The 116,575-nt window shown below is 41.0% G+C and overlaps 2 protein-coding genes and 1 non-coding gene across 5 annotated transcripts; all 3 read right to left on the minus strand.

Moving 5' to 3' along the window:
* Positions 1-759: 759 nt before the first annotated feature.
* On the minus strand, positions 760-20,977 carry TFAM (transcription factor A, mitochondrial). Its single transcript, XM_075533931.1, has 7 exons — positions 20,734-20,977; positions 20,170-20,288; positions 18,770-18,840; positions 13,713-13,862; positions 10,600-10,695; positions 2,834-2,890; positions 760-2,280 (listed from the first exon to the last, which is right to left on the minus strand). Exons 1-7 carry the CDS (start codon positions 20,832-20,834, stop codon positions 2,137-2,139), a joined length of 738 nt encoding a protein of 245 aa, XP_075390046.1. The 5' UTR covers positions 20,835-20,977; the 3' UTR covers positions 760-2,136.
* On the minus strand, positions 7,195-7,335 carry LOC142430102 (small nucleolar RNA SNORA29). Its single transcript, XR_012780574.1, has one exon. It is a non-coding gene; the product is annotated as a small nucleolar RNA SNORA29 (small nucleolar RNA).
* Positions 20,978-37,607: 16,630 nt separating the features above from the next.
* UBE2D1 (ubiquitin conjugating enzyme E2 D1) lies at positions 37,608-80,182 on the minus strand. 3 transcript variants are annotated; one of them, XM_075534172.1, is made up of 7 exons: positions 79,939-80,182; positions 46,563-46,626; positions 46,436-46,467; positions 43,902-43,979; positions 42,502-42,607; positions 39,262-39,313; positions 37,608-38,500 (listed from the first exon to the last, which is right to left on the minus strand). In XM_075534172.1, the coding sequence occupies exons 1-7, from the start codon at positions 79,960-79,962 to the stop codon at positions 38,455-38,457; spliced, it is 402 nt and encodes a 133-aa protein (XP_075390287.1). In that variant the 5' UTR covers positions 79,963-80,182; the 3' UTR covers positions 37,608-38,454. The 3 variants fall into 3 exon arrangements, with proteins under 3 accessions (XP_075390287.1, XP_075390286.1, XP_075390288.1); XM_075534171.1 differs by having other exon boundaries at positions 39,262-39,355; XM_075534173.1 differs by lacking the exon at positions 79,939-80,182 and adding an exon at positions 75,447-75,465 and having other exon boundaries at positions 39,262-39,355.
* Positions 80,183-116,575: the final 36,393 nt, after the last annotated feature.

A 116,575-nucleotide genomic window follows, 5' to 3' on the forward strand; every position in this document is an offset into this window, starting at 1 on the left:
TGGAAACACAGGGAATCCAGGGCGAATGATCCCTTCAGGACCAGTGGTGTGAGTGGCAATACTGGGAGGGTAGAAGGGTGGTTTGGAAAGCGGGAACCAATTATAAGGATCTACATGTGACCTCCTCCCTGGGGGACGGACAACAGAAAAGTAGGTGAAGGGAGACGTCAGACAGGGCAAGATATGACAAAATAATAATTTATAAATTATCAAAGGTTCATGAGGGAGGGGGGAGCAGGGAGGCAGGGGAAAAATGAGGAGCTGATATCAGAAACTAAGGTGGAGAGCAAATGTTTTGATAATGATGAGGGCAATGAATGTACAAATGTGCTTTACACAATTAATGTATAGATGGATTGTGATAAGAGTAGTATGAGGCCCTAATAAAACGATTAAAAAAATAATAATTTAAGAGAATCTCATCCACCCTACATGGAGCAGCACAGCTTGAAACTGCAGACAGTAATGCTGCTAACACCAAGGGCAAGCTTGTGTGGTGTAGTGACTTGATCTTTTCCCTCCCCTTTCAGGACAAGAATAACAAGTAAACAAACACACACATACACACACTTTTGAAAGCGTTGGAAAAAACATCTGACTACATCAACAACGTTAAGCACACTGGTCACATTACAACATGGGTTTGCAATGTTTTCTATAAAGGAGCAGGAAGTAAGATTTCTGAATTTGAGCGCTACCAGTCTCTCTGGCAACTACTCATCTGTTGCTGTTAACACAAAACCAGCCATAAACAGTAAGTAAAAGAATGAGCACGATTGTGCTCTCATAAAACTTTATTTATGACCTTTGAATATTAATTGCCATGTGTCAGGAAATATATATATTCTACGCATTTAAAATTTAAAAACAATTGTTAGCTCACAGGCTGTGAGGATCAGGCAATGGACTGACTGGTTTGGCCTGCAGAAGACATCTGTTCCACAGGCCACTGTGAACAAGCCATTCACACACACCCTTGCGTCACTTTCTGTGATACAAGATGGTTAGAAATTACAGGTTGATCATGGTCTAGTGACTTTGGAGACTTGTTTTCTAAGCCTCTCAGTTTAAGTTACACTAGGCATAATCTCGACTTTGGAGACAAATAGCATCATGAGGAAAAAATAATTTAACAAAAAACACAATTCTCAGGTAAAGCAGGAGGCGGGGACCGTGGGTTAAGCAGCTAGAATCGTAAGGAGGACTGCTAGCCCGGGGGGTGGCTGGAAGACCCTAACCGCTCCATGGAAGACAGGAGGGGCAGGCAGTGTTCTTCCACAGTGACTCTCAGCTTCAGAAACCCTATCGAGCAAGTCTGCTCTGTTCTACAGGATTGCTATGTGTTGACAATGACTAACAGCTGTGGGTAGTTAAGATAAAAACAAGCAAACAAGCCTGTAAAACCCATCTTTCACTTGAAAACATAGCATTTGAAAACATGTAAATCAACCAAATATTAATATTTTATTCTATGCACATTTTATTTTATGCATATAAATTTGGTACATAATTCTTTTAGTTTTGCTTTAGGAAAACAAAAAGACAGGGAAGAAAGTTTATAAAATTCTTATTCCCCTTTAAAAGATGCAACTAAAACCAGAAATCATTTGTATGCACAGCTACATCAACTGTGAATACAACATGAATCCTACCCAGGAATTAAAATTTACCTAGGTCAGTGCTGGGTTTTTGGTTTTTGAAATATACAATTACATCATAGAACACTGTGGCTTCTATAATTTGGAACAATTTTTGAAAGCAAATTCCTACTTCCATAATATAAAGAAGAAAAATCTTTCCATAACCATCATCCAGTATAAAAAGTTCACAGTCTGATAAAGGTAAATGATTCACTGCTGCATTTGCATGGATTCATTTTGCTCCTCAGTAGTTCCCAAACCGAATACATTTAGCATGAAACGAACGTACATCTGTTTGAGTTTAAAAAAAAAAAGTATTGAAATAACATGTATTAAATTGGCAAAAGTCCATGAGCTTAAAGGAAAAGGAATTGAATATAAAATGTTTGCCAACTTTATCCTTTCAGTTTTACCAACAGCTTCAAGCATTGAGACCTAATGGTTTCTCGAGACTCTCCATGATCTGATCAACGTAACCCCATCTCGTCTCTGATCACTACTCAGTGTTGTCATCTTTTGTTTGGTGCTTCATGGTACGACGGATAAGATCATTTCTTCCAACTTCAATCATTTGTGCCTCCCATGATTTCATTTCATTATCGTAACGAATTTTATCATCTTTAGCAAGCTGAATATATATCTGAAGAAAAGTGAAATTATTAAAATATTAGAGAATAATCTTTGCAATTAATTTATGGAATGCCTTCATATAGAGTATACATTCCCAAAGTTATTTGGCTAAGCACCTTCCCTTTTCAGAAAAAAAAATTTACTCAGTGCTGGCCTTGCAATTACAAACCTCTGTATCATGGTCCACAATAGAGTGTAGGGATCTGTTCTTGAAGCACCCCGATACAGATTCTAGAAAGTACATCATTGCTGCACGTGTGTAGAGGACAGGAGAAGGCATGGCCCCAGGGAAGGCTTCCTTCCTAAGTACAGCTGATGCCCTCTGAGAGGTGGGCAGGGAGCAGAGGAAGAAGGTGATCATCACTGTCATAGGGAACACTTGAACCCGATAGGTGACCAGTGTTCACTCTATTTTCAGTCCAAACTCCCACAAGAGAGAAACAACTGATTCTAAAATGACAGTACTTTTCACTGTTCTAACTGTGTTAACACGATTGTTTCCACTACAAGAAAAGGCCAGCCCGCCCATATTGACGCTTGAGACTAAAAATTGGAACACTTACCTGCTTTTGTGAACTAGACAGATTTTTCCACTTTTCATTCACAGTCTTCAGCTTTGCCTGTAAGACAATGTGTGGGTAAGCCACTGATCAAAGTTGTTTTCCTTTTACTCCAATAACCAAAACTCAGACATAAAGAATGACAAGAAAGTCTCATCAAGTCTTAACATCTTTTCTCTCTAAATAAAAACTATTAAGCTGTTAAAATTTATAAAAATAAATCAAATGAAGGTAGTTATCACTATTATAGTGAAATATATGTAACAAAACATGAGACGGTTTCACTAAGTTCATGAAAAAATTCCACTACCGCTTCATTCCATTTTCCCACAAACTTTTTGAAGCCCCTTTGGTTGCAAATCCAAAACTGTTTCCCTTGTACATTCATGACATCGACTGTACTTGCCCTGCTGTGCCGTCATCACAACTGCTTCCATGAGCAGAAACTCAGTGTCCCCTTAGCAATGACTGCCTCCCTCCTAGCCCTGGTTAGCAACTAATAAACTGCCTGTTTCTTACTAGTGGGATGGGATACATTACTTGTTCATTTGAGACGGATTTATTTCACGAAGTATAACATTCTCAAAGGTCCTCAGGCTCTAGCATGCATCAGCATGCCAAAACCAAACTCACTGCCATCGAGTCAATTCCAACTGAGTGACCCTGTACGGTAAGAGTAGAACTGCCTGTGGATTTCAAAAACTACAAACTTTTACGGAAGTTGAAAGCCTCGCCTTCCGCCTGTCGAGTGGCTGGTGGGTTTCCGCCTACACCACCAGCATGCATTCACCAGTTGATCGACATTCCGATATGTTTCCAACTTCTCACTATTGGGAATAGTGCTGCAAGAAACTGTGGAATACGAGTTTCTGTTTGAGCTTCTGCCTGCAATTCTTTTGGGCATTGTATGCCTAGAATTGGAACTGCTGGGCCACCATGAGTCTAGCAGTTTGAGTCTTTCTTTCTTTTGTAGTTTATGCTTTTGGCACATGGTGTAAGAATCCATCGTTAAAACTGAAGTCAAAGCATTGCCTTTGTTTTCTAGTAAGAGATTCATGGGTTTAGTTCTGACATTCGGGCTTCTAATTTTCATATATAGTGTAAAGTATGGGTCCAGTTTCATGTGGAAATCCAGTTGTCCCAGCATCATTTATTAAAGAGGCTGTTCTTTCCTCTACTGAATAGACTCACTCTTGTTGAAAATCAGTGTATGGGTTTACTTAGGGACTTCCAATTCTTTTCCACTGGGGTAGTGATATGTGTATCACAATAACAGTATTAATCTGTTTTGACTATACCAGCTTACAGAATGTTTTGAAAAGGGGAACATTTCTGCAAAGGCAACTACTGGAAATTTTGAATGGAGACTCCATTGAATCTCTAGATTCCTTTGGGTAGCAGGGACATCTTAACAATATTAAGTCTTCCAATCCATACATGGAATGCCCTCTCATTTACTTAGGATTTCTTTAATGTAAGTAATATCTTATTATTTTCTATGTACAAGTCTTTCACCTTCCTATTTAAATGTCTGCATTTTTACTGCTTAAATTTATTCCTGGTTTACTTAGATGCTACTGTAACTAAAACTATTTTCTTAATTTCCTTCTCAGAAAGCTCATTGCAGATACATAAAAATCTGACTTTTGTTGTGCTGACATACCTGCCACTCTGCTACATTCATTTATTATCTGTGGGGGTGTAGTAGTTACATAATCTGTCGTCAATTTGAGACTAAGAGGGAAGGGGGCAGTTTAGCTTGTCAATCAGGTTGCAGTTTGAAGATCTCATTTAGGGGACACTAAGGAGATAAACAGCACCCTGGAGGCGGGACACACACTCACTCCCTGGGAGACATTCCTTCTGACAAGGTAAATGGAGCTATACTATAAACCTGGAAGCTGGAGGAGCCATGTGGAGACCCCTGCCAACACTGAAATGCTTTTACCGCCACTGGATCCACAAGACTTTCCACCTGCTGGCCTGTGATAGCCCTGAGAGGAATTTATGGTCTAGTACTGGACAGATGGGCCAATATCAGACTTATGGACTTTCTCTGGCCTGAGCTGAGATATTCTCTCAATATTCAAGTGCGGTTGTATATAGAGCTTTTTCTGATTCACATGAGTCTCCATGGATATTTCTCTAGTCCACCCAGACTAACACAAGAGGTTTTCTATGTACCATCTATACTCAAGCATCAGCCAACCTGAATATAAACCAAGGCACCTAATTTTACCACAAAAAACTTGGAAAACTCATTGACTAGAGTACATCAGTAGGTTAAATGTTTTTGAATATTTGTTTCAAAGAAAAACAGTACAATGAATGTACAAATGTGCTTTACACAGCTGATGTGTGGATTGTGATAAGAGTTGTATGAGCCCCTAAAATAAATGATTTTTTTAAAAAGAAAAAGAAACACAGTAAACTAGCTCTGTTAAGTGGAAAAGAGGGACAACAAAAACAATATGGTATCAACAATAACTATACACGCTGTGTTACTGCACGCACACAACGCAGCTTTTATACTTTGAGGCTCAATGCAGGCTGATATTATAGAATGTGATGACATGACTGTTCGCACAGAGCAGCCTGTGTTGGGGCTCATAATATATACGTTGAATTGTGTATGTACTGCTACTGCATGTGCTGCGTTACCACATATGTATGGGAAGTGCTAACACAACACATGCAGTAACAGTGTGTACACAACGCAGCGTGCATATCATGAGCCCTAACGCATGCTCTATGCAAGCATAGTCAACATTGGGCCCAGATAGGGGTTAATAAGAAAATTAAAAATAAAATATAGCAGACCAAGTACTGTAAATAAATGTACTGTATATCCAAGACCAGAGATGTACTGGTACTTGTATTCAGCAATGCTCGGATGGAGCAAGGGGGCGTGACCAAGCATGGTAAGACTGGAAAGGCTACGTCATTGGTCACAGCCCGGGAGAAGAGCGTGAGAGGCAGAGCAGCCGCATCTGACATTCATCTGACAAGTATGCGGTGTGCCCAGGTGCCAGCACACAGGAGGCGGCAGTATGGCACAGACAACACAGAGGCTGCCGGCGAGCAGGAGAAAGGAAAAGAGCAGTGAAATCAGCAGTCATCGGACCACCCAGAGGCTGCAGGTGCCCGCAGATGAGCCGGAGATCGGAGAACAGTTAAGTGGGACCCTCACTCGAGTATAAGCCAAGGGGCGCTTTTCAGCATAAAAAACATGCTGGAAAAACCCGGCTTATACACGAGCATATACAGTATCTAGAATTATGTCTTCTGTGATAAGAATAGCTTTACTTCATCTTTCCCATCTTTTTCTTACCAATTGCTCTGGCTAGGACTTCTGGTATAGTCACCAGCATGGCTAAGAATAGGCATGCTTGTCTTCTGATTTCGTCCTCCACCAAATTTGGTGTTACTTGTGTGTGTCATAAATACCCTGTATGAGATTGAGGATCACCCCTTCGACTGAGTATTCGGATTTGGTCCAATGTCTTCTCTGTTGTCATTGAGGTGACAATGTCACCTTTCCATTGTGGTGCATTGCCTCACTGCTTGACTGATTTTCCAGTGTTGAACCATCCTAACTTTTTTAGATAAAGCACTGTTAGTATTGTTCTAAATTATACTTGCACCAGTTTATTATAAACAAACCATGCCTAAACTCTTCTCTAAAATCAGTGCATGGCCGCAAACATGTTCTCTCAGTAATATCAGGGGATTTCAAAATGAGGATGAAAATAAAACCCTGATTTTTTCCAGGAACTTTTTGAAAGACTCCTTGAATGCGTGTCATTGTGTTGCTAGGAGGCCTTACAAATATCCGACCAAAACAGCGGCTTCTGAGGGGGATCTGCTGAGCCAGTGACATTTAAGGCAGCAAGGCTGGCGCAAAGGTTAGGGAGACGGGTTTGGGGGATTTGAAATGGATAATCTGTACAAGGTTTCTCAAAGGATACAGGGTGACCACAGGGACTTACTAAGATAAGCTTTAAGAAAACTGACAACTGGTGAGCAAAGAAGCAGGAAATCCATGCCAATACATTTATTTTCAACCCCACAGTGCACCTGCTCATTCTCTGCGGGTAGGAAGGGAACCATCACTCCATTTATTCAACAGCCCTAGTCTTATCCTCTTAGGTTCCTTTTGTCTCCTAAGAACATTTTTAAAGGAATATAATTTCAGTCCCTCAAGGATGCCAAAACTTCCGTTTTAGCATGCTAAATCAAAAATTCTTTTGGGGAAGGATTATGGAGATAAATACCACCTTCGGAAGTGTACGAAAGGGAGAATATGCCAACAGAAGAGCTTCATATATTGATATTTTTTGTTTTAATCAAGCTTCCTTTGATTTTTTTAAATGTACAGCCATTTCATATAGAAGGAGGACATTAAAATAATCCTCCCTCTTCAGATCATGGCAGTGTTAATCTATCCCACAAGCATAACCACTTTAATCTATTATTAAGATCTGAAGCAGTAGTCAAATGGGAAAAGCTTCCTTTGATTTTGTAGTATCTTCTTTATTTTCCCTCAAAAGTCTTTTAATATGATGATTTCGTTTGCTAGTATTTTTGAAGGTTTCTACATTCATACGAGATATTGGTCTAGTTTTCTTTCTTGTATCTTTTTTTCTGGCTTTAATAGGAGGAGGTTACTGCTAGTCCAATGAATGATTTAGAACATGTTTCCTCCTCTTCTATTTTTTGGGAAAGTTTAGAAAGGATTGAAGCCCTTCTATAAATCTTTGTTACCAATCAGTTCAATGAGCCATGGCACAATGGGTAAAACTTTAAAAATCTTTAAAAACCAAAAATACCCCCATTGGCTTTTTTAAACAAAACAATTCTGACTCAGTGAAGTCTCCCTTAGAGCAATGAGTGCTTTAAAGTGCTGACCTGGTGTTAGCAGCGCAATGGATAACCCACTGGGCTCTTAGAACAAATGTTTGCCTTCACTAGAAAAAGAGCGGCTGCCTACCGCACTGCACGCTTTTAAAACCTACAGAAAAGGAATAAAATGGACAATAGCAATTCAAATGCTTGGATTGAAAAACTTAAGATGGCAGTGAATTTATTTTAATGGGAGATGAACAACTTGGAAAAGGAGAATGATGATGGTTTCACACCTCAAAGTAGTAGTCAATGAACTGAATTATACATGTGGAAATTGTTGTATGTAATGCTGTATTTATTAACAAGTTATAAAAACAAAAACATGCCACCTGTTTTTTTTTAATACCAATTTAGTCTCTTCCCTTATGAGTGTGCTGTGATCATCTATTTCTTTTTGAATCAATGTAGGAAGTTTATGTTCATAGGAATTTATCCATTCACCTTACATTATCTGATTTGTTAGTGTACAATTATTTACACTATTTTCTTATGATCCTTTGTATTTCTGTAAGCTAGGTTGTCCCTCTTTCATTCCTAATTTTAGGTCTATCTTCTCTGTCAATCTAAGGAGTTTCAGTGGCTAAGAATGGCGCTACTAGTCCCATGGTCAGCAGCTCAAACTCACCAGTTACCCCAGAGGATAAAGAGGAGGCTGACTGCTCCATCAAGATTTAAAGTCTCAGGAACCCAAAACAGGTCGTTGTACTTTGCCCAACACGGTTGCTTAGTCCGAAATGACAGGTAGGGAGTTTGCTTTTGATGTCAGTTTAGATAAGAGTTTGCAAATTTTATTGATCTTTTCAGAATACCAACTTCTGGATTCATTGGTTCTATTGCTTTTCATTTTTCTTTTTTAATCATTTTATTGGAGGCTCATACAATTCTTATCAGAATCCATACATACATCCATTGGGTCAAGGACATTTGTACATCTATTGCCCTCATCATTCTCAAACATTTGCTCTCCACTTAAGCCCTTGGCATCAGCTCATTTTTCCCTGCTCCCTCCCCACTACCCTCTCCCTCATGAACCCTTGATAGTTTATAAATGATTACTTTGTCATGTCTTACACTGTCCCGACATCTCCCTTCACCCACTTTTCTGTTGTCCGTTCTATAGGAAGGGGGTTATATATAATCGGTTCCCCCTTTCTATCCCATCCTCCCTCCACCCTCCTGGTATTGCCACTCACACCACTGGTCCTGAAGTGATCGTCTGCCCTGGATTCCCTGTGTTTCCAGTTCCTATCTGTACCACTGTACATCCTCTGGTCTAGCCAGATTTGTAAGGTAGAATTGGGGTCATGATAGTGGAAGGAGGGGAGAGGAAGCATTTAAGAACCAGAGGAAAGTTACTATGTTTCACTGTTGCTACACTGCACCCTGACTGGCTTGTCTCCTCCCCGTTGTCTGATTTTGGGTCCCCACTACACACTCCCCCCTTCATTCACCACGATATGATTACTAGTTCTTTGATGCCTGATGCCTGATTGCTTCGGCACCTTGTGATCACACAGGCTGGTGTGCTTCTTCCATGTGGGCTTTGTTGCTTCTGAGCTAGATGGTCGTTTATTTACCTTCAAGCCTTTAAGACACTGGACGCTTACGTCTTTTTTTTTTTCATTTGCCCCCTAATTCCTCAAGATGTAAAGTTACATTTTTGATTTGAGGTCTTCTTTTATTTACTAATTTTTTAACTTTTTAATGTAAACATTTATCACCCTGTATTACCCTCGGAACACTGCCTTCACTCTATTTCATAAACTTTCGTATGCTAAACTCTTATTTTCATTCACTGCTAAAGTATATTTTAATTCCCATTTTGACCTATTCTTTTGGCTCACTGGTTAATAGTTTTTTTTAATACATAATGTCTGCATATTGATGTTTTCTCTATCACTCATTTTTTATAGTCAACGATATGACGGCTGACTCGGATCTTTTGTTTAGTTACACTTGTTTTGTGACCTAAAATATTGTTTACCCTAGAGAATGATCCAATGTACAAAGAGAATTATGATCTTTTAAATGTGTTAGATATAGTTGGTTTATTGCATTGTTCAAATCCTTCATGTTTTCACTGATCTGCTTTCTAGGTGTTCTATTGGGATCTATCCTTTTTGCTCAGAAATACTATTCAGATATAATCTATACTATGCAGACTCACTTCAAAGGCAATGCGTGTTTATTTCTTCCCTATAGCTTAATGATTTCTTCTGCAATCTGTGCCAGGGGTTCCAGGTCAGAGAAAGACTACACCAATGCCCAGTACTACTTGGCTAAACATAATGATGTGACCTAGAAATGCTCATTTTACTTATTCCCCTTTAGCTTTCCTTCATTTGTACTGATAAAATTAACGAGACAATGAGATGTCTACTTTTGTTATTCCATTACATTCAACTCCAATGTCATTAACAAAAATATGTGTATTTAAGACATAAATCCTCATGGACAAAGAAAAAATTTTGAACTACAAAGCTACAAATTAGATGGAGAAGTAAATAATATATGACTACACTAATCCAAGAAAGCTAATTCCTACACCGGCAACAGGGAAAAATCAAATGACTTGACTTACAGAAAAGAACTTCTAACAACTCAGGAACTGGTAGCACTGACCCCAACCCACTATCGAGTTGATGCTGACTGACTAATAGAGCCCCTATGTGGGACTTATGAGAATAAATCTTTATGGAAGCAGACAATTTCATCTTGTCCCAGAGCAGTTGGTAGGTTTGAACCGGTAACCTTAAAGTTAGCAACCCAATACTGAACCCACAGGCACTCAGGTTCCACCATCTGACAAGATTTGGTGGTGACAATCTCAAAATTTACAAACAAATACAATATGTTTGCTTTACCTGTGATGAATCATCCTTGGCTTCTTGGAAGCGTTCAGCTATAAAGATGTTATAAGCTGAACGGGGTCTTTTTGGTTTTCCAAGCATTGATAGCTCCTGCATCACAAAAATAGAATAATCAGATATGGCTTTGGTATCCATGAGACGCAATTTTCCTTATGGAAACTTTAGTCGCTACTATACAGTACAGAATATTCCTTAAAGTGAATAAGGAAATTTTGTATAAAATACATAATTATAAAGTCAGAATTGTTTAGCAATGCTTTGTTTTGAAAATTTTAGCATACTGATACAGAAATTATTTTCATAGCTGTGCCATTAACTGTATTGAAAACAAAATCTTTGAATTGACTCGTGTCTCCTGACAACCCCATGTAGTACAGAGTAAAACTAGTCCAAAGGTTTTAAGGGGGCCCTGCTGGCACAAAGAGCAGAGAGCTTCACTACTAACTGACAGGATGGCAGCTCATACCAAGCAGTGGCCGGGGGAGAAAGACCTGGACATCTGTTTCCATAGAAAGTATCCCAAGAAAATCCTAGGGAGCAGTTCAACTGTCATAATGGGCCAGGAGTCAAAATGCACTCCACACCTAACACCAAGAAAAATCTGCATAGAAGCTCACCAGGTCTTTTGCAATACTGATTGGTGGGTTAGAGCCACCATCCCTTAAGTCAGAGTATCTGCGCATTGCCATCAGTCAATTCCAACACAGTGACCATCTGTGAACTTTTCAACGTAAAACTCTACAGTTGCAGATTGTCTATCTTTCTCCTGCAGAGCCGCTGGTCTGTTTAAGCACCGATCTTGCATTAAAAGTCCAGCACTTACACTTAACCAACAGCACCACCCAATTTAGTAGAGTCTAAACCAGCAGTTCTCAACCTGTGGGTCGCAACCCCTTTCGGGGGGGACAAACAACCCTTTCACAGGGGTCGCCTAAGATCATAAGAAAACACATATTTCCGATGGTCTTAGGAAGGGAGACACCGCTCCTCTATCCGTCTCCAGGCGGGTCCGCCCACATGCTGATACGCCCACCTGAGTACCCCACGTGAAGACTGTTACCCATGCTATACCATGCTTCAAGACAAATTTTCATTTATTTGTCATTAGAAATAAATGTTTCACAATATATAATTACATGTTGTTTTGTGATTAATCACTAGCAAACTTACAGTGAAGTAGCAATGAAAATCATTTTCTGGTTGGGGGGATCACCACCACATGAAGCACTGTATGAAAGGGCTGCGGCGTTAGGAAGGTTGAGACCCACTGCTCTAATACCACATGCACAGGCTGCATAAAGGGTTTGGGATGGCAGACAGTGTAGACCAGTGGTTCTCAACCTTCCTAATGCCGCGGCCCTGCCTGTGCCATCCAAAACCCTTTCAATTGGTTTACCTGACACATATTTACAAAATCCCTTTTTAAGCGATCAAGTTAGCCCAGTTTCATTCCTGAAGGGAACTACGACCCACACAGCACAATCAAGCACCTCTCATCCCATTCCCTTCCCAGCTCGTCTCTCAACCTTGAAACCACAATGTGTGTGTTTTTATTATTCCTAACTAGGTACCGGAAGGAGAAAACATGAAAAAGAATACAAGTGTCCCTTGTTACATAATGCTTTTTAGTTCCCGGGTTCCAATGATGAAGGATGTTGCGTTATCCCATCCAATTTTGTTTCTGAATAGATAGTGGAGAGTACTCCGTTTACAAACTTCTGTAGCTTTTAATGATTATTTATGGTCAATGACAATTCCAACTTTAATACTGATAAAAGCTCACCCTTCCCATGTAAATTCAGGGTTTCTGATTTTCATCTAGAGATTATTTCCTTCTTCCCGGACCTCTCATTATTTAATGAAACCACTGCAGAGTCCATGTATTTTACGGTTTAAAAATTCCCCAGTTGTTTCCTCTACAGTTTCTAGCTGCCACACTTCTCACTACCTTTGAAATGTGAGAGGACGATCCAAAAAGGGAGCGCGAATATACAGAGAAACTCCTTGCACGCCCCCCCAATCCTCGTTGGCCCCCTCTCTTCTTACACTCTATGTGAGCATGAGAGCTTCCTTTTATTAGTCTTTTATTAATTGGGTCAGCAGCTCTAGTACTAAGACATTAGACTCAGGGAGAGCTATCATGGCCTCTCCTAGTCAAGGCTGGCATTAATTCTAATAATCATTTTACATAATCCAGAATAAACTAGCAAGTTGATGACCTCAGAACTAATACTATTTCCTTAAGAAAGGGTGGTCTAACTTTCAAGTAATAAAGCTTATTTGAATTAATATCTTGCTGTTAGCTGTTGTAGAGGCAATTCTGGCTCCGAGACGCTGTGCTTTACAGAAGTACAGGATTTTCCTGAATGCAGTCTTACAGGAGCAGATAGATGCTCTGGTCTTTCTCAGGGTTTTTGCATAGGCTCAAGCCACCAACCTTTCCACTGACGGTGGAACGCGTAATTGTTGTTTGCCACTAGCAAATACACAAACCAAGCCCGGTGCTTCAATTCAATTCCAACCCGTAGCAGTCCTATCAGACAGAAGTGAATTGGTCTAAACCAAAGTGGCCTTCACAGCAGACCCTGCAGAGTGAGTGGCTGGTGAGGTCTAGTTACCCTGCGGTCAGCAGCCCGACTCACAGTCCACCACGCCACCAGGGGCTCCTGAGGGACACTGCTCAAAACAAACACACCACCCCTGCGGCCACCCTATTGATTCCAGCTCATAGCAATCTTACACAGTGCGTCCCAGGCTACTGATCTTTATGGAAGCAGATAACCTCATCTTTCTCTCCTGGAGCTGCTGTTGGGTTTGACCCACAGATCTTGAGGTTAACAGTCCAACACTTACCGGCACAGCTACAAAATGGTTAGCTAAAATATGGTTACACCCAAATGTAGCAACAAAAGTATACAAGGAAAATTCAAAGGCTAGAGGCCTTGGGAGCAGAGGTTAAGGGGGGAAAAGAAAGGGGGTCCTATTTTTGCCTAACCAAAATACACTGACTGACATTCTATCACATAGCCACAAAAAAGATAAATCTGTTCTCAAAACCATACAAATTTCGACTCACGGGCATAGTAAATGAACATGTGAACACTCACTCTCTTTTTCATTAACGCTTTCCTTTTTAAACGTCTTTGCATGATTTCTTTTTCCATTGTCACAATTTGGTTTGGAGTTAACTGTTCTTGAATTCTGTTTATCTCTTCTTTGTAGGCCTCCCAATCAGCCCTGTAAGCATCTTCATAGAGCTGTAAATGAAAACAAGATTTAAAAGGTCAACAAACAGCTGTTGGCAAACTTAACATAGGACACATGCTGACAGAGACAGATCACTAAATATTTCAAGTAAATCAAACCATAAGGTAAAAACCCTGAGTCGGCATCACACGCCTGTGGACTAAAAAGCATGCTTGCTTCCCATACGCATGCCAAGCTTGGGAAACCTCTACCATCAGTCTTCAAGGTCCTCCCCCCCAAAATCCATGACGTCTGGGCCATGTGGTCCCTTAAAGACATCATTCTCCCTAACAACACGGGTCAGCAATGATAAAGACCTACGTGCTCACAGGCCAGTGAATTAGAAGTAGTCCAGAAATAAACCCTTGAAGAAGGGTACCACATTCATTTGGGGAAAAAGAATGTCCTCAATAAAAGGTGCTGGGAAAACTTTATTTTCAAATGCAGAAAAACATAATGGAATCCACTCTTCACACCACACACAAAGTTAAAATAAAAAAGGAGGAGGACCTAAATGTACAAACAAAACTAGAATTTTTCAAAGTAACTGCAGGGGCAATGCTGCCAAGCCTGGCTTGTAACAATGAATTATATAGTAGAGACAACAAAGGGACAAAGAGAAAAGAAATAAATGGGACCTATAAAAATTCTTAACTTTTCATCAGAAGAACTTTGCCAAAAGAATGAAAAAACAAGCTATCAATTGAGAGATATCTTGAGAGGTCATATCTCCAATTAAGAATCTAGTAACTAAACGATACATAAAATTTTGACAATTTAGCAACAAAACCAATCTTAAAATGGGCAAAGGACTTGAATATATCTTTCAGTAGGAGGAAATTCACAAAACATATAAAAGATGCTCAATGTCAATACCCAATGGAGCAGTACAAATTAAAACCAAATGAGACACCATTTCACTAAGGTAGAAAAAGGCGGAAAGCAAGCAATAGCAATTAAAAAAACAGACATAAAATCATCTGAGATATGCAGAAATTGTAACCCATCTTCATTCCTGGTAGGAATGTAAAATACATAACCACTGTGGCAGAGTATTGTAGTTCCTCAAAAACTAAAGACCAGATCTACTGTGACTCAACAATCCCACTCTAAAACTCGAAAGCAAAGACTCAGAAGTGTGCACCTACAGCAATCTCCTGCTCGCTTTCATTGCAGCAGTATCCTAACAACCTAAACATCCATCCCTAGATAAACGGACAACGTGTGGTACATACATACTAAGGGAAAACGACATTTTTAAATTCTAAGTGTAAGAACTTCCAATTCCTGCCACCATCAGTTTCAAAACATTTTCTTCTTGAACTCGTTAATATCAGCTCCCCTTTAAAATAAACCCTCCCCCACCCCACTCCCCTGGAACCCGTATTAGAATACACAGATAAAGTTTTTACACTTGTTAACATACATGGTTTTTTGTAGCAGGGAGACCACACATGATCATTCTTCTCAAGCTTTGGCTCTTAAGACAGTGAAGGTCAAGAACTTTACATAAGTAACAGTTAAAGCACTTTTTGAATTGTGTCCACTCTGAATGGACATGAGAATTAAGAAATGAATAAAATGACTGGATTATGTTTACTGTGGAAACAGTGCGAAACTGATGTTACCAAAAAGCAAATAAAAGAAATCTTGAGCTGATAATAAACATCTTAAATAATTTGGAAAAACCTGAAGGTTAACTTTAACCAACTATCAGGGAATAACAACAAACAATGCTTTCATGTAGCTATACATGTGTCGTGTCAAATACGTAACCCCAATCAGTACAGTATGCCGGTGACTGATACTGAAATAGTTGGACATATAAAGACAGAAAAGGGAAAGATAAAATGCTGACTGTTGGTGATAAAAAAGCTCTTCCGGCAACTTACATAAAATAACGCACTAAACCATGTTTTCAGAAGATGATGTCCTAAGGAGACCAAGCCGCAATAAGGTGGTGTTTTCCAAAATACATGCTGAATTATTGTTCCCATATCTATACACTGCTACTGTTTTAATTCCTATATGTTGTGACAGCATACTTAATAATTGAGGTACACTGGTGTAAATCTTTTTATAGGTATTCTAAGAGGGTTAATTTTCTCGTCCAGGTTTTCATCTTCTTCATCTCCCCCAAAGAAAAACAAAGGAAGCATTCCTAATAAGCAGCCAATAGCCACTCTACCATCTTTGCCCAAATGTGCATTAACTCAGGTTTGCCACATGTCAACTTGCTTTGATGTGACATCAGGAATTGATAAGCCTAACCGCCACGCCAAGGCTTCCACATAGCCTGCAAGTCCAAGTCCAGCTAAATCCGACACGGGATTCCCAAAAGCAGCAGCTGCCGTAGTGGAAATTCCCAAAATAATTCCAATAGACATCTCAATTTGGGTTCCTGCGGCAATCATAATTGCATTATCCAAAAAGCCAAACCCTACGAAAGGTATCACATGATGGATGAATGCATATCTCAGCTGTCCGGGGGTAGGTGGTAGAGCTTCCAATTTTTCTCCTGGATGGCCATGATCTTTTCAGCCAGGTTCATGCAGAGCGTGGGGCCCAGAGAGTGGGGGAGAGTGCAAGCAGGTTGGGTCGGAGACCATAGGTAAATTTTTACCATTACCTTACACCATCTAATTATCTGCTCACCTATAATTCTGTCATTCTTTCTCAAGTGGGATTATACAGTCAACATTGCTATCAGCTCCCCCCATGCCTCCCCGCTCCCGGTACCCTCAGGGAATCATTATTCCCTTTCCTGTTTCTGAAGGGTAATCACCCATGCATCCAGAGATCTTAGTTATACAAATGAACACATAGGCCTGACAAGATTAATGAGGTAAAACAAAGGTCATAATAATAAGGGGATGAAATATTAAAGAACTAGAGGACAGTTATGTGTTTTATCAGTGCTATACCACACCCAGGCTACATCATCCTTCCCATGTGGCCCTTCTGTGAGGGAGGTCCAATGACCTTAAATGTGGGTTTTGGGTCTCCACTTTGTCCATGCTCCTTCACACCAATTTGGTTTGTTTTTGAACTATTATCTATTCCTGTGGACACCTCATGATCACACAGGATTCTGTGCTTCTTCCATGTGGGATTTGTTGCTTCCCTGCTAGATGGCCACTTGTTTCCCTTCAAGCCTTTAAGACCCCAGATGCTATCTTTTAATAGCAAGGCACCATAAGCTTTCTCCACATTTGCTTATGCACCCATGTAGGGAAGGTGAGTATCATATAGTGCCACATCATTCGAACAAACCATTCTTGTACTAAGGTAAGGTTTAAGTAGAGGCCCAAAGTCCATCTGCTTTCTTGTTGTATTTATACACACACCCCTATCTTTATATATTTAAATATATAGATACCTAAATACCTATATATGTAATTTTTACTTTCTTCTTTTTCTTTCCTCCTGCCCCACTATCATATTTACCTATCATTCACTTCTCAGTAATTCCTCTCAGATACATTTTGAATGCTCAAACACGACCAGGAATGCTACACCATCGTCACTGTCAATTTTAGCAAGTTCATGGACTTTGTGAAACCTCCTCAAACAAGGGGATACTGCCCAACTGGCTGAAGAATGGAAGCTTTCATGCAAGTTACAATATGTGTCAAACTTAAGGAAGTTATGCTAACTGAAATACAGAAATCACCAAAGGACAAATAACGGATGCCTCATTTATACAAGACAAGAAAAGACCAGTTTGAGGCCAGTTTACTAGCGGCCGCCAGGGGTGCGAGAGGGGAAGAAGGAGGAAAAGTATCCGTTATGGGAGACCGAGTTCCGCTTGATGGTGACGGGAAAGTGCACTGACTGAGGCTTCAGAGCTGACTGTAACAAGTACTGTCAATAAGTTACAGAAGATTGAATTGGTAAAAGTATGACAGACACAGTTATAATAATGACCAAGAAAAGCTGCTGTTGAAGCTTCTTATTTACACCAGAAACATCCTTGGTTGGAAGTTTAGGATCACGCTATCCTGGGATACCCATTAGTTGGCCTAAGAATATATTTAGAGTGCTTCTGTTTTATCTTCTAGCTCAGGGGTCAGCAAACTACAGCTTGCGAGCCACATGCAGCTCTTTTGGTAAGTACTTGTGGTTCTGCAATAAAACTGAAAAAAAGTAAAGGATTTTATTCCAATAAAGGTGATTTCATTTGTTGGTAAAATGTTTATGGTTCCCTAATAACTTTTAAATTGTTCTGAAAGACAGAACTGGCTTTTCGTCTCAAAAGTTTGCCGCCCCCTATTCTAGCTTGCTGTACAGTGCTTGGAGTATTAAAAGCTTGCAAGTGACCATCTAAGTACCATTACAAAGGAAGGAGTCAACAACAGCAGGATGAAATGGAAGGTGTGACTAATTACCTCCATAAGCAAATGCCCCCTATGCCCTAACACTCGAAGAAGTAGATGGTACCTGGCTACTGTTAATTACTAACCATTTTGATCAAAGCTCTCATAGAAGAATCCTGATCATGTGGAGGAAAATGCACTACAGACTTCAAATTCTCCTGGACTCCAAACAAATTTTCCAGAGCCATGGTAGCTGGATGAAACTATTGTTCTGAGATCAACTTTAAGCTTTAAGTCAAAAATACCCCTTGCAGTCTTAAAACCGAACAGTTTACCTAAGCAAGTAAAAACATCTTCTCTGAACATTATGCTTATTTAAGAACTATTCATATGAGATCAAACTGACAGAGCAACCTGAAAGATTGAAAAGACCCTTAAGAGAGAGCGAGTTTATGGTTATCAGGGGAGAAACACCCAGAAAGTGAAGGTGAGAACAGCTGCACACCTTAAAGAATGTCACTGAATTGTACATGGATGAACAGTTGAACAGGTATATGATCTGCATATAATCTCCACAAAGACCCCCAAACCAATGTGCTTACCTTTTTCTCTGAATCAGGAAGTTCCCTCCATACCTGGGCGATTTTTTTAATTAGTTCTGAGTTTTTCGCATCTATGGATTGAAATAAAATAGTGGAGGAAAAGTCACAATTTCATCTGTCTCAAGATTCATTTCTGAAGAATTCCAAGAAAATAATCTCCATAAGTAGATTCTACTAGCTATTTCTATAGCACATACAACTTTATACTATGATTTAACTTTTTGCTCTCAACTCTCGCTGCCATTGAGTCCATGCAGACTCCTAACTCCCCATGTGAGTTTCAGAGACTGTAACTGTTTACCAGAATAGAAAGTCATCTTTGTCCCACAGAGAAGCTGGTAGTTTCAAACTGTAGAACTAGCAGATCACAGCCCAACACATAACCACTACACCACCAGGGCTCCACTACCTTATATCCCAAATAAAGTCCCTACAGCCATTTTAAAAATTCAATGAATAGCCTACGTGGTAATCTCTTTTAAGTAATATAAGACAAATTTATTTTCCCTTGCAAAGCTCATAAAATTAACATTAATTTTCATGTTGCTTGATCACTTACGAAGCACTTTTCCATTAAGTTATTTCATGCAGGTTCATTACCTTTCTTCCCTAAAGCAGACAAGGAGCTAAGCAAGAACGGAATAACTCACCAGTGGTCTTCTAGGGCAACTAGGCCCTAACCTCAGGTTTTCATTCTCCTCACAGGAAACTTGCCATCTACATGCAGCTATCTTAAAAATCTTGACTAGTTCTCATCTATATTTAAAGCATCTCAATTTAGAGGCTTTCTATACCCTTTAAGAGTTCATCCGGAAACCCACAGGGGCAGTTCTATCCTGTCCTATAGAGTCTCTGAGTCGGAATGGATTCGACAGCTGTAAGAAAGACACGCTCCAACTCACTGTCATTGAGTTGATCCTGAGCCATCCTCTCTGGCAGACCATCACACAACACTGACTAAACGACAGTGTGGATGTTTCTGCAGCCGCTGGATGCCTTGGGTGAGTGCAAATCAGGGGTGTGGGGTGTGGTTTAAATGCTTTGCATCCTTTTCATCTGCACAGGTACAGCTCCTTTTATTGAGCTTCCCTTTACTAAGCTTTGCAGATATGACTTTTTTTTTTAAACAAAGTGAAGCTTCGTGACAATTCTGCTTCAACCAAGTATCTTGGCGGCATTACAGCGTGTGCTCACTTTGTGTCTCCGTGTCACATTTTGTTAATTTCTCACTGCTTTGGTACCTAACTTTCCTAGACACTGGAAAACCAACCAATAGGTATGACTTGGCTTTACTGGTTTTATTTTGGTCTAGGTTCAAACCTACTCTATTTCCCAGTTACAGGAAGTAGCCACACCGGGGGAGGGGGAGGGGGGGAGTATCAATCCACAAAATGCCTTACCTGGGTTCTTCGCTTTAAGTATGGGTAGCTGTTCTGTAGAAAACCGAAGGTATGAGCTCAAAGGCTTCTTTGGATAACGACCCAAGGTGGAGGAAAACCATCTCGGCAAACACAGAAAACTAAGGTGAAAATAATGTTAGCGTCAGGTGCGTTGCCAGGGTGTATGAACGAACACACATTCCAAACATATATATACCTAACTTCTTCGACCAGAAATGTGTGACACTTAAAATCCTGTCGTAAGCATTATAACAAAGCCCGTAACTCCTACAGAGCAGAGGAAAGCGCCTCTACTTCAGTTAGGGAGACTCTTGGCGCGACTCAAAGTGGCGGGAGACTCTTGGCGCGGCTTCTAAGAGGATGCTGACCAGGTGCTCAACTGGAGCGGGGGAGGGGCGGGAGGTAGAGAGGGGCGGGGGTACTACCGGCGGACGGCCTGCTCTCACCACCGCCGGTTCCCTGGCAAGGTCGAGGTCTGAAGTAAAAGGTCGGAGGGGCCCTGATCGCTGGAAGAGGGCGAAGCCTGCCCTGAAGCCCCCGGGCGTCCGAGGCCAGCCGTCGTACCTGAGTGGAAAGCGCAACCGACTGCCGCAGCCGGCGCAGAGATCCGCTCCGGTCTTGCCCAGCGCACTCAGCATGCCCCACACGCCCCGGAGAAGCGCCATGGCATCTGCGCCCAACGCAGGGACCAGATTCCAATCTCGTCGTCTCCTGGCACGCCAAAGCGCCGACAATGCCACCCAGAGCCCGCGTGCGCACCTCCGGAGTTTGTTATCATGCCCGCCACTCGCGAGGCACTCTGGGAAGCCCGCTACTTCCGGTCGGGAGACGGGGGCGGGACGAAAGCGGAGCGAGCAAATAGGCTCGGGCGCTGTGGGAACGCCCCCGGTGGGCGGGACTGCGCCGAGCGACGGGAGCGGAGCCGGATCCACGGGCCCGAGCGCCTCCCGAGGACCCTGGCCTCCAGGGGGCGGTGCAGAGCTGCCGGTGCCCCGGCCCTCGCCGCGGGGGCTAGATGACTGACTGCCAGAGGGCCCGGCTCACCGGTGCCGCCCAGGTCGCCCGAAGGACTGGTACGTAACAGACGCTTTACGAGGCGGGTACGGAGTCGCCGTGCAGCCTGCGCGGCACTGAGGTCTGGGTGCGGGGGCTACGCACCAGCGGAGGCGCTCACTGGAGCTCAAGTTCAAAGACATCTGCAGTGCTTAGCGTGGGTTGCAAGGGGTGTGTCTGTCGCAGGGACCTGACCCCAGAGCCTGATTCTAACGGTCTGTTTGGGCCCCTGAATCCGCGTCTTTAACAAGATCCCGATGTGTAACAAGTTCTAATGCGGGCGCAGGAGCCCTGGTGGTGCACTGGACTGCTGACTTCAGTGTCAGCAGGTCGAACCCCCGGCCGCTCTGAGGGAAAAGACATATCCCGGACACGTATTTCAAATCTGACATCCAACTCCGTTTCAGTCAAGGGGAAGAAACTTCGCTAGTTAGTTGTCTTAAGACTCTCGTTCTAGTCCCAGCACTAACATCTTGACCCAAAAGTATAGCAACACCTCCAACCCCTTATAAAATTTGATTTCTTCCTCTCCAAGCGAGGGTGGCGGACTCCATCAGATATTTCCCAGCCAAAGTTTCAAGAATGTGGGGTACATACACCTTGAGTATTGATAAATGTTTATTTTCATAAGACTTGAAATTTTCATATAAAATGATTTAGTCATTTTCTGAGAGCTTTGCATTCTATTTTTCTTCGGGTTATATAATATAAACATCCTATTGCTAGCAGCTACAACAGAAATCCAAGTGGCCGTCTTTAAGAAACCCATTCCTAGGCTTGTTTTCTTAGTTGAGAGTCGGAATCAGAATTTAGATTGCCCACTCTAGCAAAAGTCTGTCTCTCTCTAGATGCCCTAGGCAGGGGGTGGGAGGTGGAGGAGGCCTTGCCTTCTTGGTAGTAGAACTAACTCTTTCTCTGCGGGCTTCTATCTTCTGTCGTTTATAACATAAAAGTTGCTGCAGGCCAGGAACTCTCCTTACACTGGACCATGGCTGTGATGTGATTCAGGATGTTATATCCCACCCTCCTCCCCTTACAATTGATGGGTGGGGTCAAACTCACATCATGGGGGATGGTTACATTATTACCTAGCTGCCAAGCCCCTGAAAATCATGGCTCTGCCAAGATGACACATATTTGGAGGGGACACAATTCAATCCATGACAGATCCCACATCCTCTTTCATCAAACCTCACGCTCATCATGACATTCCCTCCAGTTCACATTCCCCAAACCGAACTCATTGCCATCGCTTGATTCTGACTCATGAGCAACCCTGTTTAGGGCTTCCTAGGCTTTGTAAATCTCCATGGGAGCCAACAATCATATCTGGCTGGGAGGCTTCAAACCTCCACCTCACAGTTCCGCAACTCAAGGCTTACCCAACAGTACCACCCAGTTCAACCAAATACCATTTGGGGGGTAGACCATGACATAGAAAAGATTGGGAAGACCGATTGTAAAGATATTCACAGCCCTTTGCAATTTTAAACTGCAGTTATTTCAAAGGTCACCACCTCCTTAGATATCGTTTCCTCTCTGGCAGAGCTGTCATGATTAGAAAATTCCCACCAGTGTAAAATAGAGCTAAGAGTCTGCTGCCTTTCTGCAGCCCTCTAGCATTGGCCTTTTGGAGCCGCAAAGCCACAAAAGACTAAGCCCACTTCTTTTTTTAAGTGCTATGTAACTACCACTACTTCCTATTTCATAGACTCTGAGAGTCAGGTCATCTGTTCAGCCCTCTCATCCTGTTTTTGTTTTCTGAGTTGACTCTATGTGGGCGTCCTTGGGAAGGAGTGGTTAAAGTGCTGGGCTACTAACCAAAAGGCCAGTGGTTCAAGCTCCCCATCCATTCCATAAGGGACGAGTGCCAGTCTACCTCCCTAAGGCTTGACAGCTTGGAAAATCCTCTGGAACCACTCTGCTCTATCCTATAGGGTCACTGAGTTGGAAGCAACCCAAAGGCAGTGTGTTTGTAGATACTATGTGCAAGGCCCCAAACAGAGAGAAACACATTTCTCTCTCTAAAATATGGTGGCAGAAGCAAAGTAACTGATTTTAGGTTATATAGCTAAATGTGGGATAAAATGTTTAAACGAATATAGCTGATTTCTAAAATAATTTGTTTCTTCTTCATCAACAATAATTTTGTTCATTTGGATGTTTGATAGTCTTAACTTCTTTGGGGAAGTTAAGGAGCCCAGGGTATGGAGTGTATAGCAGGTTGGGCAGCTAACCAGCAAGGGAGCAGTTTGAACCCACAGTCTATTCCAAGGGAAAGGGATGAGATGTACTGCTCTCATAAAGACGTGCACCCTCAGAAACCCTACGTAACACTTCTCCTCAACCCTAGAGGGTCACTCTGAGCCATCATTGAATCCACAAAAGTTTTATTTTGGAGGTTTGGACATTTTTAAACATCTTTTTATAATTGATCAGAAATATTTCTTTTTCTCGTTTATTTGTCAATTAGATACCCGTCTTCCTTAAAACTCGGATATTAGTGATATGTTATGCTAAATACTGTATTCATAAGGAAAACATAATACCGATTTACTCAAACTGTCTTTGGGTCCAAAACACATATGGTTTCAAAGTGAGTGGTTCAAATTCACCATCCTTCAAACTTACTTTATAAAACAGAAAGGGTCTCCGCTTTTACTTATGCTTTAACTTTCATCCACTCCCATGATCTCAACTATCCATTAAAGCTTTATGATTCCCATATTCTATACTGAATCAAGACCTGTCCTATTTATTTCCACATTCACCTAAGCGACTGGCTGTTGGGTACCCGTAACATTATGTCCCACAAAAACTTCAATTTCAACATGCCCTGGACATAATTCACCATGTTTCCCTTGAGCCCTTTATCTTGGTAAGAAACACTAGTATCCCACTAAATGATCCAAGCCAACTATTGACGTATATCTTAGAACCTTCCCATTGGCACTCCTTCCCCATCCACCCACTCATTAACTTGTCTGGTATGCATGATCTTTCTCATCCCCATTCTCATGGCTTTCGTTCAGATCTGTGAGGTGCTAGTAAACTGGCTAGTATAACAAGCTGCTCCCATATGTCACTGGGCCAGGATCTGCCATCTTTTCCTGAACTCAGTTTCCTACAAAGATTTTGAAAGGGCAAATCCCATTTATTCATCTCCTCATTGAATATGCATTTAACAGACGATGCCAAGTAGATATATATACATATATTCTTGACACTTACAATGGATCTTTATTACCCACAGAATCAAGTTCAAATTCTTCACTCTACAAGTCCTTGAACTGGTCCATCTGCTCCCTCGGTTGTTTCATTCATTTCACCCTTTCTTGAAATAATTTATGGTTTTAATACCTACTTGTTCTTTAACCTCAAGACACTCAAACCACTTCGTTTGACTCGGAGTCTACCAATGATTTTTATGTGGTATGTTCAAGTTCTAGGAATTACTAGCAAGTATACAGATTAAGAAGACAGATCTGAAAACAGATTGTTACTTACTCACTATGTGGCCTACCAATAAGTCTCTCTCGGACCCAGAGTTTTCACCTTTTAAAAGGAGGACAGGAATGACTGGTTCTTAGGATGGTTGGGAAGATTTGTTAGATAGTGTCTGTAAAGTTCTTAGCAGAGTCCCTGGCGCATAATAAAGACTCAATAATTAGTGGTTATCATCATCCTTACCACTATTTATAAGAGTTATTATTAGCTTCTAAATAATTATCAGTAGAGTATGAGTTATTTCCAAGCAAAAAAGTCAGATTTGCATCACAGCCTTGCCATTGCTTCTTTGTCATTTCCTCTTCCTGTAAACTAGCACACATCCATACACAAGTGTACATAGTGACGGAACTCCGAATAGTCCCTCAATTGGAAGCCTATGGCAGTGGTTCTCAACCTTCCTAATGCTGTGGCCCTTTGATCCAGTTCCTGATGTTGTGGTGACCCACCCCCCAACCATAGTTATTTTTGTTACTACTTCATAACTGCAATTTTGCTACTGTTATGAATCGGGTGACCCCTGTGAAAGGGTCATTTGACCCCCAAAGGGGTCACGACCCACAGGTTGAGAACCGCTGGGCTGTGTGATAACAAAGCTACCCACCCCTGGGTGTGGATCATTCTTTAATATTTTAAAACAACTTTTTAAAAGTTGTGATTCCAAAATCAAGGTAGACCACCCACTGCCAGTGAACGGATGTCCACTCAGCACTCCTATAATAACCCTATAGGACAGGGTAGAACTGCCCTTTAGGGTTTCTGGGTATAAATCTTTACAGGAGCAGATGGCTTCTCTTTCTCCTGTGAAACAGCTGATTTTGAACCACCAACTTCATGGTTAGCAGCCCAGTATTTAACCCACCATGCCACAGGCCTCCTTAAAGAAGCAGGCAGAGAAAGTATTATCGTGTTCATGGTTCCTAATTTACAGATGAGAAAATGAAGCCCCAAAAGTCTAATTCATAAAGTTGTAATAGTAAATTGTAGAAATTAAAATCTAGGCCTCCAACTCATTGCCCTGAGTTTTTCCCACTATCCTGGACCATGCCTCAGACTGTTAACCTACGATCGGCTTCATGCCAGCCCAAAATATCTTCCTGGGGTCTTTTATAGTAGGTGAGCCTTGTTGTTACATGCTGAAGAGTAGGTTCTGACTCATAGAGACCTGATATCCAACAGAACAAAACCCTGGCAGGTCCCAGACCATTCTCCCAATTGTTATGTTTGCATCCATTGTTCCAGCCTTACTTGGCCCTTATGGGGGAGCGACCTCCTACCTTCTACACTAGGCTTTAGTCATTGTTTTTCTGTTTGTTTGTTGCTAGCTTTTAAAATATACATTCCCTGCCCCACCCCTCCCTTAACACATAGTAACCTATTTGAGGACAGAGTAGGTCTTATGCTTCTTTTTACCCCTACAGGACATGGAACAAGACTGATAAACAGATAGGTAGATCGAACATGCACAATTTTAACCCAATAGTAAATAAAGGCTACTGCTCAGGAGTTTCATTTGCCAATTAATAGGAGGGACAGACAGGAACCACATACAACTTCAGAAACACATGGGAAAATAATGATCACAATAGACTGATGGTTACATGATGGTAAGTATTATCAATCAGTGGCAGCAGTAGCCAGAGGCCTAGATTATTTTCTCTAGTATTGATGTTAAGTGCATATATCACTCAAATGAAGAAGAAATATTCTTCAGAGAATGCAGTCTTGCTTTTATAATGACGTATCTGTATTTAGAAACTCACTGCCATCAAGTCAATTCTGACTCACGGTGGCAATTGTACAGATAGAGCAGAACTGCCCCTGTGCGTTTCTGTGCCTGTAAATCTTCACAGGGGCAGAGCCTCATTTTACTCTGACCAAGCAGCTGGTATGTTTGAACTGCTGACCTTGTTAGCAGCCCCATTTATACTCCACTACACCACCAGGGCTCTTACGCATGTTATGTACAATATGATAAAGATCCCCAGGTGGTTGTTTTGTATATATAGCAGATCTAAACCGCAGATTCTTCTTCGGTATGTCTGGGGTCAAACTGCAATGAATAGGGTCAAGATCCTTAAGAAAAACACTAAAATGTAACAAGAATTCATTGTTGCACTTTTAAAAATTATATAATTTGTATAACTGTCTCAGTTTATCTTTCCTCTTAATGAAAATGTCAGTAAGTGATACATGTAGAAAGTTACGTGCATAATTGTATCCTTCAAACCACTTGCATTTACTTGGAGGCGATTATCTCAGTTCATTGGAGTTGACCTTTCAAATCCATATTCAGAAGTAGGGGAGGGGGTGGATGGAGAGTTAAGGCAACGATATAGCGAGAAAGAGAGTAAGCAGAGACAGAAAGGGCTCTTTTGCATGCTACTAGTTCTCAGCTACCCAAATTAATGTATGAACTCGAACAAAGTCTGCATGCAGCGTTAATTATTAAAAGCATATCAGTCTTATTTTTAGCCACTGCTGTAGCAGCATTATGCAAAAATAAATATAGCATTTCTATTTTAAAGCTGGTTCTATGAGTCAGCAGGAGGTAGGACAAGCAAAAAGACAGCTATAATTGTATGCAAATTTTTATTTATTTTTTTATCCCCAAACCAAACCATTCATTTGACTGGATATTCCTGAAAGCTGACTGAAAGGATGGAAGAAATCCAAATGATTGTTTCAGTGAAATAATGCTAACAGCTGGACAAGAAATACTCATGTGTTTGCCTTCACATCATTGTAAAGTACTCAACCAAGGAAAAAGCATTATTATAATTTATTATGCAACAATATTCCAAGTGTTTGCATGCATTATCTCGAATCTTCTCATAAATCCTCTAAGGTTCATATTGTTTCTATTGTACAGGTATAAAAACTGGTAGAGATATGTGTAGGAAGGATTATAACCCTTATGAATATCTTACAAGTAAAAACAATACCCCTAAAGTTTGCAGGTTTGAATTTACAGTTAACTTTATGTAAATGTCATATAGGCAAATCGGTTTTGAATTTTCAGAATTTTTGTAAACGCTTGTTCACAGTCCAGGATTTCTTTTCTACCTCTACAAATTTGACCATCGCTTGGCTTCTTTGAGTAATGAAAACTTGGTAAAATAACATCTTAAGTTTCTGTATATACTTTCCAGTTATTCAAAAAGACTTCATTAGCTTGCACTAAAACTGGGTTATCAGGAGTCAGACTGACTTGATGGCCAGATCTGTTGTTCACACAGATGCATGGGTGAGCGCGCACACAGTGATTAATAGTGATTGCATCTGAGTATTTTATATTTTAGGAGTGAGTGGATGAGACTCACTTTTTACTTTATATAGATTTCTATCACTGTAATTTTTCTCAAATGCAACAGTAGCATTCGTCTTTTGTAATAGTTTTTAAAACCTATTACTAGCAGAGCCAATGAGTTCTAAAAATACAAAGGTGACTAAGGCATGGCTCATCTGTTTTAATCTGCTGGGAGAGAAGGGAAGGTGTCTGAGAAGGTGACATTTGAACTGTCTTTTCAAGTGGAGAGAAGTGCTTTCCAGACAAAGGAAACAGCACGTGCGAGTCATTGATTTGTATGAGGGCGTCCAGGCCTTGAGAAATGAGGTGAGGGGCGGGGAGTGGTGTGGAATACACGGAGAGAGAAAAGAAAAAGTAAACTGGGAGCCGCTGTGCTTTTTCCAGCTGCTCCTCCACCAGGCTGAGGTTACTCCGCCTCAGGTCTCCACATGCGGGGGTGAGGTGCCCTGAGGGTGCCTGTGGAAACCGGAAACTTCTTCCATCCTGTATCTAAACTCACTTGAATCACAAGCCAGGCTTCGGAGTGTGTGAAGCCAAGGACCGAGGTAATTCTAACCTGAGAAACCTCACAGTAGGAACAGAACTCAAATTCTTGAGGCTCAGACTTAATTCACCAGTGAGACAGGACTTCCTGATTCTGTCCTCCTGAGATACTCTTTAAACCTTTAACCAAACCAGTCCATGAATAGATCTTTTAGCTTCAGGACAGATTGGCTAATAAAATAAATAACACAACTAAAGGAACTCAATTGTTGCAACTGATAATACAATGTAACCAGGACAATTATAAAGATGGCCCCAGGTGTTCTGGAATGTTAAGGAACTCTTATTTCCTCAATGAGGAAGAAAGAGACACAGGGTAAGAGATTTAAAGGATGAGCTGGGACTAAGGGATTTTTAAAAACTGAATTAAAGCATGGAGAAACAGATAAAATAATTTGGGGATTTATCACAAAACCGAAATGTGTAGAAACATCAAATGATAATTCTAGAAATTTGGGGGGTGGGGAGCTGAATGGGTGAAGAGCATATTTGACACAGCAAGATACCATTAGTGAACGGAGAAAAAGGCCAAAAACACTTTCCTTCAGGATCAGTCTCAAGGGGCACCAAGGTCAACTGGCATGGCATAGTCCATAAAGACAATGCCCCACATTCTAATTTGCTGAGTAGCAACTAGGGTATTAAGTTTGTGAGCAACCATCTGAAGTAACTAATGGTCCCTCACCTTCCAGAACATAGAAGGGGGAAAAAAAACTCCAAAACTCACTGCCATCAGTCAATTCTGTGCACTGGTAGCATCGAGGGTAATGCATTAGGCTGCTAATCTTAAGGTCAGCAGTTCAAAACCACCAGTCAACCTGTGGAAGGAAGATGAGGCTTTCTACTCTTATAAAGGTTTTAGTCTCAGAAACCCACAGGGACAGTTAGTTCTACTCTGTCCTACAAGGTTGTTATAAGAGTGAGAAAAAAAAAAAGAAAGAAAGAGAGTGGCACAACCCTCCCCCCCCCAAAAAAAAAGACAAACTGAAACAATTAGTCTAAAGGACTGATGCACCTCCCAAGCATCAATCTCCACAACCCTAGGGACCAGAAGAGCTATATGGTGCCCTGCTACCTCCACGACCAATTATTCTGGGAAGAGTCACATCAGAAGGTCCTGGATAGAGGGAAAGAAAAATGTAGAACAGAACCCAAAATTACAAAAGCGACCAGGCTTACTGGTTGAATTAGGACTATGGGACCCCCAATACTCTACCCCTTGTCTTTCAGCTCTGGAACTGAGCTCACCTGTGTGTTAGAATAGTCAACCATTTAGATCAAAAGGGCAGTATTTACCTAAGGACAATACACAGAGGGTTGGGTATGGAAATCAGAGACACAAGAAGGTAGTATAAGTCATGAAAGGATTGCAATAGACAAATTGAATCAGAATATGAATTAATGTAAAACTATGATATGCTCTACAAACCTTCACTTAATTCACAATAAATTTTTTTAATCTCCTTTAACTTTCTAGAAAAACCTGTTTCAATTTGTACTATTCCTGACTTATTTTGATGAACATTGTGGCACCGCTTTTTCTTTAAATCACTTTATTGGGGGCTCTTACCACAATCGTACAGCCATCTATTGTTGACGCCATTTAAACTAACTGCAACTACAGGGATCTGCCCAGCGATGCATTGTCTGCTAACAAGCCCATTCCCATTTGTAGCCCAGAGCCTGAGGGGATTCACCAGACTTCATCCCCTTGGGAAAGGCTGCAAATGGGTTTGGCCTTTCACTCTCATCCACAGACTTCAGAATGTTAGTTCTAATACTCTTCCGGCCTCTAGAGTTAGATTTTATTATTTACAATCCCAAGGCTGCAAATTTTAATGGGAGCAGAAAGCTTCATCTAGAATGTACTAGTGGGGAAAAAATGTAAACATTTCTGAAAAAGTAAACATTTCTTTTAAAAAATGTACTTAGTGGAATCTAACTGCTGACCTTGTAGTTAGCAACCCAATGTCTAGCCCACAGCACCAGCAGAACTCCTTAAAGCGCCATACTAACAGGTAAGTTGTTTTCTTGATCAGTCTTTATTAGGTTACCAATTTTATCTTTTCAAAGAATTAATGTTAATTGTCAGCTTAAGTTTTCAAATGCATGCACTTAAAAAGACTATTCTTTCTGTAGAATGTAGTATGACCTAAGTAGCCCTTGTGGAGCTGTGGGGTAGGCATTGGGCTCCTAAGTGGAATACCAGCGGTTCAAACCCACTAACCACTCCAGGGGGACAAGATAAAGCCATCTGCGCCCATGAAGATTTCATCTCGGGAACCCTGGGTCACAATGAGTCAGAAGCAACACAACAGTTTTGTTTTCGTAGTATGACTTTAGTGGCACACTGACTTGTGAGTTTTCATTGTAGTTTAGTTAGGGATATTTTAGAATTCTTGTTTTGATTTTTTCATGTATCTGAACTGTATAAGACTATTTTGTTCAAATCCAAGCAATTGAGTTTTTAAATGCTATACTTTTGTTACCAATTTCTTGCCTGATTCCTCCATGACCAGAAAACATAATCTAAGTTATCCTTTGGAATTTGTGAAGGCTGACTTTATGGCCCAGAACAGCGTAAATGCATTGAAAAGAATGTGAATGGTGCTGTTAGGTGTGCTTTATGTGTGTCCGAGAGATTGTTAGGTTTCTCTCTCTGGCCTGAATCTCAGCCTCGTTCCTTGGCTCCGCGCGAGAAAGATTTCACGCCGAAGCTGGGCTCGTGATCCAAGTGAATTTAATGAAGGTTCAAAGAAGCTTCAGGTTTTACACGGCACCCATAGGATTCCTTTGACCATGCGGCCTGGCATAGACTGCTCCGGGACACGCAAGGATCTCTCCCCTCCCATGAAGACGACCAGACCGCCCAAGCAAGACAAGACCAAGAGACCAAGAGCCCCTCTCCCTTCAGGTCCCTGCCTTTTCAAGGGTTCCCGGGGGAGGTGTGGTGAACGACCCCAGGTCGATCCCATTGGCTGAATTGCAATCACCCGGCCCAGGTGGGCTGCTCCAGGTGTAACGCCCATTCGAGCCCACCGGCGGGAAAATCCAGCTTTTGTCCTTTGCTGGCTCTCCTGGGCATGCGTAAATGGACTTCCCAATTCCCTAGGCTAAGCTACCTAACAAGATCAAGCTTATGAGTGATGTGCCTGATGCTTATGTGCTTGCTCTCACAACCATTAAGAAAGATGGGTTTGAGCTTCCTTTTCTGATTGTGAAATTCTTTGTTTTTCATTTAAGTACTGCTTTATATTTTGATTTGTACAGGATTACACCTCCTCAAATGTGTTTTTGTCCAGAAACGTTAGGATGATTTAATGTTGAAAAGTCAGGTATTGCAATTCACATATTCATATAGAAAAGGGATCAAAGTTATCATAATCTTTATCCTTCTGCCGTAGTCAATGCCAACTCAGCCACGAACCACGGACAGGCCAGATAGGATGGAGCAGACGTGCCCCTGGGTGGTGTAAACCGTTCCAGAAGCAGACAGCCACATCGTTCTCCTGCAGAGCAGCAGCTGGGTTTGAACTGTAGATCCTTGACTTTGTTCTTAATCACTGTGAGAGTTGGGTTCCTTAATAATGTTGGCAGATGAAGAGAAAGGTGATAAAATTTAACATGTAATTATGACTTAAAATGTTGAGTAAACTCGCACTATATGGCAATTTCCTAATAAAAAGCAAACATTATACTTAATACAGAAAGAATGAAAGTTCTTCTTCAGAAATCAAGAATGAAATAAGGATGCTCGCTATCACTATTTCTGTTTAGTCTAACACTGAAGCCCTAGCTAATTCATCAAGTAAAGAAAAAGAAACTATGAGGCACAGATGGAAAGCGAAGAAGTAAAATCAAGTACTGTTGCAAGTAACATGGAAACTGCAGGTAATTAAAAATTCTACAAATTTTGAAAACGTAAATTTAGTAAAGTTGCAGGGCACACAGGGAAAAACCACGAAAATAAAAATAAAACCTTTTACAATGTATTTTGAAATTGGAGATCTAAAACTAAATCCATTAAGAGTATGCAAAATCTCTACATAGAACATGACAAAACAATGAAATCAATGAGAAATTAAAGAAAACCCAAGCACACCACTGAATGGATTCATGGATCGGAAGATTTGATGTGTCATCATTTGCCACCAAGTCAACTGAAGCACAGTCACCCAGAACTGCACCACGGGTTCCCAGATTGTAATGATTATGGGCTACTGCCAGGTTCTTCCCCTGAGGAGGGACTGGTTGGGTTAAACTGACTAGCAGTCAAGTACTTAACCCTTGTGTCAACATTGGCTCTTAAGAGGATGGTAACCTTAAAACGTTTGGCCATGGAGTGGTGGGTCTGTGTCTTCTGAATCGAAGGGGGTTTATTACTGACAGGCCAGTAAGCCGCGGTAAAGCAATGCTCTATGCCTTCCAAAGGTATGATCATAAAAGGTCATGCAGCTTATTCTTGGTCCTCTTAGAAGGCTTGCTCTCTACCGGTTCCCCTTTGGAACCTACTATTTTATGGTGAAAAGCTAAGCAAGTTGCAGAGGCTGCTGTCAGTGATCCAGTAGACAGCCTTTGCCCAGGTACCAAACATTAAAAACAAAACAACCTCCAAAGAATTACAGAACCCGCATCCATTTGGCTTCCATGCACCCTTAGGTCCTGTGTCTTAGGGAGCCCGAAAGTCCTAACTATTGTGCCTTCTGTCGGTTCCTAACACAGAGAGTACATGAGCACAAAATCATTGTTGTTTTCTATCATTTTAGAGGGTTGATTTGTAATTCAACAGTAAACAGCTGGTGTAAACGATGCCAATTTTATTAGGCTAACATTCAGCCCAATCCCAATAAAAACGATAGTTGTATTTTTTGGGTAGAAATCAACAAACTGATCCTAGAATTACTTATCACAAGTGTCCTTCCCATTGAGGAAAAAGAACAAAGCTAGAAGACTTCCACTACCAGATTATCAAGTTTAATCATAAAACTACAGGAGTTAGAAGTGTAGGCACAAGTATAGACGAAGAACTAGAGAAAGGAAAGAAATGCCTCAACATAGCCTCTATCTAGTTCCTTACACTTCTAAAGGCGGCGTTTCCATGTCCATCTCTCTAGCACCCCCTCCCAGCCCCCCTGAAAAAGTCTGTACTCCAATTTTATACCATGTCAAGACACTCGCTTTAACATCCTTCAGGGACTCAAACAGTGTTCCTTTATAATATACCTTAAATGTTAGGAACCACTAGAAACCTCAGGTGTCAAGGCTGTACGGTGGGTGGGGTAAGGTTACCTAATGTAAACCTGATAGGCCAGCCCTTGCTCATCTCCAAGAACAAGCAGGTGCATTGTTGTGACGGAAAAATATCGCTCAATCAAATTTTCCTGGCTTTTACTCACTAATGGAGTTTCCATTTTCTTAAAACTTCCTAACCTGTGATTGTCCCATGTCCTTTGAAAAAAAAAATCTATCAAGATTACTTCTTTGGATTTCCACAAAACAACCAACATAACTTTCTGAGCTGTCCTGTCTTGAATGTAATGGTCCCCATAGATTACCCTGAAAGCCATTTTCTACTGTACCTTCTTCTTTGATGACACTAACAAGACTAAGACAGTGTGTTACCGAGAGAATTTGTCTGCAGCCATCCACTGATCAGAGAGACAGGTTTAAACCTCTTTAAACCAAGTACGCTGGAACCCTAGTAGCAATGCTTTTGAACCTACAACTGTTCGTACATCGTCTGATTGATGGCTAAGGAGGCAATGCAGGACCACGAAGAACAGTCTATTTTCCCGACTAGCTGAGTCAACCACAGGCTGAGCCCCGAGAGACCACTGACAGTAGTGGCGACACACACATTTCCTATGCTGTTGAAGTGTTTCACACACAGCTTGTGTTTGCATGTACAATTCCATCTTCAGCACTAATGAGATATTAGCACACCTTTAAAAATCATGTTTATTTCACAGTACTTATGTACCAGTATAGTAAAAATAATTCCTTCGTGAATTCCTAAGGCCCTACCACTATTGAAACCAAGAAAATGCTAGATGAATTTGTTTTGTTTGAAGATGATTTTCAAATATCTGATTATAAAGATGCCCCAATGTCTAATACTTTTAAGTTAATTTTCCTTGTTCCGACTAACTCAATTCATTTACAATCGGAAACTGTAAAGAGCTAAGAGCATAGTTTCACATGTCAAGTAACACAAATGAGTGACATAATATCAACTGGAATGTCACCAAGACACGATGGCATTACAAATTATTCCTACAAGCCAAATATCTGCTGTCCATAAAATCTGTTCTCAAAACTCCTGAAGAAAGCAATCAAATACCAGAAAGACTAGTTTGTAGAGATTACCCAGCCCCCTCTCCTGCCACCCAATGGACATATCAAGAAAGAAATAACTATTTATTCATAGCAATTTTTATAAAATCAGATGAACTCTACCTGATGTCCTATTTGTATAACAACAGAACAGTGACAGTAGCAGTATAAAAATAAGAACTTTTACAAATAACATGCCTTTTTCTTTAGGACAACTAAAATTAAAGCTTCCCTTTGCTTTAGGGATACTTTTTCTGCAAGTCTTGACTTTGCTAATATAGTGATCAAACTGTAATTTTTTTTTAAAAATCCAGATTTGTTCATTTGCTGTCTCTTAATAGACCAAATCTAGCCGTCAGAACACACAGAAGCTCTATTTATAGGACCATGGCTAAAGCATTAATTAGTTTCCATGGCTAGTCTTAATAAGAATGAGTCACAGCACCGATAATGCTACCACAAAGCTCAAATTTTAAAGCATCATCAATTGGACTGGACTGGACTCTGAGTCCAAGTCAGATCCACTGTCAATGAAAAGTCACAACATAAACAGTTCCAACTTCAAAATCTCTTTTCCTTTAAGAAGGAAATTAAATCCCCCAATCTTTGTTTTAAAACACAGAATTGTGAAAGTGGAATTCTGTTAAGCCTCAATGACTAAATCATGGGTAAAAATGGACAGACTGTGGTTAATAAGTAACGAGAGAAATGTAAAACAACAGGAGAGGATTTTTATAATGCATTCATTTTAAGAGAGTTCTTCTTCTGAATATTAACTCTTCAAGCTGCTCTTAGATTCCTTGTTCACATAACATCCTTATGCTCCTTGGTGCAAGGATGGTGTGAAATCGTCTCCTGTACTTTGGAAACGTTATCAGGAGAGACCAGTCCCTGGAGGCCAGCAAGTTTGCTGAACAGGAGGAACAGCGAAAAAGAGGAAGGTGCTCAACAAGATGACTGGCACACAGTGGCTGAAATCACGGGCTCCCACAGCAGAACCATTGTGAGGCCGGCACAGGGCCCGGAGCGGTTCCGTACTGTGGTGTGTGGGGTCACTGAGTGGGAAACAACTCAGCGTTCGTGGGGAATATCAGTCTAGATGTAATTATCATATATGGTTGACACGTGTGCATGTGAAGCTCACACTTGAAGAGTTATGTGCTGTTGACATCATCTAGGATCGGGAGTGAGAGGAAAATTGCCCTCACAACCTGTATTACTGATTATCCCAAACCCACATTGATGATAGTTTTCAAATATGCCTTTCCAAGGACTTAAGAGGTACAGGTCCTAAATCCCCAAGAAGTTACCTGCTTTCCTCACTCTGTGGAAGGCTTTTAATTTAGTTTTAAGATGTAGGTAACTAGGGGTGGGCAGGGGGGAGTGTGAAGGGGGAGTAGCTGATAACCTCACTGTAGGAAGATAGATATATATAGACATATCAAAATAATTTCCCAAGTTGTGACCTGGCTGGTTACTGCACATCACTACAGCTGAGCTCTTTAAGACGTCTGACTAATGATGAGAGCTTGTGCTCACTCCTCAACACACTGACTAGATACTGAAAACCAAAAAAAGACAAACAGGAAGTGGGATATTTCAAATATTTTAATGAAAAAAGGCAATTTCAAAAATAAACACCATACAAATAAAAGTTTAAAAGTGGAAAATATTCATAGAACAAAATCCTTGCTTATTAAAATATAGTGATGATGAAAAGCAAATGACGTTCAGTGTTCAAATTCAGGGCAAGTTTAATTTATAATAGTATTGCTTTTTATGATGTGGCTCTTTAAACTATCTCTCTTAGTTACTTTTTTATATTGTATATTTTCTTAAACTGCATTTCATTTAAATTATTTCATAGTCATTAATAAAAAAACAGCATATTTTCTAGTAACAGTTTAATTTGTGCTTTAATAAGGAATCATGATAAACTACTCAAGTGACTTAAAGGTTTTATGACTCCACCCATCAGTCTTATAGTTATTCAACCTGTTCAGTAGCCAGAAGACCTACAACTGCCCTTAAAAGTAGAGCTCATACAAATTGAATCGCATGTTAAAGATTAAAGAGATGTATTTTTTCCATGTTAAAGCATTAGAATTTTCTTTCCCACTGTAAACTTGTCATGTTAACTAGTTACTCAGTTCAAAATTTATAAAAAATGGAGGAAAGCATCATTTCAGTGTTTGCTTAATAACACCTACAGGACATTAATACACGTTATTCAAATTAGGATGGTATTACAATCTATTTTAGGACTTCTAGCTTTAAAATTTCCAACAAACATGCCAGTTCCGGCTAGAGGGGCATTTTAGTTCATTAACCTAGTTGTGATTGTACAGACATATTCTCAATGTGCAGGATATTAGCATACGCTCATTTCATTGTCCTACTGAATCACTTTAGCTGTAATAAAAACCTCAACTTACTGACATTTCCACTATGACAAGAGAGCATCACACAGATCCTCTGATAAAGAGACGCTTCCACAGAGACCGGATCTGAAACAACACAGTCTGTGTCCCTGTTCACGCGGACTGGCGCCCTGTTTTAATACAACGGAGACCACTGTCACACCCTGGCCACGCTTAACTTGGAATTAATTATCATGCAAAACGTAATAGACTTTTGATGCTTACCTATAAAGTAATTAAGTTTTCTTTCCCATAAGTAATCAGGACAAATAGTAGAAAAAGCATTTTATTTATATGGAAAAAGCTACAGTAAGATCTGTAAAGGTGTCAATATAATATTGCCTATACAGAAAAAAATTCAAATGTGAATAGCAACAAATAAAAGTTACACATCTTCCTACATAGCAGTGCAATTAATTCACATTGCAATAAAGTTAAGTCAAGTATAACAAAATCAAAAAAAGTGTTTCTCCATTAATCAGTATATTGAGAATTACAGTGTAAAGATCATTTCAGGTTTTAAGAAATCTTCCATCAATCTACAGAATATCCTAAGACAAGGGAGACAGACAGTTAATTCATTTAATTATCAGCTGTTGAGTTTCTTCAATACTGTTCACAGGAAAAAAGTAATAAGTTGATGCACATGGTAAATAGAATATATTTCATCTATACAGTAAAAAAATACAAATTATAAAGTGAGCTAACAAAGAATGAAATCTGAAGACAGATTTATAAAACTGACGACATCTTAGACGACACATACAGTCTTTCTCATGTAAAAACACCTAGTTTCAGCAAAAAATAATTTGGTTGCTTTTCAGCTGCATTGTAGATCTTGTAAGCTGAAGATGCAGATGTCCAAGTATCTAAAAAACCATAATAAATGTCTTTCTCAATGCATACAAAATGATAAATGCTCTCATCACAGTCTTATGGGTATTTTTGGAAGTTTTTTTTTTGTCTTGCTTCAGAAACACATTTAAAATGGGTAAAAATCAAAGAGCTTCATGGTACACTGAAACAGTAAACAGTGCTCAATTTACTGCTAATATTGAGGGGAAAAAACAATCCTAGATTTTACAGTACTCTGGTATATATGAAAATTTTTTCCCGCATTTACATTGCATATTTCTGAGTCCATTCTCTTGCATGTCTGTTGTATCTGTGGGCACATAAAATGAAGACAGTAAAATACACAGATTTCATTGTTAGAAGTATCTCTCCATGTAAGACTCTCGTCTACTTCTTTTTACATTCTACTTTCTTATGCTTACATTTCTTATGCTTATTATTGCAATAATCATATGCATACTAACTACAAGATCAAGAAGGACTATTCTCATGCATAAATAAAACAAAAAGAGTTATTTTTTTTATTATGAGTCATATGATGGATCTCTTTAAAACCCATATGAAAACCTACCTAAGACATAAAAAATAAAATAGAGAACCCAACTATAACAGAAATCAAAAAGAGCCAACTCTTGAATGGGTATTATCTATAAATTTCAAAATGAATTATGGTATCAGCAAGATGAACTACCTTGAAAATAAATTCAGTTGAGGGGGAGAGGGACTTAGTTAATTTATTTTCTTAGGAGAAGATAAAAAACATAAAATACAATACTTTCTAATTATTAAATTACTTCAAGATTAAGCTTACCATTTTAAAAACACTTCGCTATCACCATTAAAAAAATAAAAACATGTAATACTATGCAAAGAAAAATTACTATTAAATATTGAATAACTAAGAAGTAAATGGGAAATCTTTTTTGGTAAAGATAATAGAATTGAAAAAATAAACTTACTATAACAAAAGCATAAGTAAATGTTCTTAACTTACTGGTAAGACTCTTAGGACTTGGCAAACACACACACACATAAATACTGCAATTAAAACTAATCTAAGTAAACACTTACTTTTCCTTGTCTGATTTGTAGATTTGAGCGATATCTGGTACTAAAGGGTCATCTGGATTAGGATCACAAAGTAGAGAACATATCGATAATAAAACTAGATTTAAAAAAGAACACCACATTAGAGTCATCTTTTTACTTTAAACACATGACATGTGAAAACAATCTCACTAAATAGAGATATTAAACTTATGAAGAAAAAATAAAACGATCAGTTTAAATTTTATACAAAATTTGGTTGGCAGCAAATATATATCTTTTAATTACAAAACTCAATTCTATTTGAACTTTCATTCACTTTAAAATGTGCACCTTCAACATACTTGTCCTTGTTAGTTGCCATAGGGCCCATTCCGGTCCACGGAACCCAGCGAGTTCGAGGACGGGACACTTCCATAAGGCTTCCTTGATTGTTAGCCGACGGGACAGCAGCCTGGCAGGCCTTCCCCTCTCATTAAGACTGGGGTCTAGCTGCCAACCTTTAGGATAGCCATCAAGCACAAAGAGTTTGTGCCAGCTGGGGTCCTAAAATAGCTCCTACCCACCTTTGAACTCAAAAGTTCTCTACAAAACTATTTTTAGATCATGGACACCAGGCTCTTAACAGTCTCTGATCAAAACCTTTCCAACATGCCGCCCTAATGTTAGGTGTTTCTTAGAGGCACTTTTGAATTTTAACCCAAAACTATTTATTATTCTAATTTAATGTAGAGAATCTGTGATCTAATCAAGTCCAGGTAAAGCAGTGACATTACTGTTAACAGTGTGGGAAACCACATTCATGTATTGTTTTTCTTTGGATTAGGGATATTCGCTGTCTACAAAGAATGGATATTTATATGATATATTAAATGAATCTGTGTTTTCCATGTACCTCACATGCATTTAAAAATAATTAGAAGAGTGTTCTTTTCATAACATGAGTAAGTGGAAATATAAATGACAAAAATTTTAAGTTATTTCTTGTTATTATAGGGCAACGATTATACCAATGCAGATAACTATACTTATAAAAAAGACCTAAGCATCCGAAACGGGAGGGAACAAGAATTCTGATAACTGCAAGCCACCACGTCTGTGGGATCTTTGGAGCGTCTCCCATCTCCACGCTCCTCTGCCGTCTTAGGTTCCCTCCCCTTCCGAGTCTCAAACTGGAAAGACAGTTGACTCGGGTGCAGTGAAGGCTGATGCAAAATGAACTCTATTACTCTTCTTTATCTTTCCTCTGTCCACTGTAATTTCAAGTCTCACAATATCAAACCACAGGGTGTCTTTCTAGGATAACCTTTGCTAACACCCAGAATGCTTCCAGATGATGGTTATGATGGAAAGTAGAATCAGACATATTTGAAATACAGGAAAGTGAAATATGTGCAAGCCAAGGAGTGAAATATGAGGTAGCATTAAATAACAAGCAAGAGTGAAGTTCCCTATCTCAAATCCCTCCTCCAGGAGTCATTTGCCCTGATTTCACCATTATACATAAACCAAATCTTTTAAGATAATGGAAATTGGTAATAAAATTAACATTAACTTGTGTGCCAGACACAGTGACCCTAAAAAACAAAGCACCCAAACCCACTGCCATCCCGCCAACGCCTCATCATAGTGACTCGACAGGCAGAATTGAAGTGCCCATAGGTTTCTAGAACGACAAACCTTTATGGAAGCAAGCTGCCACATAAGTGGCTACTGAGTCCAAACTACATACTCTATATACTCGTGGATAAGCCGAGTTTTTTCAGCACATTTTTATGCAGTTTTTTTAAAAAAATACTTTTATTGAGGGCTCTTAACATCTCTTATCACAATCCATACATTCCTCCAGTGTATCAAGTACATTTGCACATGTGCCGCCATCATCATTTTCAAAGCATTCTCTTCCCACTTGAGCCCCTGATATCAGCTCCCCATTTCTTCCCCTCCCTCCTCCATTTTATGCAGTTTTTGTGGTAAAATAGGTACCTCAGCTGATACTCGGGTTGGCTTACACTCGAGTACATACGGTAACCTTTTGGTGAGCCCTGGAGCACTGTAACAACTGTACCACTAGGACCCCTTCCCGGTGGCCATACATGGAAAACATTAAAATCCCCGTTTCCCATAAGAGGAAACCAAGGCTATTTGATTTCTTCGGGGACAGTGCTTCCCGAAGCAGCAGTACTGATGTGCCTCTAGAAGAGGTTACCAGGGTCAGAAGACAAGCGAGGTGGTGCACAGCATCTGGCAGGCTGCCACTGCTTCTCCGTGAGTATGTACTTAACTGCTGATGAGAACAAGCTTGCATTTGGTAACGCGATTCCAGAAAGAGTGGTCAATTACTTGGATCAACTCTTTGACACATTCTTTTACAGCCAGTGCACAAGAGAGTTAAGCTATGCGAATGATTTTAGAATGATGTTAGATCTTCAGGTCATATGTCATTAAAAAAATAAATATGAAGAAACCATCATGGATTCACACCACTAACGCTCCCAGGGAAACCGCTTTCTTGAATTCTACAGAAAAGGATAACTACCAAGTTACTTCAGGGACAGATACTTCTAGCCAAACAATAGTGTCCAAATGTCAAGTTATCCTCTGACAGAAAAACAAGACACAAACTGAAGAGCCCTGGCACAGGAAACGGTCTTGGCTAATGAAGCAGGGATGGCTTCGGATGGCCTCTACACATTGCTGAGAGGTGACGCTCAGCACCACCCCGCACTCACCAGGCCAGTCTTTCAGTGGCAATACTGAATGTACGTTTAGGCTGACATGCGACGTGTGCTGTCACTCTCCCAAAGCATAATGCATGGCTTTCATTTTGATTCACTTATTTTACTGGCCAAATATCCTTTCTGTTCTCCTTGAAAGTAAATCAAATGTAAAGTCTTACGGTGTCTTTTTAATAAACGGACAACTGCCCCGAAAAACTTATTTTGACTTCTGACTCACTCTCTTTTTAAAAAAGATCCACCTGAAACTAAAGGGGTGAAATGGAAATAGGTTTATGCATCCCCAAAGTTCTAGCACTGACATTTACATTTTCTTGTCGCACTATTATTGAGAATTGTTCATCCGCTCCTCCAAGCTAACTAATAAGAGACACAGTGGAGCATCACACAAAAGCTCCAAAAGCAAAGCAAAACAAAGCATGAATTTCTTTTTTTTTTTTTTAAACTTTGACCTTACATACTTCTGCGGTATAATTTTCTGTCTTTATAAACTCAGAGGTATATATAATCTGATAAATAAAATTACCTTTTGATACAGTCAGAGCTGGTGACCACTGTGACCTCAGGATATCAAGACAAATACTTCCATTACTATTTATGTTTGGATGATAAATTTTTGTTGTGAAAGCAATCTGTACACAAAAACAAAACAAAACAAAAAGTGACAACCCATGAACTATGAACAAAACAAAACCCATCTGTTCTGGGGGGAAATGGCCTCAACTTGATATCATTTTAGAGAAGAAATGTATTCAACCCAAATGAATGAGAACTTTGAGTCACACATGTTCTAGCTCTTGGGAAGGTAAAAGTAAATACACCAGTGACCCTCAACCTCTCCCCCAGGGATTGAGAAGTGCTGTGGAAACTCTGAGGAGTTGTCAACAATAGCTGGTATCAACTGGCTGAGTAGCATCGGAAGTAATGAAGCCTGGCTTTCTTTACACGGCAGTCACCCTTTTGTTTGTTTTTGTAATCCTTTTCTTAAAGTGATTATGAGTGAGGTCTCAAAGTGACAGTTGGATCTAAAACTAGGGTGGCTAGCTCTGGTTTTCAGGGGAAAGTTGAAAGGTCTTACTTTGCTAATCTATCTGAAGAAATCTACCAAACGAGCTGGATCATACCACTTCATATGAATGTTTATTGTTTTAGAAACGGAAAATAATTATTTTCTGATAGAAACTGTTAAAATAAAAAGTTCCCCTTTTGACATCCCCATCACTTGTCTGTTTCCTGTTTAAATACAATCTAAATTAAAACTGGTAAGAATGTTTTATCTCCCAACACACCAAGTAAGAGGTCTATGTCATATTGACTTTGATATTCCCTAATGAAACAGAACATGGTAGATTCTCAATAAGTGTTTGTTAAATACTAAACATGGAGTAAGAGAGGGCCAACTTGGAGAATACAATCCCTTGAATGGAAAAGTCTGATTCTTGACTATAAAAACTTCCCAATTTACACTTATCCAAAAAAATAGGAACGAAACAAAGTTTCTAACATCTTGGACATTGCCTTCTTGTTTTACAAACACAGCAAATATTTGCATAAGAAAGGTCTATTTTATTGTCCCTCTCATTATTAGTTGCTATCAAATAGGCTTCTACTTCACTGTGACCCCAAGTATAATGGGACAGACATCAAGATCACTGGAACCCATATGGTTTTCATTGGCTTATTTTTTCAAAGTAGATTACCAGGCCTTTCTTCCTAGTATGTTTGTTTTTGGAGGGTCTGCTGAAAGACCGTCTGGTAGTGACTTTTGCCAGGAATAGAACCCAAGTCTCCTGCATAGAAGATGAGAATTCTACTACTGAATCACAACTGCCCCGATTGACATCACAATCTACAAAATCATGAAAACACTTCTAGATGATAAAATTCCAGCCCTGGGAGTCATATCAATCATAAAAATAAAAATACCTTTGGTGGTTTAAAAGGATAGTCTGTTGGAAAGTGTACAGTGAGAAAGAAGACGCCACCTTGATAGGCGCTATCAGGCTGAAATTACAAAACATTTGCATCAGTATTGAATTATTACATTTATTTAGTAACAAAGTAACTTTCCCCTAAAGATTATCTACGTAGGGGGAAAAAAATAAGGCTTTTACTTTTTTTGTGTGCCATAAATTCAAATTATTTACCTTGAAAACAGGTTTCCCTCTCTCTGCAGATGTGAAGGAGGATTTTCCAACCAATAATGTTGACATCATAGCGTATAAGACAAAACAAAACAGGACACACACACACACAGCGGTGTGATATGCCCAACAAATCTGTTTATGAAGACAGACTCCCTAAGATGAGAACCACACGACTGTTGTAAGAAAAGAATAATTTTCCGCAGTAGCAATCAGCATTTTAAAAAGGTTTAAGGGTAGTACTTTGCCTCTTCCTTAACCAAAAAAGCTAAGTTACAAAGAGAAAAGATTAAGGGACACTGTTACTGTTATACGAGTTAGACGGCAAATCTTCATTTGGAAACAGTTTATAAGATATTAATGGGGACAAAAAGGTATTAATAGAAAATATGCTACACTTGATTAGTGTCTCATTCCAAATTCTATGTTGATGTATCATTCAAAATAGTAGAGCTAATTTATATCCATAATGAATAAAGAACAAAAAAGGCCAAAAACAAAGCTAAGTAAATTCCAATCTTCACTGAAGTATCAAATTTGGAATCAACTAGGCAAAGGGAATGTAAATTTAGCCATCTTGCTTTGTGGCCGATAGAAAATACTTATGACACGCCATCCCCCCAAAAAAAGACTAGAAAAAAGGGAGCAAAAACACATCTAAATTTATATTGCACATTCAACTAAATATACTATGTTTGATTAACATTTTGGTACCAGCAGCAGGAGTATTATTATTTCCTTCTTAAGTTTCTACATGTCTCTATTAGAGCACTGTGATATCTAATTATTCTTATGGTGTATGTTGTTTAATTCTAGTTCATCAACAATTACAAGGAAGGTAGAAAACATGCAAATGGAAATGATAGGTAAGTGTAGCTTTGCTATTTAAATGATACTATAGAGTACTATAGAGTGGCAGGTTCACATTATTAAAATAAAGAGGGGAGGCGTGTGTAACAGAATTATTTGCTACATATGATTTAACAAATAAATCTTTTGAAAGGCTACAATTTACCTGTGATGGGAGGGCTTTTAAATGGATAACATTTTGAAGTTTCTTAGTAAGCAATAAAAACCAAATAATTAGATTCTTATTGAGTTATTTACCCTTTAAAAAACTAAACAACATGTTGATACTTACCTAGGAATCCTACACTGAATTTTTTTTTTGACAAATGCATGGCAATATAAATTCTATGGCTTACTACATTAAAAGTCCTTTCACAGGTTAAGGAGGAGGAAATGAAGTTCGTGGATATAAGCCACTAATGCACTCTGCTATGGATTATGTTGCACCCCTTGTCCTTGTCCCTGCCACCCCTCCCACAAATATCTGTTGAAATCATAATCCTGTACCCACACGTGACTTTGTATAGAAATGGGGTTTTTCTTTCGTTTTGTTAATATATTCATACCAGAGCAGTATGGGTCTCAGCCTAATCATTTCTGGGTTATAAAAAAGGAATGTAGAAACAGAGGCACAGATGGGGCAGACAGACTGTGGAGGTGGGTGGAGCTACAATTACAAAGGCCAGGAATGCCAAGGATTGAGAGCAGCCACCAGAGGCTGAAATAGATGGAGACCCTCCCTAGGTCCTTCAGACATCGCATCTCCTGAACTTTGAGAAAATACATTTCTGTTCTTTAAACTACCCCCTTGTGGTATTTTGTCACAGCAGTCCTAGGAAACTAAACCACACTCAATCCTAGAATCTAGTCGTGAGCGGTCAATGCCCATTCGTATATGACCAGGTTATTTTGCTCACGAAAAGCTTGTTTCAAGTCCTAACCGCCTCTCAGGTATACAAAGAAACATTTTAACCAAGGATAACAAATATTAATAGAAGTCAGGTAATTGTAACTTCAGGAAAATTGCAACCATATTAAAACAACACACATGAGTTGGCAAAGACAGATTCAGGGCAATATTTTATCAGTTTTCCCTCATAAATAGGTACAGTGATGAAACAATATTGAAAAGTGGTGCCTTACTTAGACTTATTTATGATCTAGTAAAACTATCAATGTGTGAATGATTATGCTTGGTTCTGAGCCAATGACTCTGTGTGGGTGTGTTCTTCTTTTAAAGATAAAGCAATCGCATGGGGTTGCAAGTTGTGGGTGACCCATGGCCACGCAGAGCGATTAAGGACCCGGCAAAGGAGAACATGAACATCATGAACCCTCCATCATATTTTGCTTTCTGAGGTTTTAAGTGTGCAAGCAAATTCAGCGTTAGCCACAAACATCGATTGAAGGTGAAATGGCAAGAATAATGGCTGAGGGATTAATTGCATATATATGAATCATACTTACAGGCCCCATAATAGTTGCTTGCCAGTGGAACACTGCAACAAACAAAGGAGTTTTGGAGTCATTAATAAATGTTTAAACATACATTATTAATATGGTAGCAAAATGCTAGAAATAGAGCAAAGCTTACAGTCATCTCCCACAGGTCCAGCTGAACAGTGAGCGGGTGGATCACGTTGCAAATCACTTAATTCCTAAAGAAAAGCAAAAACATTTATTGTTTATTTTTTGAGGAAAACAATCAAAAACCCATTAAGAGGAAATTATTTAAGACTTACACAGAGATGGAAAACAAACAAACAGAACACTGTCATCGAGTTGCCCTGCCTCACCGGGCTCTGTAAGGTGGAACAGCGCTGCCCCGCATTTTCTCAGGCTGTACTACTTTTCCTTTTTAAATCATTTTATTGGGGGCTCGTACAACTCTTATCACAATCCATACATGCATCAACTGTATAAAGCACATTAGTACATTCGCTACCCTCATAATTCTCAAAACATTTGCTCTCCACGATGATGCTTCTTCTTTAAAAACAATCTATTCTGCCACCCTGTGGCTTTTAATTTTTTTTTTTTATAGCACATTTGTACATTCATTACTCTCTCATTCTCAAAGCATTGCTCTCCACGTAAGCCTCCCCACCAGCTCCTCCTTTCCCCTCCCTCCCGGCTCCCCCTCCCGCTGTGCTTCTTTACAGAAGCAGAGACTGCCTTCTCTTTCTCCTGCAGAACAGTCAATGAATGCGTCTGAACCTCCACCTGTCAGTTAATAGTCCAACACTACCCCCACTGCACCACAGACACTCCTTGCTTGAAAGTTAGATAAAAAGAAAGAATGGTCAAGTCATGTTTTGGAACATACCAAACTGGTTCCACATAGAGATAATACAGATGCAAATAAATCATGCAGCGAAGCCTGTAGAGGACAGTGGAAGCGCAGAATCCATTTATAAGGTCCCTACGTGGATTAAGACCCGTCCAGGGATGTAAATCACCTTGTTTTCAGGCAGCTTTGTAAAGTCGTTTATGGCAGATGAGATATTAAAATATAATATCATTACATTTGATCTTCGTTTGGGCCCATTTTAAGTTGTTTCTGTTTTTAATATTTTCTGCTTTCTTTTCTGTTGAGATTTTTCTGTTTGTCAAGTCACTGTTGGCTTTTTGTTTGCTTCTTGTTTGTGTTTTGTATGATTTTCCATTATGAAACCCAAAACAGGTAAATAACTGGATAGAGACAATAGCTGGATTAATAATTACTTAGCAGCATGGCAGGTGCGTTTGGGTGAAATGAGGCACTAACAGCCATGTGTACTAGAAGACAATATTTTGAAATTGACTCTGGTGATGATTGCCCAATTGAATACTTAAACTATATGATGTGTGAAGTCTATGCCAACAAAACTATTTAAATTATTTACAAATAAATAAATAATGCACATACACAATCTGAGGCCCACTGATGCAGTAGTTAAAGCACTTAGCTGCGAACTGAATGGGTCAATCCCAACAACCAGTCCTCGGGAGAAAGAGGTGGCGATGTATTTCTGTAAAGATGCACAGCCTTGGAGATCCTAGGAAGCAGTTCTGCTATGCCCCACTGGGATGCTACGAAGTGAAATCACTGAAGGGCTATGAGTTTGTGTATCACAATAGAAACTTAATTCTGTTTTACTCAGAAAAGCCTTGAACCTATTCAGATTCCAAATGGCATGCTGCTCTTTAAATTCCCTTAAAATATTATGTAAAAATAAAGGTTTCCCTTTTTTTTTTCTTTTTTGCTCTGTGTCCTGATTGTACCTCCTTTGTTAAGAAGAGGTAGGGCTAAGAGATGAAATTCAACAATTGAATTTTGCAAAATTTCAAAGGTGTCTTATTAAAACTCAGTGATTATAGGAAAGAAGCACCTGATTGGACCACACATCAAAAATTGATTATTGTTGCTATAAGGTGCCTCAGCATCAGTTCCAATTCATAGCAATTCATCAACAGAACAAAACACCACTCTGCGCCACCCTCACAGTTGTTTATTTCAGTAGTGCTCTGGTGAGAGTACTTACATATCTTAGAATCTTTAGGTGGGGGTTCTCTTTGTCAAACCCTCTATCTGAAAACCATGTACCTGAAAATATGCCCTAATACATTGTCTGGAAACAATGCAACTGATGCAATGGTGCACATGTGCAGATAAAATGACAGAGACCCAGCAGAGACCATTCCCCACCCACAAATACACAGATCTTTAAAAAAAGGTAAGATGATGTGGTAATTATATAACCTGTTGTCAATTTGCGAGGATTAAGGTGGAGTTTGACCTGTCAATCAGGTCGCAGCTTGATGTTCTCATTTGGAGGCATGAAGGGGTTAAATAGCTCTCTGGTGGCAGGACGCAGGCTGACTCCCTGGGAGACATTCCGGCTGAGAAGAGACATGGACTAGTTCCCTAGTTCCCTGAGCTGGAGGAGCCACATAGAGACAAACCCCTGCCGGTGCTGAGATGCTTACACCGCCACTGGATCCACAACACTTTCCACCCACTGAGCTGTGATCCTCCTGCATTCGGCATCATTTCATGTGTTTCGTGAGTCTGAAGAGGACTTTATAGATTGTTATCAGACATATGGGTTAATATCGGACTTATGGACTTGATCTGGACCGGGCTGGGACGTTTTCTCAATATTAAATTGCTCTTGTATATAAAACTCTTCTTATACACATATGAGCATCTCTATGAATGTTTCTCTGGTCTACCCAGACTAACACAGATGATATTTTAGAAAATTCTAGGATGTGCCAACCAGGTCAAGATATAAAACTACAACCAAACAAATTATAACCCCATCTTTTTTCCTTAGACACTGCACTTTTAAATAATATACAAAAAATTAAGGATCACTTATATTCATCAAATTCTCTCTTTTAATTTTGCTTATTCCAAAATGTTTCTGAAACCACTTGGTTATGTGAGTTCTGCTAAAATTCGGCTCTAGCTAGCATATATAACTGCATCCTAGATTTCAGGATTAGATAGCTAGCATTCTTTTTTATCTACTTTTAGAATCATGAAGATACATGAAGTATTTATCTAGGGATTTTCATATTATGCCAGAAGAATGTGCTAGAACTTGGGGGTCAAATGACAGGGGTTGCCTGATTCATAACTAGCAAAATTACAGTTATGACATAGCAACGAAAATCATTTTATGGTTGGGGGGGTGTCACCACAACATGAGGAACTGTATTAAAGGTCGTGGCATTAGGAAGGTTGAGAACCTCTGCTATAGGTCCTTCCAGTAACTGCTCCCTCACCATCAGGCTTTCTGCCCAGACTCTTCATGGTTAAACTTTTATATGCTGCTGAGTTTAAGTACACATAAAATATCTCAAAGACGATGCATTTAAAAGTATTCAGGTTTTAATAATTGTTTAGGGCATAAGAGTAACACATAAAAAGCAGTATTGAACAGCCAATAAGTTGTCAGACGATTTTTAAGGTGGAACTCCCTTATTCAGATCACCTTCCTGATGCAATTAATTATGTACATTTATCATTAGAAAGCCAGAGAGAAATGTACGTGTAGTCAAAGTGTTAGAACATGTCCATCCAGGGGGTTGGTGGAAAACAGACATGTCACGCACACTGAGGCAACGACAGTGAAAGTGGAGACTGTGTAGGTCTGATTTCTGATGCCGCTATTTCACCTCAAAGAAAGAACAGTCCTGACAGCCTAAGACACGTCCCTAAGTATGTTCATCAGTGCAGCCTTCTGTGTGACTATGAAAAACTGAAAATGCCCTACAGGATCTTCAGTAAAGAAGTGGTTCCATACAGTGATACATTCATATTATAAAATACTGCGCAGCTGTCAATTAGAAAACCCTTCACAACCATCCACTGGTATCCTTGTGAGTTTGATTCCAAGACGCCACACGGATACCAAAACCAGAGGATGCTCTAGTCCCTTAAAGATACGGCACAGTAGCAAGATATGACAAAACAACGATGTATAAATTACCAAGGGCATATGAGGGAGGGGGAAGGGGGAGGGAGGAGGGGAAAAAAAAGAGGACCTGATGCAAGGGGCTTAAGTGGAGAGCAAATGCCTTGAGAATGATTGGGGCAGGGAATGTATGGATGTGCTTTATACAATTGATGTATGTATATGTATGGATTGTGGTAAGAGTTGTATGAGTCCCTAATAAAATGTAAAAGAAGAAAAGAGAAAAAAATGATTAGGGCAAAGACTGTACAGATGTGCTTTATACAATTGATGTATGTATATATATGAACTGTGAAAAGAATTGTATGAGCCCCAATAAATTGTTAAAATTAAAAAAAAAAAAAAGATACGGCACAGTATTAACATACGAAGAGGTACCCCAAAGAACCCGGAATTGCATTGGGTGGAGCAGAGATTTTGTAGTATCCCTTTCTCCCACTAGGTGGACATCAGCAACTCTTTGAATTAGTGTCCCCAGTGGCGTCACCTGGCAAGGTTCTTTCTAGTCACTGAATTGTTTTGTAAAAGCAGTTTCTCTCAAACCTCATTGAAGAGAACAGCATGTGCTGGTAGACTTTTGTTTCCTGCTAAGGAAAATGCCACAGAAACTGTGGTGAGATCCAGTGCAGCTCACATGGTCAAGTGTGCACGTGGTTTTCTTGTTTCAAAACGGCTGAAATGCCAGTTGATGACAAACCTCATTCTGGAACTCCGTCAACTTCCCAAATGGATGAATATGTCAACTCATGGCGCATTTGGAGTTCGTTCCAATAGATCAGACTGTTAATCAAACTTTCTATTTAGAGGCTCTGAAAAGATTGCCTAACTGTGTGGAAAAAAAAAGGCCTGATTTCTGGCAGACGGGAGGACTGGTTTTGACACCACGAAAATGCACCTGCTCACGCAGCCATCTGTGTGCCAGTTTTTGGCAAAAGACAGCACGCCTCTCTTGCCCCATGGACCTTTCTCACCTGACCTCTCTTCATGTGACTTCTTTTTGTTTCTGGGAATGAAGAGGGACATGCAAGGACAGTAATTTGAGGACATAGAAGAGATGAAGAAAAAATGAGGGAGATGCTGTCAGCCATCCAAACAGATGAGTTTGAAAAGTGTATCAAGAATGGAATCGCAGAGTTGACAAATGTATGAAGTGTGATGGAGGGTACTTTGAAAAAGGTGATGTTTGAATAGAGAGATTGTGGGGGGGGGGAAATTCTGGTGTGTGTGTGTGTGTGTGTGTGTGTGTGTGTATGTACCCCCTAGTAGAACTTATAAATATCCTACTTTAAATCACCTCTGGATTACTTACAATATCCAATACAATTTAAATGTTATATTACTGGTACTTTGTGTTACTACATTATTTTACTAGTACCTTAACTTTGAGGAACTTCTTTGAGCACTCAATTGGCTCCTATCACTCATATTCTCCATCCATTATTGGTTGAATTTGCAACTGTGGAACCTGAAGATACAAAAGATCGACTCCAAACAGGCATATCTCCAGAGATAAAAGTATTACAGGTTCAATTCCAAACCACTGCAATAAACAAACTTTTTGATGCCCAATTGATGAATTCTGCCTTAACACCCATTAACAGTGCTTATTATTCACCTAAAACCCAGTGTTATCAAGTTGATTCTGGCTCACACTGACCCTACTGGATGGAGTCAAACTGCTCTAAAGGACTTTTGAGACAATAAAGCTTATGGTAGCTCACTGCCTCACCTTTCTCCCGTGGACCAGACTGATGGTCTCAAACTACTGACATTTTGATGAGCGGTCCACGGCTTCACTCGCTGTACCTTTTGCTTATAAGAAACAACAAAGTTGCCGTCCTTGAGTCAATTCCCACTCAAATAAAAAGCCTCAGTTTTCTCCTGTGGTGGCTTTGAGCTGCTGCGACTGTGGTCAGCAGTCAAATGTTTGCATCGGGGCTCAGTACTGCCCAAATCAATTTAGAGGTCAATTATAATTGCCTCCTAATACTCTGTGTATTATTTCATGAGAATCTTTTAAAAGCACAGATTTGCTTGCTTCATTCCTCTGCTTAGAAGATTTCAAAGCCCCCTCATTGCTTATTAAAGACCAAATTCAGTCAATGAGAGCCTTTTCCAGTATATAATCCCTTTACCCTACACTTTCAACTGGGCTCCGCTTTAAAACTCACCCAGTGGTTCTCCAAAGAACTCCTAGAGTTTCCTACACCGCATTCAGGAAGCCTGTGAGGTCAAAACAAATTTCATAGCAAAACTGAGATGTTATTTGTCTTTCTTTTTTTTTTAGCACAAACACATTCATTTATTCATCAGAGGGGTGATCCTAATCAAGTCAACACTGGGAAATAGTTGCATGTAAAACTGTGTGTGATCCAAGTAATGGAATATAACAACAACAACAAAGCAGTACGGAGATTTGCTCATTGAACTGAGCTTGTTCCTTCTCACAGCTAATTCCTGTCCAAGCGATGATGGAATTTTTATTCTACTTTTTCATAGGTCCGAGTACAGGTGACATTGTTCATAACGCATTCCACCACTAATTTTCCAATTTTCTAGTGATTGTGCTCTCCTTCCCATCCCAATCCTGGTGTTGAACCAAAACACCATCTGTGAAGTTGCAGACAGTCTGAGTTTTTCTGCCATCAGCTGTGGTTTCTTCAAACTTCTCTCCCAGGTTACAAGAAAACTGTGTGGTTTTCAAAGTGCTCTCCGTTCACGGTGAGGGCTTTGCCATCACAAGTGATGACACAGTCAGGCTTGGCCATCGCCCCCATTTTTCGAAGAGCCATTCCCACTCCTAGTTCCTTCATGTATTCATCAAAGCCTTTGCTGTCCACCAGGCGCCATCTTCCCCTTGTCTTTCTTATTCTCACAGTGTCTTGTGAGTATACTGGAGTTTTCCAATGACTTCATGACATGTGATATCTTAACAGACTGAATGCACAAACATGTGAGAATCCAGCTGTCATCTATAAACTCGACAAGAAGATGGAAAGAAACATGGGTGAAGGCAGGCAGCGAGCAGTGTAAGATTTGAAAAAATTCACAATTTATCAAGGGTTCATGAGGGTAGGAGGAGGGAGGGAAAGAAGAGCAGCTGATAACAAGGGTTCAATAGAAAGAAAATGTTTTGAAAATGACAATGGCAACATATGTACAACATATGAACTTGATACAACTGATGGATGGATTGTTACAAGAGCTGCAAGAGCCTCCAATAACATGATTTTTTTAAAAAAAAGATGGACAAACTAGAAAACCATGCTACTCTTCTTGTGTGTTTTACAAAATATAGTTGTCATTTTGGGTTTTTTGTTTTAATTACTAATGCATTTGGTATTAATAGACATAATGCACATTAAGAACAGCTCTTTGGAGTCCACCATAATAAATAAATTATAAAGGGTCCTGAGAACAAAAAAGTTTGAAGACTATTCGACCAGCTGCATGTTCCCTGCATATGACAAAGCTTTGGGGTCTTCATCATTTTCCTTTTCCTGAAATAACTTTCTCCCTTACCTTCCTTTTTTGTTCTTTTATCATTTTATTGGGGGCTCATACAACTCTTCCCACAATCCATCAATACATCAATTGTATAGCGCACATTTGTACATCGTTACCCTCATCATTCTCAAAACCTGTGCTCTTCATGTATCTCTTCTTATGCTCAAATGTTACCCCTCACCTTTCAAAGGGACCTTCTCCTCAGAGGTCACTTTCAAAAACATGGGCTTTAGAGTTGGACCTAGGTCGCAACGAGCCTTGCTAATGACTCTTATTAGATGTTGGGCAATTTACTTAGCCAGTCTCCAACCTGAAGTGCGCCCCCTACAACAGGGATATCACTGGCTACCTTGAAGGACATTCGTCAGAATGAAAGGGAAACACGTACGGAAACTGCCTTGCATGTTGAAATTGTGAGCTGCTGTGGAGTCTCCGACTCACAGTGACACAGAGTGGAACAAAACACTGCCGGGTCCTGCACCATCTCCATGATTGACTGTGGATAGGTCTGCTGTTCGCCGTTGGGTTGTCATTGGCTAATTTGTAAAAGAAGATGCCTTTCTGTCTAGTCTCCCCGAGTCTGGAAGCCCCAATGAAACCTGTTCAGTGTCATAACAAGTGCCCACTGGCAGACAGGAGGGAGTTTTGCATGCCAATAAATTCTTAGTAAATGCCAATCTCTTCCCTCCCTCTCCTCCCCTCCCAAAATGTTTGTTTGCCATCCGAACTTTCATGCATTATATCCCTGTGTTTCTCTATAGTACTTAGCACAAAGTCTACGTGTCTGCTAGTAGAAGGTGTCTGATAGTATTTGAGACAAGCAAGAACATTTAAGGAATAATGTGATCAGTAGAAGCTAACCAAAAGAACCATCACAAATCTCGGCCTCATAGAGATGCAAATGATTGGATTCGGCAATGGGGAAAAAAATCAGTTACTCCTTTATGTGGATGTAGAGATTACACATCATTAAAAAGATTAGCATAATATCAGGTGCAGAGACAAAATTGCTTGGGTCACTTAAAACAGAAGAACATTTCTTCCCAGCGATGGCCTTGCGTGATGGCTTCTGACAACAGAAGTGGTGAGAAACGGGTCATTTTTGTCTTCAAGAAGTGGTGAAGCACACCATTATTATTCACAAATGCATCCATGGCGTGGGCTCCTGACTACTCAAGGAGGTCTAGAGCTCTGCCATGAAGGAGACAGGAGCACCAGATGCTCCCACTGAGACCAAGCTCCACAACACTGAATGGGTCAGAGAAATGAAGGCTGTCCGAGACCCTATCTATATGAGGTAGGCCGGAAACAGAATGAAGATGACGATTCACCAACTACCTCTGTGCATTGCTTACCGATATACCGCCCCCCACATAAGAAACAATGTGGATAAAAACACACGATTAACAAGCAGAAATATAAAATTAAAACAAAACACTGGGGACAACCTTTTAAACAACATATTATGATAGCAAAAACGGATCATCAAAATAATATTAATCATTAAGATATTAAAAACACATCCCACTGTCACAAGTGTTTTCAATTTTTAGAATGTATGCTAATCCGGTAACGTGTCCAAGGCCACACAAAATTCCTGTTAGGAATAGTTGTTTGAGTTTTTCTGGTTTAAAAGACCTCAAACTAAATATTTGGTCCTTACTGTTTATTTAGGATGCTGCTGTCCTACTTCGAGGACACAGCTCTGGGCGATGTTGGCAGGAGTTAATGAGGTGGTGTGGGGCCCGCCCTGCACGCATCAAAGTCGGTAGTCTGCTACTCACGAGCAGCTTCTGGTGCAGCTAACACACTGGGCTGCAGGTTTGCGGCAGGATAGTTCTCTTTTTTCGGTTCCATGCTCAATTTAACCAGCTAGGCTAATCATAGCAGAAGTTTATGAAGTACTTCCACATTCTTCCTAACAGGCATCATGATGATGATTTTACATCCACCTTCCGATTATAAAGATTTAATACAATGGCATCAGACTATGATGCTAATAAAAATTTTCAAGTCACTGGTCCCATATATTAATGATTAAACTAAGGACTGGAATTCCAGAACAACTTACTCAATTGGCAGGGGGCGGGGCGGGGAGAGAGCATTCATAAGTTATAGGTTTAAAAGGTATAGAAAAGATCCTCTGAATTCTTAGAAACTTAAAAGTAGCTGTAGTCCTTCTGTCTATAAAAATGTGGATGTGGTCATTGAAGTTTAAAATAGTCTAAGGAGTCCTGGATACGTTTATTTTAGTTTTTAAAGAAAAATTTACATTTGTAGAAAGGACGTATTTCCTAGGGCAGAAGAGTGATCTAGGAAGGAACTGCCATTAAATAATTTGACTCAAAATAACCCTTTATAAGCACTGATATAAGAAACACTAAGAAGTACGGTTACTCACGAAGAGATCACGGAACAGATGGGTAGGATAGCAAAATATGGTCAAGAAATCAGATGGTGCCTGGCTATTAGAAAAAATAGCATCTGGGGGTCTTATCTTAGAAGCTTGCTTAAGACAGGCAGTCATCTAAGTCCACGGGGAAGAAGCCCTGTGTGATCTAAGGACTGTTAATCATAAATTCCGAGACTAGAAGTCACTGTATTAGTACTTAAATTCTGAGCACTTGGTTTACAGAAGTGAAAAGCCAAGAGCCATCTGCACAGTCCTCTGTCGATTTGGCCCCTCTGACCACACAGAGTGCCCGGGAAAGTAGACTAATGCATATGTGGTGAGGTTAAAGCTGAATACATCATCATTTGTTCTCCCTCTTGACCCATTTGAAAGTTGCCCTCATTTTTATCATTTTCTGCTTTCTTTTGGATTAAGGTTTTTCTGTTTTACGTTGTTACTTTTGTTGGATTTTTGTGGTGGGGGTTTGTTTTCTTTTGTAAAAAGGTGTTTCTTTAAATGAAATCCAGGATAAGTAAATCTATAGAGACAGTAACTAGGTTAATAGTTTCATAAAGTTATGGCTGGGGAGGTTGGGAAAAATGAAGAGCTAATAATAATGAGTACAAGAATGAGGAAAATGTTCTAAAACTGATTGTAGTGTTGACTGTACAACTTTAAATAACATGTTAAAACCATCGGAACATATGGTATGTGAATTGCATGTCAATAAAACTGTCTTGAAAATTTTTAAGTAGCATTATACGATCTGGTAAATATAGAAAGTCACATGGATGGCTTCAGCATTGACCTTGTAATCCACCTCTTTAAACTTTGGCACACTTCAGACCTGTACTTCAATATAAGTCACACTTACGCATTACACAGGGGGTTGCTGGAGGCACAGAGACAGTTCGTGTTTTCTATTTGCCAGTTATTTCAAAGAGCATTCAGGACTGCTGCATGCTGCCGTGCAGGCCAACTCCCAGGGGTGCCATTCACAGACCACAATGTGAATGACGTCCCCTGGAGCTAGCAGAGATAGTTTTACTATGAAAGTTGCACGTCAAAGAAAAGAACAACATGGTATTTAATGCCAGCTTAGGATGTCATCACCATCTTAGATAAACAAATATAACACTTTTGATGTGGAAGCAAAAGTAATGATGTTTGATATCTGAGTGGAATCAGTCCTTATTTTAACTTCAGTTATTACATTAGTGTGATGAAAATGGAAAGGAAACAATAGCAAACTTAGAATTAAAGAATTAAAAAGCAACAACAGCGATAAACTAGTGGAAGGCGGGGAGAGGATGAAGGAGAATATTTTTATTAAATGGTGCTGGAACGACTGAGTATTTTTATGTCCCCCACTTCAAACCATACAAAAGAATCAATTGTAGGAATGGCAAAACAATAAAACTTTTCAAAGAAAACTTGATGGCCTTGGGGAAGAATGAGTTCCTAAACAAGACATGCAGATGTCCTGAACAGGACACCACTCAAACGCACTGCCATCGAGTTGATGCCGACTTGGGGCGACTGTAGGACAGGACAGAACTCCCCTGTGAGTTTCTGAGACTGTAACTCTTACAGCCCCATCTGTAAGAGGAAAAAGCGGCAAAGTTAGATTTGATTGTTAAAATTAAGTGTATCTGTCCCTCAAAAATGGAGCCCTGGTGGCATAGTGGGTTGGACTGATAACTATAAGGTCAACAGTTCAAAACCATGACTGTTCCATAGGAGAATGAGGCTTTCTACTCCTGTAAATAATTACAGTCTTGGAAACCCACAGGAGCAATTCTACTCTGTCCTATAGGGTCGCTATGAGTCAGAATTAGTTGATGACAGAGTGAGTTCCTCAAAATATAAGTGGACCCACAAACACTTTTTAACAAAAGGGGAAAACTAATCTCCAGCTTTATATGGAAGGAAAGAGGCCCCCAATAGCTAAAGCAATATTAAGGAAGAATAAAGTAGGAGATACCACAAGACTAGGTCCAGAACTTAAGATCAAGCAACAAAACCCAAAAGAGCCTGGTCCAGACAGATATACAGGCCCATGTAATAGAATCCACTCACTGCCATCAAGGCGATTCTGACTTGTTGAGAGATCATAACTCTTGTACATTGCTGGTGGTAATGTAAAATTGGACTGGCACTATGGGAAAGTGCTTCCCCAAACAGCTGGAAATAGAAATAACTATGATGCAGCAATCCCATTCTTAGATACCATAGATACTCATGTGTAAGTTGACCTGAATATCAGCCACGGCACCTAATTTTACCACAAAAACTGCATAGAAACTGTGCTGGAAAACGCAGCTTATACACGAGTATATCGGTATATATCCCAGCAAATGAGAACAGTGAGGCTAACAGACATGCACACTTACGTTCACTGAAACCATTCACAACAGCAAAGGGACGGAAATAAGCTAAGTGCTCATCAACTCATGAATGAAAGTAGAAACTGTGGTATGTGGAATACTACATGAGGCTAAAGATTAATGGGGAGTACTTGAAATGTCTTATGAAGTGGACGACTTCAGAGAGCATGATGCTGAGTAAAATCAGTCACACGCAGAGAACAAATATAGTGACTCCACTGTCATAAAAAATCAAGAATAGTTAGATACACAGAAAGCACCATTCTTGGACAGTTACCAAGGACGAGAGTGGCATCACTTGCTAGATAGTCAACGTGTTCATATTTATTACGGAAAAAGCACTGCAATATGGAGGGCATCAGTGTAACAGGACCAAGGTAAATGAAGAAACTCAAGGACAAAGGACAACTACAGTAAATGCTGTAAGATAGCGAAGTCTGCAATGACAGTACGAACAGGCAAAAACATGACTCACCTAAGTCACACACGCTAAAAAGAGCAACCATTAACAGAGAGAGCTCTGGGCCGGTCCTAATCCGAGCCATGCTGACCCCCACCCTAGAAGAAAGCATTGCAGAGGTCAACACTGAAGCTACAGGCTGGGGAGAGGGGCCGGCCTGTCCTCCCATATAGAAGCAAACTAAGAAAAAGAGAGAGTGAGGTGCTAAACCCCATCCTGACACACCAAGTCCTGAGGACAACGTCCCTACTCAGAGCAGCTAAAACACAGAGAGAACTGCAGGGCTGACAACAGCTTGAGATCTGATGTCCCCACAGTGCAGCAGAGTGCTACAGAGGGCAATGGTGGGGACACGCGGACAGTGAGTCTGATCTGACCTCCCCACAGTGGGGCGGAACAAGAAGGGAACCTTACAGACCACCAATAGGAGCAAAGTCACGAAGCCCTAAGAAATCCCGAAAACAGACTTCAGACTGGGGTGGTGGGGTGGTGCCTAGAGGCCCGCCAGACTAGTGGGGAAGACAGTCATAAAGGTCAGCAGACAGACCTGAAACTATGTATAGGGCTTTTTTGTTTTGGTTTTGGTTTTTTGCTTCTTTTTTGTTGCTGTTGTTGTTGGTTGGTTGTCTGTTAATTGGTTAGTGTTTTGTCTTCATTGTATCTGCTTGGTCTACCTATATAAGATAGGCATAAGAAGCAAGCCTGAGGAGAAAGCACCTGACCCACAGTTCCAGGGGGGTCTTGGGAGAGGAGGAGATGAGGGAAGGAGGCGGTGAGCAAACATGGTCATTAACAGGGGAACAACTAGGGATGTAAAAATCGATGACAAGGGCATAGAGTTCCTGGTAGTGGTGAAGCAGCTGTAATCTAGCTGTGAGGAATCACTGAGAGGCAAACAAGGGGTGAAACACAATACAGGGACAGGAAGAAGGTTAAAAAAAAATAGAAGAAAGCACTAGGAAGCCAAACTATTTATAAAGGTATAAAACAATTTATAGAGGTGTACGTATGTAAATATATTAATGCATAACAATAAGTGTATTGGCCTATGTACATATATTTATATGGCAATACATTGAGGCAGTCCTTGGACTCTAGGCCTCTACGTAAATATTCCCTCAACACAAGAACACTTGGTTATAATGATGTGAGACTGGGCGACCCATCGCCCCGACATAATCACTGAAAACAAACTGGGCGTGTAAACAAATGTGGTGAAGAAAGCAGATGGTGCCATGCTATTAAAAGTCTGGGGTCTTAAAAGCCTCAAGCCAAACAAACGGCCATCTAGCAGGGAAGCAACAAAGTCCACACAGAAAAAGCACAACAACCTGTGTGATCACAAGATGTCAACAGGAGCAGACACAAGAAATTAAAAAATAAACAACCCCATGGAGTTGATGGAAAGGGGTCAAGGTGGAGACCCAGAGCCCATCTGTGGATAACTGGACATTCCCGTACAGAGGGCCTGCATGGAGGAGAAAATGCATTCAGGGGGCAGTTTACAAAACACACAACACTCCTTCCTCCCCCCAATATTATGATCTCGGTCTTACCTTGCAAATCCTGCTAGACTGGTGTATATATAATTGCACAGATGAGAGCTTTCAATATATGGAATCAAGAAAGATAATCCCCCCCAGAATCAGTAATGGGAGTAACGATTCCAGGAGGGTAGGAGAAAGGATAGGGGAAGATGTGGGGGAGGGAGAACAGATAGCAATGACAGCAGAATAACCCCCCTCAAGGGGTATGAATACCAGGATAGTAGGTGAAGGAATAGAATGGGTGGTGTAAGATATGAATAAATAATACTAACAATACATAATGTATTAAGGGTTCATGGGGGTGGCAAGGTGTGGGAGGGAGGGAAGAAAAGAGTTGATATCAAAGGGCTCAAGAAGAAAGATAATTTTTAGAAATTGTTGATGCCAACAATTGTACGTGTCCGCTTGATATAATGGATGTATGGATTATTATAACATATGTAAGAACCCCCAATAAAATGATTATATAAAAATAATGTTTTAAAAGACAAAAAAATACGTGAGTGGTTACACTGGTAGGTATGTATGCTGGATGGGTATGAGTACAGCATGTGTATAATATATGCTTATATGTATTATATATAATATTCATATATATAATAAAACACATCACGCAACAGTTATGAATACTTCTAAGACTCATTTAAACTCCCCACGAGATTGATTTACTGAGTTTCATGGCTCAGGACCATAGTCTTATGGGACAATTAGGTCACTTGGCATAACTTAGTTCAAAAAGATAGTGTTCTACATTTTATTCTGGTGTGTAGTGTTTGAGTTCTTCATAATCTGAGAGTGGCCATCTAAAATACAAGTATTAGTCTCTTTGCATCTGGAGCAAACAAAGGAGAGTGAACGAAACAAAGAATTTAAGGAAGAAATTAGTTCACAGAATTAATGACCTACACGAACTAGAGTCTCTTTTACCGAGAACAGAAGAATTAGATTAGATGGTACCCAAATCCCACTACCAACCATTCTAACCAAGGACACAATAGAGGGTTCCAGTTAGAATGGGGAGGGGGAAGCAAATTCTGTGGGATGCAAAAGGGGGTTTCCCCCAAGTTGTCTCCCCAAAATATATGCCAAACCTAAGACATGGCTTGCTACATATGGTAAATGACTGTGCACTTGGAAGTCAACGCAAGCTGCTTAGAGGTTAACCTCCTTGAGCATTATAAACCATCTAGAGCAGGCATCCTCAAACTACGGCCCGCGGGCCACATGTGGCCCGCTGGGGACATTTATCTAGCCCTCCAGGTGTTTTTGCCCCGTTTGTTTTTTACTTCAAAATAAGAATATGTACAGTGTGCATAGGAATTTGTTCATAGTTTTTTTTTAACTATAGTCCAGCCCTCCAATGGGTCTGAGGGACAGTAAACTGGCCCCCTATTTTAAAAGTTTGAGGACCCCTGATCTAGAGCAACCACACTGTACAGTCTGTCCCACCCTAGGTAGAGCCCACTCCCTCCTGATAAGAGTAGTGGATTGTTTCCTTGAGGGACAGCCTAGGGACAAGGTTGAGTCCACTCAAGGATGACCAAAATTAGGCTACCATCTTGAGTCTCTGGTCCACCCATCTTGTCACATGTGTACCTTTAGTATCTCCCCTTCCTTTTACGTGTACATCCATCCCTAGCTCATCCCCTTCCTGTCATGTGTATGCCTACTGTACAACCCCTTCCTGTGACGTATGTGGTTACCTGGTAATCAGTGGGGCTTGCATGCACCCAAATATATATAGGCCTTGGTCAGAAATAAAGAGCATAAGCTCTCTCCTCCCTCCTCCTCCTCCCACTCTCTGCGTGGACCTGGCTGCTTAGATCATGGCTGTCCTAGAGATGAACATGCTACCATGGAATGTGTCTGACTCCTTTATTTTATCTTCTCGCCTACCTTCCCTAAGATCTTCTTGGCTTTCCTATAATCTTTATGTATTATAACTGTACAATTGCTCCTACATCCCCATGGATGTTAGAGGCCGGTCTACTCTAACAAAATCCATTCAAAATATCAGATTTTCTGGAATCTTAAAGATGAGACATACCACTGAGACTATCACCCTAAGATATCCTTTGAACCTGGAACTGAGGCTGCTCACTCTCAGAGGTCACCTTTCAGCCCAGTAACAGATTAGCCTATAAAACATACAATGTCAGACATGAGGAATGTGTATCTTTAAGCAATCAACTAGATAAGTCCAAATGGGTGCCATTTATGCCAAAGCAAAGGTGAGAAAGCAAGAAGAGGCGGGGAAACGGTCTGGATGGAAATGGCGCCGTCTAAGTGGGAATGGTTAGAGTGCGGACACATCACAGGGACAACAGCCAATATCACAGGAAGTTTGTTCTGACCTATTGCATGAGAATCTAATTTGCTGTGTGAACTTTCACCTAACACACACTAAACATTTTTTGAGAAGAAAGCCATAAATCACTCTTTGTGGCGATGGTGAATGATGGTGAATTTTCCACTCTTTGACCTATGGCTTTAAAATAACCTGGACGTGCACCTCTATGAGGTGGTACCCAGCCTCCCCACGTCTGGGTCCTGCCCTTTCCTGGGCCTTCTGTTTTTCATTCAAGGCCACATTCAAAAGGCTGAGAGAGGTGGATCCTTTACAGATGGGGGGTGGGGGTGGGGAGAGGGCAGGAGGGAGGGGAGGGTTATGTACTCACCCAGGCCCCTCCCACCAACTTCCAATACTGAATGTTTCAATAAACTATCCTACAGAGATCTTAATGAAAAGGTTCCCCACAGGGGAGGGGGATGCAAAGCCGAATTTTAAGTCTCCAGTGGAATCTAGAATTTCTAGAGCCAATCAACTGCCAAACTGTCTTGAGAGAAATCTTTAAATCTTAAACCAAAACTTTAAGAGTGTCCTTTGAACCAAGCAATAGTTTGGCTTAATTAGTAAAGTATATCTACCTTGAAGGAGCCCTGGTGGTGCAGTGGTTATGAGTTGGGTTGCTAACCACAAGGTCAGCAGTTCGAAACCACCAGTCATTCCCAGGAGAACGAGGAGGGTTTCTACTCCTGTAAGAAGTTACAGTCTCAGAAATCCACAGGGACAGTTAGCATTGAGACTCGTTCCTTCTTTAATTTAGTCTGCACTGTGATGAGCACAGTGCTTTTTAAAAGAATCACCTATATGGGATCAAATCGACAACAGCAACTTGGAAGGTTTGATATGTATGTTAAGTTTATGTTAATGCTCATATAATATTCTGGAAAAGGGTAGCAAGAATGGCTGCACAATTTGAAGAATGTAACCATTGTAACTGAAACTATGTATTATTTGGTATGTATATTTTCACCAAAAAATAAAATAAAAATTTAAAAGGTTGATGAAAAGTATGAAAAAGCAATCCACTGAAGTTGGAGAACATTCATGAAAGACATGTATATGACAAAAGACTCGCACCCAACATATGTATATGGCGGGTCGGGACTCACCCTACCGATCAACCAGAAGAAGACAGGCTTGAACAGGCCCTTCACAGAAGAAGCTATCCCACTGACCATAGACATATTACAAAGAGCTCAGAAAATGAAAACCACGATGCTATGCCACGGGACTACCCCAGCAAATGGGTTATAAGATAAAAAGCAAGCAAGAGGTAGGAAGGATGTAAACCAACTAGCACTAGTGGAATAAAACTGACAGTAAGCACTCAAGGTGAATATAGGGACAGTCTATGACCCAGCAACTGCAAGGGGTCTACCTAACAGAAACAAACAACCCATACGTCTACCAATGGCAGAATGAATAGTTTGCAGCCTATTCTAGCAGTGAGAATATGCTTTCTATTTCCTCTCTGGTGACTTTTTAAAATTCAAAATTGAAATATATACCTCCTTCCCTTTGAGACAAAGTAAACTTCAAACAAATGACCTTATCCCTAAACATAGATAAAGCAACAAAATCATCAATTGGTGAAGAAGAAATGATGAAGATAAAAGTAGTTTGTGTCAATGAAGCAACTTTCTGTTCTAATGTGATTAACACTGAATTCTAGAAAACAGCTAAGGTTATCTAAATTTTAAAGTAAAACCATGAGGTATATTAATGAAAGATACAATATAGAATATCATCCTTAATATTTTACCTGGACATAAAAAAATAATACTATGACGTCGCAAAAACAGATACTTATGAATGGATATAGTCTTAGAGGCTAGGTGCCTCTGTTTTAGCTCAGCTTTCTATAGCAGACAGCCAGAAAAGTACTAAAGCTCTGAAACCGAATTTTAAACTGGCACAGATGGCATGTTTAGAACATTCCCACAATATGGGGAGTGTTCTCCATAAAACCGACCCAGCACAGGCCCGGCCTCTAGGGACCTTACAATCTAAAAGTAGATGAGGCAGCCCAATCGAAAGAACGTAAACACATAAAAGGAAACAAGGGAACGTCAGAAAAATGCCTAAATTCATCTCCCAGGTCCCAGAAGGGAAACAGTCCAATCTGAATAGTCGGCAATACAAGCAAAACAGAACTACACTAGTTACCAACAGACTTGAGTGATTCTGGGCAGTAAATACTCCCTACAAAATTCTGCTGATCGGAATGAAGAACATGCCTCATTGTTTTCAATGGTCAACTTCAGAAAATGTAAACCTCAGTGACAGATATAATCTCTATCAAATTGATTGCCTGGTAAAAGAGCCCAGGTGATTATACTACCTGCCCCCTTAAAGACGTATAACGTGGCAATACTACAATCGAGGGGCACTCTGAGTCAGATGGACTCGGTGGCCGGAGTGGGTGTAAAGGCTATCATGCAGTCCACACAAAAGAACTGGTTTACAGTCGAAAATTTAATGGACCCAAAGCACATGAAAAGTATTGTTTCAGAAATCTATGTCAACAGGCAATTTATTACTGTGGGATCTTCGCAACTCCTAAAACAAAATGCCAGTGATCTGTTATGTGTATGTGTAATATTTTATTGTGTTTTATGTGAAAGCAACTAAGTTCTCATTTGACAAACTGCTCATTAAGTTTAGCTATATTTTTCTCCACACGTCAACATTCTTCATTTCACTCTGGTTGCTGCATCCTAGTGTCTAGTTTCACCGGCCACGTATCTACTCACCTTTGCTTAGAGTCAATGTTAAACTGTTAGACTCAAAGAGATGATTTTTTTAATGGTGCACAGATTTTTTTTTAATGGTGCATATGTAATCTGTGTGTACCAATCTGGTCAATTGCTAAAAGATGACCTCTGTGGATCGTTTCAGCTCAAAGTTTAAAGAGTATCTTAGAGTGATGGTCTTGGAATCCTCTGGCTCAAGTGGTCCAGTAGATCTGGACTACTTAAAAATTTAGTACATAGCAATTCTTACTAAATTACATTTTTAGTATTGTCTCTTTGAGTTACAGTTGGTGTGTCCATAAATAAGCATTTCATGGGCATTCGGATCAGAACCTGATCTCCTTATCTAGCTGTCTAAAACTACTTACTAGAGATAGTCAAACTATATAGACATTAAGTAATTGTCAGAAATGTCTCCAAATACAGAGCCTTGTTAAGCTTCTGAATTAAAGGACATCTTTAAGTTAAAGCACGTAGCTTCTTCCTGGAAGCTTTCAAAATGTTGACAATGTCCAATTAATTAAGATGTAGGAACCACATTCACTTCAACTGGCTGCTTCCCTGTCCTTTTGGACTTGGTGTGTTTCTCTGGCAAAGGCTGTTCACTTAAAAAATAAGATAATACAGCCAAATTTCTCTCTCTCTCTCTCTCTCTCTCTCTCTCTCTCTCTCTCTCAGGCACACACACACACACACACACACACACACAGAGAGAGAAGTTAAAAAAAAAGAAAGTGATATTTCTTGAACCTGATCATTTTTATTGAAAGTACAATTCAAGGAAACATAACTCACAGTGAATGTGTTCCTGGTGTTTTCGAACTGTGCCTACCGCATCCCAATGCATAACCACAACACTACCAGGAGGCTTACGGATATCATTTCCCTTTCTACACTATTTCCATCAAGATAATCACAAAAATAAAAATACATCTTAGAGAAATTCAAGGTAACGCCATAAAAACTCTTTCAATGTACTTTATTACAGCTTGAGGATAGCTCTGAATTGGCACTGACTGGATGGTAGTGGGTTTTGATTTTGTGGTTAACGTGTATTCATTTACTCATAGCTATAACTCAAACTCTAAATCTAGAAGCCTCCATTGGATTCCTTTTCCCCTTTACTTCCTGCCTGGCTTTCCTACCCTCTCACATGATTCAGTAACTGTTGAGACTGCTCTGCAGAACCCTCCCATTCAAAAGGCCATGGGAGTAGGCCAACCAGAGAGGGCAACTGAGGTCCAAAAGACAAGAGCATAATCTAAGAACCCAAAACAGGCACTTCAGATAACGGGGCTCAAACCAGGTAAACACTATTAAAGCATCTGGAAACAGATTGGATAGCAGAAGGGTGTCTGAATAGATTGCTTAGCATGATTCTGTGCCTGATTCAAAGAGCCAAGTAGTGATAGGCAGAGACAATCATTATGACCAATTCAAAAGTACTCAGTAGTGTAGACACCTTGGAATTTTCCTCATATAGCCGTCCTTTCTTTAATTTTCTTCTGCTGCTTCCATAACCCAGACTTAGCTTCGATCTCACTTCAGACAAGTGCACTGATGCCTCAGTTGACTTACTATCCTATTCCTTGTCTATACGTTGCTGCCAAAAAGATCTTCCTGAGGCTATCATGTCAAAACTTTGCGATGTTTCCTTAGCCTTGAAGTAAGATTTAGAAATCCCTAAAACTGCTTACAGATCCTTCAGGACTCCTAGTCTCTAGCCTCACTGCTGATACTGCCCTCCAGTGAATGCCTCTGCGCCATGACTTTTGATTGTCCAAGATATTGATCTTACCCCTCACTTCAAACGTGTCCTCCTTGCAAATATCTCCACCTATAGAGATCCTACAGGACAGAGGAAAACTACCCCACAGTTCCCAAGGCTATAAATCTAAGGAAGCAGACAGCCACAAAACTGCCAAGCCTTCTGTTAGCAGGGGTATGCTTAAACCACTGCACCACCAGAGCGCAATTCCCTTTGTTCCCTTTAGACATTAAATTCTTAATCACTACCAAACACACACACACGCGCGCGCGCACGCACACTTTCCCTCCTTCCCTTTTACATTCAGGTCTCAGCATACACATCAGTTCATTAGGGAGGCCTCCAGTGGGTCCCTGGCTGTATTTCCAGAATATTCTGTGCTTCCCTTTCCGTGACATCCATCCCGTTGACCACAACGCATAGTAAACCACCTTGCCTCTATAAAGGAAAAGTTTCGTGTCTAGAACAATGATGAAATAAGCAGGTTCTTTACTCCCAAATCTTCAATAGCTTCCCAAGCTTTGCCATTAAATACACACTTCTCCACTTGGGCCTCCAAGTTCCTCCTCAATACGACCCTCACCGTCTCCCATTCCTGGAATGTTCCTCCAATACAGAATTATCTCTTTGTTCCTCAAACAAGCCAGAGGCTTTCTACTCCGGTGCTTCCTTTGTGTCGCTTCCTCAAACATGGCTTTCTAGGGCTTTCAAACCCCTACAGATTTCTTCCGGCCTACATCCAAGTATAGAATCATTCCTGGTCACCTCCGTCCTCCCCACTCACACCCCCCCAAAATAAATAAATTCAGCTCACCCAGATTGGTCTCCCTCTTCAAGTATTTTCTAGTTTTTCAATGGCACATCCCTAGTTTACCTAGTCGCCTTAGTCCATTTCTAATCCACATTAATTTTAAGTCCTTAGACAATGATGGTCACATCTTCCATTTTTGATCTGTCTCCTTGCAGCATTTAGTACTTACCTTGCATTCAAAAGATACCCCACAAGTATATTAACTCTGTTAAAGGTAAGGGAGGCAGCTATCTAAATATATGAGAAAAAATTCCTTTAAAGTACAAACAACAAAAACCCACCTGTCAAATACATGGAAGCTAAATGGAGTAAGAAAGGCATGTTATCTCACAAGCAGATCTAATAGAACACATTTCAGTTGCATCACAAATAATCACTCTTTAGTCACAGAGTCAATACATCTTTAGGGACTCGTTAGCCTGATATATTGAGGTATTCACATTTATGTCAATTCCGAGATCGCAAAGCAAATAGAATTTTAACTCAAATTTCAAGTAGCTACAGCACTTAGTACCACCATTCAACTTTATTCTTGGCCATTTTTGCTTTTTGCTAACAAAAACACACGGCAAATAACAGTACCGAAGCTTGGTTAAAACTAAGAACCAGAAAGATCCTTACAATTTATCTAATTAAGCCTATTACATTTCTAGATAAGGAAAATAAACATTTAATGATTTCATGCCCAAGGTCACAAAAACAATTAGGACAGAAGTCCAGATCACCTGCTTCAATCCACCCCCAGCTCTCTCCCCAGCCAGCACAGGACTCCTCTCAGACTGCCACTACTGCAGCACAGGGCTCTCCGCTAGCTCCAGCTCCAGCTCCAGGAGTGAATGAAGACCATTTGCACATTCTCAGCAATGCTCGAGAATGAAAAGTGGGAAGAGCGAAGGAATACAAGGAATTCTTTTCATCTTTTCCCAGGAGCCTTTTTAGTGCTTATAAAAAGATTAGAAATGAACATACTGCTTCATATGCTTTGAAGGGAGTGGTTGTGTCCATAGACACTCTGACAGGCAAGAAAAACATGATAGGAAATTACTTACAGATTTAAAAAATACAGTGGTAGAGTTTTGACACATAATGAGGCAAGCTACACAAAGCATTTTGAAGGCTGTATTATCAGTAGTTATTGTTTATCTCACAGTAACCAAGAAAGAGTGCTGCGGAGAAAGAAAACAAGACAAAAACTCGCTGTCTATTTCTTAAGCCCACTTCAAACATGCCAACAAATATTTTTTACTAATTTTTTTTAAATTGCTCTATCCGCTAAAATGGGCGAAAGATGAGGTCTTCTACTTCCATCAAAAGTGAGTGTCAGACACTCAAAGGGGCAGTTGCACCCTGTCCTGTGGGGTTGCTGTGAGTTGGCATCGACTCAATGGCAGTGAGTTTGGTTTTTATCCCTAAGAAACATGGTGGCATAGTGCTTCACTGGAGAAAGATGAGGCTTCGTGCTCCCGTAAAGATATACAGCCCCAGAAACCCACAGGGGCGGCTCTACTCTAACCTATAGGGTTACTATGAGTGCCAGGTGCATGACAGGGAGTTTTGGAAGCAGGTGCATGACAGGGAGTTTTGAGTTCTTGTCCCCAATGAGTGGCATCATTAACAAATGTTAAGGAGCCCTGGCAGCATGGTAGTTAAAGAGCTTAATTGTCATGGCAGTTACATAATGTCATGTCAACTTGATAAACAGAATGTAGGGGTGGAGTCTAGCCTGTCAATCAGGCTAGAAAACACCCACCAGGTGGATTCTGGAAACTTCCTCTCTACCTCCCTTAAGGCGGTATGCTCTCTCTCCTATACTTTCCTCGGACAAGTCACATGGAGCCACGCTGATGGAAGCCAGAGCCCTGGAGACGCTTTCACCGCCACTGGATCCACAAGACTGTCCACCCAGTGGCCTGTGATCCCCCTGTATTTGGCATCATTGCATGTGTTACGGGAGTCTGGAAAGGAATTTATGAACTAGTATCAGACAATGGGCTAATACTGGATTTATGGACTTGATCTGGACTGGGCTGGGATGTTTTCTCGATATACAATTGCTCTTTGATATAAAGCTCTCTCTACACACATATGAATGTCTCTGGGTTTGTGGCTGTAGTCAATCCGGTCGAACACAGTTGTTAACCAACAGATCTATAGTTCAAACCCATCAGCTGCTCAAGAGAAACATGTGGCAGGCGCTGTCCATGAAGATTTACAGCGTTGGAGACCCACTGGGGCAGTACTACCCTGTCACAGCGGGTCAGTGTGAGTCAGAATAGATGCTGGGACAGTGGTTTGATTTGGTTTCTACGCTAGGATGCTGAACCAATTGCAGAGGAGCTTCCAAGCAAAAACAAACAAGAAAGGCCTGGTAAGCTACTCTGACAATTACCGTGAAAACCCTACAGGTCACAGCTGTTTTATCCGCGACAGTCAGGAGGCTGGCGCAGGATGAGGCAGCGTTTTGTTCTGTTGAGCATGGGAACTCCACAAATCAGGAGTGGGATTAACTGCAGCTAACCACAACACTCATGAATACTCTGCCTGTATATCAGTGACTAAAAAATCCCAGAAAACAATAAGCATTGGCAGTTTGTATCCAACAGAAGTGTTTCTAAGGCTAGAATATTTTACAATGTGTATGGGTCTACTTGTATTATGTATATATTGTTTCTCTCAACACACACTGCATGCATTTTTTGCAAACTGATTTTAATCCAGGAACTATGGAATGATAATTTTCAAACTTTCCTTATAACAATTGATAATGAATATATATATATTTTGCATCATGACCTAGTTACATATACATGCACACATGCATACAGGTAATAGCAAATAATAAGAAGAATAAGAAAAAACATGTTTCCTGAAGCACCACTCCTTAATATTATATGAGCAATATAATATTAAGCACTAATATTCTTTTTTAAATCACAATTTAAAATAGTTCTGATCCAAAAACACTGGATGTCATTCCTGTTCTGGAAATCCATAAAAGAATTTTTTTCTAGAGAAGAGGGCAAAGGAAACCACTAGTTTTGTAGGATGTGTTCCAGGAGTTGGGGAAGGAGCTACCATCTGTATAGAGTCTTCAGCGTCCCACAGCTTCTCACTACCATCATGTTCTGCAACCACCTGTGCTGCCCACTTCCGCGTTTCCCCTCCTGCTCTCTACTCAACAGTGTCCTGTGTGCTAGGCTTATCTCCTCCCGTGTACCTCCCTCCTCCTTTAGACCCCTGAAGCCATTCCATCAAAAGAAACCTTCTCCGACAGGGGAAAGGCTTAGGTGTAGGTGCGCTCCCTCACCTTAAACTTCCTCAGTATGAAAATAATCTGATTGTTCTCACTCCAGGTGGCCACCCTCATTTTTCAACAGGACTTGGGAGCAGTCTGGATACTCTGGAAGGAACTTCACAGACCTGGTACCTTGGGCTTATTGTTCGTCTCTAAGCCCGTGAAGCTCTGGCTGGTGTTTTTGCTTCCCCAGAATTTTCACAGGTTGTGTTCTCATTTTGAGAGTTAACAAAATCTTCTAGTTTCCATTTGGACTTCTTTGACCCATGGATTAGTATTTTCATTGTTTTCCAGACATTGGGGAATTTTATAGATAGTTTCTGTTATTGATTTCCAATTAAATTCCACTGAGGTAATAAAAATATGTATTATGTGACTGCTTTTAAACTTGTTTTATGACCCAGAATATGATCTGCATTTTTGTTAATTTACACAATAATCTGGTAGCAATATGGGTAAGGCATTTGCCTGGTAACTACAAGGTTGGAGGTTCAAACCCACTAGCCACTTTTCATAAAGGTGTACAGTCTTGGGAACCCTGTATAAGGTTGGTACTACACTTGATTTTAGCCAAAAGGTCGAGAAGCAATCTATATAAGGTTTTTATGAGTCAGAGTGACTTGGTGGATTTTGTATTTAGGGCACTCAACCCAGATTTTGAGTAAATCATGTTTAATAACTTATAGACTTCATTTTTCGGTTGGTATTTGTTGAGCGAAGGTTCCTTTCCTAAACCAGGAATAGGTAAAACACAGAGCTGTAGTACACGACGGTAATGAGAACAGCAGCACTAGACTGTATACGTTCAACAGGTAGCATCTTCCCAATTTCCTGGAACACTGTAGCCTTCATTACTACCTAATGTGTGTGACAGAACTCTCATGCATTCATCTCAGAACAAAATTGGATGCAGAAATTAGATCTCAGTTCCATCTAGACAGATGCACACCAGATACAGTGGCCCGAAGACCTCTCCAATCTTCAAACCTTGGGAATCTGGGTCAGAAGATAGGTTCTCCCACCCAGTATCTCACAGGGGTGGGAGGAAGGAGGGCAAATAACAAAGATCACAATGCCCATTCAACTGTGTAATAACATTAGTCCATCAAATGTTCTAAAGCGAAGGGGAAAGCTAATGGATTAGTAGACTACCACTACTAAGTCCGTTCTGATGGCTAAGTACTAGCTTTCTCCTGCTTATTGGTCGCACTCACTAACTGAAAATAGAGAGATGATACGTTTTCGGCTTGTGTTTCTGGGAACTTCAGCAAGTAAGGATGCTACTCTGCTTCACTAGAGGTAATCCCACATCCTGCTCGGTTAGGTTCTCTTACGTGCCTGACTTCCTAAAATAGGCAAAAACAGCCTTTTGAAATTCTATTTATTTCCACAGAGACGAAACCTCAGAACTTTTAAACTATAATAGATTGCCTCATTTTTTACACCCTTCTTGCCAGGGATGAAGAAAAATACATAATGGTGTGGGCCAAAGCAAACATGAGCTAGGTGACAAGCATTTAAAAAAATCACAAACAGAAAATTTCACATATTGGTTTAAAAACTTTTCATTCTCATCTCAAGGCAAACCATCTACTAAACAGCATAAATACTCCACCCTGCTCCCCCCCACACACCCTTTTTAAGCTGCGTCTTCCTTATCTAGAAAGAACTGGCACTCTTGGACTTAATCCTGCATTCTCTTTCTAACATATCTGTGCAATCTGAACCATTGACTATTGTTCAAAGTCACTACCGGAACAAACAAATCTGTATCAATTCATAAGCAGTTCTCTAAAATTACAACTCCACAGTCAAATGTTAACACCTGAGAGGACATTTGTGAGCCTACAAACCTAGTTTACTAAATCCTTTTGGAGGAGAAAATTTTAATTAAAGCCCTATATTGGGTGGTATGAGTCAATCCTTTGAATACCAAATCTTTCTACATCTTTGTTTTGCTGGAACAAAGATGTAGAAAGCAATGGTATTCACTGACGGTGCTAAACGATCTAGTGTACATTACTCTGCAGCAGAAATTTACAATGCATAATCAACACACTAAAGATGCGACAGTAAAAATGATTACGTATGCCAAGGGCTTAATTATAACCCCACTTCACATTTGTATAGAACATTCTAGTTTACAAACCACTTAGGTCTATAATCTCATTGACTCTAGATGTCTCTCAGTTTAAGTACCACACACACGAGTCAGTCTGGATAGGTATAGAGCTATGTAATCAAGCGGTTTAAGAGCATGAACTCTAGAGGCAAACTCTCTGGTTTGCAATCCTAGCTCTGCTACTTCCCAGGCGTGTAATCCTAAATTACTCCACAGGACTGTGTCTGTGTCCTTATTTGTAAAATGGGATAATAATTTTTATCTCTTGGGTCTACTAAGAATTATATCAGCATATGTCAAGCACTTGAAATAGCGCCTTGTACAAAGTAACTATCGTACGAGGGTAGGGTACCCCCCCAAAACTGGAATTGTGCTGGGTGGAGCGGAGCCTCTGTAGTCCGCATTCTTCCCACTAGGTGAGCATCAAACAACTCGCTGAGTTGGTGCACCCAGTGCAATTGCCTGCGAAAGCTCCCTCTGGTCACACTGAATTTTTTCAGAAAGGTAGTTTTGTTCAAACCTCGTTTTCCGTCATGGTCGATTTTACAGATCAGCACACGAGTGTGAAATTTTGTTTCCTGCTCAAGAAAAATGCCGCAGAAACTGTTGTGATGTTGAACACGGCTTACAAGGGCAGCGCTATGAGGAACACTCAAGTGTATCTGTGGTTTTCTCCTTTCAAAAGAGGTGAGATGTTGACTGATGACAAACCTCATTCTGGACATCTGTCAACTTCCCAAAAGGTGGAATTGTCAACTCATAGTGCATTTGGAGTTCATTCAACCAGGTCAGACTATTAATCAAGCTTCCTATTTAGAAGTTCTGAAAAGATTGTATAATAGTGTGCGACCAAAAAAAAAGGCCTGATTTGTTGCAGAAAGGCCTGATTTGTTGCAGACAGGGGACTGGTTTGTTGCAGTCAGGGGACTGGTTTTGCCACCAGGACAATGCACCAGCTCATGCAGCATCTCTGTGAGGCAGTTTTTGCAAAACCCAGCATGCCTTTCTTGCCCAACGCACCTTACTCACCTAACCTTGCTCCATGAGACTTCTTTTTGTTTCCGAGAATGCAGAGGGGGCTTGGAAGGACAGAGATTTGATGATGTAGAAGAGGTGAAGAAAAAAACGAGGGAGGTGCTGTCAGCCATTCCAAAGAGATGAGTCTAAAAAATGTTTCCAAGAATGGAATCGCAGATTTGACAAATGTCTTAAGTATAATGGACAGTACTTTGAAGGTGATAAAGTTGTTTTGTAAAAAAAAAAAAATTAAATACATAACTTTGGGGGGAAAAAATCTGGTTTTGGGGGGGTGTCCCCCCTCTTAAACACACTAGTATGAGCATCATTGTGTGAATGAGGGAACTGAATCTAGTTTAAGCCAAAGAGCCAGGAATTGAGACCAAATCTTATTTTCATTTGATGCTACCTCCACAAAATGCTATGGTTTTTCTTCAGTATCCTAGGTTTTCTAAACAGACAAAAGTTAAAAATGGGTCATCCAAACCTAAAGATTCAGTAACTGAGAACATTTATAATGATGCATTTCTATCAATGTTTCGATGTACGGTATATCTTCGGTGGAAAGCCAGCTGCCATTGAGTCAATGCCAACTCATGGTACCCACGTGAGTCAGAGCAGAACCGCGCTCCACAGGGTTTCCAGAAGTTGATCACCAGACTTTCTTCCCAGGTGCCGCCTTTTCTGTTGACAGCTGATACATTCAATCAAATGTTCTCTTTGGGAAACAGAACAACAGTATACTAAGTGACAGTTACCTATGTGTGTCGCTCTTATTTGCAAAAACAAATTCCTGTTTCACTTTTCAAAGGCTAAGCAAATCATGCCACGATAAAGAAAACCCCAAAGGAACTATATGAAGACGATGAAGATGACCTTCTGTCCTATGGTTGTATTTCCAGCCATGCTGTACTGTGATGTGACATGCGCTATACAAAATGATTTCCACAGAGTCTTCTCAAGGACTGAACATGCTGTTGGTAGAAGAAATGTTTAGAAATCAATGCTGAAAAATAACATGCTTGGCAGAAAAACCGCCCTTTTCTGCAGACATGTTTTAGGTGTCTGTCCTCAGGTTTGTTCAAACCTTTTCCCTTTAGCGAAGACAGTGACTGTGATAGCATCTTTCACTGTATCTAAAAATAGGGTATGAGCGTGTAAATTTATGAGCTGAAATACAAAACTGGCACAGGATGACAAAATTAGAATATTGAATCACTTAGCAAGTCTGCCATGAAACTAAAAGGACCCTGGTGGTGCTGAGGTTAAGCACTAGACTGCTAACTGACAAGTTGACAGTGTGAAACCCTCCCCCCCACCCACAGTGGCTCCCCTGGAAAGGGGCCTGGTGAACTGGGCCCTTAAAGACAACAACCTAGGAAAGCCGATGGGGCAGCTCTACTCTATCTACCCTAGCAAGTCACGACGAACCGAACAGACTGGACAGCACACAACAACGGCCACTGAAAAACATTCCGTATATACTCGAGTATAAGCCACGTTTTTCACTACATCGTTAATGCAGTTTCTGTGGAAATTAGGTCCCTTGGCTGATATTCGGGCCGGTTTATCCTCGAGTATATACAGTACTTTGCGCAACATAGCCCTGTCATTTTTACATCTAAACAATTTTAGTCCAAACATCTTTATCCTTTTCATAGTGAAGAAGAGAGAAATCCTGAGCTTTCTAACTTTCTCAAATATGGTATATCACTTAAGAAGCTGACCTTTTTAAAGACAATTCAACTATGGAAGTGTCCGCACCCCCACTTCACCTATAGTTACTGTGGGTGAATGAAGAAGAGTGGAACTGAGTTCATGTTAATGATAGTGGAATAACTGGAAGAGGGATTAGCAATAACGGCTATACAACATGAAGAGTGTAATCAATGGCACTGAATTATAGCTGTAGAAGTTGTTGAATTGGAGAATGTTTTGTTGTGTATATTTTTGCCACAATTGAAATAAATGATTTCACAAATAACAATGAGTACAAGGAAGAAAATGTTCTACAACCGATTGTGGTAATGACTGTACTACTCTTCTTGACACGATTAAACCATTGAATTGTATGACACATGGATGCAGCGCCAATGAAACTTAAAAAAAAGAATTGGCCTTGGGCAAAAGCACTCTTCCATTCTACTCCTCAATTTCAGTTTTTGAAAATATTTTAAAAACTAGATTATCAGTAGTTTGGGGTCTTCTTTCCTTGCTAGCACAACTCAGGGATTTGCTATACGTCCAGTTACAGTCAGGGGGACAGTCTGAAACTCTGGGAGGCCACCGTGAATGCTGTGCCCTGCCGCTGCCCTCATGAGAATCACTGTTCCAGCGGGCTCTCTGGCAGTCTCTACCGCTCTGAAGTGGGCCATGTTGGGAATTGTAAAACTGCAAACCCATGACCCGAAATTATACAACACGATGCTTTACTAGGCTTACAAATAAAAGACTGAAAGTTAGAAAACATCTTTACTTACTGGGACATGAAACAGTCAAATAAGAATTTGTAAAAATACAAAACTGGCACAGGATGACAAAATTAAAATATAGTGATGGTATCAGAGGGCTTTATAACCATCCTCAAGGCAAACAGCATACCTTACCATGAATCACACTTCTATTCAGGCAGGTGGGCAGGAAGATAAGAGTAGAAAAAAGGGAACAGCTTGAACATGTGATTAACATACGATCTATATAAATTTGCTTGCCTAATAATAGAAATGAAAAGTCAAGGTGTGACACATGGAGATGTGATGCTATGTGATCCCAAGTGTCCCCTTCAAAATAAGTGTGACATGGCTGTCATTGTTGGTGTTAGATGCCACTGAGTCACTGCCTACAGACAGTGACCCTATGTACAACCGAATGGAACACCACCCAGTCCTGGGCCATCCTCACCACTGTCCCTAAGTTTGAGCCTGTCGTTGCAGCCATCGTGTCGATCCTCTCTCGCTGCCCTTTTACTTTACGAAGCACACTACCTCACACAGCTTCTATACAAGTGACGCTTTTGTCTCAGCCAACTCTGTTATACACTAATAATAACGAGTAGTTACTAAAATGATGATGTGGGAATATGCAATACTATAAATATAAGCCAAATATATTGGCTCAGTATGGTAACTGACAAAACTGTCCAGTGTGAATTTTTACAAATAGTCTCCATATTTCTCTGACTACCCCACTTATCCAAAGTAGTTACAAGCTGCAGCATACGTAACGTCATATGAAAAACTCTCCCAAATCGGAAAGATGAACACTATGTTTCAAAACCCTCTTGGAAGGTGTTTGATCCAAATGTGAACCAATATTACATCATCATGAATAATGTATGCAAGGTATTACAAGAGTGCTGACAAGTTTAAAATGCACAAAGATAGAAGTACATCTTCAAATCACAAAGTATATACATTATTGTTATAGTTTTGCAGTGAGATGACAATTGTGTCACCAATAACACTGATCCACAGATTTTATATTGAAAGACCACCAAATGGCTACATCTAAAAGTTGCTGTCCTCAGTGCTTAAAAATGTCGCCAGGGGTGACTGGGTATACAATGTATCCATCTCTGCCCCTGCTCTAACCTATGTCTACTAACCAGCTGTCACTGAGTCAATTCTGAGTTAGAGGAACCGCATGTGTGTTCAAGGAGAACTGAGCTCCACAGGATTTTCAATGGCTGATCTTTCGGAAGCAAATCTTGAGCCATTTCTTCCAAGGCATCTCGGGAGTGAACTCCAACCTCCAACCTTTTTTTGGTAGCAGTTAACCCCAGGGTGCACCACCCAAGGAATCCAACATATACTAGTTCTACACTGATTAACGGTTGAAAAGTTGATAGAAATTCGCTTACAAATCATATCGTCCGTGGTTGGCTTAAGTTTCAGAATGCACTCCGTATTAAAAAATAAATTCTCTCAACAGCCAGGGGGGGACAAGAAAAAAGAAAAGTTTCTGAAGTTGATTGTGGTGAGGATTGCACTACCTGTCTTGATATGATCCAACTACTGAATTGTATGATATGTTCATTATAGCTCAGTAAATTTTTACAATACATAAATTCTCAATGTTCCTAATATGGGCTGTCACAGTAGCACCTGATACATGGGTCAGTGAGCAGACGACCAAGAACACGGGTTAGATCACCAATATCCAACAAGAGATTAAAGTGAACAGACAGACACTGCTCATATCCCCCAATTTAGTGAGGAGTTCACACTGGAAACAGTAGCAATGGGGAATTTGCCAGTGGAGACAATCCCATGCACAGAATTGGAGGATAAATATTTGTTAAATGAATATACACATTTCTTCCTCATTCGATACCCCTGTGTCAAAGCATCAAACCATTTAATTTGTGGCGGTTTCGGTTGTGTCCTGAACTTTGCCTATAAGTTTATCATGGGGGGGAAACCTGTTTGGCTTGAGTCACCATGAATCACAGCCAGGAGGTCATCTTGTTGTGTACCAGCAACTATGTTTTCACTACAGCTATGTGACCTCAAGTGGCAGCAGCAGAAACACCAAAATAGAAGGGGCAGGCGGAAGGGACTCGGCCCCCACATGGGCTTTTCCTGCCCCTTCGGGCAACTGAGCAAAAGCCAACAGCAAAGAAAGCACATCCAGTCGCTCAGAGGAGAAAGGCTGCAGGCCCACCACACCTACCTAGCCTTCTCCGGTGGCCCGGAGAAGCAAGAACATAAAAGACGACAGGCTAAAGAAACAGCGTGCAGGTTAACACATCTTGACAGGCGCCCCAACTAGCCTGATGTGGGGCAAAGCCCAGCCGTGACCGCGAGGCACGGATTTGGGGGGCAGGTCTGGAAACCCGGGAGGATCTCCAGCCGCGGGATCCGGGCGCAGCTCCGGCGCTGGCGCGCAGCGGGGCCCCGGGTCTCCCGGCATCTCCGACCACCAAGGACCTGTCTCGGCTCCCACCTCACCTGTCCGGTGCCCGCGACCCCTGCCGGCGCCGCCGACCCCTAGCCCGCCCCTCGGCCCCTCCTCGCACCCCGTGCCCTTCCCGAGCGCCTCTCGGGACCCTCCGCCGGGTCGCTGCGGGCAGGGGCCCCAGGCCGGGCCCCGGCACTCACTTTCTGGATCCGCTTCAGCGCCATGGGTCAGGGAGGGCGCGGGGACACCGGCCAGCGGGGGGGCGGCTGCGGGCTCGGGGGGCGTGGGGGCGTCGCGGGCTCGGCTCGCGGGCTGCTCGGCTGGCTCCGCCCGGTGGGTCCCCGGCTCGCCGCTCGCTGGCTCGCTGCGGGCGCCGGTGTCTGCACAGTGTGCGCCCGAGCGCGAGTGTGCAAGTGTGCGGGCGGGGCCGCCGGCGAGACTCTTTTGTTTCCGCTTTTGCTTCTGGGAAGGAGCGGGCGCCCGCCCCGCCCCGCCCCGCCCCGCCTGGCACACTGGGAAGTGTAGTCCCGCGCCCTCCAGCCGCGGCCCGCCGCCCGCCGGACGCTGGCGGGCGACTCGCCCGTGACCTCGGCAAGGAAGCCCGGGGTGACAGCAGCCGCATCGAGGGTTGGTCTCCGTGGTTGGACTTGGAGACAAGTCACTGAACCGGCGGTCCCCCCTCCGTAAAACGGGGAGAGCAAATGAGCCAGTGAAGGACTTCTCGAACATGCCAGTGGTTCTGATCGCTTCACCTTTACGGATTTCACTCCCTTCGCAAACACCCGCATGACTTCGCCGTCTGGCACCCCACACGCGCGCGGCTCACAGGGTTGGATGACTCTTGACTGACCTCCGTGGTTGCTAATCCTGAGCAAACCTGTGCCTGGGCTGTATCATGCTAATCCTGCATGTCAACTATTTTGATCTAGTCTTCTCCGTGTAAATCACCCCCTTCCAATCTGGATCCTTGGCTCAGGCTCACGATTCGCCGCTGCCCTCTGTTCTGCAGCACCTGCTCCGCGGTCTCCACCCGGGGACTCAGCTGTGGGAACTTGCGGACGCATGGAAGCTTGACTTCTTCCGGCGCTACTGGAATCCGTGTTCACCCGAATCATCTTTGAGTTTCTAACTACGAAGTCCAATGCGCTCTTTATTCTTGGTGATGGTTTGCACCATTCGATTGCTGGCCACCCTTTAACTTTGCAAAATGTTCTCTGCCTCTGACTTCTGCAGCGCCAAGAAAGTTGGGTCGTCTCTACCTTTCCATTTTCTGTCCCTGTTGTTGCCGTTGTTAAACACAGAAAATTCCTGCCTAGCGACCCTGGAGACAGCAGAATGAACACGGCGACAGCCTTACTCTGTTTGAGCCCCTGGACGCAACTCTGGTGTCAATCCGTCTTGTTGAAAAGCTTCCTCTTTTCCCTAGATCCTCTACCAAACATGACGTCTTTTTCGTGGATGGTCCCTCCTGGTGACGTCCAAAGTACGAGATATCATTTCCACTTCTAAGGAGCAGTCTGGCTGTACGTCTTCTAAGACAGAATTGTTCATTCTCTGGCAGCTCCCGGTATATTTAATATTCATACCGACACCATAATTCAAAAGCATCAGTTCTCCTCCAGTCTTGTTTATTCAAGGGCCCACTTTAGCATGCACATGAGGCGATTGAAAATACCATGTCTTGGGTTAGGTGCATCTGATCCCTCAACAGGATATTCGTGCTCTTCAGCACTTTAAAGAGGTCTTGTGCAGCCTATTTGCCCAGTGCAATACCATCACTCGATTTCCTGAATGCTGCTCCCAAGGATATTGCTAATAGAGCGAAGTAAAATGAAACTCTTGACAATTTTAATATTCTGTCCATTTTGATGTAATTTATTGATCTAGTCCTGAGGATTTTTGTTTTCTTTACATCAAGTAGCAATCCCTACTGAAGACTGTAATCTTTGATCTTCATCAGTGTTTCAAGTCCTCTTGCTTTTCAACAAGCAATATTGTATCATCGGTATATCATAAATTGCTAATAAGCCTTCCTCCGATCCTGAGGCCCCGTTCTTCCTTATCTAGTCCCCCCTTTTCCGATTATTTACTAATCATACCAGTAACTTTATCATAACACTGATGTAGCCCTTTCCTGATTTTAAAACATTCCCTTGTTCTGTCCTTTGTTCATTGGTCTATGAACAGATTCTGTATGACCACAATTAAGTATTCTGCAATTCCCATTCTTCATAAGGTTATTAATCATGTGTTATAATTCACATAATTTTGTGCCTTTGCATAGTCAATAAAACGAGGACATCTCTTTCTGGTGAGTGCAGCTGTGTTTCAAAGTGACATGGATGCTGCGATGCAGGAGCCACACTTTAAGTCTACTGCTCTAGAGCATTACTACTGAAAATACGGTCCTACTAAAAGCAACAGTGTCATCACCTGAGAATGCTTTGAAATATGCAATCTTTGGCCCCAGGAGTTACAGGAGAATTTGCATGTTAATACATTTCCAAATGATTCATATAAACATTATAATTTGAAAAGCATGGACAATTTTAAGTCATTGATAGAGCAGGAACTTCTAAAAATCCCTTTAAAGAACTTAATTTAATACTGTTGAGTGACATTCTGAAATCTATGCTTCTTAGCAAGATTCTAATGCAGATGTCTTAAGGACAACACTTTGAGAATTTCTACTTTAGGCAAATCTTTAAACCCTCCTAACTGCATTCTCCTCTTCTATAATTAAGGCAATAAATGTTGTATTTGGTTAAAGTGAATGAAGCTGAACGTTTGGGTGCCCTTCCAAATCAGAGGTCTATGACTTCTCGGGGCGGGGGGGGGGAGGTGTTTCTTTCTGTTAGTTATAAAATATAAGAAAGTTAAAAATGAAGCTCACAGGTTTATTTGGGTCTTTTTAATCACACTTTAAAAAACTCCTTTTAGCATTTTTTTACAATAATAGCTTATACTTTGATATTGCTTTAAACTATTCCAAGTAATTTGCATGCATTTTCTCAACATGTAAATACATATGCCACACATAGCTGTCCAAACTTTTAAATATAGTCTTTTACTCTTTCTCCCGGAGCATTTGCAATGCGTGATTCGTAACCTGCTGTGGTGGAATGGAATTTCTTTATATGACTCTTCTACCCAAGTCTCTGTAAAGCCGACCAGATGACTGATGGGATTACACAAATAAGCCACATGTACTCATGATGGAAAGGATAGATCAGTTTTCACTACCACCCCCCTGACTGTAAGCATGAGCCATCTTTGCAAGAGCAGAGGGCAGACAAACACCCGGGACCTTAGAAGGGTGCCTTCAGGAGCTCTGTCTGGAGTCGCAGAGGCCATCAAGACCAGCTGCATTAGAGACGATGGCCTGGAGACTTAGAGGAGCAGCACGAACACAATGGGCTACTTCTTCTCATCGGCCTGAAGACTATGTGCTGCAGGACAGTGGGACAGGCAGGCTGCCTTCTTGGCCTGTGGAGGAAAAGGCTATGGGAGTATGAGGCTGACAAATTGAAAACTGGAGAGAGATGTGACTGCTGGCAGAGACCAATGACCAATATCTATACTGTTTGCTGATTCTGGCTTGTGGCAATCTATTGACTTCCTGAATATACCCCCTTTGTTGCAGGTATTGTCTGTGAGTTCTGTATGGTCATTACTAAGAATTATGGAACCCAGCATAGATGTAGAGTGGCGTGGAGGAATGGTTGGTGTCAGAATAGGTAAGAAAGGATAGAGTGTGTAAGCTTGTTTAACTCTTGCTTAGTGGCAATAGGGTAATCAGAGGAGGACAGATATCTCTACCTCCATGCAGTTAACTGCACCTGCAGAATTAGTTTAAAAGAATCACTAAGTAATTACTGTACTCATATGTAGCCCCTGAAGATGCATGATGAAGAAAACAGACAAGGTCCTACTATTAAAGAGTACATTGAAATCCTGTGGAATTGCGGTGAAATAAAGGGATGAAAGAAAGTTTGTGTGTGATGTTTTAGGTTTTATGTCCACTTGGTTAGGTCAGGATTCTCAGCAGTTTAGCATGTAAGACCAAGTAATTCCCCCATGACTACCACTTGTCTCTCAGTGTGTTGTACTGTGGCAGCTGGTGTGTTGCTATGATGCTGGAAGCTATGTCACTGATATTTCAAATGCCAGCAAGATCAACCAACATGAACAGGATTCAGCAGAGCCCCCACACTACAAGCAAACAACGAGGAAGGGTTGGGCTCCCTGCTTCAGAGGAGGTAGTCACTGAAAACCTTACAGGTCTCTTTGAAACATTGTCCCATAGTGAAGGCCTAATGCAGGGAAGCAGAACATTGTTCGAGATAGTGCCAGAGGCTAGGCCCCACCAGTCAAAGGCACTCAGAACGTGACTGAGGAGGAGCTGCTTTCTGACCATGGTGATGTGAACGGAGTAAGGTCTGTGAGAACAAAGCTTTCAGGGTCTTCATTTGTGGATGGGACCAACTCAAAATGAGAAGAAACAGCTGCAAAAATCTACTCCTAATCAAAACTTGGAATGTGTGAAATATGAGTCTAGGAATATTGGACATCATCATAACTGAAATGGAATGCATAGAGATTGATATCCTAAGTGTTAGTGAGCTGAAATAGACTGGTATTGGCCATTTTAAATCAGAAAATCATACGATTTTCTATGTTGGGAATAACACAATCAAGAGGAATGGCATTGCATCCACTGTCAAAAAGGTCATTTGAAGATCAATCTTGAAGTACAATTCGGTCTGTGATAGGATTAGTTCTATCCCCCTTCAAAGAAATCCCACTAATACAATTATTACTCAAATTTATGCACCAACCATGTAAGTGAGTGATGAAAGAATGGAAGAATTCTACCAACCTCTTCAGTCAGAAACGGATCAAACATGCAATCAAGATGCATTGATAATTATTGGCAATTAGAATGCAAAAGTTGGAAACAAGGAAGAAGGGACAGTATTGAGAAAATATGGTCTTGGTGACAGAAACAAATCTGAAAATCACATAATAAAATTTTACAAGATGAAGACTTGTTCATAACAAATTTTTCTTTCAACAGCACACAAATAGGAACTCTACACATAGATTGTGCAGATGGAATGCACAAAAATTAAATTGACTACATCTGTGGGAAGAAAAGATGGAGAAACAATAATAAGCAGTTTAAACCAAGCCAGGAGTTGACTGTGGAATAGATCCCTAATTGCTCATATGTACATTGAGGTGGCAGCTGAATTAAATTGAAACAAGTCCACAGGAGTCAAAATATGACCTGGAGTCTATCCCATCTGAATCTTGAGAACATCTCAAGAACAGATTTGATTAATTGAACACTAATGACAGAAGACCTGATGAGCTGTGGGAGGACATCAAGAACATTATTCATGAAGAAATCAAAAGAAAAGGTCAAAGTGGATGTCAAAAGAGACTCTGAAACTTGGTCTTAATCAGAGAATAGCTAAGGCAAATGGAAGAAATGCTGAAGTCAAAGAGATGACCAAAAAATTTCAAAGGACAGCACGAGAAGACAAAGCCCAATATTATAAGGCAGTGTGAAAAGATCTAGAGTTGGAAAACTAAAAAGGAAGAACATACTAAGGATATCTGAAACTGAAAGAACTATTAAAAAAAATTTAGGCCAAGCCTCAAGGTACAATATTGAAAGACTCCAAGGGCAAAATATTGAATGATGGAGAAAGTATCCAAAGAAGATGGAAAGAATACAGTCACTGTACCAAAAAGAATTAGTTGACATTCCACCATTTCAGGAGTTAGCCTAAGAGCAGAACCAGTGCTACTGAAGAAAGATGTTAAAGCTGCATTGAAAGTATTAGCCAAAAACAAGGCTCCAGGAGTTGATGGAATGCAAATGGAAATGTTTCCACCAACTTATAAAGCACTAAAAATGCTTCCTCATCTCTGCCAGGTAATTTGGAAGGCAGCTACTTGCAATTGACAGGAAGAGATCAATATTTGTATTCATTCCAAAGAAAAGTGACCCGTAAACAAGCAGCCATCTAGCTCAGAAGCAACAAAGACCACATGGAAGAAACACACCAGTCTGTGTGATCACAAGGTGTAGAAGGGATCAGGTATCAGGAATCATCAGAACAAAAAATCTTACCATAGTGAATGAGGGGCAGGGGATGAGGAATGGAGACCCAAAGCCCATTCGTAGGCCACTGGATATCCCCTTACAGAAGGGTGTCAGGGAGGAGACAAGCCAGTCAGGGTGTGATATAGCAATGATTAAAAATACAATTTTCCTCTAGTTCCTAAATGCTCCGCCCCTCCCTTCCCCCATTATCATGATCCCAATCCTACCTTGCAAGTCTGGCTAGACCAGAGGATGTACACTGGTACAGATAGGAACTAGAAACACAGGGAATCCAGGGTGGATGATTCCTTCAGGACCAGTGGTAAGAGTGAAGCTACTGGGAGGATAGAGGGAAGGTGGGTTGGAAAGGGGGAACTGATTACAAGAATCTACATGTGTCCTCCTCCCTGGGTGATGGACAACAGAAAAGTGGGTGAAGGGAGACGTCGGACAGGGCAAGATATGACAAAATAATAATTTATAAATTATCAAGGGTTCATGAGGGAGGGGAAATGGGGAAGGAGGGAAAAAATGAGGAGCTGATGCCAGGGGCTTAAGTGGAGAGCAAATGTTTTGAGAATGATGAGGGCAATGAATGTACAAATGTGCTTTACACAATTGATATATGTATGGATTATGATAAGAGTTATATGAGCCCCTAATAAAACAATTAAATAAAAAAAGAAAAGTGACCCAACAGAATGCTCATATTATAGAACATCACATTCATATTACATGCAAGTGAAGTTTTACAGACGACCAACCATGGTGGCAGCAGGACACTTTCAGATGTTCAGGCCAGATTTAGAAGAGGACATGGAACAAGGTATATCATTGTTGGTGTCACATGGATCTTGGCTATAAGCAGAGAATAAAGGATGTTTATTTGTGTTTTATTGACTATGCCAAGGTACTCAACTGTGGATCGTTGCAAACTATGGTTAACATTGAGAAGAATGGGAACCCAGACACTTCACTGAGCTCATTTACAACCTGTACATGACTCAAGAAGCAGTTGTACAAACAGAACAAGGGAATACTACGTGGTCTGAAAACAGGAAAGGTGTGCACCAGCGTTTATCTTCTCACCCTACTTATTCAATCTGTATGCTGAGCAAGTAATCAGAGAAGTAGATTATATGAAGAAGACTGTGGAATCAGGATTGGGGGAAGGTTTACTAACACCCTGCAATATGCAGATAGCAAAGCCTTGCTTGTTGAACGTGAGTAGGCCTCGAAGCACTTGCTGATGAAGATCAAGAACTACAGCCTTCAGTATGGATTACAACTCAATGAAAAGAAGATCAAAATCCTCACAACTGCACTGATGATGACTTGGTGCCCTAGAATTGTGGTGTTAGAGAAGAGTGTTGAAAGCGCCATGGACTGCCAGACAGACAAACCAGTCTGTCTTAAAGAAATATGGCTAGAGGGCTTCTTGGCAAGGACGGTGAGACTTCTTTTATACTTTGTACATGTTGTCAAAAGAGAACAGTTACTAGCGAAGGATGTCATGCTTGGTCAAGTAAAAGGGCAGTGAAAAGGGGGAGGGCCCTCAAGGAGATGGGTCGACACAGTGGTTGCCACAATGGACTCAAACATAAGAACAACAGTGAGGATGGTGCAGGGCCTGGCAGTGCTTTGTTCTATCGTGTGTAGGTTCACTACAGGTCAGTACCAACTCGACGGCACCTAACAACAAGAAGAAGGCTAGCTTCGATGCACTGATATCCCTACAAATTTAAACCTCTATTCAGACTGACTTTTGGAATCTTCTACTGTGTGTTGGTCAGAATTTTCATTAGCTCCCAATTATGACACTTTCAAGCACATGGTTTAGGCTGCATGTGTTTTAAGTACATGCTATTATTTTTTTATAGTCAATTTTGTCAAATTTTCTGGTATTAGTTCTAATATTTTGATAATTAGTATTTGTGAAACTAAATCTATAAATTTTTGAGAATCAAAGAAAAGAAGAAAAAAGTTAAAAGGACTGCCAAACAGTAAGTATGCTATGATTAAGAATGCTGAATTTCAATGTAAAAAGATTTTAGGGAACAATTTTGGTGCTTTATTAGTATAATCTAATAAATAATTACATTTAAGCAATTTACCACTGTATTTATCTCATATTATTCTATAATTTAAATTGATAATAAACATTACTAAGAACTCTGTGTGCATTGACACAGGAAGAGGTGGGAATGACACCAGAATTTTCCGCACTGGGTGACACTGCTGACACCAGGAAATCAGCATGGATGGCATGCTCCACAAAGAGTCCAAGATTTCCATTGCAAGCTAGAAAGGAAATATAGCTAACAAGATCCAATGGGTTAGTATCAGAGTGTGAAGGAAAAATGACTGATTTTCTTTTTTAAAACACAGAGGAGACTTCTTGGAAGATGGCAACAGAGTGACACATAACAGAGGGACTCCCCAGAATCCAGCCCAGGAGAGTTGCTTAGAAGGAAATTCAACACTGCTGGAACGCAGGAGGAGCATCATAAAGATAAGTAGGCACCGACACATGGGGTTTTGAGGGGCTGGGGCTTTTGGCTTACTTCAGTGGAAGCCAGCTGGGGCTTGACCTTGGCCATGCCACTGTATCTACCGGAGCCTGGACCATTTGGAGACTGTAGCTGGGCTTGGTCTCAATACAGCCACAGTCCCCCCCCCCCCCACCACCCGCCTGCCTCAGGGCAGGGACAGGACCCTTGCAGCTCCACAGGTAGGAATGGGGGGTGGGGGGGTTCAGCTACATTGTTGATTCTGTTTACATCTCTGCTCTGTTCCCCACAGTCCTGGAAGGCTGCACAGGGGCTTTTTCACGGCACAGCCACAGCCACAGCTTGCCACCACCATGTCTGAGCAGGGACTAAACCCAAACCATGGCAGGGATGGGGTTTAGCTACATTGTAGCTTTTGTTAACATCTCTGCTCTCTGTTGCACATGGTCTTTGAGGGCTGCTCAGCTGCTTTCTCTTGGCTCAGCTGCTGCTTTCCTCACTGCCTCGGGGGCAGGAACTAAACCCTTTCAGCTCCACAGACGGGGAGTGGGACTCAGCTACATAGTTACTTTTGTTTCCCTCTCTTCCCTCTATTCCCACACAGTCTAAATGGTTTTACCTGTTCTCTCACACTCCACTGCTGATGTCCAGTACACTTCCTTTGCCCTAGGACATTTACACCTGTACCACACCCAGCTAGGTGAGCTCCACCCTGTGTAGTTAGCCTGAGGCTAGATAAAGTCCCTCTTTCCCTCCAGGGGATACTCTGCCCAATTTCTCACCAGGGAATTCCTGCCTGTGTACCTGGGGGAATAAGGCAGCTCAGCCAACACTCATCAACATTCCAAGCTGTTGCAGGAACCTCTGCCCAACCTCAGCAACACCAAAGCAGGCAACCCACCAGCCTTCTGGGGCAATCCCCTGATAGGGAAGCCACAGGCGGATAAAGTGGTAGGTTAATCCCATAGTAAAATTATCTGTAGGCAGTTCGAAGAGGCATTTCTATAAGTCTCCCAGAGAGAGCCAGTGCTCTTCGACTTCCTGGAAAATGGCACCTCGCTCCTCTAAAACAACACAATGCAAACAGCCATCAGCCCCAATGACCACAATTAAAAAACAGACAATGTCAGAAGATGTCCTGAACATAACAACATATATAGAAGAAGCAGATATTGAGCTGCCAGAGAAAGAAATTTTTAGAATGCTGCTTGGAGTCATACAGGATATGAGGGAAACAATACAGAAAAAGGATGAAATGATAGAGGAGATAAAGGCCATACACCAAAGGGAAATACAGGAGCTTAGGGAGGAGATAACAAAAACCAGTAGCAGAAACACGGATCTTGAGAATCAACTGGAGGAATCAGAGAACTGCATCAGTGACTTGGAGGACAGCCAAGCAGACTTTAACAAACGTGAACAAAATCTAATAAGATCATCAGTGAAGCTGAAGAAAACCTAAGAGGTATGTGTGATGCTATGAAGCGGAACAACATTAGAATTATTGGCTTACCGGAGGAAGACACAACAAAGAAGTCATCTGCAACAATAGTGAGAGAATTCTTGGAGGAAAACGTCCCCAGCTTAATGAATGAAAACCAGGCAACCATTCAGGAGGCTGAAAGAACACTAGCTAGACTGAATCCCAAGAAGAAGTTACCAAGGCACATAATAGTTAAACTATCCAACTTTGAGGGAAAGGAGAAAACCATGAGAACAGCTAGGGGAAAACAAGCAATCACATATAAAGGTTCCCACATAAGAATATGCTAAGACCTATCAGCAGAGACTATGAAGAAGAGGAGACAGTGGAGTAACATATTCCAAAAATTGAAGGAAAACAATGCAAACCCAAGAATAATCTACCCAGCCAAATTATCGATCAAGATAGATGGAGAAGTAAGGGACTTCCCAGACAAGGAAAGACTCAAAGAATATGTTAGAAGAAACACATCCCTACAAAAGATCCTTCCCAACCCAGTATGGGCAGAAGAACAACACCAACCAAGCATAAATAAGAGACCACCACATAGAACAACCTCACCCAGAGGGCAACAAAGAGAAAACAGACCCCAAGATAGCATTGGCTTAAGGATGGAAAGAAGTCAAGAATGATACACACACACATATGCACACACACTAATGAGAAATGAAAGTAGGAAAGCTCCCAACACAAAAGGTATAAGATGACATCACAGAGTCCGTAAATGGAGATAATAACCCTGAATATCAATGGCCTGAACTCAGGTGTTTAAAGACTGAGACTAGCAGACTGGCTTAGAAAACACAACCCATCAATCTGCTGCCTACAGGAGACACATCTCAAGGCTACATACAAAAATAGGCTGAGAATCAGAGGCTGGAGAAGGTCCTACCAAGCAAACAGCAATACAAAAAAGCAGGGGTTGCAAAGCTAATCTCGGATAAAATTGACTTCAAAGTGCAAACCATAAAAAGAGATAAGGAGGGAGACTTTATAATGCTCAAGGGAATGGTAGGCGATGAACCACTAATCATTATAAACATATATTCCCCAAATGAGAGATCTGCTGAATACGTCAACCAAACTCTCCAAAAGATTATAAAGAAATCACAGACTCGACAATTATATTGGGTGACTTCAACACACCACTCTCTGAGACAGATAGATCACAGGGAATGAAATTCAACAAGGAGGCTAGAGAGCTAAACACCACAATTAGACAATTTGAACTGATAGATATTTACAGAGCTTTTTATCCAAATACAAATTCACATTCTTTTTGAGTTCACATGGCATATATTTGAAGATAGACCACATGCTGGGGCATAAGGCAAATCTACATAAATTTAAGCACATTGAAATAATACAGACCTCTCTCTCTGACCACTGTGTCATAAGGCTGCAAATCAACAAAAAGAAGGCAAAGAAAACAAGAGCAAACAATTGGAGGATGAATAACTCTCTACTGCAAAAGGACTGTGTACTAGCGCAGATCAGAGATGAAATTAGGAAATTTCTAGAAACCAACGAGAATGAACACACGATGTACGAAAACTTATGGGACACAGCAAAGGCAGTCATCAGAGGAAGTTTCATAGCAATACATGCACACCTGAGAAAGGAAGAGAGATTCATGATTGATACGCTGGCACAAAATTTACAATAACTAGAGGAGAGTCAGCAGGACAATCCTACTAATAGCAAAAGAAAAGAGATTATAAAAATCAGGAGTGAGATCCAGGAGAGGGAAAATAAGAAAACTATGGGAAAAATTAATACAGCTAAAAGTTGGTTCTTTGAAAGGATAAACAGAATCTATAGACCATTGGCAAACCTAACCAACAAAAGGAGGGAACAAATTTCAATAGCAAGAATAAGGGATGAAAGAGGGGTCATTACAACAGACCCTAATGAAATCAAAAGGATAGTTATACTGTACTATGAAGGATTGCACTTCTTTGAATTCAACAATTTGGAAGACGTGGACAAATTCTTGGAAAAACAATCCCTTCCTAGGCTATCCTAGGTGGACGTCAAGAATCTCAACAGATCCATGGCAATAGAAGAAATAGACAAGGTTATCAAGAGATTACCAACCAAAAAACCCCCTGGACCAGATGGCTTCACTGGAGAATTCTACCAAGCATTTACCAATTCTACACAAACTCTTCCAGAACATAGAAAAAGAAGGCAAACTCCCGAACTCCTTCTATGAAGCTAGTATAAGCCAAATCGGGCAAGGGTCCCCCAAGAATCGAGAACTACAGACCAATATCCCTAATGAACATTGATGCAAAAATTCTTAACAAAATACAAGTTTAATGCAATCCTGATACAATTACCCTCATTTTTCTTCAAAGAAATGGAGAAACTGATTACCAATTTCATATGGAGAGGGAAGAAGACCAGAATTAGCAAAGATCTCCTCAAGAAGAAGGACACAGTGTGAAGGCTTGCTTTACCTGACTTTAGCACATACTATCCAGCCACAGTTGTCAAACTGCATGGTATTGGTACAATGACAGATACTCAGACCAATGGAAAATAACTGAAAACTCAAAAATAAAATAATCAGCATATGTACAACTGATCTTTGATAAGGACCCCAAAAATATCAAATGGGAAACAGATGCCCTCTTTAACAAGTGGTGATGTAAAAAATGGATATTTACCTGCAGAAAAATTAAGCAAGACCCTTATCTCACTCCATGCACAAGAATAAACTCAAGGTGGATCACAGACCTTGAAGTTAAACCCCAAACTATTAGGGCCATCAATGAGGGAATTGGGACCAATTTGAGAACTTTGGCACAGGGAATACATGGGCTATCAGAAATAGGGAAGGACACACACACAGAGGAGGCACAAATTGACATATAGGATATACTGAAGATAAAACACATGTGTACATAAAAAGAATTCACCAAGAGAGTAATAAGAGAGTCCATGGACTGGGGAAACATCTTTAGCAATGACACATCAGTCAAAAGCCTTATTACAAAAATCTACAATACTCTGCTAGCTTCCAAAAAGAAAAAAAACTAATAGCCCACTTGAGAGGTGGGCAAAGGACTTGAATAGAAGTTTCACAGGGACAGAAATCCGAATGGCCAACAAACATATGAGAAAATGTTCCTGATCTTTAGCCATAAGAGAAATGCAAATTAAAACAACAATGAGGTACCACCTAACACCCTCAATGGTAGCCCCATTCAAAAGATCAGAAAGCAACAAGTGTTGGAGGGTCTGTGGGGAGACAGGAACTCTCATTCACTGCTGGTGGACTTGTAAGTATGTACAACCACTATGGAAATTGATCTGGCGATATCTATAACAGATGGAAATCAAGTTACCATACGACCCAGCAACCCCCTAATGGGCATATACGCAGAAAAGGCAAGAAACAAACCAAGGCCAGACATCTGTACTCCAATGTTCATTGCGGCACAGTTCACAATTGCAAGGAGTTGGAAGCAACCCAAATTTCCATCAACTGATGATTGGATTAAAAACTGTGGTATATACATATAATGGAGTACTATGTATTGCTAAAAAGCAATGATGAGCGTATGAAGCACATCATGGCATGGGAAGAACTGGAGGAAATTATGTTAAGTGAAGTAAGTCACTCACAAAAGGACAAGTACAACATGAGTCCACTGAGGTGAGCGTTTGAAAATAAATGCAAAAAGGGCATAGGGGAAAAGCTACTATATACAAACATTCTTGGGGTGAGGACCATTTAGTATGGCAGGGTCCAGATCAAATCCAGGGATGCACATGGTAGACAACTGGGGAGGAGGTGGGGAAAGGGGGAAAAAAGGATGAAAATAAGGAAGTAATGGGCTGCGGGGGCATGGGGGACTAACCCACCCAAAGGCAGGGTATTGTTTATATGTTCACAGGGAAAGAGGGGCCAGACTTCAACCCAGTGCCCCAAGGTGTGAATGCAACATTCTGGCGTGGAGTAGGGAACCAAGGTAGGGGTCTGGGTGGCTGAGCCCAGTACCAAATACTAAGTGGACACCTGCCCCTCCCCCCAGAAGAATTTATTTCAAAGGACGGCATTGAATCTGCAGCTCTGGAAGAGGAACGTATCTGATCAGAGCACACAGGAACAGATGAAGGGGGCGTAGGAGAGAGTGGAGCACATCCTGGCCCACTAGCCCCTGAGGACGATGACCCCGATTAGAGCAGCCAGTGCACAGAGAGGATCACATGGCCAGCCCCACTATGAGACATTACATCCCTCACTGACCCATGGCCCTGTGGGGACAGCACCGGAGACAGTGTGGGACTTGCACCCAACCTGATCCCACCACACTGAGACAAAGCACTGGGGGAGTGCAGCAGAACAGCAAGGGAATGAAGCGGCAAGGTCCCCAGGGAAAGCTGAAGGTAGACTCCGGGAACAGGGTGTGGTGTCCCAACAGACTGGATTGTCAAACCCTCCTAAAGGCCAACAAATGATCCTTGAACTAACTACAAGCTTTTTTTTCTTGTTGTGTTTTGTTTTGTCCTTTGTCAGTGGTTTGTTATTGTTGTTGTTTTGTTGTATATTGTTGCTTGGTTTTGCTCTGTCTTGTTTTTGTGCATGTTATTATCTCCACAGTTCTGTCTAAATAAGATAGGGTGGATGAACAATTTGGAGGAAAAACAATGGATCCGACAGTTCCGGGGTGAAATGGGATAGGAGGAGGTGGGGGTGGGGTGGGGGTAAGGAAGTGGTGTTAACAAACCCAGGGACAAGGAAACAACAAGTGATCCAAATTGGTGGTGAGGTGGGTGTGGGAGGCTTGGTTGGGCATGATCAAGGGTAATGTAACGAAGAGGTATTACTGAAACCCAGGTGGGGACTGAGAATGATAGTGGGACAGGAGGAAAGTCAAGGGAAATAGAGGAAAGAGCTGGGAGGCAAAGGCCATTTATAGAGGTCTAGACAAAGACATGTACATATGCAAATATATAGGAGGATGGGGAAATAGATCTATGTGCCTATATTTATAGGTTTAGTATTAAGGTGGCGGAAGGACATTGGGCCTCCACTGAAGTACTCCCTCAATGCAAAAATACTTTCTTCTATTACATTGACATTCTATGATGCTCACCCTCCTGACACAACACTGAAGACAAAGCGGGTGAACAAGCAAATGTGGTGAAGAAAGCTGATGGTGCCCGGCTACCAAAAGATATAGTGTCTGAGGTCTTAAAGGCTTGAAGATAAACAAGCAGGAATCTAGCTCAGAAGCAACAAAGCCACAAGGAAGAACACACAAGCGTATGTGATCACGAGCTCCTGAAGGGATCAGTTATCAGGCATCAAAAAACAAAAAATCATATCATTGGATGCACACCTCCATGATATGATCGCTGAGGACAAACGGGTGCATAAGCAAATGTGGCAAAGGAAGCTGATGGTGCCTGGCTATCAAAAGCTATAGCATCTGGGGTCTTAAAGGCTTGAAGGTAAACAAGGCCATCTAGCTCAGAAGCAACAAAGCCCACATGGAAGAAGCACACCAGCCTGTGCGATCACAAGGTATTGAAGGGATCAGGTATAAGGCATCATCAGAACAAAAAAATCTTACCATAGTGAATGAAGGGGAAAGTGCAGAGTGGAGACCCAAAGCCCATTTGTCGGCCACTGAAGATCCCCTTGCAGAAGGGTCTAGGGGAGGAAATGAGATGAGTCAGTCAGGGTGCAATATAGCACCAATGAAGAATACAGCTCTCCTCTAGTTCATAAATGCTTCCTCCCCCCGCCCCCAATCATGATCTGAATTCTACCTTGCACGTCTGGCTAGACCAGAGGATATACGCTGGTATAGACAGGAACTGGAGGCACAGGGAATCCAGGGTGGATGATACCTTCAAGACCAGGGGTGTGAGTCGCGATACTGGGAGGGTAGAGGCAGAATGGATTGGAAAGAGGGAACTGATTACAGGGATCTACATGTGACCTCCTCCCGGGGGGATGGACAACAGAAAAGTGGGTGAAGGGAGACGTCGGACAGGGCAAGATATGACAAAATAATGATTTATAAATTATCAAGGGCTCATGAGGGAGGAGGGAGTGGGGAGGGAGGAAGAAAAAGAGGACCTGATGCCAAGGGCTTACGTGGAGAGCAAATGCTTTGAAAATGATTAGGGCAAAGAATGTACAGATGTGCTTTATACAATTGATGTATGCATGGATTGTGATAAGAGTTGTATGAGCCCCTAATAAAATGTGTAAAAAAACAGAACTTTTCAAACTTCTTATGAATTAGTTGTGAAGGCTTATAGAGCAGATGATCAATTGATTGAACAATTCAGACACATTGTGCTTTAACTCATTCCTTGCAATCCCCTCAGTGAAAATTCACTCATCCCACCCCCTTCCTCGGCAGTCTACCTTCACTCCTTCTTTCCTACCCTTCTGAATTTTACCCTTGGGCCAATGCTGCTCTTTTGATCTGTGGTCTGTGTGCATACCTTATTGGTGGTTCTGTTCCCCTTCTATTGTTTGACTGAATACTGAACCTTGGGAGTGAGTTCAGTTCCAAACCTTAAAGGTGATTCTCGGGAAGCAGATAACGGGAAGAGAGTGTACACAGAGGAATCACTTATTCTCATATATTAAGAAGTCTGGCTGGCTGGGTTTCTGACATGGAGGGAGGCCCTCACCCTTTTGAGTTGGAGGTGAGTCCCAATCACATTCTCATAATTAATAGTGTTCCCCAATACATCCTCCCATAGTAGTGCTACCTTAAAGTTACATCTCACAAGCCCATGGCTGATTGCTATCTAGCCTGCCGCTTTAAAGACAGGAGCAGGTATATGCTATTGATCTCTAGGCTCTAACTACTCCCCTTACCTGTCCTGGACACTGGTGTTAAGTTACTCCTCCTATGTTCTCAGGGACCCTTGGGGGTTAGGGTATAGCCCAATTTGTTATGTATGGGTCGCCTGTAATTAGGAGGTCTTGCATGCTCCCTGAGTGTGATATCCTTGTTTTTCAACACTTTAAAGAGGTTTTGTGCAGCAGATTTACCCAATGCAATGTGTTCTTTGATCTCTTGACTGATGCTTTCATTAGCATTGATTGTGGGTCCAAGCAAGAAAATATCCTTGACAATTTTGATCTTTTCTCCATTTAGCATGATGTTGTTGTTTCTTAATCATTTTATTGGGGACTCATACAGCTCTTATCACAATATGTTTGGCCGGTCCAGACCAAGGTAACCCCTTGTACCAGCTTCTAGAGAAGACAAATGACCTGGCTGAACTTCAAAGCACCTGCCTTCATCATTTCACAGAGCTTACCTTCCCGGACAGAACACAGCTCCCACCCCACCCCCTCCCCGCTGCTCCCTAGCATTGTTTCCTAGGAACAACATGATTTACTGACAGGACATCACCTGGCCCGAAATTTGCAACCAAAGCATGAAGAACTTCCCTTCCCCTTACTGGCCCAAATGCCTTTAAGTTCATGCCTTCTTTATGTCCCACCTCCCCAGTACCAGGTGCAACTTCCCTGACCTAACTCCTTGGGTGGCAGAACCCGCCCTGGGAGTTCAAGGTGCCCCTGTTCCTCCCTTTCCTTGCTCTCCCTGCCCTCCCGGGAGTTCTTTTCCTGACTCAATAAAATCTTTCTCAACTTCACATTCCTGGCTAAATTCACCTCTGTTCTGTGCCTCCATCTCCATCCTTTCACAATACATACATACATCTGTTGTGTCAAGCACATTTGTACATATGTTGCCATCATCATTTTCAAAACATTTTTTTCTACTTCAGCCCTTGGTATCAGCTCCTCACTTTTTGCTCTTCCTCCCCTACCCTCAATTACACACCATCCTTTGGACCCATTCTGTTGTAGGGGCTGGTACCCCACAGGGGATGAAGAGCCATCATTTCAGAGATTCCACTAGACCCTAGCCAATCAGTAAGCTTGAGATTCTTTTATGATTCTGAGTCTTGTTCCACTTTTTTTCCTCTCACTCTATCTTATGTGATTTCTTTCAAAGTAGATCGGAGACGTAGCTGCACACCATGTACTTCTTTGGGTCTCGGGATGATGGAGGATATGTGCATAGCTCATGAGTCTTTTGGACTAATTTTTTCCATGTTTATTCCATTTTCATCATCTAAACAGGGAGAGATTAATAGTTAACCTTTCATAGTTTAACTTTTTATTGTGAATTAGGTGGAGGTTTGCACAGCAGATCAGCAGCCTTACATCCAACACCACGTGCTTTTAATACCCAGAAGTGGCTGGTTTTCTTTGGACCCTTTAGGAAACCTGCAGCAGATTTCTTGTCTCCATATTACCTCTCTTCTCTAAGCTCACAGACATTCTTGCATGGAGACTTTTCAGAAAGCATTTTAAACACTAGTAACATCAGGAAAACTGATGAAGATAACATAGTGACAGCAATGGCTTGAGAAACTTGGAAGACTTCTTCAAAGGAAATATAAAAACAACGTGTAAATGACCAACTAGCCCTTCTCTCCGTTCTGCCATTGTACTATCTTCCAAACAAACAACTTAAACCCATTGTCATAGACAATTCTAGCTCATATATTTCAGATGTTCCTCCCCCAACTCTTCTCTTGAGAATCATTTGTCTCCGAGAGGGTGAGATTTACGCAGTCTATTCTGGTTAGCTCTACTCAGGCTAGGAAGTGTTACTCCTTCCATAGTGAGGTGAACAGCCGGGTCAATATCAAGTCTGTGAGGGAATGCCTTTAGCATTGGAAGAGCGGGCATTCCAGGTCCCTGAATTGTGCTCATGCAGAATCTGTACATCCACCGAGAGGCAGTCATTCAGAACCCAACAAGGGAATGCGTTATGCTTTGAAATCAGGAAGGTATGCATTATGGCTATATCCTTTCCCTATACTTCTTCGGTCTGTATGCTGAATAATGAACTCAGCATCAAGATTGGAGAAAGGCTCATTAACAACCTGTGATATGCAGATGACACACCTTGTGTGGTTATAGTGGGAAGGACTTAAAGCACTTGCTGATGAAGGTCAAGGATATGGATTTCTACTCAATGTAAATAAAACGAAATTCCTCTCACCTGGATTGATAAACAGCATTCTGATAAACAGAAAAGATGGAAGTTGCCAAGGATTCCACTTTGCTCTGATCCATAGTAAATGCTCATGGAAACAGCAGTCAAGAAATCAAACCATGCATTGCATTGGGGTCAGCCAGATGTATAAGACCTCTTTAGAGAACAAGGATATCAATTTGATAACATCCAAAAGTGTGCCTGACCCAAACCACAATATTTTATTATTTTTTTTCTTTTTCACAGAAAAGTCAAATTTATTTATTTAATGAAAAATTAAAATTTCTAACAATTAACAAACAACACCCCCTCCCCCAAGCCATGGTGTTTTCAGTTGCTTCATATGCATGTGAAAGTTAGACAGTGATGATGGAAAATTGAAGAAGAGTTGATGCATTTTGAGTTATGGTGCTGGCAAAGACTATGGAAAGTCCCCTAGACTGCCAAATGAACAAACAAAACTGTTTTAGAAGAAATACAGTTCGAATACTCCTTAGAAGCATGGATGGCAAGACTTTGTCTCATGTCCTTTGGACATGCTAACAACAGAGACCAGTCCCTGGAAAAGGACATCCTGCCTCACAAAGTGGAAGAGCAGCGAGAAAGGGAGAGTGGTGATGAGATGGGTGGGCACGGTGACTGCAACACCAGGCTTAAAGATAAAGAAGACAATTGTGACAGGATTAGGCAGTGTTTTACCTTGTTGTGCAGAAGATTGCTATGGGTCAGAACCAACTTGAAGGCACCTAGCAACAACAATTTCAGCTCTTATTTGTCAGAGGATTATGTCATTGTTTCATAGGAAAGGGACATACTGTTTGATTTGGGTGACTAGGAAAAAGAAAATGAAGAGAGATAGGAAATGAGAAGTCAACCCACTGTGTAAAACTTGAACATAACTGACCTAGTTCCAGTACCTGAAAAGTGGTACTCACCTGGGCTGTCTGGGAGAGGAGGGGCTAGGAGAAGAGAGGGGAGGAGGGGAGGTGAAGGGAGGAGAGGGGTGGAGGGAAGGAGGGGAGGGAAAGAGGGGAGGGGAGGGGAGGGGAGAGGAGAGGAGAGGAGAGGAAAGGAGAAGGGAGAAAGGGAGGGGAGGGCAGAGGAGAGGAGAGGAAAGGATAATTTGTTCCAGAAGAAATTCGTTAAGAGGATTTGTGGTCGTTAGATTATTTATGTCAACTAGACACTCCTGACTAGGAGTGGAGTCAAACCTCTCAATCAGGTCACAGCCTGATGCCATCTCTTTGGGAGTGGGGTCTTCTCATAAGGAGGACCCTGGAAACCTCCTTCTCTCTCTCCCAGTTCATCTTCCTCCTTGCTGGCCACCCTGAGAGCTGCCGGAGCCTGGCCTTGCTTCTGCCAACCTTGGATCTACATGACCTGTGATCTTCCTGCATTCTGCATCATTGCATATGGCTGTGTTAGTCTGAAGATGGATTGGGACTAGTATCAGACTGATGGACTTGAGTTTAACTGGGCTGGGATGCTTTCTTGATATATAATTACTTCTTGATATAAAGCTCATGTATATATCTATCTGTATACATATATATGTATTTATGTCACTAGCTATGTTTCTCTAGTCAACCCAGCCTAACACAGGATTGTAAGGGTCCATATACACAGGATAAGGGAGGAATAGCCACGTAATTGAAAGCAAGCTGTTTGTATTTCAGGTCAGAAGAAGGAAATAAACAAACACACTGCTTCTAAGGCTCTTTGATGAAAAGAACAAGGAAGCAAGCTCTTGGTTGATGTCAAGAAGCATGCTTAAATAGTCATGCTGTTATTTCAGACTATGTAAATAAAGCCTTTCTTTTCCCTACAAAACAAACAAACAAACAAAAACAAAACTTAAAGTTAATTGAAGCCAGGGATTCAAGCAGCTACTTATATAATAGCGTTCATTGCAGCATTATCAACAAGGTGGCAACAACTCAAACGTCCATTACAAATAATAAATAAAATGTGGTTGATTCACACAATGGGATGTTATTCAGCAATAAAAAGAAATGAAGCTCTGTGCTGAAACAGAGATGAACCTTGAAAATATTATGCTGTGTGAACTAAGGGAGACACTTTGATCTTATTCATTTGACATATCTAGAATAACTAGATTAATGGTTACCAAGAATTGGGGGAGGTGGGAATGGGGAGTTATTGCTTCACCAGTACAGTGTTTCCGGTGATAAAGTAGTTTTGGAAATAAACAGTGGTGATGGCTGTACAACATGGAGAATTTAATGACACTGAATTATACATCTTAAAAATAGTTAGAAAGACAAACCTTACGTTATACATAATTTACCACAATAAAAAATTTTAAAGAGTACAGCTACCCAAGACACAGTGAAAAGGACAGACACAATACTGGAGACTTTGAGGCAGAAACTTGTTTGCTAAGGGTAATAGTACTGTTTGATCCTGGCTGGTCTGGGATGCGGATGGGACAATTAAACGGAAATGGGAAAGAGAGTCACAGTTTCTAGGTTTCCAAGAAAAGATGCCATAAAGGGTGAATTTACATAAGTAACTGCTATGCTTTAGTTTCTTTAACTCTCAGCAGCCCAGCAGCCTCGTGGGGGATGCAAAAACAATTGAGTCTCTTATTAACATTACCATTCCACCCACCTCAAAATAAAGTCAACTTCTGGTGTCTGGATGGAAGGCCCTCCATCTTCGCAGGAAAAGGGTTTGAATTACTGTCCACGTAGGTGTTGTTGCTACACAGGTGCCGAAGTCTTCACACTTTCTGCAGGTGTTAAAAATCTCAGGCAACTGACAGGCTTAAGAACAGTCAGCCTCTTGGAATAATTTTCAGATATTTCTAACACAGAATGCATGCGGGAGATGGGGAAGGGAGAGGGAGGGGAAGAGGGAGGGAGGGAAAGAGACACAGAGAAGTCACAGAGGGAGGGAAATGGGAAGGTCAGCCCCAAATGCAGTGTTTCCTGCTGGATTCCAAAGGCCCCTGCGTGGCTGTGGTTTTGCATTTGAGCACCCGTAAGATGCACCAAAAACGGAAACAAAGCTGTTTCAGAAGTACAGCCAGGATGCTCCTTAACACACTCTTCTTAGGTTCTTTTAAGTGATCTGGAAGGACCAGTCCCTGGAGAAGGACAGCATGCTTGATGTGGCAGTTATATAATCTCCTGTCACCTTTCAAAGAGGTGGAGTCTAGCCTGTCAATCAGGCAGAAGCTTGATGACCTCATTTGTAGGCCTGAAGGAGATAAATAGCTCACTGGAGGCCAGACACTCTCTCCCTGAAAGACATTCCTGTTGACAAGCCACATGGGGCTACACTTATGGAGTCAGATCCCGGGAGCTGGAGGAGCCACGTGGAGACCCATGCCAGGCCTGAGATGCTTCCATCACTACTGGATCCACAAGGCTTTCCACCCACTGGCCTGTGATGTTCCTGTATTCGGCGTCATTGCATGTGTTTTGTGAGTCTGAAGAGGACTTTATAGATTGGTACTGGACATATAGGCTAATATTGGACTTATGGACTTAATGTGGACTGGGCTGGGATGTTTTCTTAATATACAATTGCTCTTGTATATAATATAAAGCTCTTTCTTATCCAGATATGTGCATCTATGAATATGTTTCTCTAGTCAACCCAGACTAACATACTTGGTAAAAGTAGAGGGTCAGCAGAAGAGAGGGAGACCCTCACGGAGATGGACTGACCGTGGCTACAACATAGGGCTCAAATGTCGCAGGAGCAGGCAGTGTGCTGCGTTCTGCAGCACGTGTCATGGCTAAATTAGAACTAACCTAACAGCAATGAGATGTACAGCGCAGGCTTGCATTCCTGCGTTTGAGTTGAGAGTCTAAGGAAGACATTAGTAACAATCACTTCCCTATGACAAAATAATAATTATTTATAAATTATCAAGGGTTCGAGGGGAAGGGGGAGCGGGGAGGGAAGAGAAAACGAGGAGCTGATGTCAGGGGCTTAGGTGGAGAGTAGGTGTTTTGAGAATGATGATGGCAACATATGTACAAATGTGCTGGACACAAATGATGCATATACAGATTGTAAAAAGAGTTGTATGAGCCCCTAATAAAATGATTAAAAAAACAATCACTTCCCATTGAATTATGGGGTGCACTCATGATCCAGTTATATGCCAAGGGCAGAGATACAGGTATTGCTCACTGTATACAGAACTATAGTGGAGATTTAAAAAACAATACTGTAACTGATGTGTAGGAGTAAGAATGAGTACTCAGTTAAAGTAAAACCAAAAAGATTGGTTGAAAACAGGGATATACCAAGGATATGCTTGTTCTGCAAAATGAAATTAAGCACTCAGAAGAGTTGAGACCCTCAGGCATATTGATGCAGTAAAATCCGGAGCTAACAGGGTAATTTTCTGATTGGCAGTTTGGGAAATAAAGAACCAGGCAACTGTGAACCCACTGAGGTTCTTGTGTTGATTGGTTTATAGAATGCATATGGGATTTTTAGACTGGTTAATGAGGTGACTGATTTTTAGATTGGCTAATGAGATGATTGAAGAAAAAGATAACTAAAGAGGGGCTTCTTGGGTGACCATAAAAATGATATTGAAATGAAAATATTCCTTTTCTGAGAACATTTTATTAAAATAACTTCTCAGGTCAAATACTTCCCGAGAGCTGCTCATGCAGATTTCAGATAAAGCTTTTGCATCAACTCCCTCTCAGCGAGCCTTCATCAGCATCCTTCTTTAGCGTGGACATTGGGGAAATAGCTCCTAACTAAAGGCGTAACTCTATGTCCAAGGTTGGTCGATGCCAGGTAAGTAAGCAGGAGTTAAGATGGAGTCTAGACTCAGATCCAAGCCAGTCATTTTATTCAGGCCACACACCCCAATTTTGGTGCCCTCATGCACCGATTAAATCAGTTGGCTTTATAGTGTCATGACAAGGCAGCAAATCTAATCTAAGCCAATAATAGGACAGGCCTCCCCTCAAGAGTCATTCACTGATTTAACTTCTAAACAATTGTATAGTTCCGGCTGAGTTTTTTTCCCCCTCATAGCCTCATTGAGATAAAACTCACTTACCATAAAATCCACTCATTTAAAGTGTATAATTAAATGTTTTTTTTAACATATTCACAGATTTGTGGATCTATTACCACAGTCTAAGTTTAGATCATATAATCATCTGTAGAATTTTAGGAATATATATGCAAGCTTTGTTTTCTGCACTATAAAACATTGTATAATTATAGAACACCAGCTTGCACTACTTTCTTTTTTATATTATTACATATTTTAAATGCTCATGTGTTTTATTTATTTGCCTCCCCCTTCACTCAAGTTAATATATGCCTACCTTCTAGTTAGTGAGTAGTAGAAGCTTCTACTAAACATATCGCTATGACTTGTCTTCTCATAGAAATTATTTTGAATGGAATAAGAGTTAATTTGGAGAATTTACAGTTATCTGCTGACCTCATCATCCATGCATGTAAAATAGTTTGGAGAACAAGTGCATAACAGCCTACAGTTGTTTAAGGTTATTCTAGGCATTGGCAGTTTTCCATCCCTATAATTTACATATTATGGGATTCAAATGTAGATTCAAAATAATAACGATATTATTAAGCGATATCTTTCCTGGGTTATCATTTTTTCTGGAGTGAAATTTTTATAAGTTAATACAAAATGCAAAAATATATTCAAATCCAGAAGCAGATTTGAAAAATATGCAATAAAACATCAAGCTAAAAATTTGCCAATGGAAATTATGAAGAGAATATGTAACAACAACAAAAAGTAAGGTATGCAGAGGGCTTAAGTGGAGAGCAAATGCTTTGAAAATGATGAGGGCAAAAAATGTACAATGTGCTTTAGGCAATTGATTTATGTATGGATTGTGATAAGAGTTGTATGAGTCCCTAATAAAATTTTTTTTTTAAAGAAAAAATAAGGTACTCGGACAGTTATATTGGAAAAAGATTAAGGCCTCAAAGGAAAATGATTAAAGAGCCTGGTCTTACACAGGTGAAAGGAAAAAAGCCCACATTTGAATATCATGGGCTGGACATTCATTTTAAAGCAATTGATCCCAAAAACCAATATTTGCTATTATTGAGTAATTTCCTCAAAATTTTTCATAAGAAGAAAAACTTTGGAACTTTTTACTAAATGTAATATCTGACAAATTCTCTGATGAAGATAAAAATAGTGGAAATGTTTCCTTGTGTGTGTTGAGATTTTTGAAAATTACCAGAATATATTCTGAAGACAAAGACATGAACAATATTACAATCTATGGAATTGTGAAATTGAATTTTTACAATTCCATGCTAAACTCACCCATATGTTTAAGCTTTTCTGAACTTGCCTGATGCTTCCTGGGGTGGAGGAGCAGGGATTAAAATGATTAAAATATGTCATTAATTAAAATTATTCAAACGTCATTTGCTCCAAAGGTCAGTTAACAAATCTGTCTACAGAGGCAGGTTTCCATAGTGTACTGCTTATCACATTTGCCTAACAAATCTGGCTATGCTATGTATTGGACATGAAGATACACAGAAAATAAAATCTGATGACGTCACTGAAAAATACTTGTAAGTTACTAGTTAAAACTAGAAAATGTCACATTTGCATGACGGCTTCAGAGAAATTTTATTTTTTGTATATTTTTCCATGTAAAAATTCATCAATATAATTGAGAAATATTCATTATTTTTCTCATGGATTTTATTGAAAAGTACAATTGTTTTTATGTTGAGGAAAACCTGTGATGGTGGTCTCCATCACCCTTACTTTGTTGGGTGCTCTCAAGTTAGTGTTGACATCTAGCAGCTCTGTGTGTGAACACTGATGGATCCTGCACAACTGCACATCCTCATGATGGATCCTGCACAACTGCACATCCTCACCACTGTTCTCACCTTGGAGGCCAGTATTGCAGTCACTGTGTCAAACCATCTCATCAAAGGTCTTGTCTTCAATGACTTCCACTTACCAAACACGATGTTTATTTCTAGACGCTGATCGCTCCTGTTAACATGTCCAAAGTATTTGACACAAAGTCTCACCATCTTTGTTTCTAAGGAGCATTCTGATTGTACTTCTTCCGAGGCAAATGTGTTAGTTCTTCTGGCAATCCATGATATGTTCCATGTTCTTTGCCAGTACCCTAATGTCAATGCATCCATTCCTATGTCTTCCTCATGTACCGTCTAATTTTCATATGCACATGAGGCTATTGAATGAAAATACTATGACTTAGGTGTGGTGCACATAGTCCTCATTATGACATCCTTGCTTTTTAACAATTTCAAGTGGTCTCAGAAGTAAATGAGAAATGTACACAAACCTTAGTTGTATAAATGGAGTTAGGGCTCACACTTAATACTATCCCCAACCCAAGAACAATTCGTTCTTATGACATGGCCCTATTCGATATTAGCCCTTATAAAGAGATCACTGAAGATATGGTTGCTTTAGCAAAGTATAGTGAAAAAACAGATGGTGCCATTCAGAAAGAATAACATTTGGGGTTTTAAAGGCTTGTCTTTTTTCTTTCCTTCATTTTATTGGGGGCTCTTATAACTCATTATAAACTGTACATTAATTGTATTTATATATCCATACATATATTCCATTGTTCTTTTCTAGACATTTACTTTCCATTGAGCCCTTGGGATCAGCTCCTCCTTTTTTCCCCTCCCCTCTCCACCCCCAACCCTCTTGGCCCCCTGATAGACTGTAGATTGTTAATTATTTTCAAATATCACTCCGATAACCGTCTCCTTCCCCTCTGGTTTCTGTTGTTCTTCCCCCTAACTGGGGGTGTGTGGTTATGTGCCATTCATTGCGATCGGTGCCCCCCTGACTCCCCACTTCTGCCCCCTAGTCTTTTGGTATCTCTATTCCCATTCTAAAGACTTATCTTCAAACAAGCAGGCAACCAAGGGAAGCATGGACTAAGTCCACAACACTTCAACCAAGTCCAGCCTGTGTGATTCAAGGATTGTAAATAATACATTTCAAATTCAAAGGAGGGAATACTATAAGAGCTTTAAGTGTGAAGACTTGGCTTGCAGGATGCTGTAAGTGACAGTGGAAGCCCAAAATCCAATTGCAGGATCCCTACATAGATTAAACCTCCAGGGAATTCCCTCCGACCATAGCTGAAGGATGCGGATGGCCTAGCTGTCAGGTAGAGAGCATTGTAACGTTGATTACGGCAGATGAAGATAGATTAAAATGTAACAGCCTTGGACCCCCCTCCCCCTCCCCAGAAGAACGCACTACAAGGGACAGCATTGAAGACACAGCTTGGAGAGAGGGGTGGGGTCTGCTCAGAACACCCAGGAGCAAATTAAGAGGGAAAGAGAGAGACAGAGAATGGATTGCGTTCTGGCCCACCAAGCCCTAAGGACAATATTCCTACTCCAAGCAGCCAATGCAAAGAGAGGACCGTAGGGCTGGCCCCACCACTAGACATGGCATCCCCTCACTGATCCATAGCACTACCAGGGACAACACTGGAGACACAATGTGGGAATTGTGCCCATCCTGACAGTCCCCCACCAACACACACACTGGGGCGAAAGACAAAGAGAGCACAAAGGAGCAGCAAGGGAGCAAAGCACTGAAGTCCCCAAGGAATCCCAAAAATAGACTTCAGGGGCCGAGTTTGACACCTCACCAGACTCGATTGGAAAACATTCATAAAGGTCAACAGACAGACCTGGAACTATTCATAAGTTTTTTTTCTCCTTCATGTCTATATAAGATAGGCAGGATAAATAATCCCGAGGAGAAAACAATGTGACCCATGGCTCTGGGGCTACATGGGAGAGGGCGAGGTGGGGGAATGGAAGGGGGCCCCAACCAACCCAGGGACAAAGGAACAAGTGATCTAAAATCAATGACAAGGAGGGTGTAGAAGACCAGGGATCATAAAAGACTTCAGAGCGTTAGTGAATAGGTTTATTTCAATAAGTTTAAGAAGCACTAACAAAAATAAGCAAAGAATTATGTGCAGTTCAAGAAGAACCACCTAGTTTGAATTCAGGGGCCAAGGATGGCTCCCCAGAGAAAGGGATAACTGAAGTAATTCCTTAAAGAAATGCTAGGTTTATCTATATTTTTTAAAAGTATGTGTTTGTGGGGGGCTTGGGGGATAAAATGGAGATGCATTCCAATAAAGGAGTGTGTTGGGGCTGGGATTCAAATTAATTGGAGTAGTTGGGTCCTTGAGTATGAGGTGGAGGCTCTGGTAGAGTAGTAATGGGTCTGAGCTGGGTTGCTAACCCAAGGTCAGCTATTCAAGAGCACCAGCTGCTCCTTGGGAGAAAGACAAGGCTTCCTACCTCATAAACAGTCTCTGAAACCCCCAAGGGCAGTTCTACCCTGTCCTCCAGCAACACTGTGAGTCCGAATTGACTAGAAGGCAGTGAGTTTGCTGTCTTAGCATATGACTCACTTTCATGCCTCTCTTTTTTGTACTTGCTTTTTTCCATCTCAGAGGATAATGGGTTAGGAGGTGAGGGAGAAAGGGGGAGCAGAGGAGGCTTTCTAATCCTTTAAGAAGGCACAGTTGTGGAAGCCCACAGACAGTTCTACTTTGTCCCAGACAGTCACTTTGAACCTACATGGACGCAATGGCAGTGGGCTTTTTGAGTTTTTCCCTTCTTTTCTTTGATTATCTCTTTCCTCCAGTATCAGCCCCTTATTTATTATTCGCCCCCCTTCTTCTTTGCCTGTCTGAGTCTCATTTTTCCTTCAGGCACCAGTTAAAAACCCATTTTCTTTTGAAAGGTGGCCTCTGTGCTCTCGTATTCCCAAATACACAATACAAGTGGATGGAATCAGTGTAACACTTTTCTCTCTATTTTTTGTCATTAACATGATTCGTTTTAAACTCATCTCTCCTGTCAGCTAAACAGAGATTTTTTAAAGTTGAGGACTGTTTCTCATTTATCTTTGTATCCAAAGGATCAGTCAGATATTTTATATTCGCTGCTTCCTCTAAGTGCTCCAAGAGTCCGAGCGAGAGTGAGAGATGATCAGGGATGTCTTGGAGGAGATAGTGTTTAAGGTGGATGTTCAGAATAAGGAGCATGTCTCATACAGATGGGAAAGCACAAGCAATGAGTGTAAAAGGGATGCTGGGGGATACTGAGTAATGGACCATAAATATAAGCCAGGTCTTAGGGAGTGATGAACCTAAGAACGAAAGATAGCTTAGGGTTATATTATAAAGAGCCTTAAGTGTTTTATTGAGGAGTTTGAATTTAACCCATGGACAATGTGTAAAGTATTCATAGATTGGGTAAATTTTCTTATTGTATTCTGAAATAGCCCAAAGACAATGAAGAGATAAATGCAAATGTATCTGACTTTGGATACATAGCTGTGAACTGCAAAGGAATCACCATGTTGGAATTTAGTTGCCTAACAGCTTTTCTCTCTGAGATTGATTTATTCCTCCCATGTCTGAAACAGGTCTAATACAGGACCAGGTCTTACCATGAATATTTAATCAGTATTATTGGTATTCTGATCATTGATCCTTCAGTAGAAGTTTAGATCCACCTTGAGGAAGAACAGATGTTGTCCTTGAAAAATAATCGATGGAGAGTAAAGGTTGTGTAGTAAAGAAATTGAAAGCTGAGCTTTAAGATGAACTGAAGTTTAGAAGAAGCAGAATAGTAATTAATAGATAATTATTTGACACTTTAATAAATAATTATTTGACACTTATCATGTAACAGATAATGATCTGAGTGGTTTAGATATAGCATCTTATTTGCTTTTTTGTTGGTTTTATTTTTCCAAAACCATTTTATTGGGAGCTAATACCGGTATCATATTGTTTCATAGTTCAATCACATCAAGCAGTGTGGAACAATTGCTACCACAATCAGTTTCAAAACATCCTCTTCCTTCTTGAACTCCTTAACATCATCTCCCCACACCCCCGCCCCCATTTTTTCCTAAAATTTATTCTTGTTTCTTTTTTCCCCCCAACAGCTTAATTGGCATATAATTCACATATTATAAAATATAGTAGTTCAATCACATCAAGAAGAGTTGTATAATCTCATTAGCTCTGTGTTAGTCTGGGTTGACTAGAGAAACAAATTCATAGACACTCAGATGTGTATAAGAAAGAGTATTATGTAAAGAGAAAATATACACTAAGAAAATATCCCAACCCAGGCCAAATAAAGTCCATAATTCTGATATTAGCCCATATATATGATATCAATCTATAAATTCCTCTTCAGGCTCATGAAACACATGCAATGATGCCCAATGCAGGAAGATCACAGGCCAGTGGGTGGGAAGACTTGTGGCGTTGTAAGCATCTCAGCACTGCAGGGGTCTCCACGTGGCTCCTCCAGCTCAGGGCACTTGCATAGCTCCATGTATCTCATCAGCTGCAATGTCTCCCAGGGAGTGAGACTGTGTCCTGCCTGCAGCGAGCTATTTTATCTCTTTAGTGTCTCCAAATGAGGTCAGCAAGCTGCAACTTGATTGCCAGGCTAAACACCACCCCTCCACTCTTAAGTCTCAAATTGACAACAGGTATGTAACTACCACAAGCTCTTTTCTTTTTCTTTCTTTCTTTCTAATCTCATTTGTTTTGGTTTTTTTTGTTTGTTTTTAACTCATTTTATTGGGGGCTCACACAACTCATCACAAGCCATATCATTTGTTCTTAAAGACATCCAATTGAAATAAACATAATCTTTATTGTTTCACATGCAGTTTTAGGTTCAGGAAGACTAGCTAATGTGCGGATCTTCACCCAGAGGAAAAGTGGGGTGGAGACTAGCTCTAAGACTGCTTTGCCTGGTGACGGCCAGTGTCACAAAGGAAGCAGATCTTTCAAAACCTACAGCCAAGGTAGTCAGGACAGTCTGGTCCTGGTGCAACAATAAATACACGGAGCGATGGAATACAAAGAAGAACCCATGAGTAAATCCATTTCCCCAAGGACAGCTGATTTTGACAAGACTGGACCACATGACGCGAGGGGCTGTAATCCACTGGTTTAAGAATGAAATAGAACCTATAAACGAAAGAACTCAAGATGGACCAAAGACCTAAATGTGAAGCCTAGAACTATAAAGATCATCCATGAAAAAAACAAAAACAAACACAAGCTGAAAGATCCTAAAATGTGACACTGATACACTATCAAACATAATGAAAAACCACACAAATAATAATAATAGAAAAGATATGAGATGCTTTGGGCCTCCTAAAATATGCATCAAAAGGCTTCACCCAAGGAATAAAAAGAGGAACCACAGACTGGGAAAAGATTTTGGCAACGATATATGGGTCAGGGGACTTACTGATAGGAAACTTCAACATCTCAATAAGAAAACGACAATTGGTGGCAGGTCTGGGGGAGGGGAGGCAGGAAGCAGCCCGTGAAACAACCTAAGAAGCATGCCAAGCAGATGGACATGGAAGACAGAGCTTTCAAGCAGCAACAGAAAGAACAGACCTGAGGAGCTAAGAGCGGAGGCTGCAGGGAAGGGCCCGCTGGCCACAGGTGGAGTTAAAAAATCTGGTAAAAATTCAGCTGTTCTTGGTTGACTGAGACAAGGAGACCCTTGATTCCATTCCTGTGTCGACTTCTGGACTCTTTGTCAAAACATCTGCTGCCACCTATAGTTAGAATGAAGTGTTGTCTTGGAGCCTGCTGTACATTTAAGAATAAACTTGTAAAGAGAAGAAAAATCATACCATGGTTCATCTCTTTCCTTCTTCTCACTTAACCACTCCTATCTTCCTTACTGTGAGGGCAGAGGGAACCCAGTCCCGAGCCGGCCACAGCTGCTTCTCAGTCTTTGTGATGCCCAGCATTCTGCACCATCCGGAATTTAAGCAACTCATTTGAACTTGAAAAAGACAAATAATCCAGTTAAAAAAGGATCAGAGGATGTATTAGACAAGGTTCTCTAGAGAGAGAAAACCAGATTGCTGATATATATATATATATATATATATCTCACAAGAAAATGAACTGTTAAATTATATACAGACAGATACACAATACAAGCAATGAACAGTTAAATTATAAACAGACAGATAGATATATAACACAAGAAATGAACAGTTAAATTATAAAGCAGTACAAATGGCTCAGTGCGACTCACTCCCATGAGAGAGTTGTGAGACACTAGCAGTCCTTCAAGTCTTGAGCCGCCAGTTCGTCCTCTGTAGAGAGAGAGCTATGTTATCCCAGCACAGGCAGCAAACAGCAAGGCAGGTCACCAACTGTCAATCCTCAGCTCCGGAGATGTAAATTTCATTCGTTTGGTCTTAAAGGGACCTCAATTTACAGCGACATAGTCCACAGACTAGGCGTCCCACAGGTAGTGTGCCCTTTAATTTGAGGCACAGAACAAGCAAGGCAGCTGCACACTGGTCTGATGATTAAAGAGCGAGAGACAAGAAAGGCGAGGCTCACCGAGCCACTTATCTCTCTGCCCTTCAATTAATCCCACTTGTGTTTATTGGCCAGGCTAGCAAAATAAACTACCTCAGAGGACTTAAATAGTCACTTCAGTAAAGAAGACACTGAAGCAATAAACAGACATGAAAATGCTCGCAATCATTAGGTATTTGAGAGACGTAAATCAAAAATAACACTGAGATACCACCTCAATGCAGCATTAATACCAAAGTTAAAAAATTTAAAAAGGCTGGCAAGGGTTGCAGAGGGATTAGGATCCTTGGCCTTTGCTGGTGGGACCGTGGAAAGAAGTATGGTGTTTCCTCAAAAACCTGGGACGAGCAATGCCAGGATGACCCAGCAATCCCTCTGCTTGGTATGTGGAATAACGAGCACAGCACGGCTAGAGATGCTCATGTTCATCACAGCACTGTTCACAGTGGCAGAAGGATCTTAGGAGACTGCCCGAATCCCCCAATGGAAGAAGGTGCGCACGTACAGCAGCCTACTTACTCTGCAGCACCAAAGACTAGCAGTAAAATTTCAAAACACCTCATAACATGGAGGATCCTGAAGCATATTATCATGCTAAGTGAAATGAGTCCATCACAAAAGGATACATTTTTTATGTGATGTTGATTTATTCTATTTCTTTTAAAAATACTTTTATTGGGGGCTTTTACCTCTCTTATCACAATCCATACCTTCATCCAGTGTGTCGAGCACATTTGCACATATGCAAAAGGATACATTTTGTAGGAGACAACTATTATAAAATGCCACAAAATGGTTTTCACCCTAAAAGAAGCATTCTTTCATGGTTAACCTGGGGTGGGAAGGGCCAGATAGGTGAGTGAGTCACAGGTTTGAGGACAGACCAGTGTTCACTTGAGTGAAGGGGAAGGTATTATGCAATAAGAGGGAGATTGTTTTTTAAAAAAGGAAGCAGGGAGACACCAAAAGAGCTTGGCAAGAGGTAGAGGCAACAGAAGCACCTCCTGTACCCAGTCCTGCAATAATGTGATCTAAGGGTAAACGCATCTATGAAGCAGACATGTAGGCTGAACATGTGGGAGGGTGGATATTCATGCATGTGTATGTACCTTTGCTGCCTATAAATTCATGGGTATAGTGAAGAACCCAGGGGAAAAGTTATGAAAACTGCCTAGCCATAACCAAGCACCTTGAGGAACTGAGCCACTGGGCCTGGGGGACCAGAACCATAGTCTTGGTGGATATCAGCATCAATTGGCATAATAAAACCCACAGAGACAATTTTCTATATCCTACTTGGCTAAGTAGGGCAGTAGGGACCTTAAAAGCTTGGAGTAGCCATCTCACGAGCCAGTATTGGTCTCTCTCCCTCCACAGGAAAGAATAGTGATGAAAATCGAAAGACAGGTTGGAAAAATCATTCTGATGAACTAAAGGACCACACCTGTCTCCATGACCCTGCGCCCCGAAGGATGAGATGAAAGGATCACACAGGTCCTGGATAGAGGAAGACAACGTGGAGCAGAACTCAAAGTTTATAAAGGAGAGCAGGTTTACTAGTTAGACAGAGGTTCGTGGGACCCCCTCCACCTCCCACCTCACCCCCCAAGACTATGACCCTTAGTCATCCTTCAGGTCTGGAACTTAATTCAACCCCCCACCCCATGGTTAGAATCATCAAGCATTTAAGATCAAAAGGGCAGAATTTACCCAAGGACAAGGTTCACAGGGTGGAAAGAAGAAAGGCTGGAGACAAGAAACAGAGAGCAAGTGGGCTAAGTGATGGGATATTGAAGGGATTACAATGTGGAGAGATTAAGAAACCAATTATTTATGGATTGCTGAATGATATACAGATTATATAGGGACGGATGATTTGTTTTGTAAACTGTCACCTAATTCGCCGTGACAAGTTTAAGAATAAATAGTTAAAAGTGAAAAAAGGAAGTGGGAATTAGTCAAAAGCGAAGAAAAGGAAATGCCCTAGTGTCTTCATCTTGTCAGAAATGAAGTATGGAAGAGAAAAAAGTAGGAAGATTAATTCCACTACAGGCCGAGGAGGTGGGAGGGGCAAAGGGATTTCTAGTGTCCTTTATGTAACACTGGAATGGGAAAAGGAAAATTAGTAAAGTCTCGGGGGGGGGGAGGGGAGGGGAAATAAATCAGACATCTATACAAAGATTTTTGTGATCCTAAAATTAGTTTCAAAATCAGCTGGTCCTCAAGGATTACATGAGTGAAACTTTGATATGAAATGCCATTTTGCCCAGTTGCAGATGGATTACAACGAAGGCCTGTGAGGTAAGGTTTATGACTTGTGCATAAGGAAACATTTAAGGAATAACAAGAGATTTATACTAAATAAGGTTAAATAGCTTTTACACTAAACAAACTGGAGACAGTGGGTCCACAGCAAAGCATACACCAGTTCAGCAGTTTATCTGTGTCTGTGTGTCCTTCAGCGACACCAGTGTAGTCTTTGAATTGGGTATCCATGTTCCCCTGCCTTTTCTGAGTGTTCCTCCTCCTTTAACATCACTTCACTGCCCACTGAGGTTTCTATCTAACTTTCAAGGTGCTGTTGTCAATTCAATCCCACATACATAGTTCTTAAGAGAGGGTAATGTTCAAGGCAGACATTTTCGTTTGTGTGTGTGTGTGTTGCTATGTGGACATGGGATGAAATGTGATATTATGCTGGCGCTATGACAAAGGAGTATCTGAAATATCTACCTGTCCTATAGGGTCAATTTGAGTCGCCGTTGCTTCTATGGTAGTGAGTGGGTTTTATCTTTTGGTATAGTTTAAGATGTATTTAAAGACAATACTGATTTGAAATTTTATTCATCACATGCAGAATTTCTTAGAGCTACAATCCTGTGAATTTGCGTTTTTCTGAGCTTACTGATAAGAGAACAGTGTAAACTCTTCTGGCTTCCTAGCTAAGGCTTACGTTTAATTCTGCCCCGGGGGTTTACATTCTCCCCTTCCACCACTGAAAACATAGCTGGTTGAAATCGCTTGTTTGAAATCAAGTGGTTCACTGATAGCAGTCAATAGAACTAATCATGATTAAATGTTCATGAGAAACCTTTACCCAAACAAACAAACAAACCAACAAGCAAACACCTTTGGCCCGTCCTAGTACCTTGTCTTAGAAGGATGTGGCCAGGACACCCCCTGGTGGGTGTGGTAACAAGTGCAGGGGAAACAGTCCCAGAGGAGCAGTTGACCAAGGAGTATAATAGACAAAACAGGAAGGAGAAGATGTTGCGATGTGTGGGATTATTTATCTCAGCCCAATCTGTCCAGTTTTTACTTTTGTATATAATCTGTTTGTGCGGTTGTCCTCTTGTTTCTCCTTTGGGATCTTGCCACAGTGCTGGATCTGGAATGACAGCTCAAGTTACTTTCTTCCTAAGCCAACTATAGCTGCCTGGCTAGCTGTAGTTCTTACCAGATTATGGTTCGCAATCAAGACGACGACTCACTTGAATTGAAATGGTCATGATCATGCAGTAGTAAAAAGCAGTAAAGCAGAATTCTGCTCTTCAGGTGAATACTTAGACTATTGACCAACTTTCGGTATGGATTGCAACTCAATGTAAAGAAAACCTACTCCTCACAACTAGACCAAGGGACAACATCATGATAAATGGAGAAACGTTTGAAGTAATCAAAGAGTTCTTTTTACTCGGATCCGCAATAATTGTTCATGGAAGCAGTAGTCAAGAAATTCCATGAGAACTTGCATTGGGCCATCCTGCTGCCCAGATCTATTTGAAACATTAAAGAGCAAAGAGATCACTGTGAGGCCTAAGGTGTGCCTGACCCAAGCCATGGTATTTTCAATTGTTTCATAAGCACGTGAAAGCTGAATAATGAATAAGTAAGACTGCAGAAAAACTGAAGCATTTGAATTACGATGTTCACGATGAAGAATATTGAAAGTACCTGAGACTGTCAGAGGGACAAACTAATGTGTCTTTGAGGATGTACAGCCAGAATGCTCCTTGGAAGTAAGGATGGCAAGGACTTGGACAGACTTGGACATATTATCAGGAGAGACTCGTTCCTGGAGAAGAGCGTCATGCTTGATAGAGTAGACTCATTGCCATCGAGTGGAGTCCGACTTATAATAACCCAGTAGGACAGAGGAGACCTGCCCGTGTGGGTCTGAGACTGTAAATCTTTATGAAAATAGACATCCTCATCTTTCTCCCATTGAGAA

Source organism: Tenrec ecaudatus, chromosome 16 (assembly GCF_050624435.1).
Source record: "Tenrec ecaudatus isolate mTenEca1 chromosome 16, mTenEca1.hap1, whole genome shotgun sequence".
In the NCBI taxonomy this organism is placed as follows: Eukaryota; Metazoa; Chordata; class Mammalia; order Afrosoricida; family Tenrecidae; genus Tenrec; species Tenrec ecaudatus.

Bases quoted from the DNA above. Each gene is read 5' to 3' on its own strand.
- UBE2D1 (XM_075534171.1), bottom strand. From the start codon at position 79,962: ATGGCGCTGAAGCGGATCCAGAAA. The intron at 46,627-79,938 runs GTGAGTGCCGGG...GCTTTTCTTTAG, and splicing joins CGCTGAAGCGGATCCAGAAA to GAATTAAGTGATTTGCAACG. The intron at 38,501-39,261 runs GTAAGTGTTTAC...ATGTGCCCACAG, and splicing joins TACAAATCAGACAAGGAAAA to ATACAACAGACATGCAAGAG.
- TFAM (XM_075533931.1), bottom strand. From the start codon at position 20,834: ATGGCGCTTCTCCGGGGCGTGTGGGGCATGCTGAGTGCGCTGGGCAAG. The intron at 20,289-20,733 runs GTACGACGGCTG...TTTTCACCTTAG, and splicing joins CGGTTGCGCTTTCCACTCAG to TTTTCTGTGTTTGCCGAGAT. The intron at 2,891-10,599 runs GTAAAGCAAACA...ATTGTCTTACAG, and splicing joins CCAAGGATGATTCATCACAG to GCAAAGCTGAAGACTGTGAA.